Source organism: Cupressus sempervirens, chromosome 2, assembly GCF_028749045.1.
Source record: "Cupressus sempervirens isolate cs-2001-9-10 chromosome 2, ASM2874904v1, whole genome shotgun sequence".
NCBI lineage: Eukaryota > Viridiplantae > Streptophyta > Pinopsida > Cupressales > Cupressaceae > Cupressus > Cupressus sempervirens.
The window spans coordinates 358,485,119-358,608,450 of record NC_143119.1 but is presented as its reverse complement, the minus strand read 5'-3'; the positions used below and the strand labels follow the sequence as shown (position 1 = coordinate 358,608,450).

The window sequence follows — 123,332 nt, the reverse complement described above, 5'->3', positions numbered from 1 at the left end:
GTTATAATCCCAAAACTCAAAAACTTTGAAATTAAAACCCATTTGGTCTTGGGGCACAAAAACCATGAAAATCAATAAAATTTAGGTTTGGACATTGTATGCAAAAATGGCTAGCATAATGGTGTAAAACCCCAAACCCTCATCCCAAAAACTAGGAAAACGTTCACACCTAACCAACCGAGCAAAACCAACAATCAAAAATGGAGGGAAACACTAGTTCTTAGCCTCCTAACAAATAGCTACCAGAAATGAAAGCTGAAATGGAGCTGAAAGACAAAAATAGGAGAGCCCTACCTAACAGCCAAAGGGGCTAAAATGAGAATCAATCAGATAAAATAAATATCCCGCAAAAATTGTCAAAAGTTGTGGCAAAGTGAGGTCTCCCCAAGATGGATCCAACGAGATCAATCTTGTGAAGATCCCACGCTCATAGCTCTCACAATGAACATAAACATAATCCTCCAGAAAAGGATTTTGGAAAAAGCTCTCAAATTTGTAATTTCCAAAAGTGTGAAGTGAGGAATTAATTTCTTCTTTGGATACTTATTCACTTTTCGAGTGAATAATTGATTAGGGTAAATAACTAGGAAACCTAGTTAGATCCTAAATCAAACCAAACAAAAATAGGTTATTCCAAGTAATTGAAATTCATCTATGGCAAAGCTGCCAGAATTTAAAAACACTAAAAATAAAGATCGAAAACCAAAAATCACATAAATTCCTTAACAACTTTCACAATAATGTGAACCTCTGAATGCACAGACACGTTCACAGGTTTAATCACATAATGCAAATGAGTTTGGATTTATCAAACCACTGAAAGGTTTAATTTAAATAATTAAATAAGATACGTCAACCATATGGGATGACATTGGGAAAATATGAATGGCTGAATCACTAACTCCATGTGCCACTGTCAGGGATACAAATTATGCACACTAAAACACATGATCAAATGCAATTGCATATAATAACATAGTTGAAGCAATAAATGCATTAAATAACCTAATTTAACCATTTATTGAATTATACTAAAATAATCCATTTACATCACTCATGTTCGCATAAAGCATCACAATGCAAGAATGAAGTAAATAATCATAACATTAAATCTGACATATAACAAACTCAGAGATATGTCCATATACCAAATAATCAGATATCATCATAAAACATACTGTCATCTCAAAATGACATCATCATGCAAATATGATCAACTGAACAACATAGTAGTCTAACAGTTAAGATACTGAAATCAAAGTATAACATCCGACCCTCAAGTCATCTCAAATGTAAAAATAACATGACTAACAATATATCTCAGATCAAAATATGACAAGGTACAGACTGCAAATATGAGAGGCACTACACCATATCATTTGATTAATGAAGAGGATTTGAAAAGAAGATATTATGAGATGACCTAGTGAAAGGTTGAGCTAAGATGTATTAAGCATTATGGAAATACAATGGGAACTTGATAAGTTAGTCCTTGACAAGATAATGTGTTGTTCAATCAATACATGAAGTGTAGAAGACAACTAGATGAATCTAAGAGTTGAAACAATTCGTAAGAATAAGCTTGACCGAGTATCAGTATTGCACGGTCAATGAAGGAGTTGAAGTAAAGGACTAAGGAACTTAAGTAGAAATCAAATAACATAGTTCAAGTTGAGTGCTAGTTATTGCTGAGAAAATATATGAAGAAGCGCAGTCGTGACTAAGTGTAATAATGGTCAAGTGAGATAGTATAGTGATTGTTGAGTTACACAGTGAGCTAAAGAACACAATGATTGTCGAGTGACAATAAAACTTACAATTTGAGAAAGATTTGATTTTGAGGCTGACACAGTTAGAATTTTGAATTAGTCAAAGTTTGTGAAAAATAAAGATTGATGAGTTGACATATTTAATGCATGAGGAGAGTTTGTTATATGATCAAATGGAAGGATTTGATCAGAATTTTCTAGAATAAGAAGGAGAACAAAAAGGTCAAAGAATTTGATGAATATGACCTAACCCTAAGATGAGCAGTGATATTTTAAGCAACACAAGATCAAAATTGCCTATTTAAGGATGCATAAGGAATGAATTTCAAGGTTGGTTCATTGTTGATTGTCTATCTTAAGGAGAAGTTGTGGAGAGTTGAACATCAAAGGTGAAGTGTGAAGACTTTGTGAAGTGTGATTGCTTGAGGAGATGCCAAGCATATCACTAATGGAGATGTCAATGGAGGCCAATAAATGAACTAGTAGATGAGTGAATGGAGATCTGAATTTGCAAAGTGAGTTTTACTTTACAGATCAAACCTATTGCTAAATTCTAACCATTGTATCAGTCTAAAATCCTTTAGTCAAGGTTAAGCTAACAATAATTTTATAAATCCTTTAATCAAAGTGACATTCTAATGGAATGTTCCAAAGTCCTCTAACAAAGCCACTCCTAACATGGTGATTAAATCCTTTAAAATGGTCACATATAACAGTGTTTTGTATAACCTTTAATAAGGTTGGTTCTTAACTAAGTTCACTTCATAAGAGTGAAAAAATGGTAGCATATTACTTGGTGGTTTTTTCCAAATTGGGTTTTCACGTTAAATCATAGTGTCAAAGTGTTATTTTCATGTGTGGATGTTATTATTTTGCATGCTATATTTTTTAGTAGTTTATTTATTGGCAGACGACACATATAGAGACATAGAGATAAGATATTACATGAAATGTTAAATTGTTGAAGTTATGCTATAAAGACTGAGTGAGTATTTGAGATTGATTAATTTGTATGAAGTGATTAAAAGTCAAATTGGTACATCTGGACCTAAGGATAACTAATTCAGCTCCATCTTAGTTATTCTCAATCATTATAACAATTGGTATTAAAGAATTGGTCATTGTCAGGAAAGTTTGAGGGGACTCAAGCCAAAGATCAATATGTACAAGAGAGAGCTACCTAAGTTGAACACGGAAAAAATCCCGACATGGTAAAGGCTGATGAGATTGCACTTATTTGGTATTGGAGATTCCAAATCTTACTACTTGGACAATGAATACATTGAGGTGCCTAGACATTTGATAGTTGAACAAATGAAAGAGAAGCAAGAGCACAACCAAATGATGATTGAACTTTCAACAACCCTCAATTATGGAAAATTTGATAATGTGATAGAATGCACTACAACTAAGCAAATGTAGGACAAGTTGGCAAAAATCCATGGTGGAGACAAGAATGTGTTGAGAGCTAAGGCGGAAAGCTTAAGAGGAAAATTTGATAACATGGAATAGAGGAAGGTGAGAATATTGCACAGTATTGTAGTTGAATGGCTAAGGAGCGGACAAAATGACTATATATTATAATTTATTAATTATTTAAAAATTATAAAATAATTATATTTAAATTTTAATAGTAATAAATAAATATCTAATTACAACCATTTGATCAACTGAATAGACACTTCCATTGAATTTAATATAATTTATACACTTCCATTGAATTTAATATAATTTATAAAATTTGTCCCTGTGTGCACATCTATATTTGTTCAAGTCAATTTAGAGTTAATAGATTATACTCAAAATTTAATCTGAATTAAAATACACGCAGAATTATTTTTTTATCAGCATAATTGAACCATAATCCACGATAATTTCATTTATAAAACATGATAAATCATAATATACATAATCATCACGAGTAAAAGCAAAAATGTCTTATCAGATGTCAAAAATAACTAATCAGCATAGCTATATGAGCTAAATTAATGACAAGAGTCAAACCATGTAACACTCAAATAAAAGAACTTTGTGACACTAACAACCATTGCGTAGCCAGTCAAATGACTAATACCCTAAGCAGAATTTGAAATGGACTGATCCTCCCCATCAACAGCAGCGTCAATGGCCAATGGCACCGTTTTAACCTAGCCATGATCAAGACATATCCAGTTAAAAGATCTTCACTCGATTCCTATTAAGTTTTGGGAAGTTCATTAATGGAGTTTTTCAACACTTACCAGGTTACGGTACTTGAGGATGTAAAACATCTCCAAATAGCCTCGGGTCTCTCTTCTTTCGAGCTTTGATACGTACTTCCAAAACCCGTAAACCCCAGCCAGAGTCATCAATCTATCCGCATAAATCTGCCATGTATACCTGCAACAGAAATACTCACAAAATCAGTTGAAATCAACGATGACTGATGAAGGAAAAATATGGCTAAACCCTCTCTTGCCACAGATTTTTCCCAGTAAAGTTCAAATTGATGAGGCCAAATCATAAACCCCAACTAGACCAATACTTGGTCACACTCCACTAAGGACCCCAATGAAACAGTTTGTCCCTGTTCTTAAACTCTAGAACAAAAACAGAGGAGCTTAACATGTCTGCAGATCATACAAACTAAAATTGAAAATTATGTTTCTTATTCTTACATAGTTAACACAAATTCTTTTTAAGTTAAAATAACTTCGAAGCCTACATCCCAAATGTCGATCATCTATACATTTACTAAAAATTACATTTGCAATACTTGTCTGTCAAGTCATTTTCTTGATGATCCAGAAAAAGTAAGAATGCTGAACAATTAATTTGTGGAAATGGCATTAAAATTATTTGCGAAAAATCATAAGCCCTGAACTGACCTTTCATTGATGCGCTTTAGACCTGCGTCAGAGATCCCATCCCAGTGACTGGGATCTGTCTTGCACTTCTCAAAGAAGTCAGCAATCTTTTCACTTGATGATTCCCCATGATATGGATCGATGTGGAATCCAGAAACTCCATCAACAATTATCTCAGCAGGGCCTCCATTGCTTGTAGCAAATGTTGAAAGACCACATGTCATGGCCTCAACAACAGTCAGTCCAAAAGCTTCATACAGTGCAGGCTGGGGCATAGAACAAACCAAAAAAGAACATTACAAAATGATAAATAAAATCTTGGTGTGCATTTAAATAGACACTAGAATTTCAAACTGCAATCTTGGGAGTTGGGGTCCTGATTTTGATTCAAGATTAAACAAAATCCGAACACTAACCTGTACAAAGGCACCCCTTGTGTCACAAATATAGCGATACAGCTCACCATTTCGCACCCTATTCTTTTGAGCAATTAGCCAACGAAACTGCCCACTCAAGTTATACTCGTTCATAAGGTTGTGCATTTTCTCAATTTCAGCAATTTCTTCTCCGTCTCTTGACTTTGATGCATCAACATTACCCGCAACAACGACAAGATTGACCAGCTCTCTCAAGCGCTTGTTCTTGGCAAACCATTCAACTAGTCCCGTCATGTTTTTCATCCGATCAAGTCTTGCCATAGAGAATATGATAGGTTTCTTCTTGTCGCTCAATACACCTCTGAACAGAGCAGAGACAACAATCTCTCAGCAAAAAAGAAATTCTTGATTAATTAGTCTCTTCTCAAGAGTAATTAGAAGACAATATCTATTCTTGCAATGAACAAACATTGCAGGCACATGAGTTTCAAATGAATTAATTTTTCCTTTCAAGCAAAAGAAACTGTTACTTTGAAATTCCTTTTAATAATACCTAGCAAACAAATACTTAGGAAACCAGTGTAAATTGTTAAACTTATATAGAAGCCAAACATCATCTGCTAGAATTGCTTTCAACCTTTTATATTGAAGTGGGAGCTATAAGAGAAAAGGACATATTAGAGAACTGCTTGGTGGATTTTCCTTGATGTCAAAAACTAAAGCTTCGGAGACATAAAATGAGAGGCTTTCATTCAAAACAAAAACCACTACAGGCAAAGAGGAAGACTGGTTGTAGAGTCAGAAACTAGCACTGCAGAAACAATCATGAAAGGTGAAAACTATCTTGCAGACATTTCAACACAACTTTTTATAGAGGAAACATGGCAGGACAGCATAAATCCTGAATATAGAGTGTCACTTACACATGCTCCGCTGTCTGTTCAGGACTGAATAGGAGTTCTTCAATGGTGCCATGCAAAGCAGTAAGGCGGTGCTGCTTGTCTGTGTATGGAAAATAAATATGCATGTCTGCTCCAGGAGAAACAATGTTGAATTTAGGATCAAAAACATCAATTCCATGAACCACATGGTAAAGACCAGGAAGAGTGAAAGCGGTGTAGCTTTCATATTGTCCAACAGTGTCCTTGCTGCACAACAAAGTGACACATCCATGTTAAGCACCTGATCTAGCAGCCAAAAGTTCTCAAATAACCATAATTTCTAATAATCTTGAGAAAACGATTCTTGACTTCCCCATTTTGCATTACTTAGAATCTCTCCTGTACTAAAAGTAATTTAAATATCTACATCTACAAACATTTTTTATATGTTTCTACATTTGTCATTTGACTTATACATCATGTTTTGAAGACCATATTGCATTCACCATATTTGAGAAATAATGCACCATCATTAATTGTGCAAAAGACGCCTAAGCTTGTAGAGAAAACTCGGATGAATCTCATGAAAAGAAAAAACATGAACTAAGAAACCCTTAACAAAAGTATGAAGACTGCCATACCTTCCCGCAATCTCTTGGTATGTGCTTGCAATAATGAAATCAGCATGGTTCATTGCAATGAGATCAGCAGTGAACTGACAGGAGAAATGATGCTTCTTTTCGAAGTTTTTCCAATATATGTCAGAATCTGGGTATTTTGTCTTCTCCAAAGCATGAGCAATATTGCACTGGCAAGACACAAATGATCTCAAATTTGAGAGTGTTTGTGGGCAAGTCAAAGAAAATATTAATTCTGTCACAAAACACATACAGACGGATAATGGCCAGAGTAAATACCTGAGTAATTCCTTGTTTATGTGCAATCAGAGATGCCACTAAATTTCCATCGCTGTAGTTACCGATAATCAGATCAGGTGCACCATGTAGCTCTGAAGTTATTTCATTATATGCATCCTAAATCAACACAGGGGAAGTTAGTTAGTCCATGTGTATTGAAGCAACAAAAACAATAAATATATATTTGTGTATCATGAGCTTTTTCCTTCATTTAATGAGTTTTATTTCAGAAATAAGTCCGTTTCACCTTCTATTGCTCATTGAACTATAGCATTTAAGACTATTGCCTTTTTCAGAAATTATAAAAAATTGATATGTTCATGTACACCTCGAGCATGCCAACAATTATTTTGCCAATTTCAACATTCACAAGCATTGTACCTCGGCAAAGGTTTCCAAGTAAGGCCAGACATCAAATCGAGATACCCATCGATGCAAAATTCCCTTATCAGTTCTGAAAGGTACCCTGAGTATCCATGAATGTTTTAACCCACTAATTTTCTCAATTCGCTGGTTCCATGTGGTTCCATGCGCTTCCGGAATCAGGCGAGTCACCTTAAGCAGTTAAACACGTCAGAAGCAACGTGAAAACACAGCTTTAAAAATCAAATTTAAGGTAATAGAAATAAAGAACAATTCTTGAATAACCCACATACAACATTAACATAAGCAGTTCTCACACAGATTTTATGCTCAGGAAAAGCAGCTCACCCATAAATATGCAATTGTAACCTGTAAAGTACTCCAACAAAGCTAAGAATATCCACATAGGAGGTCAAAGCTAATATGAATATAGGAAACCTGAGTGCACGCATGAGAGAAATACTTTACCACAAGAATCTTAGGTTCGATGGCCAACCCTTGTTGTTTATTCTCAGTAACATCTCATTCTCTAAGGCACGGACTTGATCAAGGATATATACCATCTACAGAGAAAAAATTAATTATGAGAACATTCTGTTTTTCCTAGGATTATAATTTATAATGAATAGTATCCCCTTAATCTCATGCTAATCAGAACTGTCTGTAAAAGTCCAACTATTAAATGGAAACAATGCTGAGTGCTGATAACATAGTTACGAATTTCAATAAATAGAGAACATCTTTTCTTATAGAGTTTTAGTATACTTAAAAAATCAAAATACCTGTCCACCAGTATCTGGCATTCTCAGAACACCTGCTTGACCAAAATAGCCATGAGGTGAAAGGATCACAATATTGAAGAACATTGGAATTCTGCCTAGAAACTTTTCTAAGGTTGTTGGATCAGGCGCCCAAATAAAACTCAAAAGAAAATAAATCATATCCATGATGTTAATTATTGTTAGTTGGACAGTTGTTATTTCTGACCCGGAAATAGCAGCACTATTTATGGGTAGCTTGGACAGCTGTTCGTCCTTATCTATGAATAGCGGTTGTATTTATGGGTAGTTTGGACAGCTGTTTGTCCACTTGCCAAAAATTAGTAAATGGTTATTATTTACTAATTTTAGTGATTCCTTTTGGACACTTTGCAACCAATTCTATTATTGGCTGTCGAGTTCTCTTAATCTCAGTCGTTGGTTAGATTTAATCTCGGTCGTTGGTTTACCAACAGGAGTAGTATAGAAAGGGGTCATTGGGTCATTTGGAGTAGAAGCTTTGATAAAGCAGTTTGCAGTGTTAGCAAACAATCTTGCAGTGTTAGCAAGGGCACATGGTATCAGAGCGTAGATAGTGAGCCTTCTAGCTATCAGGAAGCTGCAGAACATCAGGTATGGCGAGATGCTATGGTTGAGGAATATTCTTCAATAATGCAGAATGATGTGTGGGAGGTAGTACCTAGACCAACAGATAGGGCTGTAGTTGGATCACACTGGATCTATAAGATAAAGCACGGTGCATATGGTAGCATCGAGAAATACAAGGCTAGGTTCGTGGCAAAGGGGTTCTCTCAGAAGGAGGGAATAGACTATGACGAGACATTTGCTCCAGTTGCTAGGTATACTTCTATACGAGCTGTAATCTCACTTGCAACACAGATGGGATGGCAAATCCATCAAATGGATGTCAAGACAGCATTCCTCAATGGTGAGTTGAAGGAGGAGGTATACATAGAACAACCAGAAGGCTTTGTAGCACACAGAAAAGAGACCCACGTGTGCAGATTGAAGAAAGCATTGTACGGACTCAAGCAGGGTCCTAGAGCATGGTATGAGCGCATTGATACATACTTGCAGAAAATGGGCTTTGTGAAGAGTGAAGCAGATGCTAACCTCTACTACTTGATGGTTAGGGGTGAGATTCTCATTCTTGTTATTTATGTGGACGACCTATTTCTTATAGGTTCACTAGGGCTCATAGTGGATTGCAAGAGGAACCTTGCAGAAGAGTTCGAGATGAAGGATTTAGGACTTATGCACTACTTTCTAGGCATGGAAGTGTGGCAGACAGATGGGGAGATTTTCCTTGGTCAAGGGAAATATTGCATTGAAATCTTAAAAAAATTCGGGATGGAGGATTGCAAAGCCATGTCTACACCCATGATCACGAATTGGAGGAAGGTAGATACAACTAAGGAGAAGGATGTAGATCCCACTTTATATAGACAGTTGATTGATTCGCTTATGTATTTGGTCAACACTAGACCAGATATAGCATTTGCAGTAAACTCTCTTAGTCAGTTCATGGTTGAACCAAAGAGAATGCATTGAATAGCGGCTAAGCATGTGCTACGTTACTTGCGTGGTACAGTCGAGTATGGGATCAGATATGTTTGAGGTGAAGGTATCAGGTTGATAAGCTATACTGATGCAGATTGGGCAGGAAGTACAACGGACAAAAGGAGCACTTCAGGATGTTTCAGCTTGGGATCAAGAGTTGTATCTTGGTTCAGCAGGAAGCAGAAGTTTGTGGCTCTAAGTTCAGCAAAAGCAAAATACATAGCAGCTAGCATGGCGACATGTGAATCTATATGGCTTCGGAAGTTGTTAGTAGCCTTGTTTGGTCAGAAGGTTGAGACTACTGTGATACATTATGACAATCAGAGTTGCATCAAGTTGTCTGAGAATCCAGTGTTTTATGATAGGTCTAAACATATAGATATCAGATATCACTTCATCAGAGATTGTGTACAAAGGGGAGTTGTTCGACTACAATACATACCTACAGATGAGCAGGTAGCAGACATTCTGACGAAGGCTTTGGGAAAGACCAAATTTATCTTCTTCAGAGATAAGATGGGTGTCATGCAGAACAGCTTCCTCGCTAAGAGCGAGTGTTAATTATTGTTAGTTGGACAGTTGTTATTTCTGACCCGGAACTAGCAGCACTATTTATGGGTAGCTTGGACAGCTGTTCGTCCTTATCTATGAATAGCGGTTGTATTTATGGGTGGTTTGGACAGCTGTTTGTCCACTTGCCAAAAATTAGTAAATGGTTATTATTTACTAATTTTAGTGATTCCTTTTGGACACTTTGCAACCAATTCTATTATTGGCTGTCAAGTTGTCTTAATCTTAGCCGTTGGTTAGATTTAATCTCAGTCGTTGGTTTACCAACAAGAGTAGTATAGAAAGGGGTCATTGGGTCATTTGGAGTAGAAGCTTTGGTGAAGCAGTTTGCAGTGTTAGCAAACAGTCTTGCAGTGTTAGCAAGGGCACAGTGAGAAGCTTTGGTGAAGCAGTTTGCAGTGTTAGCAAACAGTCTTGCAGTGTTAGCAAGGGCACAGTGAGAAGCTTTGGTGAAGCAATTTGCAATGTTAGCAAACAGTCTTGCAGTGTTAGCAAGGGCACAGTGAGAAGCTTTTGGAGAAGCAGTTTGCAGTGTTAGCAAACAGTCTTGCAGTGTTAGCAAGGGCACAGTGAATGAAGCTTTGGTGAAGCAGTTTGCAGTGTTAGCAAATAGTCTTGCAGTGTTAGCAAGGGCACAGTGAGAAGCTTTTAGAGAAGCAGTTTGCAGTGTTAGCAAATAGTCTTGCAATGTTAGCAAGGGCACAGTGAATGAAGCTTTGGTGAAGCAGTTTGCAGTGTTAGCAAACAATCTTGTAGTGTTAGCAAGGGCACAGTGAGAAGCTTTGGTGAAGCAGTTTGCAGTGTTAGCAAACAGTCTTGCAGTGTTAGCAAGGGCACAGTGAGAAGCTTTGGTGAAGCAGTTTGCAGTGTTAGCAAACAGTCTTGCAATGTTAGCAAGGGCATAGTGAGAAGCTTTGGTGAAGCAGTTTGCAGTGTTAGTAAACAGTCTTGCAGTGTTAGCAAAGGCACAGTGAGAAGCTTTTGGAGAAGCAGTTTGCAGTGTTAGCAAATAGTCTTGCAGTGTTAGCAAGGGCACAGTGAATGAAGCTTTGGTGAAGCAGTTTGCAGTGTTAGCAAACAGTCTTGCAGTGTTAGCAAGGGCGCAGTGAATGAAGCTTTGGTGAAGCAGTTTGCAGTGTTAGCAAACAGTCTTGCAGTGTTAGCAAGGGCACAGTGAGAAGCTTTGGTGAAGCAGTTTGCAGTGTTAGCAAACAGTCTTGCAGTGTTAGCAAGGGCACAGTGTGAAGTTTTGGTGAAGTAGTTTGCAGTGTTAGCAAACAGTCTTGCAGTGTTAGCAAGGGCACAGTGAGAAGCTTTGGTGAAGCAGTTTGCAGTGTTAGCAAGGGCACAGTGAGGAGCTTTGGTGAAGCAGTTTGCAGTGTTAGCAAACAGTCTTGCAGTGTTAGCAAGGGCACAGTGAGGAGCTTTGGTGAAGCAGTTTGCAGTGTTAGCAAACAGTCTTGCAGTGTTAGCAAGGGCACAGTGAGGAGCTTTGGTGAAGCAGTTTGCAGTGTTAGCAAACAGTCTTGCAGTGTTAGGAAGGGCGCAGTGTTAGCGCAGGAATAGCAGTGGGGAATATCAGCGGAATAAATTAGGAGATTGTCGGAGTTCTGCCAGTGAGAGGCAAAGAATTTTGTATCTCTTGATTTGCTGAAGTTTAATATAATTTCTCATCTGTAGAACTGGTTTTCCCTTAGGGGTTTTTCCAGGGACAATTTGTCCAAAAATATTGTGTTCATTGTGTTGCGCATTTCTTTCCGTATTTTATAAGTGAAGTTGCAGTTGTGTTATTTTGCGATATTAGCTAGGAATTAATTTTCAGCAGCTTAATAATCGTTTATGATAGGAGATTAATAATCAGCTAATTTTTGGCAAGTGGACAAACAGCTGTCCAAACCACCCATAAATACAACCGCTATTCATAGATAAGGACGAACAGCTGTTCAAGCTACCCATAAATAGTGCTGCTATTTCCGGGTCAGAAATAACAACTGTCCAACTAACAATAATTAACACATGACACGTTCTGCATTGTTCCCCCAGCCTTTTTCCAATCCAATTTCTTGAAATCTGCCCAAATCAGCCATTCGGAATCAAATGAAGATAGAATTTATTTTTCAAATGCTTGTATACTTAATCTTGTTTACTCATACATTGCATTTGCTTCAAATCAATTTTCCCTCAAGGAATCAATACTAAGATTAGAAGACTTTTTCCAAACCAGAAGTTGCTAACGTTCAAGGAAAAAGAGCCACATGTTTTACTCACAGCACAGTGCTGTGTACAAAAATAAAAATATTGGAGGTTGAACTTACATGTTCTCAAATTCTGCATATGGTGTATCCTTAGGGATCTCGTTAAGATATGCCAAAGCCTTTGACAAGGAAGAACGTAGCATGAGCAAACTCTCTATTTTTTCATTAAGCATGAGCGCCTGCAAATTAAAAGGTGCAGGTTACAACTTGTCCTTGAACTGTCTTTGGACCAAATTGAAAAGGACATAAATGACAAACATCCAGTGCCCGTGATGCAAAATTACATCTCAGAATTTACTGTGTCGATCTTACAACATTGAAGCTTCAAATGGCATTCTTTGAAATGTCTTCCTTATAATTTCAAAATCAAAATGAAGGACAGTTCCTCTAATATTATGTAGGATGTCTGTGTATTCTAATATGGATGTGCTTACATGTGATCTGACTATCATCAGTGAGAAACTTTGAGTAATTAAAAAATATAGCATAAGACTAAATAATAAAATCATCTTCCAGATGAACCTTTTCCAATTGTAATTTGATTCAAATTATATAGGTTTTGTTGCAGCCTGGAGTCCAAATTAGTAACAGATTTCATACCAGATCAACAAATCTTCATTTGGCTTTTCTAGATTGCAACGAGATAATGACACCAGATGTGTGCATGTTAGTGTGATATAAACCAGTAGAAAATAACAAACCTGTCCCCGGTAGCTGTGTTGTCTGAGGAAATCCAGCAATGGCTGCATGCTTTCCTCATCACGGAATAGTCTCGAGGACAAGTGTTGGTTCAGAAATTGAGCTCCACAGCCAATAGAGGATGGACAAGTTGGACGAGGAAAAGATGCATTGAAGGGCTCCAAGTCTAGCTCCATTACATACTTGTCCTTGACTCTGGAAAAAATTACTTGCCAATTTAGATGATGAGAGAAATCGTTGAATATCTACCAACATATAATGATGCAAGAAAAACACCCTGTAATTATATATTTTTGCTCTTGTAGGAATACTATCCTTGTATACCCCAATTTGACAATTATATGAATTTTTACATGGGCTCAAAATATTTACTGCCTCCATCTTCTGTGTTTTGTAATGAAAGAAAGAATGTTAAAGGGTATCTTAAAAGGACACATAAACAGAGAGCATAGTGGTGGAGTAAACATTAAAATACAGTAATCTTCTTGTAGGACAACACTCTTCATTAATTTTTGGACATAGAGCTTCCATCGACTTACTACGTGACAAATATTGAGAGCCTATTACCTTCCATTGACAAGGTGTTCCTTGAATTCCAAATATTCGGACACCGAAAGCTGTTCAACCACAAGTTCGTCAACATTGATACGAACGTACTCACAAAAACCAGGCCTTAGCCGTACTGCCAAGGCAACCCATGGAGGAAAAATGATGGCTTCCTGCACCATATTTCAATTTTTTTCATAATCAAACAACAGTTGCATTGATTTTGATGTGCAATGCTTGAGATAAGACAGTCATGCTTATAATGCTCTAAACAATGAAAAGGGTTCACACCTGTGTGGATCTCAGCATATCTCCAAACACTCCATCTCTCAGCTTTTTGTTTCCATCACTTTCTCCTTCAACTTTTTCTAGCCCATCCAGCAGGTGATGACGCTGCAGGATCTTCCTTCCTTGAGCCACATATCTGGAGCAAATAAAAGAAAAAAGAATCAGAACGCTGTTCTTGTTTTCTATAACGATTTTTTTAGGGGTCTCCGTATGTTCACATTTAGGAAACAAGCACGTCAGCACACCATCTAGCTGACAGTGCCATCACAAACTCATACAAGTAGAAAGCTGTGGTGTGTTGACCTGCCCACAAAAGAAATAGAAATGTAGAATAGTTCCACCATAAACTGCTTTAAAATGCATTAACTGTTATCTTTCCCTCTAATCCATGCCCCATACGGCTGCTTATCTCTAATTTTCTGTTTAATTTTAAGGAGCGAAAGTGTTCTCATGCATGTTTTGAGGGACAGGAAAAGGATAAAACGGAATCTTCAGCTATTTGAGTGAGCAGTGACTGCTTAAGAAATGAAAATAAGCATTGAAAAAAATGGGGGGGCTGGAAATAAGCAGGGACTGCTAGTTGGAAAAAGTAACACAATTTGTTTTCCCTCTGTTTATTTGTCTCTAATTTTTTCTCCAAATCATTTTTTATTACTGATTTTATTTTAAAATAGTTTTAAAGATATTTGCTAAGAAAATAGAAAGATATAATTTATAAGCATGAGGACAACAGCTCTATAAACAACGACTAAAAATATGGAGCAGCGATTGCTAACTACTAAAATAAACCTGGCAGTCGTATGGGGACATGTCCTAATTACGGCCCAAAACAACCTTGTACCTGCCCACACACATACCAAAATAGATCACCATGAATGCCAATAGCTGTTAGTTTTTCTCCATTTCTTAGTTTTCTTGATTGTTGATTGGTTCATTTGTGCACAAACTACTATAACGGCTATTGGGGGGTCTTAGCAAAGGTATTGGGCAAACGTTTTAAAATGACACTTTTAGACCACCTCACTCTCTACGAGTTCTACAAAGAGCTCCGTAAATGTGGGAAAGCTCAAAGGTTAGCTTTATGCTCGTCACTCACTAAGGTTCACTGAAAAAATTGGCAAATCTCAACATACAAATTAGGAATTGTAGGTGTACAAAGTTAACCTGGGTGGCTATAGGTCATTTCCCCTACTCATCTAGACTTCTCAGAACTAGTTGATCTATAAAATGTGTTAAAAAAATTTAAAGAAAAATATGAAATCATTAAGATATTAATAAATATGTTTTTTTTCCAACATAGAAAAGTACTTTAGATATGCCAATACGTATCAAGGTTGTAAGAGACATGAGATGCCAAGATGGGATTACTTGCGAACCCATGTATGGTTATTTTTTCAAAATAGGAGACAAGGCACTTTGGATATATTAATATATTTTAATATAAAATTTAATATTTTTTAGAAAATTTGAAAATATAATTACATTGAGTTTTATGAGAAAAGTGATATAGTTTATTGTCAAACATTCTCTTTGAGGTTTCAAACTGGCTAGTGATTAAAGAAAGAGACCTAATAGTGTCGGCTTCATGTACTTAGAAATTCTAATCTATAAGTCGAGATTTGCCGACTTTTTTACTGAACCTTCATAGGTGACTAAAGAGCTTAAGGCTAATGTTTAGGTGTTTCCGTATTTCTGAAGCTCTTTGTAGAAGTCGAAAAATGTCATTCCAAAATGTTATGTTCACCCTCTAGTCACAAAAAAACGATAGTATTTTGTGCACAAATTGACCAATCAGCAACAAAGAAAGCTAAAAAAAATGATCAACTATTAGTACATTTGTGATAGGTTGTTAGTACACGTGTTATCAATTTTTTGGGACTCTTTAAAAGTGATAATTGGGGGTGATTGTTAAGACTCTTCAAAAAGTGATAATTGGGAGTGATTGTTAAGTATCTCCTATCAGTCATTGGATACAACCCTACTATTCCCCTACATAGATGATTAGTGATTACATATTGAAATAGGCTTCACTATGTCCTTAACTATAATGTTCTCTACTAAATATTTGGTATTTAGACAATGAAAATATGTTAAAGAAATAAAATTATAAACATTTATAAGTTATCTAGAAAAATCATATAAACATAAAAATTTCAAAGATGAAATGAGTTTTCTACACTTCTATAAATTACTCTTAGACATTTTAGATTAGATTGTGTATCTTTCTCAATCTTATTCGGCCATCATAAAAAAAATGAAATGTGAAATAATAATTTAAAAAAAAAAGAAATATTTAAAAAGAATTTCTTGATATTTTTCATTGTTAAATTACTAGTAAAAGATAGCAAAAGAAAAAGACAAAATTAATAAGTTGACATAAATAAAATAACGAAGAAAATTTTTTAATTAGTAAAAAGGGGGAAAAAAACGAGAATAAGAAATGAGAGGGAAAAAAGAGTAAAAACACAAGGAAGAAACTCCCCTATTTCACTAAGAATAAAGTCAAAGACTGAATTATTTGAATCTCAACTGTCAACACTAAAAGGCAAAAAATCTCACCATTTCATGAAAAGGTGGTACTACTAAGTGTAGAAAATATCAACGAGGAACCTCTTAGAGTACCAAATATTGGAAAAAATTAATTAGGTAGCATTATTTAGAAAATTACAGAATGTAACCAACGTGACAAACCCTAAAACTTTCCGTCATGTGCAAAAAGAAAACTACGATTACGGTAAGCGCCCTCTTTGTCCTCGTGTAATGCCATAAGAATGACAAGTGGAAGACCCATAGGGTTCGTTTGGCGAGCGGAATTGGAATACGAAGTAAAATAGGAATACGTACTCCAATTTTGGCCCAAAAAAGGGATTTTGCAATTCCACCCAGATAGGTGTTATTGGAATATGTATTCCTATTCCACTTTTTTGTATTTTAGAAAACATAAATTTTGGAGTCTGCAAATTCCAATCAAATATTGGTTGAACCAAACGGAGAATAGGAATACGTAGCCCCATTTTCTATTCTAAAATACGTATTCCTATTCCGCTCTCCAAACGGACCCATAGATCCCACCATTAAGACCAGAAACTCAAAACATAGAAATTCAACTATGAACGTTCAACCCCCCAAGCCTGTTCCTTCACTCCATAGCTGCACATCACAAATCCCACAGAGACAACGGCCAAGCTGCGCTCCTCAAATATTCCCATAATCCTGACGAGATACCCATGAAGGGATAAATTATAACATATAATAATAGGTGAAGAAACTCGGTGAAACTCGAACAAAAGAACATCCTACAACGGGTTAGTCAATTTGTATTTTGGAAAAAGAACAGATTCCCGAAAGCTTAATAGGCTGACAATAGTGTTGAGAGACATTTCAAATTAAGTTTTGTAACACCCCATTAGGATCAGCAATTCTGTTGACCGTAATAGGAATGAATGTAAAACGCAATACAAAATTTAAAGATAATTAATCTCAAGGCCAGAGTAGGATACTGGACAGCACTGAGAAGGACACCTGTGTTTAAAGAAATTTTTTAAGGTGAACAGCATAAAAGAATTTTTTCGAAAGATCAAGATTTTTCAAGAGAGCCATTTTATGCAGATCCATAACAAAAAGAACAACCTGAAGAAATGGCAACAGACTAAATAAGGAATATTATGTTGGTCCTTAGACTTATGATCTCATAAACATCATTAAAATTTCAATCATTCATTCATCATAGGGCGCCACTCAAATTACTTAAAATTTCAATCATTCATTCATCATAAGGCGCCACTCAAATTACTAAATGTACAGAAAATATTGACTAGTTTCTAGAAAACTATAAGAAACTTTGCATCAAGACCTGGCCATAAACTTAGTTAGACATGAGAGAAAACAGAGCAAGTAGAACAACGCCATGACAAAAAAGAAAACAGCAGTCAAAACATTTACCGTGAGAACAGAGAAACCATTTCATTGCGGTTCTCGATCAGCATGTCCTCAACACGGTCGCTCGTGCTCCGTCTCGCAAGGCGGCTTAGCATTGCAGTCGCCATTCTTATCGGAGCAAACAAATTCTCCCTTGTTTCTCCCAACCTCCCAAAAATCTTCCCCCTCCGAAACCGAAACAGAACAATTCGCTTGAAGCTCTGACCTCCTCAACACCCAAATACCTCCTCCCCGGCCCCACCCTGCCCCTGCCCTCTCCAGTTCCCATCTTTAAATATAGATTTAATCGTAAGACCTCCCAAATCCTTCTTAATTAAAGCTTTTGGTGAGCGGAATAGGAATACGTATTCTGGAATAAAAGGTATCTAATCCAAACGAAAAATATTTTATAATAAACGAGTATCTAATCCAAACGAAAAAGAGGCTGGGTGATTGATTTTGTTATATATTTTTTTAATTAAACAATCCAAACAAAAAATATTTTTTTAAGATTTAAAAAAAAAATAATAATAATTAGTAATAATAAAATAAATATGACATCTGCAAATTTATATGGGAATTTTAATTATAATTAAACTAACAATCTCAAAAGCTCTAGAAGACACCAAATATGTTGTAACTATCAAATTGTTGACTACTTCATTCAAATGATAAGAATTTGAAAAATAAATTGGTAATATTAATTACATGATGCGAATTTAAATTTATTTAAGGCTACTTTATTTTTAAAAAAATATTTGACTTTTTTTTATAATTGTAATTTTAAATTATTGGATTCTAATTTTTCAACTAAGTTTTTAAGAATATATCTAAATATATAATTACAAAACATAAAATAATCTAAATATATAATTACATTTATAAGAATATATCTTTATTGTTTATTAATTATTTTATTTTATTTTATTTTTATTTTAACGTAAAAACTTAGTTGAAAAATTAGAATTCAATAATTTAAAATTACAATGATAAGAAAAAGTCAAATATTTTTTTAAAATAAAGTAGTCTTAAATAAATGTAAATTCACATCATGTAAATATATTTGCAAACTTTTTACTCATTCAAATATTCTATAAATGTGAAATATTTAAGAAAAATAAAAACCAACAATTTGACAATATAAATAAATTTAAATAATAAACAAATTAATATTGTTGTATTTGTTGGACACTAACAATCATGCTATACCACCATACATACATACAAGTCGGTGGGTGAAAATATGTTGCATCATAGTCAATGCCTAAGGAACTATCCAACAAGCTTTTATTAAAATTGGGTTGGGGTAAATCTACATGGGGATATACTTTATATTATCATATAAAAAATAATGATGGTAAGATAATTTGTTCTTTTCTAAATGGTTGGAATTTTATAATATGCATAGGGAAGTTTAATTGGTTTTGTAAACATAGTAAATTATTCTTTAGTTTAAACTTTTTTTTTTGGTTTAAGAGAAATATAAGAGTCTTATTAGTCTATGACTATTTTCAAAGTATAATTTCTACTACATATTTTCTTTAGTTGTCACATTAAGGGGCGCGTATTGGAGTTAATGTTCTAACAGGTAGTAAATAAATGATTGTTGCACATGTGGCAAACCTTGCTTACGTTGTTGGCAACATAAGTTCAATTTAGGTGTGAGTCACAAAGTTTTACCTTGAATAAATAACTAGTTCTAGATACATGTGTTTGAGTTAGGTGTCCATAAGTTCCAGTTAGTTGTCAAGTTTATATGTCAAGGCTATTAAATTTCCACAATCCATGTAAAAATTTCTATCTATTTTCTAGGAATGATTGTGTAAGTTTTTTGTCATCAACATTTCGGATCACACTACATGATCCATCATTAGATGCAAGAGGGTCAAGGAGAAAATGAAATGTAGATTGCAGACCCAGATTGAGAAATAAAAAGAGAGGAAGAAGCGATGGAATGGGAACACAGAACGAGGTTGACAAGACTAAAACTAAAAAAAAAATACAAACAAAATAAGACATAAAAATGCAAAAAGAAGGGAAAAAATGAGAGAATCTTACCAGAAGATGGATCTTCATGCGAACATGCAAAACTACAATATGCTCTCAAAAAATTGGTAGACGGATATTTCGAACATACCATTTGTACGAAAACCAATGGACTACCTACTTACAACAAACTCAAAGCCCTAGAAAAAAATTGGACATTAGGAGCAGAGATGCAAGGTAGACCAAAAATCATCAGTCAATCTAAGATCAAAGCTCAGGGACCATTAAACGCTCAAGGTAGAAACTCCAGAAAAATTACTTCTCCAAAACCCATTAAACGCTCAAGGTAGAAACTCCAGAAAAATTACTTCTCCAAAACAAAGTATGCTCTCGAGGATAAAATTGAATATCAGTAACCACCAAATTTGAAATTAGCAGATGAAAAGAAATAAAGGGTTGTAAAAGAATTCCAGGATCAAATGGAGACCATCTCATAAACAAATGACAATAATGAAGGTTGGATGACTATCAAAAATAGTAAAAGAAGAGAGAAGAGACAACATAAGGCCAATTGCTTTCTGACAAGAGACCATCTTCCCCATCAACAGCAGCGTCAATGGCCAATGGCACCGTTTTAACCTAGCCATGATCAAGACATATCCAGTCAAAAGATCTTCACTCGATTCCTATTAAGTTTTGGGAAGTTCATTAATGGAGTTTTTCAACACTTACCAGGTTACGGTACTTGAGGATGTAAAACATCTCCAAATAGCCTCGGGTCTCTCTTCTGTCGAGCTTTGATACGTACTTCCAAAACTCGTGAACCCCAGCCAGAGTCATCAATCTATCCGCATAAATCTGCCATGTATACCTGCAACAGAAATACTCACAAAATCAGTTGAAATCAACGATGACTGATGAAGGAAAAATATGGCTAAACCCTCTCTTGCCACAGATTTTTCCCAGTAAAGTTCAAATTGATGAGGCCAAATCATAAACCCCAACTAGACCAATACTTGGTTACACTCCACTAAGGATCCCAATGAAACAGTTTGTCCCTGTTCTTAAACTCTAGAACAAAAACCGAGGAGCTTAACATGTCTGCAGATCATACAAACTAAAATTGAAAATTATGTTTCTTATTCTTACATAGTTAACACAAATTCTTTTGAAGTTAAAATAACTTCGAAGCCTACATCCCAAATGTCGATCATCTATACATTTACTAAAAATTACATTTGCAATACTTGTCTGTCAAGTCATTTTCTTGATGATCCAGAAAAAGTAAGAATGCTGAACAATTAATTTGTGGAAATGGCATTAAAATTATTTGCGAAACATCATAAGCCCTGAACTGACCTTTCATTGATGCGCTTTAGACCTGCGTCAGAGATCCCATCCCAGTGACTGGGATCTGTCTTGCACTTCTCAAAGAAGTCAGCAATCTTTTCACTTGATGATTCCCCATGATATGGATCGATGTGGAATCCAGAAACTCCATCAACAATTATCTCAGCAGGGCCTCCATTGCTTGTAGCAAATGTTGGAAGACCACATGTCATGGCCTCAACAACAGTCAGTCCAAAAGCTTCATACAGCGCAGGCTGGGGCATAGAACAAACCAAAAAAGAACATTACAAAACGATGAATAAAATCTTGGTGTGCATTTAAATAGGCACTAGAATTTCAAATTCAAATCATGGGAGTTGGGGTCCTGATTTTGATTCAAGATTAAACAAAATCCGAACACTAACCTGTACAAAGGCACCCCTTGTGTCACAAATGTAGCGATACAGCTCACCATTTCGTACTCTATTCTTTTGAGCAATTATCCACCGAAACTGCCCACTCAAGTTATACTCGTTCATAAGGTTGTGCATTTTCTCAATTTCAGCAATTTCTTCTCCGTCTCTTGACTTTGATGCATCAACATTACCCGCAACAACAACAAGACTGACCAGCTCTCTCAAGCGCTTGTTCTTGGCAAACCATTCAACTAGTCCCGTCATGTTTTTCACCCGATCAAGTCTTGCCATAGAGAATATAATTGGTTTCTTCTTGTCGCTCAATACACCTCTGAACAGAGCAAAGACAACAATCTCTCAGCCAAAAAGAAATTCTTGATTAATGAGTTTCTTCTTAGGAGTAATTAAAAGACAATACATTGCAGGCACAGGAGTTTCAAATGAATTAATTTTTCCTTTCAAGTAAAAACAGCTGTTACTTCAAAATTCCTGTTCCTAATACCTTCCAAACAAATACCTAGAAAACCAGGGTAAACTGTTAAACTTATATAGGAGCTAAACATCAACTGCTAGAATTGCTTTCAATATTTTATATTGAAGTGGGAGCTATAATAGAAAAAGACATTATAGAAGTCCTTGCTAGATTTTGCTTGATGTAAAAAACTAATGCTTCAGAGGTGTAAATGAAAGCCTTTCACTTTTATAAAAAAACACAATCGTTACAGGGGAAAAGGAAGAATGCTTGTAGTCAGAAACTGGCACTGCAGAAATGATCATGAAAGATGAAAACTTGCTTGCAGAAATTTCAACACAAAACATTTTATAGAGGAAACATGGCAGGTCAGTAAATCCTGAATGAGAGTATCACTTACACATGCTCAGCTGTCTTTCAGGACTGAATATGAGTTCCTCAATGGATCCATGCAAAGCAGTAAGTCGTTTCTGCTTGTCTGTGTATGGGAAATAAATGTTCAGGTCTGCTCCAGGAGAAACAATGTTGAATTTAGGATCAAAAACATCAATTCCATGAACCACACGGTAAAGACCAGGAAGAGTGAAAGCAGAGTGGCTTTCATATTGTCCAACAGTATCCTTGCTGCACAACAAAATGACACATCCATATTAAGCACCGGATCTAGGAGCCAACAGACCTCAAATAACCATTCCTAATAAGCTCAAGAAAAAAATTCTTGACCTCTTCATTTTGCCTTACTTAGAGCCTCTTGTACAAAAAGTAATTTTACTATCTACGACTACAAATATTTTAACATGTTTCTAAATTTTACTTATACATCACCTCTTGAAGGCTGTATTACATTTGCCGTGTTTGAGAAACATTTCATCATCTAAAAGGCATCATACATACTCGAAAAGATTCATAGACAACTATAGAAAAGTCTGATGAATACCATGAACAGAGAAAACATAAATTAAGAAACCCTTAAAAGAAGTAAGAAGATTGTCAGACCTTCCTGCAATCTCGTGGCATGTGCTTGTGATAATGAAATCCGCACGGTTCATTGCAATGAGATCAGCAGTGAACTGACAGGAGAAATGATACTTCTCTTCAAAGTTTTTCCAATATATGTCAGAATCTGGGTATTTGGTCTTCTCCAAAGCATGGGCAATATTGCACTGGCAAGACACAGAAGACCTCACAATTGACAGTTTTTGTAGGCAAGTTAAAGAAAATATTAATTCCGTCACAAAACACATACACACAGGATAACGGCCAGCGAAAATACCTGAGTAATTCCTTGTTTATGTGCAATCAAAGATGCCACTAAATTTCCATCACTGTAGTTACCGATAATCAGATCAGGTGCACCGCGTAGCACTGAAGTTATTTCATTATATGCATCCTAAATAAACACAGGGGAAGCTGGTTAGTCCATTTGTGTATTGAAACAACAAAAACAACAAATATATCTTTGTGCATCATGAGCTCTTTCCTTCATTCAATGAGTTTTATTTCAGAAATAAGTCTGTTTAACCTTCGATTGCTCATTGAACTATAGCATTTAAGACTACTGCCTTTTTCAGAAATTACGAAAAACTGATACGCTCATGAACACCTCGAGCATGCCAATGATTATTTTGCGAATTTCAACATTCACAAGTCATAAGCATTGTACCTCGGCAAAGGTTTCTAAGTAAGGCCACAAATCAAATCGAGATACCCATGGACGCAAAATTCCCTTGTCAATTCTGAAAGGTACCCTGAGTATCCATGAATGTTTCAATCCACTAATTTTCTCAGTTCGCTGGTTGCATGTGGTTCCATGCGCTTCCGGAATCAGGCGAGTCAGCTTAAGCAGTTAAACTCATGTCAGAAGCAATGTGAAAACACAGGTTTAAAAATCAAATTTAAGGTAATAGAAATAAAGAACAATTCTTGAATAACCCACATACAACATCAACATAAGCAGTTCTTACACAGATTTTATGCTTAGGAAAAGCAGCTCACCCATAAATATGCAAGTGTAAACTGTAAACTGTAAAGTACTCCAACAAAGCTAAGAATATCCACATTGGAGGTCAAAGCTAATATGAATATAGGAAACCTGAGTGCACGCATGAGAGAAATACTTTACCACAAGAATCTTAGGTTCGATGGCCAACCCTTGTTGTTTTATTCTCAGTAACATTTCATTCTCTAAGGCACGGACTTGATCAAGGATATATACCATCTACAGAGAAAAAATTAATTATGAGAACATTCTGTTTTTCCTAGGATTATAATTTATAATGAATAGTATCCCGTTAATCTCATGCTAATCAGAACTGTCTGTAAAAGTCCAACTATTAAATGGAAACAATGCTGAGTGCTGATAACATAGTTACGAATTTCAATAAATAGAGAACATCTTTTCTTATAGAGTTTTAGTATACTTAAAAAATCAAAATACCTGTCCACCAGTATCTGGCATTCTCAGAACACCTGCTTGACCAAAATAGCCATGAGGTGAAAGGATCACAACATTGAAGAACATTGGAATTCTGCCTAGAAACTTTTCTAAGGTTGTTGGATCAGGTGCCCAAATAAAACTCAAAAGAAAATAAATCATATCCATGACACGTTCTGCATTGTTCCCCCAGCCTTTTTCCAATCCAATTTCTTGAAATCTGCCCAAATCAGCCATTCGGAATCAAATGAAGATAGAATTTATTTTTCAAATGCTTATATACTTAATCTTGTTTACTCATACATTGCATTTGCTTCAAATCAATTTTCCCTCAAGGAATCAATACTAAGATTAGAAGACTTTTTCCAAACCAGAAGTTGCTAACGTTCAAGGAAAAAGAGCCACATGTTTTACTCACAGCACAGTGCTGTGTACGAAAAAAAAAATATTAGAGGTTGAACTTACGTGTTCTCAAATTCTGCATATGGTGTATCCTTAGGGATCTCGTTAAGATATGCCATAACCTTTGACAAGGAAGAACGTAGCATGAGCAAACACTCTATTTTTTCATTAAGCATGAGCGCCTGCAAATTAAAAGGTGCAGGTTACAACTTGTCCTTGAACTGTCTTTGGACCAAATTGAAAAGGACATAAACGACAAACATCTAGTGCCCGTGATGCAAAATTACATCTCAGAATTTACTGTGTCGAACTCACAACATTGAAGCTTCAAATCGCATTCTTTGAAATGTCTTCCTTATAATTTCAAAATCAAAATGAAGGACAGTTCCTCTAATATTATGTAGGATGTCTGTGTATTCTAATATGGATGTGCTTACATGTGATCTGACTATCATCAGTGAGAAACTTTGAGCAATTAAAAAATATAGCATAAGACTAAATAATAAAATCATCTTCCAGATGAACCTTTTCCTATTGTAATTTGATTCAAATTATATAGGTTTTGTTGCAGCCTGGAGTCCAAATTAGTAACAGCTTTCATACCAGATCAACAAATCTTCATTTGGCTTTTCTAGCTTGCAACGAGATAATGACACCAGATGTGTGCATGTTAGTGTGATATAAACCAGTGGAAAATAACAAACCTGTCCCCGGTAGCTGTGTTGTCCGAGGAAATCCAGCAATGGCTGCATGCTTTCCTCATCACAGAATAGTCTCGAGGACAAGTGTTGGTTCAGAAATTGAGCTCCACAGCCAATAGAAGATGGACAAGTTGGACGAGGAAAAGATGCATTGAAGGGCTCCAAGTCTAGCTCCATTACATACTTGTCCTTGACTCTGGAAAAAATTACTTGCCAATTTAGATGATGAGAGAAATCGTTGAATATCTACCAACATAAGATGATGCAAGAAAAACACCCTGTAATTATATATTTTTGCTCTTGTAGGAATACTATCCTTGTATACCCAAATTTGACAATTATATGAATTTTTACATGGGCTCAAAATATTTACTGCCTCCATCTTCTGTGTTTTGTGATGGAAGAAAGAATGTTAAAGGGTATCTTAAAAGGACACATAAACAGAGAGCATACTGGGGGAATAAACATTAAAATACAGTAATCTTCGAGTAGGACAACATTCTTCATTAATTTTTGCACATAGAGCTTCCCTCGACTTACTACATGACAAATATTGAGAGCCTATTACCTTCCATTGACAAGGTGTTCCTTGAATTCCAAATATTCGGACACCGAAAGCTGTTCAACCACGAGTTCGTCAACATTGATACGAACGTACTCACAAAAACCAGGCCTTAGCCGTACTGCCAAGGCAACCCATGGAGGAAAAATGATGGCTTCCTGCACCAGTTTTCAAATTTGTTCATAATCAAATAACAGTAACATTAATTTTCATGTGAACTGTTTGAGATTAGACAGACGTGCTTATATTAATACAGTAAACAGTGAAAAGGGTTCACACCTGTGTGGACCTCAGCATATCTCCAAACACTCCATCTTTCAGCTTTTTGTTTTCATCACTTTCTCCTTCAGCTTTTGCCAGCCCATCCAGCAGGTGATGACGCTGCAGGATCTTGTTTCCTTGAGCCACATATCTGGAGCAAATAAACAAGCACGTAAGCACACCATGTAGCTGACAGTGCCATCACAAACTGATGCAAGTACAAAGCTGTGGTGTGTTGACCTGCCCAGAAAAGAAATAGAAATGTAGAATTGTTCTAGCATCCTGATCTTATCTCTTATGACGCGGAGCCTTACATTCAGTTAGACTTGATCCTTGGTAGGCTCTTTGTGAGCTAGTAGACGAAGGGCCTAGTGAAAGGATTACTCATCTTGACAATTAGTTGATCTGTAAAACATGTTAAAAAAGTAAAAATAGAAATATGAAATTATATGAAAGTACTATTTTTGGGGTGAGTGACTATTAGGGATCTTAGTGGTGGGTTTCAGGCTGACGGTTTAAAATGGTACTTTTAGATCACCTTAGATTCTATAAGCTCCTCACAGAGCTCCGTAAATGTTGGAAAGCCGAAAGATTAACTTTAAGCTCTTCACTCACCTATTGAGGTTCACCAAAGAAATCGACAAATTTTGATACAGGGCTTCTACTATTTTCTCTAGTTTAGGTTTGGTTATTGTTAAAAAAAAAAGAAATGAGGATACTTTGGGGACAACATCTAAACCCTAAAGTAAAATGTATATCAAGGGGAACACTTTAGGCTTTTTTTTTCACTCTTAGCAAGTATCCTCCTTGGTAAGTTTAGCTTTTAGCCAATACCTACTTTAGGTGTGTCAGCAATATATATATATATATATATATATATATATATATATATATATATATATATATATATATATATAATCTAATGTTTTCTAGAAAATTTGAAAATATAATGACATTTAGTTTTGAGTACAAGAAAAGTGGTAAAAGTCCTTCAGTTTACTGCCAAACATTAACTTTGAGGTTTCAAAGTGGTTAGTAATTACATATTATGATTAATGATTACATATTGAAATAGGCTTACAAGCTTGAAGCTAATATAGGAAAAAAATAAAAAATCTTAATCAATGTCCTTAACTATGATGTTCTCCAGTAAAAAATTCACACACACACTTATATAAATTTTATAGAAAATCATATACACACAATATTTTTAAATATGTGACAGATCATCAATATTTTTTTTAAAAACATGTTCAAATATATTTAATAAAAATAAAAATATTTTTACCAATTTACTTTCTAGATGGAATGACTTTTTCTATAGTCCTAAATATTATTGATAGAGAATTTTTTTTTAAAAAAAGTGAACTAATAATTGAAAATGAAAAATAATTTAAAAAATTGTAGAAAAACAATCTTATTATTTATTATTAATAATAATAATAATAAAAGATAGTAATGATAGTAAAGAAAGAACAAGACAAAATTAATAAGTTGAAATAAATAAAATAATGATGAAGAAATTATTTGGTTAAAAAGACAAAAATATAAAATGAAGAGGAAAATTAAAGACAAGAAAAAGAAATGAGAGGGGAAAATAGTAAGAAGAAGAAATAGCTATCAAAAATAGTAGAGAAGTTAATGAAGAAGTGAAGTCATTTCATAGAAGAGTCAAGCTCAAAATATAAAAACTTTAGTTGGAAGCACTACAAGGAAGAAACTCTCTATTTCACTAAGGATAAGACTCTTTAGTATTCAAACCTTAATTGTTAACAATATAAGCAAAAAAAACAATTAGTTAGTAGGGGAAGAGGTCGTAATTTCTTAATTGGCACACCCAGAACTCCTAGTTCCTATGTCAAAAACTGAATCTATGTAGGTGATTGAAGAGCTTAAATATGAGGTTATGTTCACATCCCAGTCGTTGCGTACCAAAAAAAAGTTAACAAAAATATCAACTAATGGTATATAAGTCATGGACTATTGACTATTAGTACATGTGTTATCAGCTATTAGTAAATGTATTATCATATTTTGAAACTTTTTAGAAGAGTAAAAGATCTATAAAAACTACAGTTAGTCCCCCGCCGCTACTAGATCTCAACCAAGTTGACAAACCCTGAAACTTTCCGCCATGCAGGCGATCTCGTGTCCCTCGTGTAACGTCATAAGAATGACAAGTGGAAGACCCTTATGTCCCGCCATTAACACCAGAAACTCGAAACATGAAAATTCAACTATGAACGTTCACGTTATATAGCCTTAAATAAGTAAGATCGGGCATACTGCCAGTTGCCCATAAACCCCTAAGCCACAATCCTGACGAGATACTCATTAAGGGATAAATTATAACATATCGTAATTGTTGAAGAAACTCGTTGAAACGTGAACAAAAGAACATCCTACAACGGGTTAGTCAAAAGATTGAATCAGACAGCAATTTCAAGGCCAGAGCATGATACAGGACAACATTGAGAAGCAGTTAATATCGATCATCAGGCGCCACTCAACTTACTAAATGTGCAGAAAATATTGATTAGTTGCTAGAAAACTATAGCAAACTTTGCATCAAGACATGGCCATAAATTTAGTTAGACATGAGAGAAAACAGAGCAATTAGAACAACGCCATGACAGAAGAGAAAACAGCAATCAAACATTTACCGTGAGAACAGAGAAACCATTTCATTTCGGTGCTCGATCAGCATGTCCTCAACACGCTCGCGCATGCTTCGTCTCGCAAGGCGGCTCAGCATTGCAGTCGCCATTCTTATCGGAGCAAACAAATTCTCCCTTGTTTCTCCCCACTTCTCAAAAATCTTCCCCCTCAATATGTAGTCCCTTAAAAATTCATGCCGACAACATATGTAGTGGAAGTCTTTTATACTTCCATTCAATAATAGTGCATATATGATGTCACTGCTATTTCTTTATTAATGGTCATTTTCCTTACTTGTTGAGCATAATAATTTTCTTTGCTAATGATGTTTAATATCATATTTTACTACAAAATAAATATAATAGATTTTTTTAATTTTCATGATTTATGTGTGAAATATGGTATTTAAAATATTGATGAAAAAATTTCACCTTATTCAATAGGAATTATACAACATGATGAATTAAAATATAATATTTTTAATTCTGAATTGTTTTGGAATAAGATTCATTTACATAAATATAATATTTTTAATTCAAAAGTAATCAAGTATGATTATTTAACACTTATAAGAGTCAATTATTAACATGTACTTGTTAAGTGGGTCATATTTTTTAACTACATAATATATATTTTTTGGTTAAATGGTTCATATTTTTTAGTTACATAATTTTTTTTAGGTCAAGGTTGATAGTGAGTTAGATGTGAATCTATCATTCATCACTAATATATTTTCTCTAGATCGTGGGTGTAATTTGAACTTTAGAATGTGAAGGCTAATGATCGTGAAAAAATCTTCATCAATAGAGTGTTTGTGCACATGCACGCACGTGTGTGTGATTCTTATTTTAGATCTTAGATGAAATTTGAGTATTTGATTATAAGTTGATAGTGAACAAATCTTCCTAGTATCTTGTGTTTTATATTTTTGATGTAATTCAGGTCTTAAATTGTGATGATAATCAATTACAAAAATCTTTAGTTTTATATTTTATTTTATTTATTAGATGAAACTTAGATGCATAGAATGTTAAGATTGATCATAATAATTGCATTTAAAGATAATTAATAATTATAAGAAAAAAATTGAATTAAAAGAATGATTTAGATTTGTATTTTTAATCTAAGCAAAGCATGCTAATTTAGATTTGTGAATTTATATTAATATTATTAAACTTTATATTTGATATTATCAAACTAGTTTTATATTTAATATTATCAAACTAATTTTATATTAATATTATCAAACTTTAAGATTGTAAAATTACATATTCTAATTTATAATAATACTATGTAAAGAAATATTTTTATTTAAATCAATGTAGACAATGAATTAACTCTTTTAAATAAACATAAAATAAATAATGAAATAAACTAAAATGATATTAAATAATGATAAATAAATAATAAAATAATTAACTCTTTTTTTTAAAAAGTAAATTGGAGGAAATAAAGTGTCCATTAGTTTAATGGGTCTTCTTAAACCATATTATGAAATAGATATTGATTTACATTTTTTTTAATGCACTAATATGTAGATTTTATTGGAGAAGCTAGTATAATAGTATAATAGGTGGATCTATTAAAGAAGGAAAGGGAGAAACTAATCATTTAATTTAACACTTCAATCAACTTCAAATCTCCAATAGCTTACTTGCTAACCCCACTATTTACTATGTCCTCTCTCCCAATAATTTTAAATAAATCACCTATACCTAAATCAAAACTAAAAATATATTGTATAAGAGAGAGAGTAGGGAATGGGAGAGAGAGGAAGTGTGTGAGAGAGAGTAGGAGTGGCAAAGAGAGAGTACGGGATTGGAGAGAGAGATTGAGAGTAGGGGATGGGAGAGAGAGTAGGGGTGGTAGAGAGAGAGAGAGAGAGAGAGAGAGAGAGAGAGAGAGAGTACTAGATGGGAGAGAGAGATTGAGAGAATGGGATGGCAGAGAGGGGAGGGGGAGGGGGAGGGGGAGGGGGGGGGGGAGAGAGAGAGAGAGAGAGAGAGAGAGAGAGAGAGAGAGAGATTAAAACATTAACAATGCCAACATGGTTGGAACTCAAAGAAATATGGGTATAGATGCCAACAACAAACATTCAAATGGGGTTAAAATTTTAATAAATCTAAACCCTAACATAAAAGACCCTAATTCTATCTAAATATTCACCAAAAGATCAATATACAACCTAAAATACTCCAAATATGAGAAAAGCATATAGGAAATAATTATACTGGAAGACCATAGAAGAACAGAGGTAGGAGGATTCACATATAAAAGCAGAACCTTAGATTTAATAGGAATCTTCCCAAAGTTGATAGTAAGGAAGGAAAAAATATATATAGAACATAGGGAAGAAGAAACTTCAGTAGGAAAGCCAATAAAGAAACCTACAGAAAAAAACATCAAATGTAGTCAAAGGAAGCATTAAGATAATCTAACAAGAAATTTCAACCAAGAATTTGAGGAAGGAGATATCATAGGCATGAACATTATCAACATTTTAAGAAGTAGGCACACACCTCAACCATCAGCAAGAAATAATAAGAATGACATAATAAGAAAGAAATTCCAAGAATGTGAAAGAGAAAGGTGTATAATCAGAGATGTGGAAAAGAGGACATATGAAATTTAGGATTGTATGTAGTGTAAAGCTAATAAATTTTTTACCAAAGAAACTAAGGACAAATTGAAAAGATATAGACAACTGATACATGAGAAGCTACTACTAGAAAGTGACTTAAAAGATCTTGTGACACTATGGGAAGAAGCTTACATCAATCATCATAAGCTAGTAATAGTGGGAAGTAATCTAACCACTATCAATAGCTTAATAACTGAAGGGGAAACTAAAGAAAGACAAATTAAAGACAACAAAGAAAAGGAGACTTCATAAATAAAATCACCAACAAGTAAAACTATACCTCAGCCTTTGGATATAGAAAGGAAGGAACTAGTTAGAGGTGATAACCCCAATCTAAGCATAAGAAATTAAAAGAACCAAAAGAAGTTAGAGACGCAAACAAAAAATAACCAAACAGTTAAAAAAAACAAAATGAAACAAGAGAAGAAATCATAATAGAAGATAATAACAACAATACCTCCAAAGTTGGTAATTTGCTAAGGACGATAGATATTAATAAGCTATCTAAAGAAATGATGCATACTCCAAACAGAGAAATAGAGAAAAAAGAGATTGTGGACAATAGAGATAAGGGGTATGTACAAGATCATGGTGTGCCAAACTATAGCCTTAAGTGGTAGTGTAAAATTAGCAAATCAGGTTTACGTCAACTTGATGTGCAATTTTGAACTAGTTATGAAGTTTCTATTAAAAATTTATAAGAATAGAATCTATAGGAAATTGAATGTAGTTAACAAAAAACTAGGTCCTATTAGAAAATAATTTAATTTGATTAGTCGAAAATTATTATTTAATGTAGTAGTACAAAAAAATTAGGACAAAAATAAGAAGTTGGTGTATGTCTGACCAACCTAATCATAATCAAATAATAATATATTTTTTATAAGATTATAGATATAAGAAGTAGACTCATGTCTAGATGTGACACATATTTTTTGGTATTTTTATTCCAATAAAATAATTAACCATGAATTTTTCACTACAACATTTTCAGAAGAAAAATAGTTCTCAGGTCTGATTGCCTTAACTAACTCAAAAATTTATCAAACTAATTTTTATTTTTTTATTGTAGTAGATGAACCATATGAAGCATAGAATGTTATGCATCAATTAGATTTCAAAAAAAATTTACAGTTTGAAAGTTATAGTTATTTTGCAATTACTACGTCAATCAACACTTCATAGCTAACTCCATTAGAAAATAAGTAAAAACCACTTACTGAACTCATAATTTGATTGACAATATATCAATGGAAAGATGAGACCATTATTAACAAACCCTTTTTTTTCATCAAATAAAGGTGAAAAAAAGTCGCTAGCTACATGCTTGAAGTCAAAAACTTAGGAAATAGGGTAAAAACATGTTTTTGGTAAATAAGCACCCCTAGAGACATATGTTATCAAGAAATGTGTTAAAAGGGGTCATAGGTTATCCTATGACCCCTTTTGACCCATATGAACAAATGAAACATGTTCTTAGGGGTCTTAGGACCACTAGGGACATATGTTGTCATGAGATGTGTTGAAAGGGGTCATAGGTTATCCTATCTTGAAAGGTGTCATAGGTTATCCTATAACCTCTTTCGACCTATATGAAAAAAATCAAATATGTCCCTAGGGCTCCCATGGCCCCTAAGGACATATATTGTTATGAAATGTGTTGAAAGGGGTCATAGGATTTCCCATGACCCTTTTGGACCCATGTGAACAAATGAAATATGCCCCTAGGGGTACTAAGTCCCCTAGGGGCATATATTGTCATGAAATGTGCCAAAAGGGGTCATAGGTTATCCTATGATCCCTTTCAACCCATATGATCAAATAAAATATGTTCTTTAGGGTCTTAGGACCCCTAGGCACATATATTGTCATGAAATATGTCAAAAGCGATCATAGGGTACTCTATGACCCCTTCAATCCATTCAAACATATGAGATATGTCCCTAGGGGTCCTAGGATCCCTAGGGACATATGTTATCATCAAATGAGCCAAAAAGGGTCATAGGTTACCCAATGACCCCTTTTGATGCTTTCAAGCATAATAAATATGTCCGTGTAGGTCCTAGGCCCCCCATGGACATATGTTATCATCGAATGGGTTGAAAGGGTTCATAGGTTTCCCTATGACTCCTTTTGACCCTTTTGAACATGTGTGATATCTGCCTATGGGTCTTAGAACCCCTAGGGACATATGTTGTCATTATATGCATCAAAAGGGGTCATATGTTTGCCTATGACCCCTTTCATTCATTTTTAACATGTGAGATATGTTCCTAGAGGTCCTACGACCACTAGAGACATATGTTGTCATCAAATGGGTCATAGGTTTCCTTATGATTCCTTTTGACCCATTTAATCACATTATATATGTCTCTAGGGTCTTAGGACTCCTAGGAATGTATGTTGTCATGGAATGGGTCGAAAGGGGTCATTGGATACCCTTTTGACCCATTTGAACAAATGAGACATGTCCCTATACAATTATTATAATATACACTATATAATTTAATATATACTATAATGGGTGAAAGCACGGATCTGTGTCACCTTTGGAGCCGACTTATTGATCCGATAGGACCGAATTTGATCGGACTACTTCCGGGGGGACTGAATCCAACCGAAACCACGTGGTGCTAACTAGACACCAAGTGGTGTGTACACATTCGCAGGGATCTAGTTGGATCAGATATAACCAAAATGAGAAAAATTATATAAGCTGCAAAAAGACAAATCTACTAGTCATTTGTGTCATACGAGCTTGCTAGAATTGCAGAGCGGGAAGAGCTACAAGACTCATTTGTCCAGATTAGGCATGTCAACAATTTTCTCTAATTATTTAATATGTTTTAAGTTTTATTTTATGTTTTCTTACGTTAAAATATAGTTTTTAATGTGTATTTTTCATGTAGATTGTTCTAAAGAGTTCAATTTTTTTTAATATTATTATACGTTTATGTTTTTAAGTACTGTAATATTAGATAAAGTTTAGAAAAAGTATTAAAGTTTAGTAAAACTTAGACAATATTAGAGAAATTAGATTAATTGTAAAACATTATTTATAGAAAGTAGTAGAAAATTATATAGAAAATATTAGAAAATTTAGAAAAGATTATAACAATTAAAAACTTTAGAAACTTTAGAAAGTATTAGAAAATTTAGAAAATATTAGAACAATTAGAACTTTTGAAACTTAGAAAATAACAGAAAAAATTATTAAATATAGAAACTTAGTCATATGTAAATTAGAGAATTTAAATATATATATATATATATATATATTTTTATTAGACATCATTAGAAAATGTTCTAAAGGTAGAGGATTAGAAACTACTATAAACTGGTAACTAAAACCATTAGATTGAAGTAAATCAGACTCTACCTCTTACCGTGAACACAAATAAATTCTAATTGAAACCTTATAAATTATATGTAGGAGCGAAACTTAACATTGAATATAATTAAATCACAACATTAAACCTAATCAAACTAAAACTAAAACTCTCACATTGAACCAAATTAGACTCTAACTCGTATATTGAACCTTATATCCAAATATGTTGACCTAAACCCTAAAAGTTTAACCCTCTCTCTCTAGATCTCAAACTTGTAACCCTTTTTCTCTCTCTAACTTCTAAACCCCATCTCTCTAAACCCTAAGCTGTTCTCTAACCCCATAATCCCTAAACTTCTCTCTCTCTCTCTCTCTCTCTCTCTCTCTCTCTCTCTCTCTCTCACACACACACACACACACACACACACACACACACACACTCACACAACCTCATCTCTCCCAACCCTAACCTCCTCTCTCTCTAGGACAACACCGAGAAGGGAACAGACCTACGAAAATTGGAGACAATTAATATTGATCATAAGACGCCTCTCAAATTACAAAGTGTACACAAAATATTGATTAGTTGCTAGAAAATTATAACAAGCTTTGCATCAAGACATGGCCATAAGTCTAGTTAGACATCATATAAAATCAGCAATCAAACATGTATCGTGAGAGCAGGGAAACCATTTCATTGCGGTGCTCGTTCAGCATGTCCTCAACACGCTTGTGCGTGCTTCGTCTTATAAAACGGCTTAGCATTGCAGGCGCCATTCTTATCAAAGCAAACAAAGTCTCCCTCTCTATCCAAAGCTTAAAGAAATACATGACCTTGTTTCTCCCCACTTCTCAAAAATCTCCCCCCTCCATTTCGATTAATGAAGCTCTCACCTCTACCCACACCCAAAATCACAAAACCAAAAGAAAGATTGAGTTCAAAACCTAGAGTCCCTGCCTTTGTGCAAAATATAATATGAATTTACCTTCGAAGTTGTAGCTGTGATTGTATACATAAATAGTTGTTAAATATAATAATATTTATAAATGTTTATTATTAGTAACAATATATATATATAAATTAATTACTCAAATACGTAGGATTTCTAATTAATAGAAAAGGCATCTTATATGGGATCGAGAGGCTTGTTTTGACTATCAACGGTCTATAGTTCGTGGGAGAGCGTGGACGACAATTGCAACATCTTTAGTCGTCGATTCATTTTAATGCACTATATCTTGATTGATGTGATGTTCAGTTGATCAACAACACCCTTTAATTACGCTGATTTGGAAAATCATGAAGCCGGCCGCTTTACCCTCTCCAAACTCAAAATGGAAAAAGGTCGTGGACCCTTTTGAAGCCTCTCACGCCATGAAAAACGTTTTAATAGTGTGTGGGACCCACGCTAGTCGCCATTCCATACGGGACCAACGTCTCTCTTCCCCGGAAGCTTCTGAACGATTCGCTTGCTCATTTTGAATCAATTAATCTCAAGGAAAGCGCTATGAAAGGCACCAATAAGAAAGTTAAAATACCTTTCAATATCCATTGTTACTATTACTAGCAATTGCACCTTAGTGTGCAATAGGTACGCCGAATAAATTTTGAAGGTCAATTATGGAAAAGATCATAACTTAGATTATAAACATAACCCTAATCTTAATTATTACATAAACCTAAACCATTATCCTAACCATAACCCTATGCTTAACCATAAAATTAAATGTGTTCCAAAGTCTAACTCTAATTCTAACCTTACCCCTAATCCTAATCCATGATAATATGTATGTTGTAATCCCTTATACTAACCATAATTGTAACAGGAACTCCATTTTGGAAAAGAAAATCATGATCTAAATTAGAAAAAGATTGGCTTCAATGAAAGCAAGTGTTTAATGTTATTTGATTGAATTCAAGTTTGAAATATTTGTATTTCAAATCCTAATAGATTAAAGTAGTATACTAACAATAGATAATTTTAAAACTAAATTCTAATTTTAATCATTACTAAATAATTTATATTAAATTTCATAAATTAACAAAACACACAACTATGCTACAAAAAAATAAAAAAATAAAAAACAAACTAACAAAATAATAATATGAAGATTTTTAAAATATCTAACAATACTAACTTTTTAATAAAATAAACTAAACCAATCTAACTTAAATTAAAACTTTAAATAAAACAAACTAAACTAAAATTTAAATACTAACTAAAAAAACAAAAAACTAACTTAAATTAAATATCAACTAAACTAATACCCCAATCCTAAACACTAAAAACACCCTACTTTATCATTAACTGCCCACACTCCCAAAACCACGTCAACCCACCTAAACCCTATCCTATACTAACACCCCTCACCTACCCTCTTGCCACGTGGGATACCACTCCCAATGTAGACGCAAGACTAGATGGCGCGCTGTCCAAAGGAGTACGCAGGGAGAAGAATGGAATGGTGGGACGATTTGGTTTAAAATCAATGGACTATACACCTTCAATCGTCTTGCACTCCCCTTGTATGCTGCAAATCGTCGATGTAATTCTAAGGTTGGACAACTCCAGTATAGGAATGCCTTCGGCGTAATTATGTCGAAGGCGTTCCCTTCTTCATCCAACAGTGAAGAATCTTGGAAACAGAATGACTACCATTGAAGTATTGTTAAGCGTTGATTGATTGGATTTGACACACGACTGTAAAAAAACAAAGAAATAATCATAGTCCGTTCATATCTGATCAGAATTTATTAGACGTTTGCTTTATATTGCGAGCTCCGAAAGGGTGTTTGGTCTATTGAACACTTTTCGTTTTGCCCATGATAGACAATTTAGAGATGAGAAGTGACATAAAGCGCTGAGTGACAGAGATGGAAGACAAGAAATGACCGAATACATACAACAATTTGTGTAGACATTTTCCCATCAATTTGTCAAAGTTCGATATGTTTCCCTTGTTCCTCATTGCCCACAAGTTGATTACCTCTGTATGTGTAGCCTCACTAGGAAAATTGCTTTTAAAGCCTTTTCTCTAGGCCCATTTTTCAAACACTTACAATCACGAAATTGTGGAGTAGAAAGAAAATGGAAATGGCTAAATCGTAAACTTTTTAGTGATGTCTTTATGCATATAGATACACGCATGGCATGCTATATGCATAAAGGCATTACAAAAAAGTTTACGATATAGCCATCGCCAAAAGGAAATTGCTATCCTAGAATTAAGAGCTCTGGATTGCACACAGATAAGCAGGAAGCTATACCTAAGAAATCAATTTATTTATTCATTCATTTTAATTCATTTAATGTGACGATATGGTCTACATTAATATTCAACTTCTTAATGAAGAATTAAGGTAGTGTCTAAATTCTAAACTAAAATTCATATATTTTGTTGATAGGTAGACCTTCTTGATGAGAGGTTCACAATTTATCGATGTGTTGTAGACTCTTGCCTAAACTAAAACACATATCTTACCAAAGGGACATTTAGCTATTTTTTTCAAACTTGTCTTTTATGTTTAATGTTTGAGTTTAGGTTTTAGGAATTAATGGTTCAGTCTTAAGTATAAAAGAATGATTGTCTTAATGGTGACATATCAAAATGTATATGGATTATAGAATACTCAAAGATTAAAAAAAAAAAAGTAGTTAATATTACAATGATGTACTATTATACGAATCGATATATAATATGAAATAGGTAAATAACTTATGATCTGATTTGAGTTACAATTGACAAAATTCAGTTGGTAACCAACCAATGTACAACACTTCTATCAAGTCATCATCGTTGGACAATGTATCGCATCTAAAAGAGAGGTTCTTGGCAAAGAATGGTTTCTCAACACTAAATTTTAGTCATCATGACAAGCACTTTATATTGGATACTTTGAACCTAGATGAGTGTTTGAAGTTAAAACACATACAATAGATCACAATTGAAGAAATACACCACCTCCACTGCCTGTATGAGAAATATTGCCCCAATGGCTCCCCTTTCTCTCATCCAATTGGTTCCTCCACCTGACTGAGCGAGAGGTTGTTGCAACCACTAAGATTCAACAACAATGCTAAACACAACGCCAAACCTTGGATAAAACATGTGGCCATGCACTACAATGAAGAGCCATAAGGGGAAACTAGCTAACTCAATTAGTTAAAATTATTATATAATTAAATAATTTTTTATTGTAATTTACTAATTCTTATTTAGTTTAAACTTTAATTGATAATTTAATATATTTTTCTAAAATTTAAAAAATTGTAATTTAAATATTAATTTTAAATAATAATTAGAACATAATCTATATATTTGAAATTTATTAATAAAATAAATTAATAAAGTTATATTAAATTAAACTTTAACCTTTCATATTTAATGTTAGATTTAATATTTAATGAGCAATATACTTGTTATATACTACACTATCTTATATTAGATATTATTTTATCAATAAAATGTTGACACCAAATAATGTGTGTGTACACACACATAAGGCTCAATATGGAGCCACAATGTGGGTCTCATCTCTGTGGTGTTGTCTTAACTTTACCTATCTAAAACCTCTAATATATGTTATTCATGTTGTTGTCTCATAGCATTTTGGGATCCTTATAGCTCCAAAGACTTCTTAGTACTCCTATTTTCTTATATCTCCATCTCCTTATCACTCCATGTAATCCTTATTACTTCATCCCTCTTATCCATCATCGATCTTGTACCAACCATCCCCCACCATATATCATTATCCTTAATATTCCCAAATATCTTTATCACTCTATACAACCCTTATCATACCAACAACTTCTTATTTCTTCAAATATCTCCCCTTACATCTGCTTACACCTTATCTCTCCAAGAGACTCCCCCCATACAACCCTTATCACTCTATCAACTCCTTATTTTACCAAACAACTTCTTTCAACATTCCTCGCATCTTATCTCTCCAAGAAGCTCTCTTTATCTCTCCTTGGACTCCCTTATTACCTCAACAATTCATTATCGCTCCAAGTAGCTCCGCCTATCCCTTCTCCCTTATATTTCCCCTCGTTTTCTCTCCAATCACCTTATCACTCAATTTCTCGTTTCTCATCATTTCAAGTAGCTCTTATCATTCCATCACAACAACCCTTATCTTTTCTCCCTTTCTATTCCCTTACCTCTTAATCAACCAACCCTTATTAGTACAAAGCCTTGTTACTCCAAGCTTCCTTAAATATCTCCTTAAGTCTCCTTATTCTTCCATCCTTATCACTCCTACTGAAGAAGACATGCAACCCCATATCATAACATATTAATAATATATAGTTTACACAAATATAAATATATACATAATATATATAAGTCACACAAATATTTAATATATTATTATAGCTTTGCAATATTGAAATTTAACAAATTTAATTATATTATAATATACTTATTTTTATATTATTTCATACTATAGTCATACAATTATATGATCCTTGGCCTTGTCGACTTCACCTTTTTGTTGGAATTAATATAAAAAATGCAAAATGACAACTATTAGTTATCCCCTTTCCATGAATCTCCAAGAGATAGTTATTCCATGTCAATGTCTTCTTTGCCCAATGTAATCGCATTCATTAGCCAAACTAAATGAGTTTGTTTATTATAGAAACCCTTGGAATGGAATATGGGATAATCTAGAGAAACTATGCAGGCTTCAGTATGCAATCAAAATAGGTGAAGAACAAATGTTATATAAATATTTGGTAGATTAAAGGGTAAGAATTTCCAAAGCCCTAAGATAAAATATATAGTGATTTAGGGGAAATAGAAGGATAAAGATAGCCCTAAAATATGGTTATGATTTATTGATTAGAGTTCCATAGATCATCAATCAACCTTTTTTAGGTGGCTTGTTCCATAGAATTAGATTTATAAAAAAATACAATATGATTTGATCTTAGCAATATGATTTTTCTTTCTAATTCAATGTAGTAATTTGTTTCAAGTGAAAGAGATGTGACATAATATTAATTATTGTGACTCATAATAAGCCAAACTTATATCTTAAAAAGTAACATTCTATTGATAATAATGAAATATGACATAAATGTTTCCATTCAATCACATCAATATCTACAATATAAATCATATTAAACATATAGGTCTATATAACCATATATCTATTTCCTCTCTATCTTTATCTCCATTTTTCTTCTTCCACCTCCCTATTTATCTATCTTGTTATCTCTCTCTACCCCTATATCTCCACCTTTATGTGTATATCAGTTCTTGCCTCTATCTTCTCTTTCTATCACCCCTTTTGGTATTGTAATATTTCCCTCACTATATATATAATTAAACAATAATTACCCTCAAAACATAGGTCTAGAGTGAATAATAAGTATTCATGAAGTGTAATGTCATTATTTTATATATATCCATTTTTTTATATTCCCTTGTACATTAACTTCAATATATATTTGGCGCACCCATTGCACACCAAGGTGCGATTGCTAGTTATAATATAAGCATATTGTTTGGAGTGCATGGAAGGTCTAGATGGATGGTGGAGAGAAGTGTAGAGGAGAAAGTGGTCACTATGGAGTTATTTGAGAATGGCTTTGTGGTTATCTCACAGTTAGGCGACCCTCTTGAGTTGTTCAACTTGATCTTCTAAACTTAGTCCTCTTCACTAGTTTCACTTTTCTAGAGTTCATTTGGTTTGTGGAATTTAAAAAACCAGGGTTTCTACAAACCTTGGTTTAGCCAAATCAAGTTTTTGCAAATCTTCATTTCTATTTGTGGGATTTTACTTGAACTGTTTGTTTCACTCAAAAGATGCATGTGAAGACAAATTTTTATGTGTAAGCTTGGAGTTGAAGGAAAACTTCAAAAAGTAGTCTAATCTATTATTTTTACACTCTTTTAAAAACATAAGTAGGTTTTGATTTTCAATTCCTACTTGCTAGTATAAAGTTGCAAAACTTGGTTTTGAAGCAAAATTGGAAGTCCAGTATGCTAATTCTATTTTGCCAATTTTGAAACAAATGCAAAAATTTTCAAATCTAGATTTTGAAAAAGCCAATTCCTGTCATCTTCCAGGAAATAAATAGACCCTTAGTGTGGGAAAAAAATCTCACACAAGCTCTAGTAAGAGAATCTTTCTCTAGGCTTGTATCTCTCATCTCTCAACAATTTGCTTCCACCCCTAATTATTTGTTTTTTAGTTAGGTGCAAAATCTATCTACAAGGAACTCAAGCTAGGAAATGAAAGGGTAATGAAGGTTGGGTTGGGGTTTGATATTAAGTATAAGTAATAAAAATATGGGAGGTGGATTTGTAGTAGGGTGTTCAAGTACTATGGTTTTTCTTCAATTCATTTTTATTAATGATAATTAAAAGGGAAAATTTTGATTTCGATTTTGGACTTATCATTTTTTTACAACTGATGAAAGAGGGGTGGGAGAGTGGTGGTAGGGTGTTGCTACAAATTTGATGGTAGTTCAAAATTTTCTTAACTTTGTTATGTGGACTTTCACTTCTTCTTGGGTTAGTGAAAGATGAGTGGTTCTTCTCGTAGTCGTCACACTGATTTGTTTATATTTGCATTATTTTTTCTTTCTACTTGTTTAATTACACATGTTCCAGGAGAAAAGCATTTATATGGTGTATACTACTTCAAGGATGATGTGGTACCATGCATATCATCTTGATTGTTAAAGTGATTTTAAGTATTCACACAACAAAAGTTGATAAAGGCTTGGGGAAATTAAAAAAAGTATAGGAATTTAGTGATAGGATTACATATCAAAATATTATGAACACCACATGGGAATTCATTGATACATATCTAGTCATCTATGGTAGCTTTGGCAGAGTGTTGAGGTTTTTGGAGGGAATCTTGGAACAACCTTGTTATCATTGCAAAAGTGTTGAGGTTGGGAAAGGTAGTTTGATACAACACATTGATGCTCTTAACTCCCTAGAAAAATTATGTGTTTTCTTGGGTTATGCAATTAGTTATTGAAGTAAAAAATAAGTGTAAAGAATGACCGAATCAAGGATGGGGCAATTTAATTAATTTAAGTGAGAGTTGGTGTGAATAGTAGTGCCACCAGTTGAAGCCCTAGAACTTTCTCTTCCATACAAAAATAAAAGTCAAGCTCATCCAACAACAAGGAAATATTATCAATCATTTCAATTGTATCAAAGTTTGAAAATATTTTACAGCTATGGACAATGATGTATCATGGAATGCTACGCTTGTGGAACTATTCAAAAGGTCTTGAGCATTTTTTATTTGAGTTGCCTGATCTATGGGAAGGTCAATAAATTGTGGTCAATGAGAAAATGAAAGGGTGACACAAAGGAGTAACAAAATAAATATCCATCCTTATCATGCCCTTCTACACATAATTGTACAATAGAGGAAACATTGTCCTCATAGGAAAACTCATAGCTTATTCCAACAGGAAGCAACACTAACAATACCTAAATGTGTTAGCATGAATGCTAATGCTAGGGGGGAGCATTGTAGAACATGGTTATGATGTATTTATAATTGTGTTTGTCATTGATGACAGCATAGTAATAAGTCTGTAAAAGACTAATAGAGCAGCAGACTATGATTTCTGTATTGAGAACATTATATTACTTATATGATGTTATGTAGTTACAAGCACATACTACAGTATGTATTTGCTACATAGGCAAGTGCATAGAACTTGAATCAATGGTGTACGAAAGATACAATTGATTTATAGATAACTGTAAAAAAATAGAGTATTAGAAAAGTAGTTCCTATTGCATGATTGCTATAGCTTTTTATAATTGTAGTGAAGGGTTGCACAGTTAACTGGAGATAGTTTACGGACCATTGATGATGCCAAAAAGTGTGCATGTAAAAAAGTCACATGTGTGAAAGTTTTTCTATAACTGTGAGTTGACAACATTGATTGAATGGGTATTTCATTTAATTAATGTATGATAATAAAGTGTGAAACTGACTCAAGGACTTATGATTGAGCATGGTATAAAGGGAAGATGTTTTTTGTGTTTTACAAACATGATGAGGAAGTGAAGACTTGTGAATTACTAAGTACTAGAGCAAAGTGATTTACTAATGCATGTAAGTGACCTTAAGGGTTACTGTTATTGATCACACAATTCCAAATCTGATTAGATGATATGAAGGTGAATGAGTCTGATGTACTGGAAAAAGAAAGAAGGAAAAGCCTATTACACATCTATTATTTTGAAAGGAATAGTACCGAGGTCAATTGGACAGTGGGTTTGTTGATCTGATCCTAAAGCTGTTTAGACAATGGGTTCAACTACCTTCCACAACTCCTAACAGGGTTGGAATCTCCTAACATGGATTCAAAGTCTCCTAACAAGGACTCTTGTATGAAAAGTTGTAATAGACTCCTAACAGGGTCCATGCTCTAACAAGGAACATTCTTATTAATACATCATTTTTTGGGCATCATTCCCACCAGGGTTTTCCCTCTGATTAAGGGTTTCCCTAGTCAAAATATTTGGTGTAATTATGTATGAGCATCTCTTTAGGGTTATTGTTCACATTGGTTGTTTGATCAAGTTTGTTTAAAGAGGATAATTATTTTAATTGTCACATAACTGATTCACCCCCCCAACCCCCCACTCCCCCCCCTTCTTAGTTATATTAGTGGACTATTGTTTCTAACAGAATGTTGTTAGAACACCTAATGTTTCAAATAGAAGAAAGCTTAAAGAAAATTCACAGTTAAGAGAGAAGAAAGCATACACATTTTGAACCTTAAAGATTGGAGTAAATAAGTGATGTAGGGAGCTCCCCTTAACACCATATACTCATAAAAAAAACATAGAAACAACAAAATATGCTAGAAAAAAATATGGACTTCTTATTTGCACCACAAATGTAGAATTACAGAATTCATAAGTACAATAATTTGCAAGACAAGCTACGAAGTATCACCCAGAGCTATCTTAGACAATGTTTGGGCCTTTTTTAAATAGGCAGTTTTATGCCACCCAAGAAGGTTCTAGATGCTCAAATTTAATACCTAGGGTCGACAGACCCTAACAATACACATAGAGTCGGCCAAATACATCTTTGACAAATTATCATAGAAATTTTGGTAGCCCAACTTCCGAAGGCCATAACTCATGAACCGTTGCTTTGATTGGCTATTATAACCACTTTTTAGAAATGCCACCTCCTGATCTATAGGCTCAAAACTGTGCTAGGAATTGCACTATCACCCTTCCATCGAGTTTTTGTACCTCATCAGGGCACTCTAAGGCCTCCAACAGTAAGCCTGAAGATTTTTTTGCAATTTTTTCTACCAAAAATCTATAATAACTTCTTTAATACTAATGCTTGAGCAATGTGATTTTTATGGTAGGATTACAACTCTAAAATGAACCTTCCTGTAGAAAATGAGAACATTCTGAGCTCGTATGAACAAACTTACTAAAAATAGTAACTTCTCATAAATAGTAACCACCCTGACTACTAGTCCTTATTAAAGTAGAAAAGACTGAAAATAAAATATTTTTGAGTGATACAAGATTGCCCTTGCACCCAGAATGCTCCTACATCAGACAGCTAGGATAATTTGAGAAGTGACTCTGTCACATCTTAGGTGTTCATAGGAAAACCAAGATTGTTAACCTCCTCCTTTGCTAGCCATGATGAATCCTTAACTAATATCCCTTTCTATTTGACCAAATATTCCTCATAAGTTCTATCTCTACTACTTTTTCCAATACGATTGTCTAGTATCTCCTCAATCTCCTTTGTAGCCAAACTAGTTGTTGGAATGTTCCACTATGCTTCTGCAACTTCATCTCCATCACCTCCTTCATAATACTCTATCAAATCTAAAATATTAAATACTAGTGAAATATTCAATTCAACAAGCAACTCCACTTCATACACATTACTAGAATCATGCCTCTTCATTATCTTACATGGTCCAAACTTCTTCATCTTCAACTTATTATACGTATCATCTAGAAAATGCTCATTTCTCAAATGAACCATGACTTCATCTCCAATTTGAAATTCCTTATATCTCCTTTTCACATCTTCCTTAGCCTTATACTGTGTATTCATCTTTATGATGTGCTTCCTCACCTCCTCATGGATGTTATTCAAGTGTTCAGCAAAATCTTCTACTTTAGCACTACTTATCTCTCCTTTATCCAATTGCCTCAGTTTGGAAGCATTTCTGGGACTACTCCCATATACAATTTGGAATGGTGATTTACTAGCACTCCTATTCATAGAATTATTATATGCAAATTTTGCCTATTGTAAAATCATATCCCATCCTTTTGGTTTATCTCCAACCAAGCATCTTAGAAAATTTTCCAAACTATGATTCATAGCTTCTGTCTGTCCATTAGTCTATGAATGATGTGATGAACTAAACTTCAAATCTATCTTCAACTTCTTCAACAATGTACACTAGAAATACCCAACAAATTTGGCATCTCAATCTAAAACTATACTCTTTGGTAGACCATGTAATCCACCACTTCTCTGAAAAACAACTCTTCTACATGAACAACATCACTAGTCTTCTTGCAAGGAATAAAATGTACCATCTTTGAAAACCTATTAACCGCCACAAAAATAGAATCATGCCTACCTTGTGTCCTCAGTAATCCAAGAACAAAATGCATGTTGATATCCTCCCATGGCTTCTCTGGTATAGGTAATGGTTGATACAACCCTGTATTGTGGTTCACTTATTTCACCATCTGACATACTTTGCAACTTTGTACAAATTTCATCACATCTTGCTACAACTGTGGCTAGTAGTAATTTTCAACAACCAAAGCTATGGTTTTATCTCTGCCAAAATGTCCAACCAATCCTCCACTATGCTTCTCCTTAATGAGATTCTCTCTCATTGAACTTATGGGAATGCACAACCGGCTTCCTTTGAACAACATATTATCCTGGATCATGAAATCTAACCACTTTGTCCTATCAAGCGTAATAGGTTCTGTACAAGCCTTCTGCACTTCACCAAAATTAGAATCATTTGGATACAATTTACTAAGTTTCTTGAACCCAACCACCTCTATCTACATTTCTATCAACAAAAGTTGTCTTCTACTAAGAGCATCTGCAACTTTGTTAGACTTCACACTCCTGTGTTTCAAAAAAAATGTATAACTCTACAAAAACTCAACCCACTTTAAATGCCTTTGGTTCAATTTTCCTTGACTATTCAAATTTTGCAAAGCTTGATGATCAGTAGACAAAACAAACTACTTAGGAAGAAGATAATGTCTCCACTTCTTCAATGCTTGAACTATAGCATAAAATTCTTGATCACCTTTGATTCAAATTTCCTTGACTATTCAAATATTGTAAAGCTTGATGATTAGTAGACAAAAAAAACTACTTAGGAAGAAGATAGTGTCTCCACTTCTTTAATGCTTGAACTATAGCATAAAATTCTTGATCATAAACAAAATATTTTCTTTTTGCATCATTCAAATTCTCACTAAAATAAGCAATAGGTCTACCTTCCTGGCTCAAAATAGCTCCTATTGCAATACCACTACCATCACAATCTACTTGAAACACCTTGTTAAAATTAGGAAGTGCTAAAACAAGTTGCTTAGTAACTTTCTGTTTCAATGGATTAAAACTCTTATTTGCTCTTATAGTCCACTTAAACTCTTTTCTATCCCCTCTCATTATTTTAGTCAAGGGTCCACAAATACTATAAAACTTCTTATGAACTTTTTGTAAAATGTAGCTAGTCCATGAAAAGATCTTACCTCTGTCACACTCTTTCGAGTAGGCCATTCAAGGATAGCCTTCACTTTCTCTGGGTCTATTTTTAGACATTCTTTTGAGACTACAAATCCCAAGTACACCAACTCTTCACAAAACTACACTTCTTTAGGTTTATCAGCAACTTTTCTTCCCTCAACTTATCAAACACCTTGTGAATATGAATCATATGCTCCTCTAATGTCTTACTAAAGATCAATATATCATGTAGGTAAACAATGACAAACTTACTCAGAAAATCCTTCAATACCTCATTCATGAGCCTCATGAAAGTGCTTGGTGCATTGGTTAGCCCAAAAGGCATGACTAACCACCCATATAGTCCTTCCCTTGTCTTGAAAGCAATCTTCCACTCATCACCTTCTCTAATACGAATTTGATGGTACCCACTCTTCAGATCTATCTTTGTGAAATACTTAGCTCCACTCAAATAGTCCATAATATCATCCATCCTTGGCAATGGAAATCTATACTTTATTGTGATCTTGTTGATAGCATGAGAATCTATGCACATCCTTCATTCTCCATTCTTCTTTGGTGCTAAAACTATTCGTACAACACATGGACTCAGACTCTCTTGAATCAACCCCTTCTACAACAACTCATGAACTTGCCTATTCAACTCTTCACTTTATGCTGTTGTCATTCTGTGCACTGCCTTCTTTGGCAAACTGGCTCTTGGAACCAAGTCTATCTGGTGATTGATTTTCCTCATTGGGGGCAATCCTTTAGGTACATTATCTGGTACTATATTAGAAAATTTTCTCAACATATCTGCAACTTTTGCAGGTACCTCCTCTACTTCTTCTTTACTATCTTTAGGAATTATAGAAAAACACATATGCTCATGCCTCATACCTTTAACAAATTCTTTCCCATCAACAAACTATATTTTGGCAGCACTACATACCTTTTCTTCTTTATTCTTCAATGCATTTGACTTATGTTTCACTCCATCCTTAGTTAGAGTGTAGGTATTTTCTCACCCATCATGTACAACATGCCTATAAAGCTGTCATGGCCTTCCCAACAACATATGGCATATGTCCATAGGTATGATATTTCATAGTACCTCATGCTGGTAGCTTCCAATCTTGAACTTCACTTAGCACTGCTCATTGACCATGACCTTGTGGTCATCTTGCACCCAAGTGATACAGTATGGATGTAGGTGTTTCTACCTCTTTAGCTTCAACTTGGTGACCACCATTTTTGACACCAAATTTTCAGTACTTCCACCATCAATGATCACATCACAACACTTATCTTCACATTTGTACCTTGTGTGAAACAATCTCCTTTTCTTAGGTTCATTCTCACCACTCAGTAGGACTCTTTGGTTAACTAGGACTTATCCTCTTTTAGCATCTTTAGAATGTGAGGATTTGACATTTTCATTAACATGTCCAACTCTCAACTGACCTTCTGTTCTTCAATCTATCCTTCCTTGGCATTGGGTACATTCAAATGCTCTATACCCTTCTTCTCCGCAGTGAAAACATTTTCCATAGAAGCCTCCTCTTCCAAATCCTTGTCCTCTGCCTCTTCCTCTCTAATCTTTATTGCTTTTATCATGGTGAAACAATTGAAATTGTTTCCCCTCTGTTCTGACTACTACTTCTAGCCTCATCCTTATTCTTTTGATCATCATTATGACCACCATAAGATCATCCACCAAATCTTCCACTACGACCTCTTCCACAATTCTTATTGTCAAACTTCTTGCTCAATTTCTCCTGAACTCTTCAGGAAAATTGGTATGCCTCCTTAATACTAATACTTCAAACCAGACTTAGCTCATCTTGAATGCTCGACCTTAACCCATTAAGATAATGAGTGACTTTCTCCCTATCAATGTCTATATGGCCAATTCTAATGAGAACTCGGTAGAACTCCTTGGTATACTCTTAAACAACTTTTTCTTCTTACTTCAACCCTTGCATCTTCTTCAACAGATCAAGCTCATAATCTACGAGAATGAATTGTCACTTCATTTTATCTTTCATCTGATCCCATCTATTGATCTTGACCTTTCCCTTTCTATTTTGCTCCAACTGAACCTCCAGTCACCAGATCTTCGCATGTCCTTTTAGTTTTACCTTCACAAACTTGACCCTATCAGGACCATCAATATCTTTATACTCAAAGTACTCCTCTAGTTCATTGATCCAATCAATTAGCTCGTTGGGGTTAAGATTTCCTAAAAATGTGGGAATCTCAAACTTAGGTTCTTTTCTAATCTTGGAGATGGCTCTAAAAAGCTTCTCTTCTTGTGGGTTTAGAACTGCCTCTACTTTGGTATTTTGTTCTACTTAATCCTCATCCTCGCTTTCATCTCTTATGGGAAGATTCATTCTTCTACGCATTTGTTCTTCCAATGCTTGCATTTGTCTTTGGAGGGCTCAGAAACCCTCAAGTGTAACACTTACAACTCCTCAACCACACTCTCTTCGTGGAAGCATTTTCACGCTTCCATTGAAACCCTAGTACAAACTACCTCACAATCAGAAATCTGTCTACACGCTCAACCCAAACCATGGTCTTGGAGAAAACTACCTTACAGTCAGTGATTTGTCCACACACTCAAGAACTCTAGCTCTAATACAACTTGATGGAAGGAGCTCCCCTTAATACCATAAACTCATAATAGAAACATAGAAATAACACAATATGTGAGAACAAAATATGGACTTCTTATTTGCACCATGAATGTGGAATTACATAATTTATAAGTATAATAATTTGAAGGAAAAGCTATGAACTATCACCTAGAGCTATCTTAGAAAATGTTTGGGCCTTTCTTAAATATGCAATTTTATGCTACCCAGGAAGGTTCTAGATGCTCAAACTTAATACCTAGGGCCAATAGACCTTAACAATACACATAGAGTTGACCAAATACATCTTTGACAAATTACCTTAAAATTTTTAATAGTCCAACATTCGAAGGCCATAACTCACAAATCGTTGCTCCAATTGGCTATTATAACCACTTTTTAGAAATGCCAACTCCTATTCTGCAAGCTCAATATTGCACTAGTTCCCTTCCATCAAGTTTTTAGACCTCATCCAAGCACTCTAAGGCCTCCAAAAATAAGCCTAAAGATTTTTTTGCAAATTTTTTTCCATCAAAAATGTGCAATAACTTCTCTGATACTAATGCTTGAGCAATATGATTTTTATGGTAGGCTTACTGTTGGATACAATTGTTCAATTGTGTGTTGTCTTTGATGTTACACAAATGTCATATCTATTATCAGTCAAAGTCTACTGAGCTTAGTTGGTCATCAAGACAAAAGAAAGAGTCTACCAAGTTCAGTTGGTTTACAAGAAGATTTACAGTGTCTACCGAGCATTCTCAAATTTTACCTTGTGCAGATAGTGGTTACCAAGCTTTCAAGGATTAGCAAAGAAAATTCAATGTCTACCGAGCTTACTCAGTCATCAAGAAAAATGTGGTAGAAAGATAGTTCTTATTGAGCTCTCATGGTTAGCGAAGGAAATTTAGTTCTTATCGAGTTCACTCAGCAGCCAAAAGATTTTGCAGAATTTGCAGTATTAATTGAGTTGAGATGGTTAACTCAAGAAATTGTTTTTGGAGCAATGTTTATCGAGTAAGGTCAGCCAGAAAAGAAATTTTCTATTTTATGATTTAATGCTTAATTTTTTTAAGTATTATTTCCAGCCGACTATGGTAATGATTATAGGTGATTGTAACTTGCAATTGAACTGACTTGATAATTTGAATGGTATATATGAGAGGTCAGGTTGTGAATTTTAAGTGTGATGGATTTGATGTGATATGAATGTGAAGGTGGACTAATTATTGTGAAAGTGATTTTTTAAGGATGATCAAAGATCATTAAGGAGCAGCAAAGCTATATTTGATCAAGGAGGATCTAATAGTATGAAATAGAGATTTGTATTTAGCAAATTCAGTTGCATCTTATTCATGTCATTTCATTGTTACTTTCTAATCATTGTAGCAGTGATTTCAAAATCTCTTAACAAAGTTGGTTTAACAACCATTTTGTAAATCCTCTAACAAGGTGGATAGTTTAGTTGAATTGTTCTAAAGACCTCTAGCAAGGCCACTCCTAATAGGGTGATTAAATCCTCTAACCAAGTCACACCTAACAGTGTGTTTTGTAACCTTTAAAAAGGTTGGCTCCTAACAGAGCTCACTTTAGAAGATTGAAAATTGGTAGCTAGTTACTTGGTGGTTTTTCTCATATTGGGTTTGCACATTAAATCTGGTGTCTCTTATGTTCATGTTATTTACTTTTGCATGCATGTTAATAATAGTGAATGCTTAAAGATTAGTAACAAGTTAACCTACCAAGTTACATCATTTTTGTGAATGTCTACTGAGTATCAGTGGTAACTAGTTATTTAAGACATCTAAGGGATGTGGATTTGTTTTTGTAGTAACTAATTCACCCCACCCCCCCCACTCAGTTACTCCATCTATAATTCCAACAATTGGTATCAAAGCTTTTGGTGTTTGTAGGAAAGATTTCAAGGATCTAAGCTAAAGATCAAGATGTCTTACAAGAGAGAAATTCTAAGACTTAACAAGGATAACTTCTCAGCATGGTAGGGATCGATGAGACTTCATCTAGCTTCTATTGGTGATACAAGGCTGAAGTACCTTGATGAAAAATATGTAGAACCTTCTGGCACATTAGTTGTCCATAATATTGCTGAAAAGAAGACTCACAACAACATGATGATAGATATTGCATCTGCCCTAAGTTATGAAGAATTTGATGATATCAATGATTACAAAATTGCTTTTGAAATGTGGAACAAGCTAAAAGATATCTATGAAGGTGATGATAGTGTGAGAAAAGCCAAAGCAAAAAGTTTGAGAGGTCAATTTGATTAGATAAGGATGAGAGAGGATGAAAACATAGAAAAATATGTTGAAAGAGTTAAAGAAAGTGTCAGTGCAATCAAAGCATTTGGAGGAGATATCAAAGAGGAAACAATTATAAGTAAAGTTCTTAGAAAAATACTTCCCATTTATGCAATTAGAGTTTCTACAATTCAAGAAAGAAGATGTGAAGCAAATCATAAGATAAATTTAGAGGCCATAGTTGGAAGATTGATTGCATTCGAGCTAGACAACTATGATAATTATGTTCTAGCCGCCAAGAACATTGAATCAGCATTTGAAGCCAAGCTTTCACTCAAGGAGAAAGGTAAGAAGATAAAAGATTCTCAATCATATAGTGAAGAAGAATCTGAACAAATTTCAGATAGTGATCTTGAGGTGGTTGAAGCTTTGCTAGCAAGGAAACATTCAAGAGGCAAAGGGAAATACAAAGGTAAGGTTCCTCTAATCTATTTTTCTTGTGAAGAAATTGGACATATTGTTGCTAGGTGCCCAAATAAGCAGAACAAGGATGAGAAGAAAGGTCATAAATGCAATGGCAAGAAAGACTTCAAATCATTCAAGGACAAAGGTAAGAAAACATGTTTCATGGCTAAGAATTCTAATGATTCTGATGATGATGAAGAAGATGAAATTGTTTACATTGCTATAAAGGATGAGTTTGATAATGATGAGGAAATGGCACTTATTTCTCATGTGAGAAAAAGTGATACATGGATTATAGATAGTGGTTATTCTCATCACATGACTGGTGATAAAACTAAGTTTAAACATTTTGAAGACTATGATGGTGGTAGTGTGAGGTTTGGTAATAATGAACCTTGTTGCATAAAAGGAAAAGGAAGAATCTCACTAACCAAAGAACTTGTATGTGATAATGCATATTGGGTAGAAGGTCTAAAACACAATCTATTGAGTGTGGCACAACTACTCAATAATGGATTCAAAGTAGAATTCATGCGTGGAAAAGCAAGACTTTTGGATGGAAAATGAAAGCTGATTGGATTAGGCACTCAACAAAAGGTAACCTATTTTATCTTGAAGTTTGTGAATGTTCATGTTTTATTACTCAAGTTGAAGAAAGTTGGTTATGGAATAGGAGGTTGTGTCATGTGAACTTTGATAACATAGTGAAAATAAATAAATTCAGGAAAGTAAGAGAAATTTCTAACATAAAGAAACCTGAGGTTGGTCTATGCAAGAATTGTCAAATTGGCAAGATGGGAAAGACGAGCTTTAAAAGTAAGAACTATTAGTATAAAGAAGTTTTAGAAACTGTGTATACTAATTTATGTGGACCTATTCGAATTGAAACTTATATTGGTGAAAAGTTCTTCATTCTTTTTGTTGATGATTACTCAAGAATGATGACTGTCATATACCTAAGAGAGAAATTAGAAGCATTTGAGAAGTTCAAATGGTATTTGGCCAGAGTAGAGAAGGAAATAGGAAAAAGACTGAAATGTTTGAGATCAGACAAATGTGGTGAGTTCATCTCTCATGAATTTAATAACTTTTGTATTGAAAGAGGAATCAAAAGGTAGGTTTCAACACTTGGAACTCCTGAGAAAAATGGAATAACTGAAAGAAGGAATAGATCTATCATGGACTATACAAGAACCTTAATGATTGAAAAGAGCATTGCTATCAAATACTGGAAGGAAGCTATCAACATTGTAGTTCATACCTTGAACCAAGTATAGCTAAAGAAGGACTCATTCAAAACCTTCTATAAGTTATAGTATGGGTATAAACCCAATGTAAGTTACCTAAAAGTATTTGGAAGCAAATGTTACATTTTGAAAGAATCTAGAAAAATTAATTTTGATATGAAGGGTGATGAAGGAATATTTTTGAAATATTCTAGCAAGAGTAAAGCATATAGATGTTTGAATTTGTCTACTCACATAGCCATAGAAAGTGCACATGTAAAAGTTGATGAGTTTGTAGAAAGAACTGAAGAAGAAAGAAAAAGGGAACCAAAAGAGTATAGGAGATTTGTTTTCATTAAACCTGATACAGTGCCAGATATACCTGTCAATCAGGAATCTTCTACTCTCGAGTCTTCAGTAATTGAGCTGCAAGAAGTTCAAACTGATCTACAGGTACTCGTGTCACATTCTGATGCTACCAAGCCAATGCCTACTAAGTCTAAAGGACCTGAGCAATAGATAGAATAGTCAGAACCTAAAGCTGAAGTAAAAGAGGATGAAAATGAAAAGCGTTCAAAAGGCAAGGAACTTGTATTAGCTAAATATGTCAAGAGGCATCATGCACCAGATCATATCATTAGAGATAAATCTAAAGGAACTATGAAAAGAAGTAAGTTGAAAGGTACTTGTTTACTTGCTGATTTTGAACCTAGAAATGTCAAAGATGCATTAGAAAATGAAAGTTGGACTGAGGCTATGAATGAAGAGATAGAGAAAATAGAGAAAAATAAAACATGGACTCTTATACCAAGGCCTAAAGACAAAAATGTGATTGGAACTAAGTGGGTATTCAGAAATAAGCTGAATGAAGATGGTAAGGTGTCAAGAAACAAAGCTAGACTGGTATGCAAAGGATACTCTCAAGAAGAAGGAATAGACTATGGAGAAACTTTTGCTCCTGTTGCAAGATTGGAAGGTGTCAGAACCTTACTTGCATATGCTACATATAAAAGATTCAAATTTTATTAGATGGATGTCAAGTCAGTATTTCTCAATGGTATACTAAATGAAGAGGTTTACATTGAACAACCTGAAGGTTTTGTTGATCCAGACAAAAAGGACATGGTCTGCAAATTATATAAAACATTGTATGGTCTGAAGCAAGCCCCTAGAGCATGTAATGAGAGATTGCATAACTATCTTATTCAGATTGGTTTTCAAAGAACTAATGATAATAGTAGCTTGTATATCAAGGAAGGACCAGATAACAAGATTGTTTTGGTAGAAATCTTTGTCAATGATACTTTGTTCACAAGAAATGATGATCTTTGTAAAGAATTTTCAAAGAAAATGAACAAGAAATTTGAAATGTCAATGTTTGGTGAGATCAAATTCTTTGTTGGTCTTCAAATTTTGCAGAATAAGAATGGCATCTACATCACTCAATCTAAATACATCAAGGAGATACTGAAAAAGTTTGGTATGGAAGATTGCAAACTAGTTGGGACTCTTATGTGTACTGGATTGAAACTTACCAAAGATGATGAATCAAAGGAAGTGGATCAGACATTGTATAGATCTATGATTGGAAAGTTGTAGTATGTAGTGCATACAAGACTAGATATTTCCCTTGCAGTTGGTATTGTAGCAAGATTTTTAGCAAAACCAAGAGAAAATTACATGATGGCAATCAAAAGGATCATGAGATATTTGAAAGGCACTAAAGATTATGGATTATGGTATAAACTTAAAGGAAATCTAGATTTAAAAGTGTTTACTGATGCAGATTCGGCGGGAAACATTGATGACATAAAGAGTACAAGTGGAGGAGATTTGTTTCTTGGAAAGAGGTTGGTTTCTTGGACAAGTAAAAAGAAAAATTGTACATCCCAATCCACAGCAAAGTTGCTACAGTAGTAAACTATTCAAACATTGTTTGGTTCAAACATTTATTGGAAGGTATGAAGGAAGAAATCAAAGAACCTGTTGTTATGTTTTGTGACAATACAATTACAATTAACATATCCAAAAATCTAGTGATGCATTCAAAAACCAAGCATATTGCTATAAAGTATCATTTTGTTAGAGAATTGGTGTAGGATAAGGAGATCAAATTGGAATATGTCCATACAAAGGAACAAATTGCTAACATATTCACAAAGCCTTTACCTAAGGATGCATTCTTGTATCTAAGAGGTAAGCTAGGGGTCGTTCCCCTATTTGAAGCTCACTAAAATATAGCTTTAGTGATGCACCAATAGGAATAGGGTTGAAGATCCCTCAGTTGATGCCACAAAGTAATGAAGACATTGCATATGAATTAGTACCTAAGGTACATTGAAATTCATTTGAGTTGTGTTGTCTTTGGCATGTGTTGTCAAAGAGGGAGAGTTTAATGTCATATCTTTCTAAAATTTGCAAGAAAAAGAGAGTTTATGCAAGAGGGAGAGATCACTATGAAAGAGGGAGATTACTATATTTGAGGAGTTTTGTGGAATGAAATGTAAGAGGGAGAAGCATTCTGTTAGAAAAGACTTGTTTTCAAATTTCATTCTGCTATGACATGTTGTGTTTCCATCAATGCCAAATAGGGAAATTGTTGGATACAATTATTCAATTGTGTGTTGTCTTTGATGTTACACAAATGTCATATCAATTATCAGTTAGAGTCTACCAAGCTCAGTTGGTCAGCAAGACAAAAGACAAAGTCTACCGAGCTCAGTTGGTTAAGAAAATTTATAGTGTCTACCGAGTGTTCTCAGACTTTACCTTTTGTAGACAGTGGTTACCAAGCTTTCAAGGATTAGCAAAGGAAATTCAATGTCTACTGAGCTTACTTGGTCATCAAGAAAAATGTGGCGGAAAGACATTTATTACCGAGCTCTCATGGTCAGCGAAAGAAATTCAGTTCTTACCGAGTTCACTTGGCAGCCAAAGGATTTTGGCAAAATTTATAGTGTTAACCAAGTTGAGATGGTTAACTTAGGAAATTGTTTCTGGAGTAGTGTTTACTGAGCAGAGTCGGCCAGAAAAGGAATTTACTAATTTATGATTTAATGCTTAATTGTTTTAAGTATTATTTCCATCTGACTATGGTAATGATTATAAGTGATTGTAACTTGCAATTGAGCCAACTTGATAATCTAAATGGTATATATGAGAGGTCAAGTTGTGAATTTTAAGTGTGATGGATTTGATGTGATATGAATGTGAAGGTGGACTGATTATTGTGAGAGCAAATTTTGAAGGATGATCAAAGATCATTAAGGAGTAGAAAAGCTATATTTGATCAAGGAGGATCTAATGGTACAGAATATAGATTTGTATTCAGCAAATTCAGTTGCATCTTATTTAGGTCATTTCATTGTTACTTTCTAATCATTGTAGCAGTGATTTCAAAATCTCTTAATATAGTTCAGTTGAATTGTTCTAAAGACCTCTAGCAAGGCTACTCCTAACAGGGTGATTAAATCCTCTAACTAGGTCACACCTAATAGTGTGTTTTGTAACCTTTAACAGGGTTAGCTCCTAATAGGGCTCACTTCAGAAGAGTGAAAATTGCTAGCTAGTTACTTGGTGATTTTTCCTATATTGGGTTTCCACGTTAAATCTGGTGTCTCTTGTGTTCATGTTATTTACTTTTGCATGCATGTTAATAATAGTGAATGCTTAAAGATTAGTAACAAGTTAATCTACTGAGTTACAATATTTTTGTGAATGTCTGCCGAGTATCAGCAGTAACTAGTTATTTAAGACATCTAAGGGATCTGTGGATTTTTTTTAATAGTAACTGATTCACCCCCCTCCCCCTCTCAAAAACTCTATCTATAATTCCAACACTTACAACTCTAAAATGACCTTCCTAAAGAAAATGAGAACATTCCAAGCTCGTATGAAAAACTTACTAAAAATAGTAAGTTCCCATAAATAGTAACCACCTTGTCTACTAGTCCTTATAAAATAGAAAAGACTAAAAATAAAATATTTTTGGGTGATGTAAGATTGCCCTTGCAGCTAGAATGCTCCTACATCAGACAGCCAGGGTAATTTGAGAAGTGACCCTATCACATCTCAGGTGTTCAAAGGAAAACCAAGATGGTTAACCTTCTCCTTTTCTAGCCATGATGAATCTTCAACTGGTCTCCCTTTTCATTTGACTAGATATTCCTCATAAGTTCTATTTCGAGTATGTTTTTCAACATGACTATCTAGTATCTCCTCAATCTTCTTTGTAGCCAAACTAGCTACTGGAATGCTCCACTATGCTTTTGCAACTTCATCTCTATCACCTCCTTCATAATACTCTATCAAATCTAAAATATTAAATACTAATGAAATATTTAATTGAGTAGGAAACTCCACTTCATACGCATTGCTAGAATCATGCCTCTTCGCTATCTTACATGGTCTAAAATTCTTCAACTTCAACTTATTATATGTACCCACTAGAAAACACTCCTTTCTCAAATGAACCATGACTTCATCTGCAATTTGAAATTTTTTATATCTCCTTTTCACATCTGCCTTATCCTTATACTATGTATTCATCTTTATGATGTGCTTTTTCACCTCCTCATGGATGTTCTTAAAATGTTCAACAAAATCTTCTACTTTAGCACTACTTATCTCTCCTTTATCCAACTGCCTCAATTCAGAAGCATTTCTAGGACTACTATCATATACAATCTGGAATGGTGATTTACTAGTATTCCTATTGACAGAATTATTATATGAAAATTCTACCTATGGTAAAATCATATACCATCCTTTTGGTTTATCTCCAACCAAGCATCTCAAAAAATTCCCCAAACTATGATTCACAACCCCTATTTGTCCGTCAGTCTGTGAATGATGTGATGAACTAAACTTCAAATCTATCTTTAACTTCTTCCACAATGTATGCCAGAAATACCCAAAAAATTTGGTATCTTGATCTAAAACTATTCTCTTTGGTAGACCATGTAATTTCACCACTTCTCTGAAAGACAACTCTGCTACATGAACAACATCACTAGTCTTCTTGCAAGGAATAAAATGTGCCATCTTTGAAAACCTATCAACCACCACAAAAATAGAATCATGCTCACACTGTATCCTTAGTAATCCAAGAACAAAATCCATGCCAATATCCTCCCATGGCTTCTCTGGTATAGGTAATGGCTGATACAACCCTGTATTCTACTTCACTAGTTTTTCCATATGACATACTCTACAACTTTGTACAAATTTCATCACGTCTTGCTATAATTATGGCTAGTAGTATTTTTTGGCAACCAAAGCTATGGTTTTATCTCTGCCAAAATGTCCAAAAAATCCTCCACTATGCTTCTTCTTGTTGAGATTCTCTCTCATTGAACTTTTGAGAATGCACAACCGGCTTCCTTTGAACAACATATTATCCTGGATCGTGAAATCCAACTACTTTGTCCCGTCAAGTGTAACAAGTTCTGTACAAGCCTTCTATGCTTCACCAAAATCAAGATCATTTGGATACTATGTACTGAGTTCCTTAAATCCAACCCCCTCTATCTGCATTTTTGTCAGCAAAGGTTGTCTTCTATTAAGAGCATCTGCAACTTTTTTAGACTTTCCACTCCTGTGTTTCAAAAAAAATGTATAACTTTGCAAAAACTCAAACCACTTTAAATGCCTTTGGTTCAACTTTCCTTGACTATTCAAATATTGCAAAGCTTGATGATGTTAGGAACCTGTGTGTTCCTTCTGTTTATTTTGTTAGAGTAGTGTTGTTGGACGCATATGCTTTGTAAGTTGTCCCGTGAGTATATTTTATTATCCCACATGCATAGGTAGTATTACTTTTCTAGATCGTACTCAGTATATAAGAATAGGTTGAGGCCCTTGATGGGCATGGACGAATTTATTGTATTGAGCTTGCTCAAAGGAGGTTACCCCCTCGAAGTGGCCTGCGATCAGTAGATTCATTCTGAGTTCTGCTATCACTTTGTATTCTGTTATTTCGAGCATTCTCACGATATTGCTATAAGGAGGTTCATCTCATCTGGTATCAGAGCACTCTCTTGGGCTCGCTGGGTGGAAATTACATCAATTTTTTTTTCTGTCGTGGCCTTCAGGTTCCTCTCACTTCTAATATCTCTTGTTATTGCAATAACTCTTTTCAGTTGCTCTGTCTGTGAGTGAATTTTTCTAAGTCGACTGTTCAAAAAAAAAAAAAAAAAAAAAAAGAGTAAAAATTTTTCTGTTTTTTAGTCGTAGCTTCCTTGTTTGCTTTCTGTTTCTGCTCATACTTTCACAGAACGTCTGCAATATCATTTCGCACACTTCCTTCCTTGGCGACCCAACCCCAAATTTTACATATCAAAGCCCTAAATCCCTCATTTATCTAATTTTAGGGTTTGCCCTATCTTTTTCACCTCTCATCCAATCGCCACCAAACTGAGCCACAAGATTCAATTCCTCATTTTGCTCCCTTATCCCTCTTGGACTGTTTGCCTCATTTCGCCTCCCTACCCTTGAAACCCTCATTTTTTTGTTTCCCTTGTCCCCAGATAGTCTCCCACCACCCGTCGAACACCCATTTCCTATCTGAGTATCATCAAATTCGGGTTAATGAGGAGGATATACCTAAAACTGCCTTCCGCACACATGATGGTCACTATGAATTTTTAGTCATGCCCTTTGGCCTCACGAATGCTCCTTCAACATTTCAGGCAGTGATGAATAACATATTTCGACCATACCTCCGGAAATTCATTCTGGTCTTCTTTGATGATATCCTCATATATAGCAAAACTTGGGCTGAGCATCTCCATCATCTGGAGCTTGTCTTGCAACTTCTCTCTGATCATCAACTCTGTGCAAAACTATCTAAATGTGTGTTTGGCCAGGAGGAAGTGGAGTATCTCGGGCATATTGTTGCACACCATGGAGTGCGGGTGGATCCTACAAAAATAGATGCCATGAAAACTTGGCCGCATCCTAAAACTCTCAAGAGCCTTCGGGGTTTTTTGGGGTTGACTGGCTACTACCGCAAGTTTGTCAAAGATTACGGGAAAATTGCAGCACCATTGACAGCTCTGTTAAAAAAGGATGCCTTCTCCTGGACCCCTATTGCTGAGACTGCATTTGAACAACTGAAACAGGCTATGTGCAGTACACCTGTTCTCGCGATGCCAGATTTTTCCAAACCCTTCACTATTGAGAGTGATGCTTGCGGCAATGGATTGGGTGTTGTTCTCCTGCAAGATGACCATCCTATTGCGTTCACTAGCAAAGCCCTCTCTGGTAAGAATCTAGCCCTCTCTACTTATGAAAAAGAAATGATGGCTATTTTGCATGCTATACAGAAGTGGCGGCCATACCTCTTAGGGAGTCATTTTTGCATCAGAACCGATCACCAAAGTCTGAAATACTTTCTGAAACAACGGGTATCCTCTCCTACACAACAGAAATGGGTCAGCAAACTCATGGGGTATGATTATGAGATCACCTACAAGAAGGGTAAGGAGAATATTGTGGCAGATGCTCTTTCTCGCACATTTGATAATCAAGCTTCCCTTTCCGCTATTTCTATGCCCATTCCCAATTGGTTAGCGTCTGTTCTGCAGGGCTATGACAGTGACTCTTCTTTATCTCAAATCATTCACTAGCTAGCCAATAATCCTTCTGCTATACCACATTACTCTTGGGATGGTGCTTCTCTTCGATACAAGGGTCGGCTAGTGCTTCCTCAGAACCCAGCTCTACATCAGGCTATTTTTTATGAACTCCATGCTTCTCCTTCAGCAGGGCACTCAGGCTTTCTCAAAACTTATGAGCGAGCAAGGAGAAACTTCTTTTGGAAAGGGATGAAACAGACGATTCAACAGATGGTGGCTGAATGTGATACTTGCCAACGCCACAAGGGTGAAACGACCCTCCTTCCTGGCTTGCTTGAACCATTGCCCATCCCTACACGGATTTGGACTGATATTTCTCTGGATTTCATTGAAGGGCTTCCTAAATCCGGTGGCAAGATAGTGATCTTGGTTGTGGTTGATCGTCTCTCGAAATATAGTCATTTTTGTGCCCTCAGCCACCCCTATACTGCCTCCTCTGTTGCACAAATCTTCATGGACCAGATATTTCGTCTTCATGGACTCCCTTCTTCCATTGTCTCTGATCGTGATGCAACTTTTACCAGTCATTTTTGGACTGAACTGTTTCAGAAAACTGGCTGCAAACTGAAGATGAGTTCGGGCTATCACCCACAAACTGATGGTCAAACTGAAATTGTCAATAAATGCTTGGAAACTTATCTTCGTTGCTTCACTTCCGAACAGCAACATCAGTGGGCCAAGTGGCTCCCTTTAGCTGAATGGTGGTACAATACCTCTTACCACACTGCCTCTAAAATGACTCCATATGAAGCAGTCTATGGTCAGGCACCTCCAGTGCTCCTTCCCTACACTCCCAACAGCTCACCAGTCCAGGCAGTTGACATAGTTCTCCGCAGCAGGGATCAGATTCTTCATACCTTACAGGATAATCTTCACATGGCCCGTAATCGGATGAAACAGCAAGCAGATCAACACCGTTCTGAGCGCTCATTTCAAGTTGGGGATATGATTTTTCTTCGTCTACAGCCATACAAACAATCCTCCCTAAAGCTGAAAGGGCGTCATAAGCTGGCCCCAAAATTTTATGGGCCTTATAAGGTTCTGCAGAAGATTGGTTCAGTTGCTTATAAACTGGAACTTCCTCCTTCTTCCCGCATTCATCCAGTCTTTCATGTTTCTTGTCTAAAGAAAGTTCTGGGTACCACTGTCAGAGCACAAACTACTCTCCCTGAAATGGATACGGAAGGATCCATTATCCTGGCGCCGGTGGCAATCATTGACCAGCGCACTCGCCAGCTTCGCTCTCGCTCCATCTCTGAGGTCTTGATTCAATGGCATGGCATGCAACCAGAGGATGCTACCTGGGAACCCCTTCTTCAGATTCAACAACAATTTCCACACCTTAAGCTTTGAGGACAAAGCTTTTTTCTAAGGGAGAGGGGATGTTAGGAACCTGTGTGTTCCTTCTGTTTATTTTGTTAGAGTAGTGTTGTTGGACGCATATGCTTTGTAAGTTGTCCCGTGAGTATATTTTATTATCCCACATGCATAGGTAGTATTACTTTTCTAGATCGTACTCAGTATATAAGAATAGGTTGAGGCCCTTGATGGGCACGGACGAATTTATTGTATTGAGCTTGCTCAAAGGAGGTTACCCCCTCGAAGTGGCCTGCGATCAGTAGATTCATTCTGAGTTCTGCTATCACTTTGTATTCTGTTATTTCGAGCATTCTCACGATATTGCTATAAGGAGGTTCATCTCAGATGATTAGTATACAAAATAAACTCATTAGGAAGAAGATAGTGTCTCCATTTCTTCAATGCTTGAACTATAGCATAAAATTCCTGATCATAAACAAAATATTTTCTTTTTACATCATTCAACTTCTCACCGAAATAAGCAATAGGTCTACCTTCCTGGCTCAAAACAACTCCTATTGTAGTACCACTAGCATCATAGTCTACTTGGAACACCTTGTTAAAATTAGGAAGTGCTAAAACAGGTTGCTCAGTAACTTTTTGTTTCGATAGATTAAAACTCTTATCTACTCCTATAGTCCACTTAAACTCTTTCCTATCCCCTTTCATTGTTTCAGTCAAAGGTCAACAAATACTGCTAAAAATTCTTATGAACTTTTTGTAAAATGCAGTCAGTCCATGAAAAGATCTTACCTCTATTACACTCCTTGGAGTAGGCCATTCAAGGATAGTCTTCACTTTCTCTAGGTCCATTTTTAGACTTTCTAAGTGAGACTACAAATCCTAGGTACACCAATTCTTCCTTTACTAAACTGCACTTCTTTAGGTTTGTCAATAACTTTTCTTTTCTCAACTTATCAAACACCTTGCAAATATGAATCAAATGCTCCTCTAATGTCTTACTAAAGATCAATATATCATCTAGGTAAAAAATGACAAACTTACCCAAAAACTACTTTAGTACCTCATTCATGAGCCTCATAAAAGTGCTTGGTGCATTGGTTAGCCCAAAAGGCATGACCAACCACTCATATAGTCCTTCCCTTGTATTGAAAGTAGTCTTCCACTCATCACCTTCTCTGATATGAATCTAATGGTACCCACTCTTTAGATCTATCTTTGTGAAATACTTAGCTCCACTCAAATAGTCCATAATATTGTCCATCCTTGGCAATGGAAATCTATACTTTATTGTGATCTTGTTGATAGTACAAAAATCTGTGCACATCCTCCATTGTCCATTCTTCTTTGGTGCTAAAACTACTGGTACATCACATGGACTTAGACTCTCTCAAATCAACCCCTTCTACAACAACTCATGAACTTGCCTATTCAACTTTTCACTTTCTGTTGGTGTCATTCTATGCACTGCCTTGTTTAGAAAACTAGCTCCTAGAACCAAATCTATATGGTGACTAATCTTCCTCACTAGGGGCAATCCTTTAGGTACATTATCTAATACTCTATTAGAAAACTCTCTCAACATACTTGCAACTTCTACAGGTACCTTCTCTACTTCTTCTTTACTATCTTTAGGAATTATAGAAAAAAACATATGCTCATGCTTCATACCTTTAAGAAACTCTTTTCCATCAACAAAACATATCCTTGCAGCACTATATACCTTTTCTTCTTTATCCTTTAACGGCTTCAACTTATGTTTCACTCCATCCTTGGTTAGAGTGTAGGTATTTTATCGCCCTTCATGTACAACATGCCTATCAAACTCCCATGACCTTCCCAACAACATATGACATATGTCCATAGGTATGATATTGCATATTACCTCATCCTAGTAGCTTCCAATCTTGAATTTCACTAAGAACTACTCATTGACCATGACCGTGTGGTCATCTTTCACCCAACCAATATGGTATTGATGTAAGTGTTTCTGCCTCTTTAGCTTCAACTTGGTGACCATCATTTCAGACACCAGATTTTTAGTACTTCTACCATCAATGATCACATCACAACACTTATCTTCACATCTGTATCTTGCATGAAACAAGCTCCTTCTTTACTCAGGTTCATTATCACAACTTAGTAGGACTCTTCGGTTAACTAGGACTTCTCTTTTAGCATCTTCAAAATTTGAGGTTCTGACATCTTCATCAACATGTACAACTCTTGCCTGACCTTCTATTCTTTAATTTTTCCTTCCTTGGTGTTGGCTACATTCAAATGCTTTATGCCCTTCTTCTCTGCAATGAAAACATTTTCCATGGAAGCCTCCTCTTTCAGATCCTTGTCCTCTGCCTCTTCCTCTTCGAACTCTATTGTTCTAATCATGGAAATGATTGAAATTGTTTCCCCTCTAGTTCTCATTGCTACTTCTAGCCTCATCCTTGTTCCTTTGATCATCATTATGAACACCATAAGATCATCCATTAGATCTTTCACCGTGACCTCTTCCACTATTCTTATTGTCACACTTCTTGCTCAGTTTCTCCTCAACTCTTAGGGAAAATTGGTATGCCTCCTCAATACTACTCATTCAAACTAGACTTAGCTCATCCTAAATGTGAGGCCTTAACTCATTAAGATAACAAGCAACTTTCTCCTTATCAACTTCTACATGGCTAGTTCTAATGAGAACTTGATAGAACTCCTTAGTATACTCTTGAATAGATTTTCCTTCTTGCTTCAACCCTTACATCTTCTTCAAAAATCAAGCTCATAATCCATGGGAATGAATTGTTACTTTAGTTTATCTTTCATCTGATCCCATCTGGTGATTTTGTCCTTTCCCTTTCTATTTCACTTCAATTGAACCTCTTGCCACCAAATCTTTGCGTGCCCCTTTAGTTTTTCCTTCGCAAACTTGACCCTATCAAGATCATCAATAGCTTCATACTCAAAGTACTCCTCTAGTTCATTGATCCAATCAATTAGCTCCTTGGGTTTAAGATTTCCTGAAAATATAGGAACCTCAAACTTAGGTTTTTTTCTAATTTTGGAGATGGCCCTAAAAAGCTTCTCTTCCTCTAGATTTAGAACTGCCTTTGCTTCAACATTTTCTTCTACTTCATCCTCATCCTCACTTTCATCTCTTATGGGAAGATTCATCCCTTTATGCATTTGTTCTTCCAATGCTTCCATTTGTTTTTGGAGGGCTCAAAAACTGTCAGCTATGACATCTATAGCTCTTCTGCCATACTCTCTTCATGGAGGCATTTTTCATGCTTCTGCTGAAACCCTAGTGCAAACTACTCATAATCGATGATTTGTTTACAGGCTCAGCCCAAAGAATGGTCTTGGTGCAAACTACCTCATAGTTGGCAATTTGTCCACACACTCAAGAACTCTAGCTCTGATACCACTTGATGCAGGGAGCTCCCCTTAACACCATAAACTCATAACAGAAACATAGAAACAATAGAATATGCAAGAACAAAATATTGAGTTCTTATTTGCACCACAAATGCAGAATTATAGAATTATAAGTACAATAATTTGCAAGACAAGCTATGAACTATCACCCAGAGCTGTCTTAGACAATGTTTGGGTCTTTCTTAAATAGGTAGTTTTATGTCGTCCGGGAAGGTTCTAGATGCTCAAACTTAATACCTAGGGCCAAAAAACCCTAACAATACACATAGAGTTGGCCAAATACATCTTTGAAAAATTATCATAGAAATTTTGGTAGCCCAAGTTCTGAAGGCCATAACTCACAAACCATTGCTCTGGTTGCCTATTATAACCACTTTTCAAAGATGCCAACTCCTGGTCTACTGGCTCAAAAGTGTGCTAGCACTCTTCTGTTGAGTTTTCGGACCTCATCTAGGCACTCTAAGGCCTCCAATGGCGAGTCTAAAGATTTTTCTACAATTTTTTTCATCTTAAATTTGCAATAACTTCTCTAATAGTAATGCTTGGGCAATGACATTTTTATGGTAGGCTTACAACTCTAAAATGAGCCTTCCTAAAGAAAATGAGAAGATTCTAAGCTCATTTGACAAGCTTACTAAAAATAGTAAGTTCCCATAAATAGTGACCACCCTATCTACTAGTCCTTATTAAAATAGAAAAGACTAAAAATAAAATATTTTTGGGTGATGCAAGATTGCCCTTGCACCCAAGATTCTCCTGCATCAGACACTGGAGTAATTTGAGAAGTGACCCTGTCATGTCTCAAGTGTTGAAAGGAAGACCAAGATGGTTAACCTCCTCCTTTGCTAGCCATGATGAATCCTCAACTAGTATCCCTTTCCATTTGACTAGATATTCATCATAAGTTCTATTTTTAGTACCTTTTTCCAACACGAGTGTCTAGTATCTCCTCAATCTCCTTTGTAGCTAAACTAGCTGCTGAAATGCTCCACTGTGCTTTTGCAACTTTATCTCCATCACCTCCTTCATAATACTCTGTCAAATTTGAAATATTAAATACTAGTGAAATATTCAATTTAGTAGGCAACTCCACTTCATACGCATTGCCAGAATCATGCCTCTTCACTATCTTGCACTATCCAAACTTCTTCATCTTCAAATAATTATATGTACCCATTGGAAAACACTCCTTTCCCAAATGAGCCATTACTTCATCTCCAATCTAAAATTTCTAATATCTACTTTTTGCATCTGCCTTAGCCTTATACTATGTATTCATCTTTATGATGTGCTTCCTCACCTCCTCATGTATGTTCTTCAAATGTTCAACAAAATCTTCTGCTTCAACATTACTTATATCTACTTTATCCAACTACCTCAATACAGAAAAATTTCTACGACTACTCCTATATACAATCTAGAGTGGTTATTTACTAGCCCTCCTATTGATAGAATTATTATATGAAAATTATGCCTGTGGTAAAATCATATCACATCCTTTTGGTTTATCTCCAACCAAGCATCTCAGCAAATTTTGCAAACTGTGATTCGCAGCTTCTGTCTGTCCATCAGACTATGGATAATGTGATGAACTAAACTTCAAAGCTATCTTCAAATTCTTCCATAATGTACGCCAAAAATATCCAAAAAATTTGGTATCTCGATCTGAAACTACACTCTTTGGCAAACCATGTAATCTCACCACTTCTCTGAAAACCAACTCTGCTACATGGACAATATTACTTGTCCTCTTGCAAGGAATACAATTTTCCATCTTTGAAAACCTATAAACCACTACAAAAATAGAATCATGCTTGTGCTGTGTCCTCGATAATTTAGGAACAAAATCCATGCTAATATCCTCTTAAGGCTTCTTTGGTATAGGTAATGGTTGATACAACCCTATGTTCTGCTTCACTCCTTTCGCCATCTGACATACTCTGCAACTTTGTGCAAATTTCATCACATCATGCTACAACTATGGCCCGTAGTAATTTTTAGAAACCAAAGCTATGGTTTTATCTTTGCCAAAATGTCTAGCCAATCCTCCACTATGCTTCTCCTTGATGAGATTCTCTCTCATTGAACTTTTGGGAATGCACAACCAGCTTCCTTTGAACAACATATTATCCTGGATCATGATATCCAACCACTTTGTCTTGTCGAGCATGACAAGTTCTATACAAGCTTTCCACGCTTCACCAAAATCAAAATCATTTAGATAAAATGTACTGAGTTCCTTGAACCAAACCACCTCTATCTACATTTATGTTAGCAAAAGTTATCTTCTACGAAGAGCATCTGTAACTTTTTTAGACTTCCAACTCCTATATTTCAAAAAAATGTATAACTTTGTAAAAACTCAACCTACTTTAAATACCTTTGATTCAATTTTTCTTGGCTGAGCTTGATGATTAGTGTACAAAATAAATTCCTTAGGAAGAAGATAGTATCTCCACTTCTTCAATGCTTTAACTATAGCATAAAATTCCTTATCATAAATATAATATTTTCTTTTTGCATCATTCAACTTCTCACTAAAATAAGCAATATGTCTACCTTCTTGGCTCAAAATAGCTCCTATTGTAGCACAATTAGCATCACAGTCTACTTGAAATGCCTTGTTAAAATTAGGAAGTTCTAAAATAGGTTGCTCGGTAACTTTCTATTTCAACAGATTAAAACTCTTATCTACCCTATAGTCCACTTAAACTCTTTCCTATCCCTTCTCATTGTTTCAGTCAAGGGTCCACAAATACTACTAAAACTTCTTATGAACTTTTTGTAAAATGTGGAAAGTCCATGAAAAGATCTTATCTCTGTCGCACTCCTTGGAGTAGGTCATTCAAGGATAGCCTTCACTTTCTTTGGGTTCATTTTTAGACTTTCTCCTGAGACAAAAAATCCAAGGTACACCAACTCTTTCTTTACAAAATTGTACTTCTTTAGCTTTATCAACAACTTTTCTTCCCTCAACTTATCAAACACCTTGCGAATATGAATCAAATGCTCCTCTAATGTCCTACTAAAAATTAATATATCATCTAGGTAAACAATGTCAAACTTACCTAGAAACTCCTTCAGTACCTCATTCATGAGCCTCATGAAAGCCCTTGGTGCATTGGTTAGCCCAAAAGGCTTGACTAACCACTCATATAGTCCTTCCCATGTCTTGAAAGTAGTCTTCCACTCATCACCTTCTCTGATACGAATCTGATGGTACCCACTCTTTAGATCTATCTTTGTGAAATACACTAGTACATTTGACCCCATTTTTAGACCAAAATTTTCAACCATCTATTAAAATGGGGTCAAATTGGTCAGGATAGGCAAGGAAAAATATAATTTTTTCAAATTCATGCCTGTGTTGGTCAAAATTTTGAGCAACACATATTTGGCCCTAAGTGTTGGTCAAAATTTTGACCAACATGGGCTTCATGATGTTAAAATACAAAAAGTTCTATTTCACGCACACAAATACAAACATGCCAGGGAAAATGGAAATGCATCAAAGTTCTATTTCGCGCGCATGAATAGAAACAGTGACTCCTGCAACAATAGAAGTCACTAGTTCGTATCTTGGGGGAAGTGGCTGCCCGCGTTGCTTTTGTTGATTTTAGGGGCATTGAAGATGTGCTGGAGTGTAGGAGCCAAGAAGGGTTGTATGCCTCCTCAATTGGGTCATGTTAGGGGCCACCAAGGCTTCTGTTGAGTAGAAGAAGTTGAACTATTCGCTCTGCTCTCGAGGTGATCTGTTTGCGGTTGAGTGTGCTCACTTCACAATCTCGTTTATTGAATTTGTCTCTCTGGTGGGCCTTTATCTCCTCCCATCCACCCCAACCAACCAGTGCAAATATTAAGTAAATCTCAAATTTGGATTGAAAAGCACATATTAAATACATGAATAGACACATTTTTTAACGAACAATGGCTCACTTTTAAAAGTTTGATTATTCTCTTTCTTTTTTCAAAAGATTGCGATGTGTATTATTTTCACACCATTTAAATTTTCACTAGTATTGATGATTTCTAGCTCTCTTGGAATCAAATCCTTAAATTTTTTTGTTTTTGGAGGGTTTCTGTGTGTTGCATATAAGGGTTGGTTCTTTGAGCATCAAGATTTTTTTGCTTTGTTTTTTTGATTGAGAATGTTATTTTTGTCAAAGAGTAACTCTTCTTTGCATATCTGAGGATTCTCTTTGGGGAAAGCATATCTAAAGTTCTAATCTATGCTACTATGAGGAGTTCCCTATGAGAAGGTCATGGCTTCTTGGAGAAATCATGGAGTCAGATTAATTAGCCCTTGGTTTTTTGGCATGACTGAGTTCTACTTCTAGTAGTGAAAAACTCTTTGTTTGCAAGCAGCCGGTTGATGGAAAGGAGCTAGGTTCTTGATTTTTCTTCTTTTTGAATGGAAAGAAGCACTCATAGGGGCCTTAGAAAAGTAACATAAGTTGACCCAATGAGATACTTGAACACATACACAATAATATCTCTTTGGTTGGGAGAGGAATCTTGGGTTTGCTATTTTTAGATAATGTATTCTTTAGCAAGTTTTGAATAATATAAGACACACTTCATTATTTAACTCAAGTATTGGATTTGCCTAAATGATGCGTTCATACATTTTTCCCTTAATACATAAGCCCTTCATGTGAGAACAAGGGAGAAATTTTACATCTGGAAGGACTGTGTGAAATACTTGGCATCAGGCAGGGATTCTGATAGTGTAGAGGATCTTTGGTAAAAACCAAGCTGATGTGGTCAAGGTTAAAGATGAGGGTGAACCTAAAATAGCTAGAAAATACCCCAAACAAGCAGCTACTATGATGAATTACAAGTAAAAGAAACTTCATCTGAATGCAAACGATTCAATCATTGAAGCCAAGGAGGAAACAACTATTGAAGAGGAGGAGCTTGCCATTAGTTTAACAGTGAATGAACGACACCAGAAAGAAATGCCTCCACAACGACGCTTGATAGATTTTATAATCCATGATTCTTAGGGTGCCTCTTAGCCAATAGAAATATTGTATGTTATGGATGTTTATATTTCTGGATTAATTTTTCCAAAGGAAGGTTTATTGGATAAATCAAAAGGGGTTCATTGTGAGGGGTTTGGGGTTGTGGAAACATGGTCCATAACATGATATGAAAATGGTTCTTTTTTTATATGGCTTGAAATTGAGGTAGCAGAGTATGTGTGTGTAAAGCCTGCTAGCTCTTATAAGAAGTTCTTCAGTATTCTAAATGAAAAAGCAATGCTTTGTGTTGAGCTATACAAGGCTCTTTCCAAGAATGATGGAGGTAATCCTAAACTAAGATTGGATGAATTGGTGGTACGTGTTGCATGATCTATGTCTTCTAATAAGAGTTTTTAGGGAAGCTTTTATGAGAGAGATTTCATACTTTCTTAGGGAGATTTAATTGTAAAATAGTTAACTGGTTTCGACAACAATTCTGAAGAAGGTGATCAAATTTTTACTAGTTTGCCTGCTCTTATAGCTCTGGAGCACGAGTGTCTTCAATCAAAACATATGAGGCTTGTTGGTATACAAATTAAAGAGAGCTCCACTAGTACTACTATTGGTGCTTCATCTATCTATGATGAGGATGAGAAGCTTGCAAGATTGATGCAAGAGGAGAATGATTGGATGGCTGCAAGACCAAGTTGAAAGTCTCAAGGCAAGAAGAAGTTCTACATCAAAATCAATGAAGATGAAATTGTAAATGATTATCCATTGCTTGCATATTATAAGGCCACTGAAGATGAAATGGATGAATATTTTTTTTATGATGATTCGTGTATATTAGATCTTGAAGATCCACCTTGCAAGATGTTGCAGGATTGGTCTTTATACAATTCCAATTCTAGGCTTGTTCCCTTGGAACTTCTTCCAATGCTCGGTGGTACTGAGATAGATACTACAGTATTTGTCTCAAGTATCATGACAAAAGATGATGGTAGCGGCTATTGCTTGGATGCTGACTCTAGAGGGGGTAAAAATTATCAAGATAATGAGTTGCATGGGATTCACCTATATTTAAGTGCTATCAAGGAATGGATGATAGAATTTGGAGAAAATATGCTCTTCATATCAATACGCACTGATGGTGCTTGGTATAGGCTTGGGAAGCCTTCTAAGAAATATTTACCATGGTATAAACCTGTTCTAAAAACTGCCAAGCTTGCAATCAAAATAATTGTATTGCTAAAGGAGCAGAGGCGTGCTTCAAAACTTTCTTTCTCATATGTGATTAGGAAGCTGGCAAGCCTAGATAAAACTAAGCCATTTTTTATCTCACCCAATCTAGATGCTGTAAAAAGGTATGTTGTTGTTCATGGTCAAATCATTTTGCAACAATTTGCAGAGTATCCAAATGAATGCAGACAAAGGAGTGCCTTTGTGACAGGCCTTTCTATAAAGATGGAACAAAGACATCATAGAAAATTGTCTTTCACAAAAAAGAGAGTCATAGTCAAAGAAAAGAATTTGACTCCTAGGGCTAATGCACGGCTCTAAACTATCAGCAAACAAAAAATGCATGCAACTACTACAAAGCTGATAAGTCGCATCTAGAGTGAGTACTACTCAATTTCTATGTTTAATGAAATAAAAGAGGAAAATGGTGAGAATGGTGAGAACGATGAGGAAGAATAGGCTCAGGAAGATAGTGATGATGAGGAAGAGACTGATTTGATTGTGGTGGAAAAAATTGAACTCTCCCCTATCATTAGAATAGGGAGAGGTAGATTGAGTAGCAAAGATATAAAATGGGTAGGCCAATCTGTTGGTAAAACATCATCTAGAGAACCCCTATATAAGATGGTTTCTGGTGATGGAGATATTGCTATGGGAAGTGTAGTTCTAGTGTATTCAAAAGGTCAGGACCAACACTCTGAGGATCCTCCCACTATTCTTTTTGTTGAATACATGTATGAGAAATCTAATGGGACAAAAATGATTCATGGAAGAGTTCTTCAGAGAGGTAGTGAAACTTTGTTAGGAAATGTTACTAATCCTCGCAGAGTCTTTTTGATTCATCAATGCCTTCAAGTTGAACTAAGTGAGACTCTATTACGTTCCCAACATTTTTTCCTTTCTTGATAGTCTTCAATGCAAGGCTTCTTGCTATTCTCCATTTTTTCTTGGCAAGCTTATGCTATTGGTGTTTCCATTCAGCTTTATGTCTAGATTGATGGAACAAATGGTGCTAGCAAAATGTTTAGAAGAACTTTGCAAAGAAATTTCAGATTTGACTGTCGTGCATGCAAAAACAACTCAAAAAAATTTAGCTTTTTTGAGAAACAAAATTGATCTATGCACAGAAAAATATCTAAAGATGGATGGATAACCAAAATTAACTTTTAACGAGTGATTTCCTTTTTTGTTACTTAAACAAGCAGAAAACTCTTCTTTAGTGGAAGCACTGACAGTTTCACATTGAGTGATATCCTTTCCCAATGTGTTTTTTCCTTCCAATATGTAGGTTATCCATAAAGGAATTTAATAGGAATCTTGTAGTTTGTAATGCTAAGGACACACCAAGAAAATTCATTAGTTCATTGTAGTCGATAAAGCAAGTGATCACAATGAGTTAGAAAAACACTCTAGAGAGTTAATGAATTGATAAAAAATTAAGAGAGACCGGTTGCAAAAAACACTTGGCCACATACATCAAATTGTTTGAGTAGAGGATAGTGTTTTTGCGTGGAGCATGCTAGCTACTATTTAGGAATATTGTAATTTGAATAGAATAGTTACTTATTTACTAAGTCAAATAGTTGTAACGGTTGTTTGTATTTTTTTACTAAAAATGGATTGATTTGATATCAGATCAATGCAACTTCTACCCTAGTTTTGTTTGGATCTAGTAATTGATACCGGGTCCTTGATAGTGCTTTACAATGGTTGAAAAGGTTATTTCTTATGAATGAATTAACAAATTTATAAACTATCAACAAATGTGGTTGAATGTTGTAAGCAAAGAATTTAGATTTTGATGAACACAAAGGACGAGTAGTTATCAAGAGGGTAAACTCTGGTACTATTCATAGAGGTATGGAGATAAAGGTAAAGGATATTTTAAATATACAAAAAGATATGGTAAATTTGATGCCACAGTTAACCCTTATATTGGATATATTCCAAAAAATGTGGTGTTCAGATGTGGCATAGCAGCATTTTATATGACTGGTTGAAGATAATGTCAGAAAATTTATTTGCATGAAATTTCATATGGACTTTGGGAAAATTTTATGGTCAATATTATGCAAGTAAAAATAGAGAATCCTTGCAATGAAAAATTAAAATTCCCAAATTGAATATAAGAAATCTCAATACCAGAGTAATTGTAAATCTACAGACTAGGCTACCTGCTAGCTACTCTTTTTTAGCCTTTTAATTACAAAAGGTAAACATTATAATTTATAATCTATTCCATAGAAACTTTTCTTAAAACATATTTGCCACCGCTACACTTTGGCTTCTAGGGTTTATTCTGTATGCGTAATGTATTATGCTATACTTTTTTGCTAAGGTTGTTTTACTTGATTTCCTGTTCAATCATTTGTTTCTTAAAATTACATCTTTCAACAATCTCTTCAACTCTTAGTTTTAAAGGATGCTTACAACACAGCTTTTCTTGTTACCAAATTATGACTTTTAGTAATTCATTTTCAACTTCCAAGTGAAGCTTAAAAGAAAGAAAGGATTTTATATTCCTATTTCATATCAAAATTGTTTTGTAAATTGATGTAGCTATTTTCATTGAATAGAAATGTTACTTGAATGGTATGAATGGGTCAAATGGACAAACCAAGGCCATATATGTTATGCTAAGAAAAATTGGATGGTGGTAATAACACTAGTTGTATTATGAATATTTTAGAAATCTTTTCACAAATGTCAAAGTATATGTGAAGTTGAAGATATTTGCTGAGATAATATTTCTTTTCTTACTATTTACATTTATTTTACCTTTCTAATGCTATTTTCCTATTGGTCAAACATTATTTTCTCTATTAATCTAATTTTTAAGAGGTCTTAATCAAGTATTTAAGTTACAAATTTAATTGAAACTCTTCTTAATTAAAACTTCTACAGGTGTATTCATCAGATGAAAAATTTAGGTTGGGTAAAGTCAGCAAACTATTTGTGTATGAGAATTTTACAAAAGTTCCAACTCAAATGGTCGAAGCTGGAGATATTTGTGTTGTTTGTGGTATACATGATGTCCTTGTACATATATATGTTCCTCTGTTCATCCATTAAATATCCCTAATTTGCATTCCTAATCTTTTCCATCACAAAGCATTTCTTTTGAGTAATTCTCAAAGTAATACTGAAATGTATAGTTTTTGGTTTTTTTGGTTATGTACTATGATCAATACAGATTGGTGAAACTTTGGAAGATAAAGTTAATGGTTCAGCTTTTCCTGGAATTAAAATTGAACAACCTACTGTGAAAATGACATTTGCAATCAACACTTTTCCATTTGTTGGGCGTGAGGTTTGCTCCTTGATTAAGTCAAATAGTGTTTATGTACTTATCACAAACACTTCTATTGATCAAGCTAATTCATTTTTTCTTTGAAAAATTTTTTAGTGGAACATGTGACAAACAGAAAAATTAGGGAACATCTTTATCATGTACTTGAGAGGAATTTGGCAATGAAAGTTGAAGATGGGGAAACAGCTGATACATTCATTGTTAGTGGGAGGGGTACATTGTATATAAAAATATTAATTGAGAACATATAGGTGTATATGGATTTTTATTTTCTCCAAGCTGGATATGGTTAATTACAATAATATGTTCTTTTGCAAGCCGCAACACATTTATAATTATGGAGCTAGTTTCTTATTACTGTGCAACTATTTATCTTGAAAATCTTACAATCAAAAGGAACCTTTGACAATTATTTTAACATTTTGATCTTGTAGGTAGAGGGAAGGATTTGAGTTTATGGTAGGCCCACCTAAAGTTATAAAAAAAAAAAGTTAATGATAAATTGTTTGAACCCTATGAGGTACAATAATATCCTCATCATCCTAGATTTCTATTGATGATTGTGGAATCTTATAAAGAGTAAAATGATGAAAAGATGATGACAGTATATACTATATGCATTTGCAATATCAAACATTACTTCTCATATGTTAAAAATAATAGAATTCAGATTGCTATTGTTGAAGTACTAGAAACATATGTGGGTTCTGTTGTGGAGCTTGTAGAAAAACATCATGAGCAGATGCTTGATGTCCAAGCCACAGGGTATGTCCTTTATCAAACCTAGTTATCTTGACTATATACAAATTTTTGTAAATATTCTACATATAAACAACATGAAGTAGATATTTATAATCAGCTAACTCTAGGTTATCTTTAGCCCATCATTTTTTGGTACTATTTTACATTGATTTTCCTATAGTGACATTTCTACTTATCTATTTTTATTTTGAGATGCCCTAGGGTGTATAAGACCTTTGATTTCACTTTGATTTGCCTTTTGCATGCTTACTATGATTTTGTGTTTGATAGCTTGATGTCTCCATTTTGACAATGCACTAAATTATGCATCTGAACACAAGTTTTTGTCAGCTCTTACAATCCTTCAAGATATTTCTTGTGCCCCATCAGGTGTTTGAATAAAGACTTTTTCTGAGAACAAGATGTAATAGCCACAACTTGATACCTTGATTCATAGAAACCTGATAGACACTAGCTAAGTGTCTGTCAGAAGAATAAAATAGGTTACAAATATGGGTTTGCAACCCTGGAGCCTATGAGACAGGATGACTCTAATTTAAAGAGAAATTGGTAACTCTCTTGCATACACGAGGAATGCATGTTTTCCTCAACCAATATGAGCATTCTACCATTTAAATTAGAACATGATTAATAATTTTTTTTTTATTAATATCAGTATCTTGTATCTTTCTAAGCTTTTCCCTCACAAGAACATGTTTTGGTGTTTGCCATGGAAATGGTCATAATCATACTTATTTGGATAATTTCTCATCAACCATCTTGCATACTGTCAGTAGTTTTATACAAGCAACAAGACAAAAAATGTTGAATCTTACTCCAAACTAGTAATTATAATAATAATATTAGAAGCAAGCACACAAAATTATGAGGTCAAAGTTGGAAATTGGAATTAATTTTATTTGGTCCTATAGTTTCTCACACATTTTTGCACCCTAGATAGCTTCTTGACTAGAACTTTGGCTGTCTCTTGTTTTAGTTTGAGTGGATTATACTATCATTTTTTGGTCTTCTTCCTATTTTTGGGACCAAGTTGACCTTCTTTGTATGTGGTTTTACTTTCAACTTCATTCCATCGTTCTTAACAAAGCATATTCTTAGATTGCCTTGCAAAGAAGAGAATTTCTCTTAATATATTTAAAATGGATCATCAAAAATGATTCAACATTAATTCTCCAACATGATGTTATAGAATGATGCACTGGCAAAGCACAAGAATGTGAAAAAATCTTCAATAATGTTTTATGTTTCTGTCATTTCCTTTGACACTTGACAAATTATATATCTGTAGTGCTTCTAACAAGAGTAGGCAACAAATGATGATAACAAAAATAGGCAATGAATGATGAAAATGAAAATTTAAGTGCATCCACCAAGGACATGCTCATTTAACCATCTTAGTAAAAATTTAAGTGCATCCATGGGTATTAATTTTTTTGTTAGAACTATTTAAGGAAAAATATCATTTAAGAATACTATGGGGGTTGACACATCCTATGGTTTTATATGACAGGTTGCAGATCATCATAGTTTTGACACCAAAACTTTATATCAAAGTATTTGCAACTTGGTAGATGAAAAGGCTCTAGATGTAAAGATATTTAACCAGTGATGATTGACCATACCTTCTTAATTATATGTTTTAGTGCACTACATTTTTCTAGTACGATTTCTTTATTGTTAGATCTTGAAAGAGTTTCATGGGTTCACAAGGGAGCATTTATAAATATCAATGGGTGGTACAAGAGAGTGTTGACATTTTTCAAAGGAATCACAAGGATGAATTACTAGATTTTCTAGAGATTGATGTCGATCTTGTATATAAAGACTTATTTTATCTAGTTTTCATGAAAAAGTAAAAGTAGCAAGGACACTTAGAGTTATTTTAGAGTACTACCTAAATATTTAGGACCTTATAGTGTAATAAATAGAACATTCAATTTGCTAGTTTTAAAGATTTAATTTCTAAACAGATATATGTAATTCTTTCATATTTTATGGAATTTTCTGCTCATCTTATAAAACCAATTGTAGTGTCTTGAATGTCTACTAAGATGGACCTTTTTTTATTGTTATGTAGACTGTAGATTGAAGAAAAGCAAGAACTTCTTTTGGGGCATACACCCAAGGTATTAGTAAAGACATCGTTGTGCAAGGAGAATGTAAGCATAAGGCTGAGGACAATAACTATTTCTTGTAGTCCATAACATTTAACTAGAACATGTAAAAAGTGTAGTAAAGGATTAGTCCCTTGTACACAGTGTAGTAAAGGATTTTTCCCTTGTACACAGTGCAGTCCCTTGTTTGTAGTCCATAAAATTTAACTTTTGTATCAACATTTCAGATGATATTTCATAATCTATCTTCTACAGAACAATTCTAATGGTTTAAGTTTTTCAGCATCAATTTGTAAGTTTGGTCAAAAATCTCTATAAATCTTTTCTTACTAGATAGGGTCACTTAGTTTTTATGTAAATGTCTTTGATTTTGCAGCTTGGACTTGAGTTCACCACCAATGCTCTTTATACTATAGTGGGGGTGGCTGTATTGGCATTGTTTGTTTAGCTTCTAGGCTCTTCTATTCAGAAGGGGATCTTTGCTGGAGGTTTTGGAACAATATTGGTGACTCTAGTTGGTCATGAGGTAATTGATATTACTTTATTCTACCATCAGAAGGGGCTCCACCTTAGCTATGGTGTATTGTTAATATTTTCTTCAAGTGTTTGATGTTGTAATGTGTGCTTTGAGTTTTAGACTTTAGTTTATACCTACCAACAACAGGACTAATTTTCTTCATGATGTCTTTTCGACTCTTGTGGGGTAGATGTTACACATCCACACCTTGCAGAAGATTCCAGTCCATCAATAGCAGCAATAGGTTTTCAATATAGATCATTGTTTGCTACTATTATGGTTCACACAATTCATATGTGTAGACGCTCAAAAATGGTTCGCATCTACGGTTTCATCACTTCTTCATACTAATTTATCCCATTTTTTGATTCTACTATCTCTGGTCTTTTGGCCAAAATTGATCATAGTTTATCATTTGTACCCCCTTTCACATCAATTTCATATCAACTCGAAATCATATCAAATCAACTCAGAATCATTTCATATCAACTCAGAATCATATCAAATCAGCCTGGAATCATATCAAATCAACTCAGAATCATATCAAATCAACTCGAAATCATTTCATATCAACTCGAAATCATATCAAATCAACTCGAAATCATATCAAATCAACTCATAATCATATCAAATCAACTCGAAACCATATCAAATCAACTCGAAACCATTTCAAATCAACTCAAAATCAACCCAAATCAACTCAAAATCACTTGGAATCAGTCCTAGTCAACCCAAAATATATCAAACATCCCAAATCAATCATCATTTATCTGCTACTAGGTATTGTTGTGGCTTTCAGTGCCTTGGAAACTGATCAACCTATCAATCTTATCAATCAGACTTTAGTACTGTCATGGCTCTCAGTGCTAGGTCAAAATATCATTCATGTCATTCAATATTTGATATTTTTGAGGCTTTCAATTTCAGATCATGGCATCATCAACTATTTTAATAATATTGACAGTGTCTGTCAATGTTATTATGATCAACATTTTCAATCAACCTCGATCCTATAGCATTTGCAATGTCAGTTAAATGTTACGTATCAATCAATTCGTGTTAGGTGTCCTTGGCATGTTATCAAATTCAATCAATCAATTTGACCATGGCTTTGGTCTACTTTTCATCATCTTATTCAATATCCATCATCATCACATTTTCATCAAAGGGTACAGTCACATTCATTTAATCAATTTGGCCAATCATTTACTAATTTTCTCTATAGGATTAAATAACCCATAATTTAATCCTATTTTTCTTTCTAATTATTCTTTTTAATTATCATCCTCAATTAATTAATTTTATTAATTAATTGATTCATTATCTACAAACCATGGAAATTTACAATTTCCTAAGTTCCATTTTCCATCATTAATTCCATTTTCTACTAATTCTTATTTTGTGGAATAAGAGGATTTTTAATTCAAATATTCCACAAAATATTGCATCATCATATGACACCTCGTGGATTCTCCTTTTCCCTATTTGGCTTATTTGTCATAGATTCTTGGCTTTAAGTGGGATATGACGTGTCATAGATTCTCTTCTGCATTTAGCCAAGTTTGACTTGCATGCATCATATTCTGTCATATGCATCATGGATTCTCAAAGGAATCTCTTGCCACATCACACATCTATAGGTGGCAAATCCAGTGCTCTCATCCTCCATGTCAATTATAAATTGGACACTATTTCTCTCATTTTCGGTCCTTGTCTTCTTGAGTCCTTGAGTCCTTGAAAATCACACTTCTAGTATTCTCATGGCATTATCCATAACATAGGCTTTTGCTTCAATCTTGTGTGCACTATAGGCAAATTAGAGCTACAATCATTTGGAGAAGAAAGAAGAACATGGAAGCTACAATAGAAAGAGGGGATTTTTATTGCTTTCTTTATTAGTTTGGCTTTCATGGTAGACTAGTGGGTGCTAAAATATGATTATTGAGTTTTGTGATTTTCTCATAGTATGTTATGCTTTCAACCCATTTTTTTGGTCCTACATTTTGGAGAACTTGACGTGAACATGCATATCTAACTTGGGTTTTTTTGTTTTGTGCTTGTAGGTGCAAGGAAGGACCTCACTTGGAAGGGTATAATGACTATCTGTTCTTCTTTTTCACACCTAGATTAACTAAGGGGTCCAGTAAAATGCTTGTGTGCTCTTGTTTCATGCATTCTATTAGCTTGTTGTCCTAGAGTGCACTCTGCTCTATCAGGGTGCACTTGGGACCCCTAAGAGTAGTTTTAGGAGTCCAGAAGCCATCAAAACCTCATTTTTCTATTTTTGACTTACCAACTATGCCCAAAAACTACCAACTGCATCATTGACATAGTCTGCATTATTTGGGTGCACTTCGGAGTGTAGCTTTGAAAATTTGAATTTTTGGGTCTTCATTAGGCATTGTTTCCCCACAGTTTGCACCTAACTTCCCAACTATGCCCAGAAACTAAGAACTACACCCAACTGGGCCCCAACTGCATCATTGACATAGTTTGCACTATCTAGGCACACTTGGGAGTGTTCTGAGCCATTTTGGCCTTTTTGGGTGTAATCTGCTCTGTCAGAGCACACCTGGTTCATAGTAGGCACATCCATCAATCAAAATCTGCACACAAGGTTTTCATTTCATTCTAGGACATGGATTAGGTGATTTTGTGTTATTGATGGTCTATTTGCAGCATGTGGTGACTATTGGATGAAGATGTGATCATAAGAAACTACTAATGTGTGCTTTTGCAAGACGTTGTTGAAGACTTTGTGTGTCTTTCAAAACTATGTGTGTGGATTTCTTAGATTAGATAACACTTTGTTTGGTGCTTAAAATGAACCTTTTTCTTTTTTGCTTGGTGTGTCTACAATGTTAAATCCCTAGGAGTTGCATTGGACGTATCCTCTCCCCTTGCCATTCGTGGATCTTGGGTGTAAGAGAAATCCATGTAACATCTATAGGAGGCCTACCTTGGACCAAGATACTCAATATTGGGTAGGCCAGGGGATGAACTCAGAGTGGTAATGGGACAAAAGCCAGGTCAATGTTCCAGCTTCTATATAAAATTTGAATATGATGAAAGTTGTGTCGGTGGTATTTCTACGTGATAGCTCTCCTCCAATACCCTTGTGGTGCGTCAAACCCCAGTTCTCGGGGTTGGGAGACCTTCTGAGGAAGTTTATCATTCACTTGCCGAACGTAATGCTCTTACTAATAACCATGTTTCAGTGGCCAAAATCCTTTCTATCCATTGGCTCAAGGGGTCACCCATTCTTGTGAAGACATCCTACATTCTCGTGGTCCTTAGTAGAGGCAACAATCCCTTGGGAAGTCATGCCCCTTGGGAAGCAGATCTTGGTAGCCCTGAGAAGTGAGTGCACTATAAGGGGGAGCCTGTGGTGCCAAGATCCTAGGTTGTTAGATCTAGATAAGCACGGCTGAACTTCGATTCAAGTAGGAATTCATTGGATACAATCCTAAAACCCTAGGTTGTGGTGTGTTTGTTAAATTTTAACAATAGCTATTCTTGTCTTAATGTGTCTTGCGTGTGTGTAAAACATAATAAAGATAAAAGCCAAGCTTTTGAATTTGCAACTTTGAAATCATTTGAACTTGTCAAAAAATCACACATCACCAAAAATTTCAACCTTTATCAAACTTTGCAAACGTTGGTTCAACACACTCAAACCTTGGAAAACATGGTGACTTGTGCTCCTAAACATGCTTGGCAAAACATAGATCTCACACTTGCATAGACTTCACTTGCATTCACCCTAGTATAGGCCTCATTCATGTATCATATAGACTTCATATTGAACCTTTTAGTCCTCATTTAGCATCTATTACCTTTCATATTGCATCCATTTAGGTTCAGTTTACCTCCCTTAGTTTTTGCATTCCCATCTCAAAATCAGTACTTTGCATTCACCACCTTGCATCTTTGCATACCTATTCATCATCTTGAAAAATTTATCCATCATTTCAGGTGTCCTAACCATAATTTTGAGCATTCATACTTGTCTTAACACTATCCCCTATTGTTTACCTCTCTGTGATATCAATCTAGATATCGTAGCTCCCAGAATTGCCTTAGTTTCAGCTCAGTTTACCAACTATGCCCAGAAACTACCAACTGCACCCAAAAACTACCAACTACATCATTGATTTATTCTAAACTATCTAGGCACACTTGGTGGTCCTAAGACCCAATTTTGGGTTCCAGATAACATTTTGGGGCTTCAACAGTGTCCTTAGGTACTTGGTTAGCTCCCCTTGCACCAACTTGCCTAGATTTGCATTCTGCATCACCTAGTCTTCATCACCTTCACTTAAGACACCATTATATAGGTCATAACATTTATTTTTCATCTCCCAAACCATCCTAACATCAAAACTAGCATCTTAGCTTCCTAGCATATCAGTTTGGCAACCATACTTTTTAGAATTTGCAAACCTTCATTCTAACTTACCAACTGCGCCCAGAAACTACCAACTGTGTCCAAACTGGCTCCAAGTGCATCAATGATGTATTTGGTACTGTTAGGATGCACTTGGAACTATTAGGGCACACTTGGGTACCTGCATGACCATTTTGGGCCTCCGAACTGCACTTTAGGACCCCAAAACTGCCTCTAGGAGCCTCTACACCTCCCTATTCTGCACTTGACCCAAAACCGTATCTTGCACCCAAAATCACATTTTTCATCATAGGAATTGTCCATATCACACATAATCTCAGCATTACCACCATTTTGAGTCCTTGAAACATCATTTTGAACCCCCAAAACCTTTGAATTGAGTCAAAAATCTAGACAAAGTGTGAGTCTTAGAGTATCTCCTAGTGTTGACGGATAATAGATCTTGACTAGTCTTTTTATCTTTTATTATCATTTTATTGGGTCAAAATTTTTCTATATCTTTATATATTTGACCTTGCTATCTTTTATCAATTTGATCTTTTTGTCTTTTATCAGTTTTTGGTCAAGATCCAAAGTCCTTTATCACAAGGTTAAACTCGTAGGCAAAATACTTTCTAAAGGTTTTACCTAAATTCAAAACTTTCCCTATACCCTTGTCATAGCATAATCATATCCCTAGCATCCCCAAACATCATTTTGACTTACCCTAGTGGTATATCCCCTTCACCTTGCATGGTCCAAACCTTAGCATCATTCTCACTACCAAATCCTATTAGATTATCCATCAACCAAATTGCCTTCTTGATCATTTACCCTCATTTTGCATATCCTAAACATCATTATCAACCCTTGGAAACCATCCTTTGCATAGTCTACCATGCATACACCTACCTTTAGTGTCATTACCAAGTCCAAAACATAACCCTAACCTTCATTTTGCATACCCTCAAAACATCACCTTGCATTTGCATTTGCATAACATCCCTAGGACATTTTCACTTTGTACATCAAAACCTTAATTCATTTAGCATTTTCTCACATTGCATAACATCCCTAAACACTTAAAAAATCCCAAAAAAATTCATATCTTGCATATCCACCATGCTTAATCACCAAAACACTCGAAGCTTTCATTGTATCTACATTCTTAGGTATCATGCTAGCACTTACTAGGACACAATCACCTCAGAGACACGAGGAACTTTATCAACCTTCTTAATCTGAGGCACAAGCACAACCAAAACCTCATCCAAGATAGAGAAAGATCAAGAAAACCCAACAAACCTTTGACGAAGACCAAATCGAGGCATCACAACCATTACTAGTAGACCCCTTGAACATGTATCCACAAGACCTTCATAATCAAGCCATGACACAACAAACCTTGAACAATACACCCATCATGATATTTCCCCCAAATACTTCCCCAACACATGGGATGGTTCAATGGATTCCTAACTTTGAACTTATATTTGTGTCAATGCCACCAGGAGAAGGAAGTGTACCAACCACACCTGAAGATGAACAATCACATTCCTTCAAATTCAACCAACCTAACACATCAAACATACAACAAGGTACTATACACCTCAGTGACGACTCTGACACTGATTATGGCATCACTAATGAAGAAATGGCTAGGGCATGTCAAGAAAAAAGTTTTTGCAAAAACTTCAAATGTTTGGTAGCCTAAGAAATTGTCAAATTTAACCCAAACTTGGAAGGTCCTAAGTCCAAAAATCAAACCAACATAGCTATTGAAAACATACAACCCATGATCAATTTAGAATTAGATAAAGGAAAACAACCTTTGGAATTTTCAAACATGATAGTGGCACCTATAAGGTCCCATCAAGAATCAACTATCAAAATCCTCCAAAATACATTTGAACACATCAATGTCAACCCCTTGTTTGATGAAATACCACCAATTCCTAAACACCCCAAAAGGACATTAAGACTTGATTTTAGTCACATGATGTAACAACAAGAAGCACCTAAAGGGACTTGTCCTCTAGGGATGCAAGACATACCTTCTCTAGAGGCAAATCAAAAAAGTACACCTTTGCTCCTAACTTTACTAAGTGCTATGACATCAAATGCTATGGAGCCTCTCATAAGTACAACATGTGAAACATCAAGTGCAACCATCCCTATGGACACACAAAGGAAAAGTCTTATTGACATTACGCCCATTCCCAATAAGGACATGTCACATAGTCAAATAAATATGATGTCATAAGAAGGAACATCTAATAGACAAAGGTACCAAAACAACAATCCAAACATGAAGTTCAATTCTCAAGAACTTAGTCAACCCCCACGACAACAACAACCTATAGCGGTACAAGGACTCAACACTTCCAAGGCGCAACCAAGTCTATATCCACTCAACACACATCCCACATATCAACAACAACATCAACCAAAATGACAATAACCTCAAGTGGGGAAAACATCCAACATTCCTAAAACACAGTCCCATGTGAACCCACTTGACCTACACACAATTTATCAACAACAATTTCAGCAACAATTCCAACAACAACAAACGATGTTTGCTAAACAACAAGAGCAACTCAAGCAACAATTGGAATACCAAAGATGCCTTGAGAAACAAATTTCATACTAGAACCATTTGTTACAAAAACAACATGTGCCACAAAAACCTCAACAAATACCTCTACAACAACATGCACGTACATGGTCTCACATACCACCAACAAAGGTATCCCAACAAAAACCACAACACATGGCACAACAACAACAAATGGTACAACAATCATAGTCAATCCCACAACAAGTGCCACATCAAATACCACAACAAGTTCCCCAACAATAGGGACCTTTTTTTTTTCGAGGTGCCAACATACCTCCACCACCTAGCAACACTTCATCAGACTCATCAGACATAGAAATGTTAGAACCACGTAGACATAGTTCTCCCCACAGTGAAAGGTCTACTCACAGACACAAAAGACTTGAAGGAAAGACCATCATGCAAAACTCCAATGAAGAACTCTTACAACAATTCAAACAAATTTCCAAACAAGTCGAGGCATTGGGAGTCCAAAAGAAAGAAGCTCTATATACAGAAAGGGACCTATGTCCTAATCCATTCGATAAAAGTCTGTATATGCCTCCATTCCCAAGACACTTTAAGGCTCAAAGGTTTGAAAAATATTGAGGAAAAGGAAACCCTGTTGATCACATCAGAGAATTTTGTGCTTCATGTACTGAACTCAGTGATGAACCCACTTACCTTATGAGATTGTTCCCCCGTTCTCTAGGTGGGCCCGCACTTGAATGGTACTCCAAACTTCTTGGTAATATCAAATCTTGGTTGTAGCTAGTAGACAAGTTCATCTCCCACTTTTCCTTCAACATTACAAATGAGGTGACACTTTCTAATTTGTGCTCAACTAAACAGAAGATTGGAGAATCATTCATCACATTCTTACTGCGTTGGAGAAGCTTAGTTAGTCAATGCTCACTAGACATTCCTGAAGAACAACAAGTAAACTTGTGCATTGAAAACTTAGTCCCAGACTTAATGTATGAACTTAAAATCAAGAGTCCAAGCACCATTTCTAAACTAATGAAAAGAGGGGCTAGTATTGAAGATGCTCTTATCTGTAAGGGAATCCTCAAGATAAGCAAAGAAACCACAAACACCAACTCGTCTAATGAAAAGGAAAAAAATTTCTCCAAAAACAAGAATGTGACTAATGATGGCATTGTGGATGCCCGTAGGATTAGCACAACACAACCTCAACTAACTTTGAAAGGGGAAAACCCTACAAATTCACAAACCTCTAATCAAACATTAGCTCCACAACAAAAAATTGAGACTTCCAGGCAAGACAAAAGATATCCTAGAACCAAAGATAGGAAATTCACACCATTGGGAATACCAATTGAGACTGCATTACAATAGTTACTGAGTAATAACTTCCTGCAGCTACCCCCAATCAAAGATGAACCATTAAATAAAGTAGATTGGTGGGATGACAAAAAGTATTGTGATTACCATCACACCAAAGGACACAAGACTTCATCGTGCTTCCAATTGAAACATACAATACAAGACCTTATTGATGATGGTGTAATCACGGTTGATCCATCACTATTTTCAAAGATCCTTTGGGTAATCATGACAAAGAGAAACCCTCAAGTTCAAACTCAAACTCACAAGGTAATGTGAATTACACAAGCACCAGCTATGACTACACCATCAATTGCTTTAATGAGTCTGATTTCTGCATATCCACATTCACATTGAAGGCTAAAGACCCTCATTGTGTTGTCACTACACGCCATAGCAAGATCACCCTACCTGGAGCCCCATCTAGAACTACTACTTCTACTAGACTTGCACCCCCAAGTAGACCTACTACTCATAATTGATCTAATTATAGCCTTGTTGAACAGCTTGAAAAAACCCCTGCACAAATATCCATCTTGGACCTACTACGTGCATCTCCCCAACACCAGAAGATCTTGGAGCAAGCCCTTAAAGATTCAGTAGTCCCAGATAACATTGATGTTTCCTAGTTCCAAGCCATGGTTGGGAACCTATCTACCTCACAACATATCACCTTTTCCCCTCGAGATATTTATAAGGACAAACCAAACCATAATGATCCCCTTTATCTTGAAGTCTTCATCCATAATGCCAAAGTGAGACGTGTCTTAATAGATGGAGGAGCAAGACTAAATATCTATACACTTAAGGTTGTCAACAATTTGGGTTATTCTAAAGATGATGTAGATCCCTCTCGAAGAATCACAATAAAAGCTTATGATGACGGTGAACACTTCTCCAAGGGTGTCATCACATTACCTATTAGAGTTGGTCCAAATACTGAAGATACATTGTTCCATGTCCTACATATAGAAATGAATTGCAACATGATACTAGGATGCCATTGGCTTCATGTTATGAAAGCAGTCCCTTCTACATATCATCAATGTCTAAAGTTCTCCTATCACAATATAGAGGTTACCATCCCTAGTGATCTAGATTCTTTCTAGTTTTGTGCTAATCTAAGAGATGCTATTTCATTCCAAATCCCAACAAAAAATGAAGCACAACCCACAAATTCCACTAAGTATGTGGATTTTGATATACTGCTCAGTAAAGCCAAAGAAAAGATGAAGATTGAAGACAATGGGTGTGGAGAGTACTTTATGTCTCAAGTCTCGCACATTAGGGAGTCACTAGTTTCTCCCCAATCTCATGGTAAATCATAACCACTTCAAGGAAAACATTCAGAGATTAGTACAAAGAATGATACTTCTATCAATGAGAATACTTCTATTCATATGAAGAAAGCAAAAGCAGAATGAGAACCCACTTTGATATCTTTTGGCAAGTATGGACTTGGGTTTACCATCATGAAGAAACAAGGCTATGATGGCTATAGCAGTCTTGGATCTCAAAAACAAGGAATCATTGAACCTATCACTACAAAGGATGACCTCCTAGTTTGGGGCTTGGATTTAAACCATTACAAATAGGTCCTCCTACTACTACGATACTTATCTGTAAGACTATGGATGTTTTGAATGATGAAAAGTCATCTGTGGATATCCCACATGAAACCAAAAATCCTTTGACTTATGAGCATAACCCCAATGATACAATGGAACCTAATGCCCATATCCATAGCTTTAACCAAAGCCCATTCAAAACTGATGATGACACCCCCTCAAGTTATCCTGAACCTTTGGATCGGGACCAATGTGGACCACCAATTTTTGATCAATTTGATGATGATGACACTCTCACAACAGACTTTGAAATCTACGAAGGCATTATGACTAAAGATCATAAAGAAGCATTTTCTCCTGAAGAGAACACATTGGCATACTTTGGGGAGCCAACTCCTTCTAGTTACAAAGAAAAAAAAGAAAAAGATAGCAAGCATAGGTCTCTTGGTGAATACCGAAAGGTGCCATTAGACTATAAAAAATCAAAAGCTAAGCCGCTCCCAAGGATACAAGATGAAAAAGATGATGCCACGAATATCAATGTTCCAACATTCAACATGCCACAAAGTCTTATGGAGCTCTCTCAATCAACATTCATATGGAAGGTCATTGGTCTCAACCCTCCCAACCCTCCCAACCCTCCCTTATATCCATTTTTTATCCCCAAATCCCACTACCTAATTTGTCCAATAACCAAAATCAAACCTTTATCCAACAAGCCTTTGCATAGGTCATCATCAGTGATACCCCACATGACACATCTGTTGACCCAATTATCCTCAGATGCCTTGATTCGTAAGAGATAGACATTGTCTTACATATGATACACGATGGTATATCTTGAGGCCTTTCTAGTGCTTTGATTTTAGCTACAGACTCAGAACAAATCCTACATAGTTATGGTCAGTCATGGATCCAGAGCTCATCAACTAGCAGCACCAACAACATATATCTTCTGAGCATTTGTCAGTGACATTCTTGATTCCATCTAAAAGTCCTAAAAAAATATCAAAAAAATAGCAAAAAGTCATGAAAAAAGCAAATAAAAAAGTGAAAAAAAGTCATTAAAAAATGGATGTCTTGATGAAAACCTGGCAAATAGGTGTCTTGGCACAAAATTTTGAGTCAAGAGAAAATTCCATCCAAAAGTGAAAACCTGGCAAACAGGTGCCATGTGTAATCAGTTGTTGCTCCTCCATCTATCAGGATTCTATCTGGTCTTTTTTTCCCCTCTACCATTCATTGATCATATCCTCATATTGAAATACATCCTTGGCTCCTTGACCATGGCTCATGAACTGGTTAGTGTCCTTTGTTATGTTACCAAGCATTACCAGTCCACACACACTCTGTCATTTGGCCTTTGTACATAGTTTGCATCTTGTCTGGGGGCATATTACCTACACAGTGCACGAGTTTGAATTTGAACTGGGGGCATATCACTAAGTAATTTTTATCCATTGGACCTATCACATAACAGATTAGAGCTAACACCTGTATATGCTTTTATGATCCTGAAAAAATCCTAAACATTCAAATACGATCCTAAAAAAATACTAAAAATCACATAATGTCCTGAAAAAATCCTAAAAATCACATAATGTCCTGAAAAAATCACTAAAAATCACATAATGTCTCGAAAAAATCCTAAAAATCACATTATGTCCTAAGAAAGTCCTAAAAATCACATAATGTCCTAAAAAAAATCTATAAAAATCACATAGTGTCCTGAAAAAAATCACTAAAAATAAAATATCCCCATAAAAAACCTAAAAATCACAAAACCCATCAAAAACTTGCAATAAACCTTATACATATTCACTGTGGATAACCACCCCTTTTGTGTAAACACTTGCACTTTGTAGGTTGAAACTCAAAGCACTACACTTCAATGCCAATCACAATATCTGAGCGACATGAACCAACAATCAATCTAACATATCACTATGAACCTATCAACTGAATCCACAACCAGAACTATCACATTATCAACATCTCAAACACTATCTACGCACCTAAAACATTAACAAGAATGTAACAATGGACAAGAATAGTTGTTGGCTCACGTTGTTTAGTGAGTGATTTATTTTTGCTTTGTTCCTATGCCACTCAATGATATAAAACTGATCTATGAGAGTGGTCGAGATGGTTCATGGTCATCTTTTTCTATTTCTATCTATTGCAATGTACCTTTGAGAGTCCGAGGCATGTACATGTGCCTCAGGAAGGACAAGGTCATTCTCTGTCTACATCGTGCTTGTTTACGCAAAAGGCTTGCATTTGCACTCTGGCCCTTTATGCCATGATGGATTGCATTCCATTTGTCATATCAAAATAAATCTCCATTTGACATATAGTGCACTTTTTAGAAGCAAAAGTCTTTCCATCATACTAACATCTCCTCATCTCATCTTTCTTTTTCATCTCATTCTCCATCACCGTAATCATGTCTTCTGATTCACCAAATCATCTTCATCTTGCATTCATGCATTCTAGCATCATCTTTCCGTGGCTTTCCACCTGGTTCAACCTCAGTCTAACATTTTTCTCATCATATTTGACCAAATATGACCATTTTTTATTATTTCACTCATGCTTTGACATCTTTCCATCATTTTGGGCATGCACGCACAGTTTCGGGTCATTCTGAGTCCAGTCGAGCTTATTCTAGGCCCCGGACCCTTTTAGGGTGCAATTTGTACTTTCAAGGCATAGTTGGGGTTCCCAACTGCATCACTGATGCACTTGGTCATACCAACTATGTCATTGATGCACTTGGTAGAGTTTGGGCGCACTTGGGGACCTAGGATACCTAGAACTGCTCCTAGAGCCCCTATGTTGCACTCCGGAGCCCATAACTTTTTGCGTTTTAACTTAGATTTGCAATCTGTCAGTTGTGTTGGATTCATGTATTCATTTTGGACAACATGAACTATCATTTTCATCATTTTGTGTCTTTCTTGAGTGGTAACCCATGCAATTACTCTCGGGACTCCTGATTGAACCTGTTCTGCACTCTAGAACCCATAACTTTTGCGTTTTAACTCAGATTTGCAATCCGTTAGTTGTGTTGGATTTGTCTCTTCATTTTGGACAATATGAACTATATTTTTCATTATTTTTTTTCATTCTTGAGAGCTAACCTATGAAATTACTCTCGAGTTCCTGATTCACCCTATTTTGCACTCTAGGCCTCATAACTTTCACATTTTAGCTCTGATTTTCATTTTGTATGTTGCTATGGTTTTATCTTCTTGTTGTCAACAAATTAACTTATCATATTCTTATCTTAGTCAATTTATTAAGGGGCAACCCATATATATCATCCTTACTGGGGCATGTTGTGGCTTTCTCATCAGTTATTCTTCGATACAATGCTCTAAATCACATTGTATCAAAGAGGGGCAAAATATAGATGCTCAAAAATGGTTTGCATCTATGCTTTCATCACTTCTTCATACTAATTTGTCCCATTTTATCATTCTACTAACTCTGGTCTTTTGGCCAAAACTGATCATACTTTATCATTTGTAACCCCTTTCACATCAATTTCATATCAACTCATAATCACATCAAATCAACTCGAAATTATTTCATATCAACTCAAAATCATATCAAATCAACCTAGAATCATATCAAATCAATTTGGAATCATATCAAATCAACTCAAAATCATTTCATATCAACTCGAAATCATATCAAATCAACTCGAAATCATATCAAATCAACTCAGAATCATATCAAATCAACTCGAAACCATTTCAAATCAACTTAAAAATCAACCCAAATCAACCCTAAATCACTCAGAATTAATCCTAGTCAACCCAAAACATATCAAACATCCCAAATCAATCATCATTTATCTGCTCCTAGATATTGTTGTGGCTTTTAGTGCCTTGGAAACTGATCAACCTATCAATCTTATCAATCTGACCTTAGTATTGTCATGGCTCTTATTGCTAGGTCAAACTATCATTCATGTCATTCAATATTTGACATTGTTGAGGCTTTCAATTTCAGATCATGGCATCATCAACCATTTTATTAATATTGACAGTGTTCGTCAATGTTATTATGATCAACATTTTCAATCAACCTCGACCCTGTAGCATTTGCAATGTCAGTTAAATGTTACGTATCAATCAATTCATGTCATGTGTCCTTGGCATGTTATCAACTTCAATCAATCAATTTGACAATGGCTTTGGTCTTCTTTTCATCATCTTATTTGATATCCATCATCATCACATTTTCATCAAAGGGTACAGTCACATTCATTTAATCGATTTGGCCAATCATTTACTAATTTTCTCTATAGGATTAAATAACCCATAATTTAATCCTATTTTTATTTCTAATTATTCTTCTTAATTATCATCCTCAATTAATTAATTTTATTAATTAATTGATTCATTAGTTGCAAACCATGGAAATTTGCAATTTCCTAAGTTCCATTTTCCATCATTAATTCCATTTTCTACTAATTCTTATTTTGTGGAATAAGAGGATTTTTAATTCAAATATTCCACAAAATATTGCATCATCATATGACACCTCGTGGATTCTCCTTTTCCCTATTTGGCTTATTTGTTATAGATTCTTGGCTTTAAGTGGGATATGATGCGTCATAGATTCTCTTTTTCATTTAGCCAAGTTTGACTTGCATGCGTCATATTCTGTCATATGCATCATGGATTCTCAATGGAATCTCTTGCCACATCGCACATCTATAGGTGGCAAATCCAATGCTCTCATCCTCCATGTCAATTATAAATTAGACACTCTTTCTCTCATTTTCGGTCATTGTCTTCTTGAATCCTTGAATCCTGGTCTTCTTGAGCCCTTGAGTCCTTGAAAATCACACTTCTAGTATTCTCATGGCATTATCCATAACATAGGCTTTTGCTTCAATCTTGTGTGCACTATAGGAAAATTGGAGCTACAATCATTTGGAGAAGAAAGAAGAACATGGGAGCTACAAATGAAAGAGGGGGTTTTTATTGCATTCTTTATTAGTTTGGCTTTCATGGTAGACTAGTGGGTGCTAATATATGATTATTGAGTTTTCTAATTTTCTCATAGTATGTTATGCTTTCAACCCATTTTTCTAGTCCTACAATATGAAAAATGCTTATCTTAATATTTTGGGTTTGGTGAAAATGTTAGGTGGTTACATCTCAAGACTGGCCTAAAGTCACAAAGTATGCAGGCTTAGTTTGTGCGTAGGCGCACTAGCAAGAGCACATTCAAGATTTGTATAAAATATGGCAAGATCTAGTACGAGGCACTATTACTAGAGGAATGATAAAGTAGGCATCTCTAGAAGCAGTACATGGTCAATGCTCAGGTATAACTCAAACCATTCCATTCTCATAGATTTTACTCTTGGGCTTAAAAGTACTATTTTGTCATTTTAAGTAATGGATAGATGTGAAATTGTTAAGCTTTGAGTACAAATGAAATCAAAGATTGTTTGGTAATCTATTTAATGGTAATGGTTGCCTATCAATATTCCCACAAGCCCTGTAAAGAATATTCCAACTGCCTATAGTCATACACACAGATCGAGAATTGGATGAAAAAATGTAATAGTAGTACCCTTAATACAAGGAGAGCAAAAACTAAAAATAGACTTTGATCCAATGATAGGTGGTTTGCAAACCACTTGTCAAGATGGATTGATTATTCATGTGATTAATGCTCCCCAGTTCTTCAAAGTGCCTTTGTGGAGATTATCACTTCATGCTAGTTATGTTGTAGTCATTTGCTTAACCTGTATTCCAAGCCACTCCATATCTTCCATCTCCTTGTCTACGTGTGCCCAAAATTCTGTGTTGTTAAACTTGAAAGTATTTTGAATAGAGGCAAGTTGAGTTCATTGTTTATTGATAGATCCTTTGAGATCATCAATGAAAAGTGATAGTGGCATCCTAACAAGGCATCATGTTGTCCTTTCTCCTTCTTTCTAGCTATTTGATTAGTACCAATAGTCCTATATATAGATTGAGAATTGGTTGATAACACATAATAGCCATAATACAAAGATAAACAAAAGACAAATTAAAATCAATAAAGAGTGGGTGGTAAGCCACTATTCAGTAAGGATTGGTCATGCATGCCCTAGATGCAGCCCAAAAATTCTAGTTGTCTTTATGGAGATTATTGTCACTTGTCTTTAAAGTTTATGAAGCCAAATCCTTCATTTAGGGAGCCTTGAAGATACATGATGATGGATGTCCCACATTCTCTTTGGTATTTTTTTAGTTAGTAGGTTAATTTTATAATTTAGATATTGTGGATTGCAAAAATTAGATTTGATTCTTATAGTATTTGTGTCCATTGATGGAAATTCAACTATTAAATTCTTTAATGTAAAAGAGACATTTTTCTTTCACTTGAACTATGTGATGTAGATTCAGAAATGTTTTGTTGGCTAGAAACCATTTAATCAATTGGATATCACTAGATGAGTTGTTTCAGCACCTAAATGTTTTGAGGGAATAGTACATTTTCATTTCTCACTTTCAATGTAATGGCGAATGGGCATTAAATATCTATTTGGCATTAGGTTTTTGACATTGTGGCTTGGATTTGATGGAATTGATCACTACATTTAATAAAAATTGATATCAACTTTTCAAGGACAAGTCTTGATAATTCTTCATGAAGTAAATAGTATTTGAATTGCTAGTTGTTTATTACCTATATTGGATATGGAATTTGTTGCTTATTACCTACATTGGTTATGTTCAAACACCAAAAGAATTGTTTGAGCCAAGCCTCATTAATGTGTGGGTGGAAATTCAAGATCCTGATGGTATCTATAGACTATTCAATTGAACTATTTATTTGTTGTAGCCTTCCTCTAGGAGGAGGATTCAGTTGAACTATTCATCTAGGATTCCACAATTTTGCATGCCTGTCTACCATGGCAGTTGCAACTTTAAAAAATATATTCTCTCAATATATCTATTTTGTGCATATCTAGCAACCATGGCTTTTGATGACCACATTACGTTTAGGCATCCTGTCAAACAGTTCACATGACTTATCTATGCTTCCATTTTGCAAGAATGTCTCCCAAGGAAAATACTACTACTTCATCTACACTGTCTGAAAAAATCCTTTATGGTTTGATGGATGCCTATAGCTTATCCCAAAGCTCTCATTCAGAAATCATGAGATGATCAATCAAGAGGAAACAATTGAGAGCTTAGAGTAACACAATTTTTAGATGATCATATGAAATGAAATGGACGTGCGAGTAGAAAGAAACTAGAAAGACATTGTGTAAATATGAAGGCATGAAATGGATGGTTTTTGAGCACTTAGCACAGACACTTAGTATTCAATACATATCATCATTCGAAATCAAATGGGTGTGTGGGATTATATGCATAGTGAATATTAAAGGAGGGAATCGAACCCTCCCTGAGGCTCACAGTTGTTTAGGTCCACTTTAGCAATGGCCCTTCCTATGAAACTACTGTCTAAAACCTTTCTAATGAGATAATGTGTTATGAGCTCTTCATCAATGGGATGGAATGTGAATCCAGGAGGTAGTTGTGCATCACCCATATCATGATTGTAACTAAAGTTAAGAGCCTCTATTATTGAATTATCTTCCCTATCACTAGCAAAGGAAATAAATATGGGTGATAGGGAGGAGAATTCAATAATAGAGGCTCTTAACTTTAGTTACAGTCATGATATGGGTGATGCACAACTGCCTCTTGGATTCACATTCCATCCCACTAATGAATATCTCATAACACATTATCTCATTAGAAAGGTTTTAAACAGCAATTTCACAGGAAGGGTCATTGCTAAAGTGGACCTCAACAATTGTGAGCCTCAAAAAAATTTGACCAAGAATTGATCAAAATTTTGACCAATGCTTGACAGTTTTATAACAAGAATTTGTAAAAATTTTGACCAATACTTGGCAGAGCATTGGTCTAAATTTTGACCAATGCCTAGCAGTTTTCTACCAAGCATTGGTCAAAATTTCAACCAATGCTTGGTAGAAAATGTGCCAGCAATTTCAAAAGTTTTTGACCAACTTATTAGTTGAAATTTTGACCAACTAGAAGGTTGGTCAAAATTTTGATGAGAAATATTTTGACAAATGGATTGGTCGAATCTGGTCGAATTTGGTCAAAATTTGGTCAAAAAATGACCTCAAATGTACTAGTGATACTTAGCTCCACTCAAATAGTCCATAATATCATCCATCCTTGGCAATATAAATCTATCCTTTTTGTGATTTTTTTTATAGTGCAAGAATTTGTGCACATCCTCCATTCTCCATTCTTCTTTTGTGCTAATACTACTGGTACAACACATGGACTCAGACTCTCTCAAATCAACCCCTTCTTCAACAACTCATGAACTTGCTTGTTCAACTCTTCACTTTTTGTTGGTTTCATTCTGTGCACTACCTTGTTTAGCAAACTAGCTTCTAGAACCAAATCTATCTAGTGACTAATCTTCTTCACTGGGGGCAATCCTTGAGGTACATTATCTTATACTATATCAAAAAACTCTCTCAACGTATCTGCAACTTCTACAAGTACCTCCGCTACTTCTTCTTTACTATCTTTAGGAATTATAGTAAAACACACATGCTCATGCTTCATACCTTTAAGAAACTCTTTTCCATCAACAAAACATATTCTGGTAGCACTACATACCTTTTCTTCTTTATCCTTCAATGGCTTTAACTTATGTTTCACTCCATCTGTAGTTAGAGTGTAGGTATTTTCTTGCCCATCATGTACAACATGCCTGTCAAACTGCCATGACCTTCTTAACAACATATGCCATATTTTCATAGGTATGCTATCACATAGTACCTCATCCTAGTAGCTTCCAATCTTGAACTTCACTAGCACTACTCATTGACCATGACCTTGTGGTCATCTTGCACCCAAGCAATACAGTATGGACGTGGGTGTTTCTACCTCTTCAACTTCAACTTGGTGACCATCATTTCTAACACCAGATTGTCAATACTTCCAACATCAATGATCACATCGCAACACTTATCTTCACATCTACACCTTGTGTGAAACAAGCTCCTTCTTTGCTCAATTTCATTCTCACCACTCAAAAAAACTCTCTGGTTAACTAGGACTTCTCCTCTTTCAACATCTTCAAAATGTGAGGATCTGGCATCTTCATCAACATGTGCAATTCTTGCCTATCCTTCTATTGTTTGATCTATCCTTCCTTGGCGCTAGGTACATTCAATTGCTCTATGCACTTCTTCTCTATAGTGAAAACATTATGTGAGAAAATTAGAAATTATAATAATGCCATGAAAATAGAGTAAAAAGAAGTCAAACATGTACCGTGAGAGGAAGGAAACCATTTCTTTGTAGTGTGTGTTTAGCATGTCCTCAACACACTTGCCTGTGCTTCGTATTATAAAATGGCTTAGCATTGCAGTCACCATTCTTATTGGAGCAAACAAAGTCTCACTCTCTATCCAAAGCTGAAAGAAATATATGACCTTATTTCTCCCCACTTCTCAACAATCTCCCCCCTCCAATTCGATTAATGAAGCTCTCCCCTCTTCCCAACCCAAAATCTCAAAGCCAATAATATATAATAAAAATCTATTTACATATAATAATTATTTTGTGATATATGAATTATTAAAAACATATTAATACTAATATTTTATACATGTATTTATTGTTTTAATCTTAAAAACATAATATTAACAATTCTTACCAAAAATTTGGCCGAAAATACATGAATATGGAGGAGCCTCCTAGAAAAGGGCTCCTATAACACAAAACCAAAAGAGCCAATAATATTTGAGATAAATAAATTTTATGATATAAAAAATTAATAAATAAATATCAAAACTTTACAAATATTTAATTTATGAAAAATACTTAGAGTTGATTGTTGTAAAACAATGCAATTATTATAGTAATTACCCATATGTGAATGCAATAGTATATTGCCTATACAATAAGTATGTGAAAAAGCAATTGGTCAACAATTTTAAGGTTACAACAAATCTTTATCTTTACTTTTAATACCCTTCAATGTGTATCTTGAATATATGTAACAATTATGTTAAATGGAATATGATACACACATGCAAGAATAATGTAAAAATATAAACATTATGCTAACATAAATAAATATATTTAAAATCACATATGCAAAACATAAAATAATCTAAATATAATTATATATTTTATGAAAATATATAAATATATTTATAAGAATATATCTTTATTGTTTATTAATTATATTATATAATTTTATTTTTATATCTAAGTATACTTAGAAAAGATTTTGATGTAAAAACTTAATTGAAAAATTATAATCAAATAATTTAAAATTACTATGATAAAAAAAATTAAAATGTTTTTAAAAAAAAATTGTAATATATATATATATATATATATATATATATATATATATATATATATATATATATATATATATATATATATATATATGTTTATATATATATATATATATATATATATATATATATGTTTATATATATATATATATATATATATATATATGTTTATATATATATAGAAATTTATAGAAATATTATGTTTCTATCTAAATTTATATATATATATATAAATGTTTAAAAAAAAAATTGTAATACATACATATATATATATATATATATATAAATTTATAGAAATATTATGTTTTTATCTAAATTTTAGTTTTAAATTTATTATTTTAAAATTATATAGATTTGGAAAGATGCTATCCAAAATAATTTACAAAGATATTATCTAAAATAATTTTAGAAAGATTTAATATCTATTTTGATTTTAGTTTTAGATCTATTGTAAAAAAAATTGTTGACTAATTTTATTTTTTTAAGTAATTATAAATTATAAATGATTTGCATGTGAAATTTAAAAAAGAAAACTAAAATTTGATTACAAATGATAAATTCATAATCATTATTCAAATTTTAACAATATTTTATAATACTAAAATTTTAAAAATATATAAAGAGTATAATTGTTTTGAAAAATAAAAGAATTCTTAAGAATGATAAATAGATAAATATTGTACAATTTAAAAAAGATATTTGTGTGAGGAGAGGGATACAATTAAACTAATTAGTTTATGAATAAATAGTATTAGGGTTTAGTAAATGTTGATTTAAGGTTAGTGCTAAAATTACATAATACACTAAAATAATTCTAGAAATATTTTATATCTATTTTGATTTCAGTTTTAGATTTATTCTTAAATTCATTGTCGATTAATTTAAGAATTTTTAATTAAAATATTAATTATAAACTGTAAATGATTTGCATGTGAAATTCAAAAAAGAAAACAAAAATTTGATTATAAATATTAAAATATCAAGGAGTTTTTCAGAATGCTAAATATGTAAATATTTCACAATTTAAATAAAATATTGGTGTGAGGAAAGGAATATTGTTAAACTAATTAATTTTTTAACAAATAGTATTAGTATTTATTAAGGGTTAATAGTTAGAGAAATATTTTCACCTATCGGCTAATTGTTGTACATACAAAAACATACAACTACTAGTTTTTATATCTAAGTATACTTAGAAAAAATTTTGATGTAAAAAATTAATTGAAAAATTATAATCAAATAATTTAAAATTACTATGATAAAAAAATTTCAAATGTTTTTTTTTAATTGTCAATTTTATATATATATATATATATATATATATATATATATATATATATATATATATATATATATATATATATATATATATATATATATATATATATATATATATATATATATATATATATATATATATATATATATATATATATATATATATATATATATATAATAATAATAATTAGTCTTAAATAAATGTAAATTCACGTCATGTAAATATATTTGCAAACTTCTTACTCATTTGAATATCTTATCAATGTGAAACATTTAAGAAAAATAAAAACCAATAATTTGACAATATAAATAAATCTAAAAAAAAGAAAAAGAATAGTGTTGTATTTGTTGGACACAGACAATATGTTATACCACCATACATGTATACAAGCCAACCAGTGCAAATATGTTGCATCGTAGCCAATGCCTAATGAACTATCCAACAAGCTTTTATTAAAATTGGATTGGGGTGAATTTAAATGAAAATATATACTTTATATTACCATATAAAAAATAATTATGGTAAAATAATTTTTCCTTTTCTAAATTGTTCAAATTTTATAATATGCATGGGGAAGTTTAATTGGTTTAGTAAACATAGTAAATTGTTCTTTAGTTAATTTTTTTTTTAAAGGTTTAAGAGAAATATAAGAGTCTTATTAGTCTATGATCATTTTCAAAGTATAATTTCTACTACATATTTCTTTAGCTGTCACATTAAGTGGGGGTATTGGAGTTAATGTTCTAACAGTAGTAAATAAATGATTGTTGCACGTGTGGCAAACCTTGTTTAAGTTGTTGGCAACATAAGTTCAATTTAGGTGTGAGTCATAGAGTTTTACCTTGAGTAAATCAATAGTTCTAGATGTGTTTGTGTTAGGTGTCAATAAGTTCCAGTTAGCTATCAACATTATATGTCAAAGCTATCAAATTTCCATAATCCATGTAAGAAAAATTATTTGTTTCTTGGGAACAATTGTGTAAGTTTTTTTGTCATCAACATTTTAGATCACACTACATGATCTATCATTAGATGCAAGAGGGTAAGGGAGAAAATGAAATGCAGATTGCAAACCTATGTTGAAAAATAAAAAGAGAGGAAGAAGTGATGGAGTGGGAACACAAAATGAAGTTGGTAAGATTAAAATTGAAAAAATACAAACAAAATAAGACATCAAAACGTTAAAAGAAGAAAAAAATAAGAGAATCTTACCAAAAATTGGATCTTCATGTGAACAATGAAAATACAATATGCCCTCAAAAAATTCAACAGGTAGATATTTCAAACACACCGTTTGTGTGAAAACCAATGGACTCCCTTCTTACAATAGACTCAAAGCCGTAGAAAAAAATTGGACATTAGGAGTAAAGATGCAGGGTAGACCAAAAATCATCAATCAATCTAACATCGAAGCTCAGGAACCATTAAACACTCAGGGTAGAAAACTACAGAAAAATTACTTCTCCAAAATAAAGTATGCTCTTAGGGATAAAATTGAATATCAGTCACCACTAAATTTGAAATTAGTAGATGAAAAGCAACAAAGGGTTGTGAAATAATTCTAAGATCAAATGGAGACCATCCCATAAATAAATGACAACAATGAAGGTTGGACAACTTTCAAAAATAATAAAAGAAGAGAGAAAAGACAACATAAGGCCAATCACTTTCTTGCAAGAGACCACACCCTCAAAAATTTGATAGGATTCCAAAAGAACCAAGCTAATAAGGTACTCCTAAATCATAGCAGACCCCAGATAGTCTAGAATCAAGGTACCAAAGCCACATCCACTTTCAAACCTTTATCCATATCAGAAGCAAATAGAATCCATTTAGGCACCAAACCCATTTGTCAACATCGGTGACAAACCAAAATCTAATCTTAAAAAAGAACCCCCCTCAAGCTCAACCAAAAATGCCACAAATTGAAACCCTAGGACCATACTAGAAAACAAGGTCCATCCCAATTCCTATTCAAGCCCTAAATGCAACCTATTAGAGCCCTAAGGAAAATTAGAACACAACCATTATTAGTAACCCTCTAAGTGAACATCGTTGGTTAGAATGCAAAAAGTTGATAGACATTTCCTATTGGAACTACCCCCATCAAAAAATATCAAGTTACTTGAACGGTTCGAAGATTTCTGTAGTGAACAAGTTAGTGTGCTCTCCCTCTAAAATCATTGGATCTACATTCACTATAAGTGTACAACAATTAAAAATAATTTACTTTCTAGATCTCTATGTTTTTTCAAAGGTTTAGTGTAAACTTTTTAAAATGGATGATAAACTGCAATGAAGATGTAATTATAACATTAACAATGTCAACATGGTTGGAACTCAAAGAAATCCTAGTAGAACTCATCAACCTTCATATCTTCATAAAATAGGCTCATTGATAGGAGACTTTTTGGGCATAGATGCCAACAAAAAACATTCAAATGGGGTCAAAGGAAACATCATGATAATCTAACAAGTAATTTCAACCAAGAATTTGAGGAAGGAGAGATCATTGACATGAACACTAGCAACATTTTAAGAAGTAGGCATACACCTTAGCCATCAGATAATGGAAGGAAGGATATAATAAGAAAGTGATTCCAAGACTACGAAAGAGAAAAGTATATAATCAAATATGTGGAAAATAGGACATATGAAATTTAGGATTGTATGCAGTGTAAAGATAGGAACTCTTATACCAAAGAAACTAAGGACAACTTGAAAAGATATAGACAACTGATACATGAGAAGCTACTACTATAAAGTGACTTAGAAGATCTTATGACACCATGTGAAGAAACTCACATTGATCATCATAAGCTAGCAATAGTGGGAAGTAATCTAACCACTATCAGTAGCCTAATAACTGAAGAGTCAACTGAAGAAAGATAAATTAAAGACAACAAAGAAAAGGAGACTTTAGAAATAAAATCACCAGCAAATAAAACAATACATCAACCTTTGGATATAGAAAGGAAGTAACTAGTCAAAGGTGATATCCCCAATCTAAGCACAAGAAAAAAACCAAAATAAGTTAGAGACACAAACCAAAAACAAAATGGAACAAAAGAAGAAATCATCACAGAAGAAAATAACAACAATGCCTCCAAAGTTGGTAATTTGTTTAGGTCTTATTATAAAATAATTTAATCTAGTCATTCAAAAATTCTTATTTTAATGTAGTAGTACATACATTTTATGACAAAAATAAGAAGTTGGTGTATGTCTGACCACCTTAATCACAATCAAGTAATAATATTTTTTAGTAAGATTGTAGAAATAAGAAGTAGACTCATGCTTAGATGTGACACATATTTTTGGGTATTTTTATTCCAATGAAATAATTAATTATGAATTTTTTGCTATAACACTTTTTGAAAAAAGTTATTGTTTCTAACCACCTTAACTAATTAAAAAAATTATCAAATTTAAATTTATTTTTTATTTTAGTAGATGAAGCATAGAATGTGACGGATCATTCTGATTTCAAAAATATTTTATGATTTGAAAGTTATAGTTATTTCTCAATCAGTATATCAACTTACACTTTATAGCTAACTCCATTAGAAAATAAGTAAAAATTACTTACTGAACTCATAATTTGACAGACATTTATCAATTGAAAGCTACAGATATTATTAAGAAACCCTTTTCATTTCATCGAATATGGGTGAAAAAAAATTGCCAACTACATGCTCAAAGTAAAAAACTCAGGAAGTAAGGTAAAACCATGTTTCTGGGATGTTTTTGGCATTGACCATGTAGGCTTGGTATCAAAAGCACTACAAAGCCTAGAATCGAGCATCTGATATTGGATGCCCATTTTTCATCATAAAAATGAATATTAATTAATTTTTTTAATTATTACTTTATAATATTACTTATGACCTCTTTTGAGGACCATTGATATGTATTTCCTATAGCATCTTAGGACCCTTAACCATGCATATAATGGTTCAAAAAGATCAAAAACGGTCATAAGGTACCCTATGATCCCTTTTGACCCATTCAAACACATTATCTATCACCTTAGGGGTCCTAGGATTGAAAGTGTCAAAAGGGGTCATATAGTAGAGTACTTTATGACCCCTTTTGACCCATTCAAACACATTATCTATGTTGTTAGGGGTCTTACAATTCTTAAGCATACATAATGTGATCGAATGGGTCAAAAGGGATGATAGGTTATCCTATGACCCATTTGAACACATTATCTATATCGTTAGGGGTCCTAAGACCCCAAAGAACATATAATATTTGAATAAGTTAAAAAGGGCTATAGGGTACCTTGTAACCCCTTATGACCATTTGAGCAGATTATTTATGTTGTTAGGGGTCCTAAAACACCTAAGTACAGGGTAAAAGCACAGATTTGTGTCACCGTTTGTGATACAAAAACCTGTTTTGGCCAAATCTCATTTCTCTATCAAAACTCAATTTTTTTCAAAAACTAAAAATACCCTTTTATAGATTTTAGATTCAATATCATCATTATATAAATTTTTGAGTGTTTTGATTAGTTATAATATGTTATAATCTCAAAATATTATATGTTGATATTTCAACATTTCAGAAGATGCTCCCTCAAAAAAGGAAAAAATAGTAATAAATCATATTAAAAAAATAAAAAAATTGTATTTATCACTAGAGGAGAGAATCCTCTTTATGAATATGTATTTTTTTTTCAAGAAGGTATAGATTTGATAGGGAAGTTTTGATGGGAGGAAAAAACTATTGGATTCTGACAAGGTCAAACTTGAGTACTTATAACAAAAAAAATATACAACAAAAATAATTATTTCTTTTTTTATTCACTAGCTATACATGTCATCTATAAAATATTTTCAAATCAGAACAAAAAACAATGATTTGCACATACTTGTTTGACGGGAACTACATCCTATATTTTTTATGGTTAAAAAAGGGAATTCAAAATAAAATAAAATGAATAAATTCTTAGTCAAAAAAATTATAAAAATTATAGGCATAAAATTCGTACAATTCTACACATTTCATCAGTTTACATCATCTTCATATTTTAAACACAAATACCATTTTTTTTGTCATTAATGTTGAACTATCACATTCTCATATCACGTTTCTTTATAAAAGGTGACACAGGTTGTGCTTTTACCCTACACATAATGTGATTGAATAGGTCAAAATGGGTCTTTTGGTACACTATGACCCCTTTTTACCTATTGGATGACATTATCTCTGTACTTAATGGTCCAAAGGAGTTACAGGGTACCATATGATCCCTTTCGATCCATTCGAACATATGAGATATATCCATAGGGGTCCTAGGACCCCTAGAGGCATATGATATCATCGAATGAGCCAAAAGGGTCCATAGGTTATCCTCTAACCCTTCTCAACCCATTTGAACATATGAGACATGTTACGAGGGGTACTAGGACCCCTACAAACATACATTATTTCTCAAAAGGGTTAAAAGGGGTCATAGGTTGCCCTATGACCCCTTTCAACCCATTCAAAGATATGAGATATGTCTGTAGGGGTCATAGGACCCCTAGGGACATATCCTTTCATTAAATGGGTCGAAAGGGGTCATAGGTTTCTATATGAACCCTTTCAACCTATTTGAACATATGTGATATGTCCTTAGGGATCCTAGGACACTTAGGGACACATGTTGTCATTGAATGGGTTGAAAGGGATCATAGGTTTCCCTATGACTCCCTTGAACCAATTTAACATGTTAGATATGTCCCTAGGGTCCTCAGACCCCTATGGACATATATTGTCATTGGATGGGTTGAAAGGAGTCATATGTTTCCCTACAACCCCTTTCAACCCTTTTAAGCATGTGTGATATGTCCCTAGGGGTCTTGGGACCCCTAGGTACATATATTGTCATGAAATGTGTCAACAGGGATCATAGGTTAATCTATGACTCCTTTCAACCCACATGACCAAATGAAATATGTTACTAGGTGTCGTAGGACCCCTAAGCACATATGTTGTCATGAAATGTGTCAAAAGGGGTCATAGGTTATCATATGACTCCTTTTGACCCATATGAACAAATTAAATATGTCACTAGGGGTCATAGGACTCCTAGGCACATATGTTGTCATGAAATGTGTTGAAAGGGGCCATAGATCATAGGTTATCCTATGACCCCTTTCAACCTATATGAACAAATAAAATATGTCCCTAGGGGTCCTTGGACTCCTAAGGACATATGTTGTCATGAAATGTTTCAACTTTCAACCTAAATGAACAAATGAATTATGTCCCTAGGGGTCTTGGAGCCCCGAGGGAAATACATTGTCAAGAAATGTGTTGAAAGGGGTCATTGGTTACCTTATGACCCCTTTAATTATGTCCCTATGGGTCCTAGGAACTCTAGGGACATATGTTGTCATGAAATATGAACAAATAAAATATGTTCCAAGGGGTCCTAGGAGCCCTAGGCACATATGTTGTCATGAAATGTGTCAAAAGGGATCATACGGTACTCTATCACCCCTTTTGATCCATTCAAACATATGAGATATATCCCTAGGGGTCCTAGGATCCCTAGGGACATATGTTATCATCAAATGGGATAAAAAGTGTCATAGGTTACTCAATGACCCCTTTCGATGCTTTCAAGCATAAGAGATATGTCCATTCATGTCCTAGGGCTCATAGGGACATATGTTATCATCAAATGGTTTGAAAGGTATCATAGGTTTCCCTATGACCCCTTTCACCCTTTTTGAACATGTGAGATATCTACCTATGGGTCTTAGAACCCCATTGAATAGTAAAAACTGGTGATATGTTTCCCTATGACTTATTTCATTCATTTTTAACATGTGAGATATGTTCCTAGGGGTCCTACAACCACTAAAGATATATGTTGTCATCAAATGGGTTGAAAGTGATCATAGCTTTCTCTATGACCCATTTTGACCTATTCAGACACATTATATATGTCCTTCGGGTCTGGGACTACTAGAAATATATGTTGTCATTGAATGGGTCGAAAGGGGTCATTGGATACATTATGAATCCTTTTGACCCATTAAAAAAAAAAGAGATATGTCCTTGTATAATTATTATAATATAAACTATATAATTACTATAGTACAATTACAATAATATATACAATATAATTTAATATATACTCTAATACAATATACATATATACAGACTATAATATATACACTATAATTAAATACATATTATAATTTAATATACATACTATATAGCAATTGTATATTGTATATAAAATATAGATAATATAATAAATTTATACTATATAATTACTATGTATACTAAAATATATACTATATACAATAATATATAATATCATTTATCTTATAAAATATGTACTATAATTGTTGACCTTATGGTCAAATCATTTGTCAGTTAGTGACCAAACACTTAATTATTTGGTTGGTTACATTGCTACTAAACTTCACAACCAAAAAGTAATGTAAGTCGAGCTTCACAGGATAAACTAAGTAGGAAGTAGTGCTAACTAAGCTAACAGTGTCTATCGAGCTAGCCATGTTAACCAAGGAGAAGGAAGGTAGTGTTGACCAGGCTACAATGTCAACTGAGCCCTTTAGTGTCAACTGAGTTCTCCAATGTTCACCGAGTCATCAATGCTAACCGAATTCATACCTACTCCCGAGTGATCAATTGTAGAGATAATAGGTGTTGCACACATTGCATAATATTGTTATATTTTATTATTTTATTTTATTATGTAATGTTGCATCTAGATGGATGTGCAACATGTAAAGATTCCCATAGAATAGTCTTGATGAGTTGTATTGTAACATTGTGATAATATTTCATGTAATTATTTAATATTGGAGAAAATAATTAAATGCCCAATATTAAATGTGGGGGTCAGTGGGTTAGGTAGCAGATGGTTTTATCACATGGTTTATGTAATACCACTTAGTGGTTTTATGGGACTTGCTACTATATAAGCAACCACAAGGGTAGATGTTGTAGAGGAAGAGTGACAAGAATAAGAGTGAGAAAGGCAAGAGTCAAGCACGACAAGGCTTGATAGGTTAGCCAAGTGAGCATTTGTGAAGGTTGGAAGCATGGCATGGGATGTGCAAATTCATGCTTGTTCACATAGTTTTCTTAGTTGTGGCTATGGCCATGAAGGCTTCCATGGTTGTATGGCAATGGTATTTTTTGCTGAATAATACATGGTGATGAATGCTTTTGGAGGCTAGGTTTTTTCCCTCAATGAGGGTTTCCCAAGGTATATCTTGTGTCACAATTTTGTGGGTATGTTGTCTATTCTCTTGCATGTGGATTTTAATTCTATATTTATTTCAGATCTATTATGGGTTATGTGGAAACAGATATATTATTTCTTGCCAAAGGTTCCTTACAAATGGTATCAAAGCTATGGTTTTATTATTGTAACCCTAAATTGAATCCATGGGAATGCATGAGAGGATAAAAGAAAAGGGCAAGACATATGAGTGATTTATTGCAGATCTGAGGGCTTTGGGTTTGTTGTTATGATGGGATGTTAAAAGATTTGGGCATGTGAATTTTTTTGGACAAAAGGATTTTTTGGATGTTTCATTTAAATGAGAGTTTTGGGGGATAGCTTGTAGAAATGACCTCCTAGGTAAAAACAGACCTCACCATTGGATCTAAGTCGACATTTCCATAAATTTTGATATATAATATGTCCTATTTTGGCCATGTTTAGAAGAAATGAAAGAGTCTTTTGGTTTCAATCCATGATGGCCATCAAATTTAATCCCGTCAAAATTTTTGTCACAATAAAAAATGAAAAATCGCAGTGAAAATGGTAAAAAGACTGTCTTAGTAAAATGGCCATAACTTTCTCTCAGAATATTGGATTTCAAAGTTCTTATAGGTATTGGAAATGTAATTCAGAGCACTACAACATGGTGTAAGTTTGGTTTTGTGATTTTGAGATTTTATCAGGTTTTAAGAGCCCTAAAGTTAGATGTTGTTTATTTTAAGCATGGATTAGGGCATAACTTGGGCATATAGAGTCCGATTTTGGACTTCGAGTAGTCAACAGAAAGCTCTTGGAGAGCTCTACACATTGGTTCAGATTTGGTGTAGGTTTGGCATGATTTATTTGGTGATATATTGATCTAAACAATTTATAGATATATTTTGACTATGGTAACATTTTGAGTTTATGGCATTGGAGATTTAAGATTTGATGTCATTGTATATTGAGTTCATATTTTAGATTTTTCTCATGATGATATAGTTATTAGTGTTTAGTTTGGATATGTATGATGACTTGTTGGATCTACAAGTTGTGTAGTGTTGTAAGCAGTCTATACTTACAGGTTGCATTTATGGCTTGATTATCGGTTGTCTTTGCCCATTGATCTTTCATTATTGATGCATATTTAGATTGGTGGCTTGGATTTGGGTTGTCTATACCCTAAGTCACATGATTTTTTGATTTTATTCTTCTTGTAGAAGAGATGCGATGTTGTTACCAGGTATACTGATGGTGGAGGATTGTGGTTGACTATTTTTATGCTGATAGGTTGGACACTATTGAGAGACAGATGCTGGGTTCATGGATGTGATCATGGTGCCATAAATTTTTGCATGACATGATTGGTAATACAAGTACATCCTTGATGTTCATTAGCTAGAATTTTTGATTCAGTTATGGTGGTATATCTTCTTGGTTGAGGATCATGGTTATTTGGTTTCTTTTGAGGAGCTCATGATGTGCACTTTGACTTCCTTGATGGTTTGATTTATTCTCATAGTTAGAGGATGGTTTTTTCATCATATGTCATGGATAGCTTGGATACAGGGTTTAGTGGAAGCTTGTAACAGTGATGAAGTGACAGTGTAGGATTAGTTCTTGGTTTGGTTTGGATCTTCATGTACGAGATGGATTTTATGATTCCATGGGAGACTTGGTACCATAGTTGAGTGGGAGTTCTTGGCATTGATATATTTATTGAGTGTTTGCAGATGTTGGAGGTTTGTCTTAGATCCTATTGTTGCAAAAGCGTCTTTAAAATTTGCATAGTGCACTTGGTTATCTTCATGTTGTGTGAAGATAGATAGATCTTGATGACTCATTGAGTTCTTGATTATCTTCATAGTGTGTGGATATGGTTGTTACTGGTATGTGGAGATGGTTTTCTTCATGGTGTATGGAGATGGTTACATTTTGAGGACTCATGGGGTTCTTGGTAAAGGTACAATTTATGCTTTTATTTGGCATGTTATCCTTAGTATGAGAATGGTTTCATTATTATGTCATGGTATACTCTTGATACACATTTAGAGTTGTGACATGTTATAGTATGTTCATGTGGAGCATGTTATCTCTTTGGTTGAGATGGTTAGATCATGTTGTCATGTTTATGTTCCTAAGGCCATGGTTGGAACTTTGACATTGATCTTGGTTTATTTTTTTGGTATTGAGTACACTGATCATAAGCTAGATACTTCATGATATTGATATGTTGCATTTGGAGTTGGCATGGATTGATTGGTTACAGGTGCTCATGGATACTTAGAGATGGTGGTGATGTTGATTTCTCTTGGATTAGAGAAGTATTTGTTGGGATGGTTGATGGTTTCAGCAGGAAGTCCGAGGGGCAATCACCTAATATAGACTTGAGAGGAGATTGTTCTTAGATGAGTTTTGGTTGGAGACTTGGGTATCTTGATGAGCATTCTCATTCCCCACTCTTGGTCTACTCGGCGGTTTGCTACTTGAGAGGTATAGCCCATTATTTTTTTTTCTCAAGTGCACTATATTTATGCTTGTCTTGCATGGATATGGATCTTGAGCTAGTTCTGGAGGGTTCATTTGAGAGATGGTTTAGCATTGGTTATCTCCATTTTCATATGTTGTTATGTTGGTTGAGTTTAGGAGATGGTTTTATATTGGGCATATTCCTTGGATTAGGAATGGTTATTCCTTGGTTTAGGAATGGGTTTATTGAGTTTGATCTTCTTGTGAGAGGCTTATATCCATGATTAGTTATATGGTATGGTTTGGGTGTTGTTGAGGCTTCTTGTTGGGGTTTAATGGAGGAGATTATACTTGCATAGTTTACATCTAGAGGTGTGTGTAGAAGGACATGATACAAGTTATGATTTTTATGGTTTCTCTAGTCTTGGTTATCTTCTTGGATGTTCAGTTTTGCTTACATTGGATTTGAGATTGGTTGGAGATAGTGATCATTGGTTTGTGCTCATGTATGTCATGTGAGAGATGACATGGTTATTCTTTTATCTCTTTTCTCTATTGGTTGTGGAGAATTTGGGAGACTATTGGAGACTTGTTACGAGAGTTATTCTTGCAGGATATCGGTTTATGTATTATGGATGTCCTTGATACTACATGGCTTCACTTCTTTGAGATGTTGTGAGTGGATTGGTTATAGATTTGACATTATCTTTTGTAGTGGGAGCTTCTTGGTATATATGTGGTAGGTATTGCTCTTGAGGGTTATGATTGTAGGTTACAAATTGGATATTTTGATTATATGAGATTCACTTGGCATACCTTTTGGAGGTATGGATAGTCAGATGGGTTTGACACTTGCTGTGGGTGCTATTTCAGCTATGGATATTTTGACAACTACGGATACATGTGATTACCTTTGGATCAGGTTATTTGTGCTTGGAATTTCAGTTGGTACATGATTTTATGATCTTCTAATGTGACAGGTTGGGTGGCTTTCTCTTTGGATGGCTTCTATGTATGTCTAGTGGCAGTGGCATAATAGGAGGTGAGATCAATCATGTTTGAGATGCTGGATACTTTAATTTTGTTGTGGGTACCAGGATGGAGCACTTGGTGTAGTTTGATCCATGATGGTGGATGTGCTGGAAGGGATTGTTCCCTTGTTCATTTATGTGGCTACAGATTGACCCTATGCAATGTATACAACAAGTGGGAGATTGTTGAGATAATGGGTGTTGCACACATTGCATAATATTGTTATATTTTATTATTTTATTTTATTATGTAATGTTGCATCTAGATGGATGTGAAACATGTAAAGGTTCTCATAAAATATTCTTGATGAGTTGTATTGTAACATTGTGATAATATTTCATGTAATACCACTTAATGGTTTTGTGGGACTTGCTACTATATAAGAAACCACAAGGGTAGTTGTTGTAGAGGAAGAGTGACAAGAATAAGAGTGAGAAAGGAAAGAGTCGATCAAGACAAGGCTTGACAAGTTAGCCAAGTGAGCATTTGTGAAGGTTGGAAGCATGGCATGGGATGTGTGGATTCATGCTTGTTCACATAGTTTGCTCAGTTGTGGCTATGGCCATGAAGGCTTCCATGGTTGTATGACAATACTATTTTTTGTTGAATAATACATGGTGATGGATGCTTTTGGAGGCTGATTTTTTTCCCTCAATGAGGGTTTCCTAAGGTATATCTTGTGTCACAATTTGTGGGTATGTTGTCTATTCTCTTGCATGTGGATTTTAATTCCATATTTATTTCAGATCTATTATGGGTTATGTGGAAACAGTTATATTCTTTGTTGCCAAGTTTCCTTACATCAATGTGGACTAAGCACCAATTTCAATCAAGTGTCAGAGTTTGCAAAGTTGACTATGTTGTTGAGTGTCAGAATATCACTTGAGTGGTGTTTAGAACCTAGGTACTAGTAGTGAGCTAACTTGGTGAAGATTGTTGAATTTTGTATTGTAGCTGACCTCAGAAGGTAATTATTTGGATTGGTATATATGTAAGATATATTTTATATCCAAATATGCAAGAGTGTAACAAATAAGAAGAAAAATGAATTTGAATTAGAAGGCTACAAGTAGTATAAGGAAAAATAGAGTCTTATCTATCACAACAAGGTGATCATTTTATATCAAAGGAATCTTATTCAACAAACCAAGTTGTATAGTAGAGATTGGTTACTAGTTCATCTCAATAGGTGCATTAGTTGAATCTTCTAACAAGGTGAACTTAATAGCCTTATGCAAAATCTCTTAACCAAGTGCATACTTCATTTTATTGTATAAATCCTTTTACAAGGTGGACCTAATAGTCATTATTTCTCCTAATAGGGAAGATCACTAGAAGTGATCAATTGTAAGCTTTAAAAAGGTAACTTTATACTGTAGTACTAAAGCTAGTGGGTATCAGTCCCACCCCAATTTTACTTTCTATTTGGAAGGTTTATGGGTTTCCAATTATTGTGTTAAGTTCTATAAATGTTTTATTACTTATAGTCTTTCATGAATGCATGTAGATAAGATTAGATTGTGAAGGATTAATTGTTGAATTTGTTAGTGCAAATAATTATTATTTACACTTTACTCAAGTTTACTTAGGATAAATGCATTATTTTATTATTTATTAGGTTAGACACCTAGGATTTTGCATACTCATATGAGTTGTCATGTTGACAACATAGGACTAACCAACTCTATTTTAGCACATGGTGTCTGCAACATTAAGTGATGCACCTTTGTAGGCTTATCCTCTCATCATCGCACTAACTCCTATGCTTAATGGAGGATAACCCATTCCTAGTGGACATGTGCTTAGTTGTGAGGCTTATCATATTGCTAACTCCTAGACATTCTAGATGCATCTTAGAGGCCTTTATATATAGGCACCTCTAGTGTACGATACAATTCAATTGAATATCATATTGTTAGTCTAATCATATTTTGTTGATCTATTTGTGCTAGTTATTGTGCTTCTTGGTCTTGGGTGAATTTTTCCTTAAGGAAAATTATTACATGGTATTAGAGCCATAGAGGCATCATTTCATAGCCACTGGAGACTGATCTTGCTTCACCTCTCTAAGGACACCTCGACATAGATCCAGAGTATGTGCAGCTAATGGGAGCATGTAGAGCCAAAGAAAACCTCACCATAATGTCTGGAGCATCAATTTGATGAAAATTCTCTATAAATTCACCTATATTGGGCCATAGTCAAGTTTGAGGCAATTTTCTTTGCAAACTAGCACCTGAAGGCCCGATTTGCAAGTACATTATGATCTATTAGATCTGCAATTTATTTTGTTTTAGATCTTAATTTTATTTTATCTGTATTTTTCAAAGTATTTTGTTCAAATTTTTTTTAGGCCATCAGGCCTATAGAGAAATTTTGTTTGCAGGAACTGGGATATTCCATCAGCAAGCCAAATATTCTATCAACATACTCCTTTCAAATTTTGAACTACATAACACACATTTTAACTTTTACAAACTAGCCTATCACATTGCATAATCGGTGGACACTCTATTGGTGACTAAACAAATCATACCAACGAGCACGCCAATATAACTCAATGGCCTTGCTTTGATTTATCCTTGTGGGCTCTTCATTTTTAAACACTGTCGAAGTTATTTGCTTTAGTAATGTGGGATATTTATTAATCCTCGCTAGCACTCTACTTCCAGCGCCGGACTCATTCCCCCATCGATGTAGTTTGTTCTCCAGCACCCACCAGTCCTCTTTGCCCTCCAGTCAACTTAAACCCTATCGACGTTAAACATTCCTAGCACTGTTGTTGCAATGTCGAGTACATATTCCAAGCTGACATGCAATGCATGTTCGCAGGGGCCACATGGCCGAGCAGATACAATTGCAAGCTAGCTCTCTAACTCAGTGCCAGGTCACCTAGTGACTCAATACCTACCACATCAGTAACTGCAGAGCCTCCACATCATCTTAGAAAAGTGACACATAAGTGCCATGTAGGACCTAGTCAATAGCCATGTGGCCCTACCACCTTAGCCTGACCATACTACCATGTGGCCGATTTGTATGACAAGTCATCTGCCATTTCAACAAGGAGATATTTTTTTGTTGATGTCATCAAATCACTATTTTAAAATTGACGATCGTATGACCATCATCCAAAGGCCAAATTGAACTACTGTGATGACCATTTGGATGTCAAATGTAACCTCATAGTTTGCTGCCCAAACCCCTCTCTAGATTCATTTTTGATTTGATAGTCCAACTTTAAGAGACCATATCTTAGTCATCCAAGCTCCAAATCAAGTGCAATTTTTATAATTTTGGCTAGAATTTCCTAAATTTTTTAGTGGTGCTATTATTTTCTAGTTTTGGTGCATGAGTTTTTTAGAAATTGCAATTTTTGGTGATTGTACCTGTCTAATCTTGCATTTTGCAACTTCGATTGCTCTGTACGAGCTCATCTAGACACATAAACAAGTTCCTTTTTTTTTTTTTAAGTGAATTGTTTTTTGTCTACTTTCCAAATCTGCAATCAAATTATAGGCTTGTGTGGAAAGAAATATCACTTTTAGAAATAGGTCCTTTCTTTGCATTGTATTGCATCAAAATTATTGTATTTATGAGCTACATTGGAAAATTCTAGATTTGAAATATAAGAGGAGGTTGTAAATAGAAAAATTAGAAGTCCACTAAGGTTAAATTTGACAAAGTGGCCCATTGTAATCATATTACCTATAAAGTGCCAAATCATGCATTAGGGGGTTTGATTGATTATTTTTGCATTTTGGGGGGTGCATACATACATTGATATCATGGAGTGTTGTTTCATATGTCTAGGTGGTCTCAGACTAAAGTTGACAAAGAGGAACTATAAAAAATGGAGTACCTTAATCATTGATCATCTAAGAAGAGAGCTTAAGGAAGTATTTCCTTATTTATCTTTTAACAAACTAATCTCTTCCATTGATTAGCCACCTGTTGCAAGACTTTTGGACATCATTTATTTCAATGTCACTCATTCTTGCTTTAAAGTCATTGACAAGTACAATTATCCTTATGATATTTGGCTAGGTCTTTGGGAAGCATATGGAGATCCAAATATTTATCCCTTTCCAAAAGACATTATATCTTTAGTCACTTTAGTTATGGTACCTCCAACTCTAGATGAGATCACACATCCTAATACTCTTGTTGCTTCTATTGATCTAGTTCCAGCCACAGATGCTCTAAATTCAGTGCAATAGGTATTACCATGTCTTCCTACTCTAGATTCATGGGATGACTTCCTTCTAGACATTATAGGGCTCTTTTTGGAGTCTCACATTGAATATGTGGGAGACATCATCAATGACATCAATCTTCTCTTTGTTGAGGAGACTTCTTCACTCATTGTGAGGGCACACTTTGACCCTCAACCACTTGATTATTTTGACATGATTGTGGATTCTTTACAGTAGTTGGAGAAGGATTATTTCACTTGTGAGGAGTCATATTAGTCTATGGAGATTGTATTCCAATTTCCTCAGACATCATATATTTTGAGCATTCTTCCTACCAATTGGGGAGCATTCTCTACCACACCTATGACACCTTATCTTCCTACAAGGAGGACCATCATTCAACTTTCATGGTGCAACTTCTTTAGTCATTAAGGAGTTTCTTTCATGGGTGTGCCTACATCATTGAGGGGAGGCAACATTGCTTCTCTTCCTACATTTTCATATCTAGATGCTTCATCATCTTTGGAGTTTGATTCAGTTTCATGCATGGACATGCTACCTTGCTTGCCACCATATTTTGGGCTTTCACCAAATTGGTTCATGTCATCTTCTATCAAGGACTTGTTGATATTTGAGTAGACTTAAAAGGTAGCATCCATCACATACTACATTTGGATCCCTCTTCCATCTTCCTATCTACAGTGGGAAGCATATTTGCACGTATACTTGGTGTATCTTCTTCCTCAAGGGAGAAATGTTGTTTGTTGACATTGGATTTTATTTTGTTTTCAAGCACTTATCATTACGAGATCCTTCATGAAGGGGGGATTTCACCAAGGGATCCTCTATTTTATATGCACAATGTATGTCATAATGGGGGGGTCTTGATTACTCCATCCATACATGCATTTTTTTTTATTGTACTCTTCTCTATTTTTGGGGGATGGTTTTTCCCATGAGGTTTTCCCTCTTTCCCAATTTGTAGAGAGATTGCATTACATTGCATTGTGTGTTCAACATTGCATTTGTACATGGGTACTAACATGGCCTAGTAGCCAGGACCCATTATATATTTCATCATAGCTTTTGTAAGCTTAAGTGCATTCCCCTAAGTTTCACTTAAGGGGGGGTGTTAGTATAAATAATTATTATTTACACTTTACTTAGGTTTACTTAGGATAAATGCATTATTTTATTATTTATTAGGTTAGACACCTAGGAGTTTGCATACTCATATGAGTTATCATGTTGACAATACAATAGTAAGCAACTCTATTTTAGCACATGGTGTTTACATCACTGGAGTTTACATAATCAATTGAGTTGTCATGTTGAAAACTTAGTTGTTTGCACTCTTAATTAAGCACATGGTGTCTACAACATAAATTTATGTGACACACCTTTGTAGGCTTATCCTCTCATCATCACACTAACTCCTATACTTAATGGAGGATAACCCATTCCTGGTGGACATGTGCTTAGTTGTGAGACTTATCACATTGCTAGCTCCTAGACATTCTAGATGCATCTTAGAGGCCTTTATATACAAGAACCTCTAGTGTACTATACAATTCAATTGAATATCATATTGTTATTCTAATCATACTATGTTGGTCTACTTGTGCTAGATATTGTGCTTCTTGGTCTTGCCTTAAGGAAAATTCTTACAAAATTAATGTAAAAGTTTTATTGGTTCCTGATTCACCCCTCCCCTCTCAACGACCTAGTCTATCCTACATTTCAAATAATTGGTATTATAGAATTGGTTCTCACATCATAATTTTAGTAGCTTGAGAAAAGATCAAAGGAAAAGGAAGTGTACAAATTGGAAAAGGCTATTGAAAATGAAAATTTGGATCTATAATTGACCATGGATCAATTCAAGAAAATGATGGAGAAAATCTCTCAATCCTTGCACAGAAGAAAAGAACTAGTAGTACAAATGAATGAAAATCACTACATAGAAGAAATAATTGAAGACATTTTCCAAGATAGTAGTTCAGATGAAGTTGATGCAACAATCAAAGATCTACTTGAGAAAAATATCACTCTACATGAAGAAGTTAGAAAACTAAAAAGAGAACAAGAAATTTAGTTAGTTAGAATGTGTGAAAACATGGAACAAAAGGACATGGTGGAAGAAGAGAAATAATTGCTAACTAAAAGGATAAAGTAAAAGGATAAAGTAAAAGGATAATGAACTTCAACACCTATCTCTTCAGCAAGAAGATTTGATGAATCAACTCAATTGTGCAAATCAAGAACTTATCAACTTGAGGACATACAATGAAATATTGTAGAATGATCTTAGCATAGAAAGGAAAACCAATGAAATCTCAATAAAGCATAAATTAATTGAATGAGAAAAATCAATTCAAACACAAAGGTAAAGTAGGGTTAGGCTATACAGATGAAGGTGAATCATCATAGTAAGGAGCTTAGAAGAACAAAAGGCCTACATGTAACCATTATGGAAAAATAGGGCATACATCAAAAAAGTGTTGGATCAATGGTAAATCAAAATTCAGTGGAAAATGTTATTGATGTAACAAATATAGACATAGAGCAAGTGAATGCATAGAGAAAACCATGTTTGAAGGAAAATGTTTCAATTGCAACAAACAAGGGCACAAATATTCAAAATCCAAAACCAAGAGATGGAATCTAGCAGAAAAAATTGTAAAGGCTATGTTTGGTTGGGATTATAACACATGGTGCAGATGTAACTTTTTTGGTGAGTATGGACATATTGGAGCAAATTGTATAAGAACTCACATGAGGAAGTGAGACTCGTACAAAGAGATGTTTTGTATGCACAAAACTCAGACATCTAGCTAGAAATTGTATGAATTGAGGTACAGTTGAAGATAAAAAGAAAGCAAAGGCTGACAATATCAAAAGTCAAATGAGGCAACAATGGATAAAGAAATTTCTAGAGAATTCAAGTCAAAGTTCTGGAAATGTTGACACCTAAGACAAGGAGTTGGGTGATTCAACCATTTCAAACTAGTTATCCACAGAGATCACTAGAACTATGATTCAAAGGAGAAATCTCATATTAGTTCTAGTCAAGAAGAAAGAAGATCCAAATAAGAATTTCAGATGCATTGGGATCATTGAGTTAGATAATAGTTGAAGTGATGTCTTGGACCTTATCGAGGAAGGTTTAGATACAAGACCTTACTGAGAAAAGTTGGGTTGCAACACCTTACCGAGCAAGGTCAGCTTGCAAGACCCAACTAAGCTCACATAGAGATGGATAGTTCATGTTGCAGCTATGAATGTTGATGATATTCCTATGGGGGAGTTTTGTAGATATGTCACTATGATGATATATTACATTCATGATTGAGTTTGTGATTGATATCAACATAGCAGATTTTTGTGGTATCTGACATAAGAACAATGGAAAAATCAAGTTGGTACTGATGACTAGTTGAGTATTATAACTATCTGAGGTTATGGGAGATAATTCTAAGTATCTGGTACATGCACTTAATGTTAGAAGAAGAAATGATAAGTCTAGAAGAAGTTATGTAAGTTTTGGTGATGTCTGTTCTGAGAGAGAGTTTACAGAGACATGTTCTAGTAAACTTGTTATGTCTCTTAGTAGAGTTGATATTCTAAGGATTAAGGTTGAGGACATGAAGAAGATATGTTGATAATAATGTGACTAAGTTCACTCATCATAATATTGCATGTACAAAATTTTATTCAAGTTGCAAGGTGGAAGACTAATGTCATTTCTAAGTGTAAAATGTTCTTAATGTGGTCCTATAATAATTAATTGAGAAGGTCTAGCAGCTGACTCAGGGATTTTTTTTGAGGGCTCGGTATAAAGGAAGGACATTTTACTTTATCAAGTATGACATGAATTTTATTTATGTGAAGTGATTATAAGTAGAGAGAGAGTTGAATGCAAAGTTGAGAAGAGTAGTGTGGAAGTGAAGGAAACTTCATTTCTGAGGTTTTGTTGAGTGATCCAAGACTAGATGTTTGGATCCAAGGTTCATGACTTGGTTTGCAAGGTCTAATAGTGATTGGTTTGGTTGACAAAATAAAGGAAAGAAGAACATAATAGTAAATTACATGTTTGAGCAGTGAGCTCTTCTTGTAGTTGAAATTGCATGTTTGTGTAGTGGGCTCATCTTCCATACATTGTACTACAACTCCTAATAGGGTTGACACAACTCTAAAAGGGTTGGAATCTTTTAACAGGGATTAAAAATCTCTTAATAGGGACTCTATGTACTAAATGTTGTAATAGACTCCTAACAGGGTCCATCCTCTAACAAGGAATATTTATATCAGTACATCATCTTGTGGGCATCATTCCCACTGGGGTTTTCCCTCTGATCAAGGGTTTCCCTAGTTAACATATCTCTTTGTAGTTGTCTATGTGCATCTTATTATGGTTTTTGTTTACTTTGGTTGAATGGTTAAGTTTATTTAAAGAAGATGAATGTTTTAATTATTAGATAACTGATTCACACCCCCCCCCCCCCCCCCCCCCCCCAGTTATCTTAGTGGACTATTGTTTCTAACAACGAATGGTTAAGTTTTTTTAAAGAAGATGAATGATTTAATTATTAGATAACTGATTCACCCCCCACCTCTTAGTTATCTTGGAAGACTATTATTTCTAACAATTAGTATAAAAGCATCAGGTCCTTGAAGATAAAGTTTAACAACTTTGGGAGATCCATGGCATAAATGTTTACAAAAGATAGTTTGAAGTTCGATGGAATAAATTATGAGAATTGGAAGGAAAAGATGAGGACAAATCTATTGTGTATGGGTTTGGGATTTTGGATCTTGACAAAGTTAGCAAAGACAATCATTTTTGAAATGGATTTGGAAAATTGTACCTGTTAGGATTAACCTTAGACAGAAATAATAGTTACATGCAAATATAACCAATATTAGAAAATAATAGATCACTCATAAGAGAACACAAGGCACCAAGATTTAACATGGTTCACCCAATCGCTAGGCTATGTCAACCAATAGCAAGTCCAATATTATTATTATCCAGTGATTACAACCTAATTACAATCTATAATCCCTTATAGCTTGATGCTTCCTCAAGAACTAATTTTTGCATCACACATTATGAAAATCCCTAACCCTAAGCCTTTTAGACAAGCTTTTTGCCACTTGCAAAATTAGGGTTAGAATAATAGAAAAAATAGTAGCTAGTGCCTTTTACAATATAAGGTCATTTTTGGCTTTAGGAATGTTTCCCTTGAAAACCCCCATGGGGGCATTGCCTTTTGACCCCACCCTATACTGCGACAGGGAGTGCATTTAGGCTGCTACCCTAGGACCCCATACAAGTGTTGCCCTTTGACCCCATCTTGGGGGTGCTACCCCCAAAACCATATAGAAATAATCTGGAGGGAAACTACTTCAAATAAACCTCTAAGTCTAATTAGGCTCCACATCACAATAGTACCAAGGAAAAAAGAGATCTTTTTATGTGTGACATGAGAGCTAGAAAAGCACTATTGAATACACTTCCTAAAATTGAATACAATCAAGTAAAATTACTTGCTACTTCACATTTGATTTGGAAAGCTTTGGAAACTAGTTTTGAAGGTGATGCACATTCTAAGAAATTGAGGCTACAAAGTTGGATTTGTGCATTTCAAGATGCTAAAATGATGAAAGATGAATCTGTAAGAACATATATAGACATGATATCATAAATTACTATAGGTATCAAATCTCAAGGAGGAACCAAAGAAGATGATGAGGTTATATGGAAGATATTGAAGACTCTAACACCACCATTTAAGTCATTAGTTTAGATGATACGGTTGTTGATATCTTGTACCAAAAATTTCACAAATAAGTCATTGCTTGGAAGACTTGAAGTAGTTGAGAATGAGCTTAGATAGTCCAAAGAATTGACCAAAATAGAGACAAATTTTAGTTCCCTAAATATTCAACCTAGTCTATCAAGGAGCATAAGTGCTAGAGGAAATTTTGCTAGCAGTAGAAGATCTGAGGAGGATAGAAAGATTGAAGAAGGAGTAGCCCTTCTAGTAAAAAGAGAAAAAGGAGGTACAAAAATATTTAAATGTTGGACTTGTGATGAATATGGTCATTATGCATCTAAGTGTCCTAAAAGAGAGAAAAAGTATAAGCGAAATAACAAATCTAGAAAAGACAAAGAGTGTTTGTAAGCAAATGAAGACAATGATTCTGATGAACAAG

General features: G+C 34.6%; 2 protein-coding genes and 1 pseudogene across 3 annotated transcripts; 1 reads left to right on the top strand and 2 right to left on the bottom strand.

Moving 5' to 3' along the window:
* Nucleotides 1-3,622: 3,622 nt before the first annotated feature.
* On the bottom strand, nt 3,623-14,251 carry LOC149572619 (sucrose synthase 3-like). 2 transcript variants are annotated; one of them, XM_089813737.1, is made up of 12 exons: nt 14,129-14,251; nt 13,854-13,986; nt 13,584-13,735; nt 13,019-13,211; nt 7,172-7,345; nt 6,791-6,907; nt 6,515-6,681; nt 5,916-6,140; nt 5,032-5,353; nt 4,637-4,881; nt 4,010-4,148; nt 3,623-3,916 (listed from the first exon to the last, which is right to left on the bottom strand). In XM_089813737.1, exons 2-12 carry the CDS (start codon nt 13,869-13,871, stop codon nt 3,845-3,847), a joined length of 1,824 nt encoding a protein of 607 aa, XP_089669863.1. In that variant the 5' UTR covers nt 13,872-13,986; nt 14,129-14,251; the 3' UTR covers nt 3,623-3,844. The 2 variants fall into 2 exon arrangements, with proteins under 2 accessions (XP_089669863.1, XP_089669862.1); XM_089813736.1 differs by having other exon boundaries at nt 14,154-14,244.
* A 3,747-nt stretch (nt 14,252-17,998) lies between these two features.
* LOC149572618 (sucrose synthase 2-like) lies at nt 17,999-29,098 on the bottom strand. Its single transcript, XM_089815861.1, has 16 exons — nt 28,995-29,098; nt 26,350-26,482; nt 26,077-26,228; nt 25,512-25,704; nt 24,871-24,989; nt 24,409-24,625; nt 24,094-24,189; nt 23,635-23,808; nt 23,245-23,361; nt 22,968-23,134; nt 22,374-22,595; nt 21,509-21,830; nt 21,114-21,358; nt 20,487-20,625; nt 20,316-20,393; nt 17,999-18,154 (listed from the first exon to the last, which is right to left on the bottom strand). Exons 1-16 carry the CDS (start codon nt 29,096-29,098, stop codon nt 17,999-18,001), a joined length of 2,634 nt encoding a protein of 877 aa, XP_089671987.1.
* Nucleotides 29,099-35,628: 6,530 nt separating this feature from the next.
* Nucleotides 35,629-73,807, top strand: LOC149572617 (DNA (cytosine-5)-methyltransferase 1A pseudogene; annotated as a pseudogene).
* The last annotated feature ends 49,525 nt before the right edge of the window (nt 73,808-123,332 follow it).

Bases quoted from the DNA above. Each gene is read 5' to 3' on its own strand.
- LOC149572618 (XM_089815861.1), bottom strand. From the start codon at position 29,098: ATGGCGACTGCAATGCTGAGCCGCCTTGCGAGACGAAGCATGCGCGAG. The intron at 24,190-24,408 runs GTATTTTGATTT...TTTTCTCTGTAG, and splicing joins TGCCAGATACTGGTGGACAG to ATGGTATATATCCTTGATCA. The intron at 22,596-22,967 runs GTCTGACAATCT...TTTGTTGTGCAG, and splicing joins TGCCACGAGATTGCAGGAAG to CAAGGATACTGTTGGACAAT.
- LOC149572619 (XM_089813736.1), bottom strand. From the start codon at position 14,194: ATGGTGGAACTATTCTACATTTCTATTTCTTTTGTGGGCAG. The intron at 13,736-13,853 runs GTGTGAACCCTT...AATATGGTGCAG, and splicing joins ATATGCTGAGATCCACACAG to GAAGCCATCATTTTTCCTCC. The intron at 6,682-6,790 runs GTATTTACTCTG...GTGTCTTGCCAG, and splicing joins ATAAACAAGGAATTACTCAG to TGCAATATTGCTCATGCTTT.